The following is a 105915-nucleotide window of genomic DNA, read 5'->3' as shown; positions in this document are numbered from 1 at the left end:
AATTACAAGGGAGATATATATTTAAGCTAGAAGCCATATATCAATTTAAACATCAAATAGCACAAGAATGGCATTAAAGCAAAAGTTCTAATGTAATGTGCAAAAATCAAACTTTTTAGATCATTCATGAATACAAAATAGACATATTCAATATTCATATATATTCAATAAATTACCAAAGAATATGTCAAAATAAATTCTAGGCCATATGAAAACTAAAAACTCAAGGAATACATATTTATCATCAAAAACATATTCAAAAAAATTTTAGCACAAAAGCATAAATATATCTAAACAAATTATAGGCCATAATTAACAATGACTTAAGCTAAACATAAACATTATAAGAAATTCATCTACTTAAGCTATGTTGCAAGCATGTCAAGTAAAAATAGATAATATTTATCACATAAGTATACACTTAAAAAGAACAATAGATGAACTAACAACATATTTTATTTACAAACAAATAGTTCATCATATTCAAAATCATAAATTAAAATATATATCAATTGAGCACAAAGATCCAAAATATTTCATAAAATTAATAAAACATTTAAGTATAAAAATAAGCATATTTCGCAAAATATCTTTCACAATCAATAGTAAACGATTCAAGCATTTTAAACCATAAACATTAAAGTCAAATTGAATCAATCATTATATGAGCACATATCTTGACCAAAAACATAAATGAACAAATAATTAATATATATCTTTTAAACACATAAAGTTCATCAATTCATTAACACAAGAGAAGAAATAAATCTTGAATTAATAAGGATAAAGAATTAAATCATATTTCAAGATTATTTCATAAGAAGTCAAGAGATGAACAATCAAACATCAATATATATGATTTAAGCATAAGATGATCATCAATTTCTAAAATCATAAATCAAAAGTTAAAACAATTGAGAATAAAATAATAAAGTTTAAAAAATATTTCACAATATCCAAGTATTATAACAAGTTATGCAATTTTAAACAACATGATCATATAGGTATGTTCAATAATCATAAATCAATATGCAAAAAAATCACAAAATCATTTTCATCATGCCAAAATCATTCAAACAAATATATTTATGCAAAATACTATAAGATAAATCATTCAAAGCTTAATATGTCTAGGATTTTTATTTTTGTACTTTAAAACTCATTTTTGCTTGAAAAATACCTTAATAAATCTCAAAACTAATCAAGCTCATCTTTAACTAACTTGAACCATTCCAAAAAATTTCAAATGACAAAACAAAATTGTTCAAGTGATCATTTGGCATTAGAAACAAGGAAATCAAAGAGTCAACTCTTAAACCTATATTTCTTTTAAAAAGGCAATTAAAGTAGGTAAATATGTTTAAACACACATTTAAGCTCTTCAAAACCATTTAGAAAAGTTTTATATCACAATTTGAAATTGTCTAAATGGTTTTTATGCCTAAGAATGTTCAAAAACAAGATTTGATCTTTTAAGCTTCAAAATCCTTTGAAACTTGAATGTAATACTATGAAAAATTAAAACAAATGCAAGTTATCAAGTTTTCTTTATTTAAGCAAGTTTAAATCATTAAATTCAAGATATTCAAATTCATTTTACAATTAAAAGCTTGCTAAAATAAAATTTCATATTTTAAAGCTTGACTTTAACAAAATTTATTTTCAAAGCAAAACATAAAGTCTCAAAATTATTAAGCTTTGAATACTCCCCCTAAGTTTATGCATAAATATGAAAACAATTAAGCACATAAATAATCACATCAAACACCAACAAAAAATTCATCAACAAAATTATGCTCAAGCAATTTAACACCATAATCAATTTCAACAAGCATCTCAAACATATTTAAGAGCAAAATAAATGTATATTCAATTCAAGCTCACATTTTTTCAATATTATGCAACATATGTCTTGTAATCAATGTCAACCAAATTTTGCATAATCAATCAAGCATTCATAAATTTCATCAAGAATAGGTAACTAAATTCAAATACTCTTCAAATAAAAGTTTAGAGGTTACCCATCTCTATTGTGTGTTTAGAGTATTCAATCTTCAATCTCGCATTGTAGCTCTTTACTCTAGCACACCTATAAGAGACATTCTCATTTGATTTTTGGTACCCAAGTTACTTTGGGTCCTTATGAGTTAGTGACCAAGTCTCTTGTCTCTTTAGGAACCCATGCTTGCCTAATTCTAAATGAAAATTTTCTTTTAATAGGACAAGTATGTATAGTATGACCATAAAAATTATAAAAATTACATTTAATCATTTTAGCACTTAAACTCTTATCTAAAAACTCTTGTTTTTCAATCATTAAAACATCAAATTTCTTTTTCAAATTAAAATTTTCTTTTTCTAAAATTTCATACTATTTTGAAAGGTTTCAAAATCTATTTTCAATTTTTCATTTTTTTTTTGTCTAAAACATTTTTTGCATTCATTAAAAACTCATTCTCTATATTCAACTTTGAAATCATTTTCTTATATTTCCTCTTCATTGATTCACATTCAATATATAACTCATTATTAGTATCTTACAATTTATCAAAAGCATATGAATTTGAATCAATAAAATTAGAAGTTACCTTCGAATTTTCAAGATCCATGAGACATAATGCATTTTGATTGGATTGTTGTCTTTCATGTATTTCATCCAACTTCTCGCATATCTCATTTGATGTTGGACATTTTGATACCAAGTTAAATTTATGAGAGTCAAGAGCTCCATATAGTAAGCACTTGACCTTGCATCATTCATCACTTGCCTCATGTAGTTTACAACATTTGAAGGAATTCTAAGCCCTTTTTCAACCAAATTTCAGACTCTAAAATCTTGGACCATTATGAACATCTTCATCATTCTTTGACTTCTTCACCATCTTGAAACAAAAATTAAGTCATAAGATATTTACTCAATGTGATTAAACCTACAATAAGAGACCAAAGCTCTGATACTAATTGTTAGCTTTATAAGTGAAATGATGATCCAAGAGGGAGGTAAATTAGATTTCTCTAAATTCTTCTTAAACAAATGATTTCAATATAATTGAATGGAAATTAAAACAATAAGCACTTTTGATGAAAATATAATGTAAACAATAACAATTAATGAACTTAAAATCAAATATAAATAACAATAACTTGTAAGCAGATAGGGATAGAGAAATCAAACATATTAATTTATAGAGGTTCGATTCTTCTTCACAAAGTACCTACGTCCTCTGTCTTGGTTGTTCAAACTAAGGTTTCAATCCACTAATTGAAGAAAAACTCTTACAAGATACAAACTTATCTTATACTAAATCTCTATATTTTTCTTAAGGCTTAGATAGCAACCTCTACTCTTATAATATCAAAAAGATACCTCACTTCTTGCTTACAAGATAACCCAAATAATTTTGGTAAACTAAAATACCTCTTAAGGTTGAGTGTTTACTTAATGAAGTACAAAAAAAATGATAAATGATACACAACAATATTTTGGATATAAGAAATATAAAGGATATTGAATTTAAGTTTTAAAACTCTTGATTTCTTTGAGAGAATGAAAGTATGACTTGTTGATCTTGTTCTCTTTGTTCATCAATCTTCTTGGTGTGTTGGAGTTGTCAATATACAGAAAAATTGAAGAGCTAGCCACTAGGGAAAGTTTGGAATAAGAAATGCCCGTTGGAAGCATGAAAAACTACTCGTTAAAGAATTTCTACCCAGACTCGATCGATCCCTTTTATGAGGGGATTGATTGGTTCAAGTTTTGTGCTATTTTCACTTGAAAAACATGATCCGATTAATTAGGTAAGGGACCCGATCGATTGGTTCAACTAGGGGATCAATCTTATAACCCATAGGATCAATCCGGTCGAGCTACTTTGTTGTATCTTACTTTACATTCTACTCACTAATTTAATCATATCTTAAGTTATACAAATACAAATCACAAACTGTTTGAAGATTTGAAACTAGACTTAAAAAAGTTTCTATCCATATAAAATTCATCACCTAATTCATTATATACGAATTATAGTGAATTTTCAAAACTACCATTTCTATAGTCTTTGGACAACTACAAAGTGTCTAGTAAAAATTCAAAATCTTTTCTTAAAAAATTTTGATTTTGATTTTGTTTGATCCATTAGAAAGTAGACTAAAAAAGCTTTCTAACCATATAAAATTCAAATATTAAAATTTCGTGAATTAGTACAGAAAAATAAAACAAGTTTAATACTAAAAACTTTATTCTTGTAAAAAAACTTTTTTAAGTTAATCTATTTCTCAAAACCAGTATTATCAAAATTATATTAAGTCCAAAATGGATACGTCATTTGAAAACAACAATTAGACCTTTGTTTAAGCTCAAATAAATAATCTTTAAAAGATAAATTTAGTTTGAGAAATATGAAAACAAAGAAAAGTTTGTTTACACTTTAAAAAAATATATTATTTATTTAGTACCAAAATATAAAACTTAAGAACATGTACTAAATAAAAATTTTTCAAAATCTTAATCAAGCTTATTTAGCTTAAATTTTGTCATTTCAAAATAAAGATCAATTCAAGGTTAACAATATTTGAAGAGACATGTTTTAATTTTAATTATCAAGATCATCTTTGATTAGTGCTCAAATTACTTCATAAATTTCATTGACATGATTTATGATAAAAATTTAAAATCAAATAAAAGACTAAAACATAAAAAAAGATAAATAAATAAATAAATAAGACAAACAAAATATATATAAAAAAATGTAAGAAATTAGACAATTGAGCTTGGTTTGAGCCCTGGACTAAATATGGTGTCCACAAATTTCTTAATATTAATATTTTAAATAAATTATTATTATTTTTAGTTTAAAATATATAATTTTATATTTTATTTATATTACTATTATGGTATTTATATTACTATTTTAATAATAAATATAAATAAAAAATATTTTTGATATCATTTAATAATAGATACTTTCAATATAAAATATAAATATTTTAACAGTATAAATATTATAATAATAAATATTATTATTTTAATATTAATAAAAACAATATTTTAAAATTAGTAAAAATATTTTAAATATTTTAAAATATTAATATAAAGAATAATAAATAGTTTTATTTTAAGTATTTTTATATTAATACAATATTTTAATATTAAATATTATTATTAAAATATAATTATTCTTGAATATTAATAATTTTAATAATAAATAATTTCAATATACTTTAATAATAAATAAAATTTAATATTTTAATAGTTATATTAATATTATTTGAAAAAAGAAACAACGAAAATTTTTACTTTTTCAAAAATATAAATATTTTTCAAAAATTATTTTTTAAAATTCAATTTCTGAAAAACAAACAAAGCCCTAAATTAACGTGAACTAACCCATTTTTTTTACAATGAAATTTTTATTAAATTTTCAACATTCATGATAAGATGCAATTTGATTTGATTGTCTTGTAGGATTATTATTTTCATTAATATTTATTCTAAGAGATAAATTAACACAATTTATGACAAAATATTAGATGGAGATAAAGTGTGGTTTTCGACAATATTGCTTTTAACGGAGCCAACCACTCTTTGTTTAGTACAAAATCCAACTAAATATTTTATTTTTATTAATTATAAATTCTGTCTATACTTTCTGTTATAAAAGTCTCACTAATAGATTAGATAAGAATGAGTGAATCGAGAATCTAATTATTCATTTTTGGTAACTAATTTGGTTTGTGTTGCATAATTTGATTATATTCCCCCAGTAAAATGAAGATTCATAAGTATTCAACTACTTAGAAATATTATCATTATTATTGTTTTTTTGTTTGAATTGACTTTAAATGTCTTTAGTTTGAATTATTGCCCACCAGTTTGGAAAAGAAATATGAGGGAATTGTAATAGTTTTTGGACATTAGAATTGTAGATTTGCTTGCTTTCATTGATGATTGCAAATTGAATTTATTAGGCTTTGTGGTTTATATATTTGTTATTAATATAAAATTAAAAAAAAAATTATATTATCATCATACATCTGTATTCCCGCAACAGTGCGTAGATATTATGCTAGTAACCCTAAAATCTAAAATCCCTATCCTGTTAGCCTCTCAACTTTAGTCTTTTACTCATTCAATCTCTCTTGATCTCACAAACTTATACCTCTCTTGAATCTCGCTGCCACTCGCACTTCCATCATGCTTTCTAGTCTCTCACACGTTTATTGTTTCTCACGGCTGTTATCTTTCATTGTTAGACTAAGCAGCCTTTTATTCTTTCATCCAAGTGGGCTTTCATCATTTCCTTCCTCTTTTGCCAAGCTCCTTTAATCCTTTTCTTCACTCAAAATTTGATGTGTTACAAATTATTTTAGTTTTTTTTTTTTTTGCTTATTTCTAGTATAATTTAAGAATTTTGTTTACACATGTAGTTTTGTAGAGGATTAGGCATTACTTGTTTTGATTGATTGATAAAGGTTTGATATATACTATAAAGTGTTTGTCTTGTGAATTTTGCTTGATGGCTTTGCTGAGATAAGGAGGAAACTTAAATGATCATTAAGCTGAATAGGTTTTGATCATCATCAGATCAACTATGGCTTTTTTGGTAACTTTTGTAAATAGGCTTGTGGCATATGGATTGTAGGTATGAGTAACTACTATATTTGAGACAATATGTGAGAATTAAAATCGAAAAAACCTACTAAATTGATGGCATTAAGTCAGTTTGATTTATTATCGATTTTTAAGTCATTGATCGATTGGCTCAATTTTTATGTAGATTAAATTTGTTAAGTTGATTTTTTTTTTTTTTTTACAATATGAATGGACCATTTGCTCCCCCTAAATTATGTATGATAGGTTTTTTGTTTTTAATTTTTAATTTTTAATTTTATATTTGTTTATTTCGATTTTTACTTTTTATTATTTATTTTTATAAAAAATAAAAACATTTATCAGACGAAACATAACATGATCAATAATCTCATGATTAGTACCTTTTACAATGTCATGACTTATCAAATATATATTCTATATTTTTCTCATTTACGAATGATATTTTATTGATAAACAAAACTATAATTGATATTTTAAGTAACAACGTTTATAAACTTATGACTTTATAAGTATATACTACTAGCTACTGATTAATGAAGATGTTAATCACATTTTTTGGAGTTGATTTTAACAAATATCATAACAAAATTTTCTTGTTCTTTTAATCCAAATACCATAAAAAATTAGAAAAAAAAAATAAAAAAGGATTAGCAGACCCTGTTCATTATAAAGAGGCTCAACTTCTCAAGTCCATTTCTTCTTGAAAGAATTTGAAAACCCGATTAAAAGCCCAAAACCCGATAACCCAACCAATGGACCCACCAACAACCCGGCTCTTAAACCTAAAAAGGTTAACCTAAAGAATTCCAAAGGCTTTTCTGTCTGTCGATCTTTCTAGAAGCGATGTTATCTCTAGACAACTCTCGGACCAATCTACCCCAGCGACTCCCCCAAAACTATATAAAAAGGGCAAAAGAGCAACAAAATTTTTAAAAAAAATCACCGAGTATTAATTAAAAAAAGAAAGGTCTAAAAAGAAATCGAAAATTCCACACAAAGCCTCCTTAATAAAAACCCATCAAACTCTAATTCTGTGTTTTTGAATAGAAATTTCCAGAACCTGTTTGGTCCCCAATCTTCCCTCTCTCTTTCTCTTTCGTTCGTCAAAGGTACGATCGCAGCCTTCGTTCTTTGCAATTTCGTCTCTTGATTTTTGTTGTTGCCTTTATTTCTCTGCCTGGAATTTTGTAGATCTGCTTAGTTTTTGCTTTAGATTCGGTGCATCAGTGGATTTTTTTTTGCTCGATGCTTTTCGCATTGACTTTTATTTCTATTAAGATTTGGCTGTTTCTATTGATTCAGGTGGAAATGGTTTTCTTTTTTATTTCTAATTTGTCGATTCTTTTATGTGTAAAATTAGCTTATTTTAAGGTTTTTTGTTGTATTTTTTTGCATATGTTCTTTGAATTCAACTTTTTTTTTTCCTCCTTGGAGACTTATTTGAGAATTAAAACGAAGTTAAAATTAGTTATTTTAGGTTGATTTAAATGTGATTTTTATTTGTCATTGCAGGGAGTTTGCTTTTCTGATCAATTTTAGTTTAAGGAGTGTTGCTTTTGAGTTGGAATCTGATTGTAAAAGTTTTTAGGATTTGTTTCTAATTTTTTGATTCGTGTGTGAAACTTGAAGGTTTTTTTTAATAAACTGTTTCATTAATTTTAAGTGTATTTGTGTCTCTGCATGCACCTGGTAAGCATATGCCTCTGAACGTTATGTGTTTTTTGTTCTAGTGTGAATGATCAACTCAACAAGAGGCTTTAAATGAGAGCAAAGGGTATGTGTTGATTGAATCTTGTTATGGTTATTAGTGTATTAATTAAAGAGTAATGATCCTATGAGCTCAAGTCCATGGAAGTTACCAAGGAAGCTTGAGCCACAATTTGTTGCTTATAATAAATGAGAATATATTTATATCACCATGATTGATATTAATTTGATAATTTGTTACATATTAGACCTCTGATTATGGTGATGCCATGTCTAGATTTCTAGAATCGTGATGATGATTTTTAGCCTTTCTTGTTTTAATATTTATATATAATCATATTACTTTTTTTTTGTCAGATCCATTTTTCTTTATAAAATCAATTGGTGTAATTGCTACTGAAAATGAGCGTTGTTGGGTTTGATTTTGGCAATGAGAGCTGCATTGTTGCTGTTGCAAGACAGAGAGGGATTGATGTTGTGCTTAATGAGGAATCAAAGCGTGAAACTCCAGCCATTGTATGCTTTGGGGAGAAGCAGAGATTCATTGGTACTGCAGGGGCAGCATCTTCTACTATGAACCCTAAAAATTCAATTTCTCAGATAAAGCGGTTGATTGGCCGTCAGTTCTCAGATCCTGAGTTGCAAAGGGATCTTAAGTTGCTACCATTCAATGTCACTGAGGGTCCTGATGGATATCCTTTGATTCATGCTCGTTATTTAGGTGAAACGAGAACTTTTACTCCAACCCAAGTCTTGGGAATGGTTTTGTCAAATTTGAAAAGCATAGCTGAGCAGAATCTAAATTCAGCAGTGGTTGATTGCTGCATTGGTATTCCTGTATATTTCACCGATCTTCAAAGAAGGGCAGTTTTAGATGCAGCTACAATTGCAGGCTTGCACCCTCTCCGCTTGATTCATGAAACTACAGCAACAGCATTGGCTTACGGCATCTATAAGACTGATTTATCTGAAAATGACCAATTAAATGTTGCCTTTGTTGATATTGGACATGCTAGCATGCAAGTTTGTATTGCTGGCTTCAAGAAGGGGCAACTCAAGATATTGGCTCATTCATTTGACCACTCTCTGGGTGGTAGAGATTTTGATGAAGTTCTATTTCGGCATTTTGCTGCAAAATTTAAAGAGGAATACAAGATTGATGTCTTCCAGAATGCAAGGGCATGTATTAGGCTTCGGGCTGCTTGTGAGAAGCTAAAGAAGGTACTTAGCGCAAATCCTGAGGCGCCTTTAAATATTGAGTGCTTAATGGATGAGAAGGATGTTAGGGGCTTCATTAAGAGAGAGGAGTTTGAGCTGATCAGTGCTCCAATTTTGCAACGTGTGAAGAGGCCGTTGGAGAAGGTACTTGCTGATGCTGGTCTTGCAGTTGAGGATGTTCACATGGTTGAGGTTGTTGGTTCAGCATCTCGTATTCCTGCTTTGATAAAAATCCTCATAGAGTTCTTTGGTAAAGAGCCTAGGCGCACAATGAATGCTAGTGAATGTGTTGCAAGGGGTTGTGCTTTGCAATGTGCAATTCTTAGTCCCACATTCAAAGTTCGGGAGTTTCAGGTAATTTTCTGCCTGTAATTAATTTACTGTTATAAGTTTTCTGTTTCTGTCGAGTGTTATCTCAGCTGTGTAGTTATCATTCATTACTTGGAGGCTTTCTTATGCGACTTAAGTAGTTAATTTTTTTGGAGAAACATGCAGTATGATTTCTCTCTGTACTTTCTTCATTGTCCTGAAGATGAAAATGATGCAAGATCTTGCCTTGGACCTCTTCCATACTTTACTTTCTTCATTGTTGATGTTGCATGCCTTACCGTCATTTTTGTTTACTTTTCTTTTATTTCTTGCCATATTTCAAAATTTTGCCTTGGACCTCTTCCATACTTTACTTTCTCCATTGTTGATGCTGCATGCCCTACCGTTATTTTTGTTTACTCTTCTTTTATTTCTTGCTGTATTTCAAAAATAGCTCACCACTGAATTTGTATGATTGGAAGGTCAATGAGAGCTTCCCTTTTCCAATTTCACTATCATGGAAAGGATCTTCTCCAGATGCTCAGAATGGAGGAGCAGAACAACAGCAACTGGTTTTTCCAAAGGGAAATCCGATACCCAGTGTCAAGGCTGTGACATTCCACAAAACGAGTACTTTCAGTGTTGATGTTCAATATTCTGACATAAGTGATTTGCAGGCCCCCGCAAAGATCAGTACATACACGGTAATTTATCCCAAAACCTTGATCAAACTCATAAGTTTTTTTTTTTAGTTTTTTACTTCTCCTTAAGAATCACTTGTTCAGTACAAAAATTTCTTTTTCAACCTTCTGATTTGTGAAATAATTTGTGGCATTTGTTAAATGGCAGATTGGTCCTTTTCCAACAATAAGAAGTGAACGACCAAAACTGAAGGTCAAAGTTCGTTTGAATTTGCATGGAATTGTGTCCCTTGAGTCAGCAACAGTAAGTATTTGCGAATCAACATTTTAAGCTTTAATTATAGTTGAAAGGTAAAATTTTGTGCTCTTTCCTGACTACTTTCATGTGTTTTTAGCTCTTGGAAGAGGAAGAAGTTGAAGTTCCAGTTTCAAAAGAGCAGGCAAAAGAAGATACTAAGATGGAGACTGATGAAGCACCTAGTGATACTACTGCCCCCAGTGCCAATGAGACAGATATTAACATGCAAGATGCCAAGGGTACAGCTGATGTAGCAGGGGTTGAAAATGGTGTTCCCGAGTCAGGGGACAAGCCTGTCCAAATGGATACCGATACCAAAGTAAGTGACTTTTGTCTGCATGCTATATACATGAATTGCCAGAATTGTGCTGTAGCCTTTAAGGCAGGTTACTGTCAAGTTTTTAGTATGCTTGTTTCTTATATGGAATAACTTTGGAGCCTTTTTCTCAGGTTTTTTTATGTGTTTGGTTTGTTGTTTACATTTTTACTTCTGCCTGTCGTATAGGTTGAGGCTCCCAAGAAGAAGGTGAAGAAAACAAATGTCCCAGTGGCAGAGTTGGTGTATGGTGCAATGTCACCTGCAGATGTTCAAAATGCTGTAGAGAAGGAGTTTGAAATGGCTTTGCAAGATAGGGTTATGGAAGAAACAAAGGATAAAAAAAATGCTGTTGAGGCCTATGTCTATGACATGAGGAATAAGGTAAATTGTAGTCTACTAATTTGCTAGAGTTGTTACTTGGCTGTTATAATTTAAAAACTAATCATACTTTGTGTCTTCAGCTTAGTGATAAATACCATGATTTTGTCACTGCTTCGGAGAAGGAAGAGTTTATTGCTAAGCTTCAGGAAACAGAGGATTGGCTATATGAAGATGGGGAGGATGAAACAAAGGGTGTTTATGTTGCCAAGCTTGAAGAGCTTAAGAAGGTAACTCTTGTTCTTGTGATTTCTCAAGTTGACTGTATAAACTCATATCTGACTGATGATGTCTTAATTTTGCAGCAAGGGGATCCTATTGAAGAACGTTACAGAGAGTATACCGAGAGGGGAACTGTCATCGATCAGCTTGCTTACTGTATTAATAGTTACAGGGAGGCGGCCATGTCAAATGATCCCAAATTTGATCACATTGAACTTGCTGAAAAGCAAAAGGTAATGGCTCCTTCTCTGTCTCTCCCTCTCTCCACTCCTTTTATTGCTGAGATCTAATCCTTTTGGTGCATTGTAGGTCTTAAATGAGTGTGTGGAAGCTGAAGCCTGGCTAAGGGAGAAAAAACAGCAGCAGGATCAACTTCCTAAGTATGCCACTCCTGTTCTCTTGTCAGCTGATGTGAGAAAGAAGGCTGAAGCACTAGACAGGTCTCCACTATTTCACCTGCTTTAGGTTTTGTATCCAGCATGTAGATTTTTTATTTGTTCTAAGATTTCTGTATCCTGCACAAAGTAATGATAGTTAATGCTGAGATTCGATATTTGTCTTAAACAGGTTTTGCAGGCCAATAATGACAAAACCTAAACCAGCTAAACCAGCCACGCCTGAAAAACCAGCAACCCCACCTCAACCACAGGGTGCAGATGCCAGTGCCAACCCGAATGCAAGCCCTAACCACAACACTGACCCCAGTGAAAATGTGCAGGCAGGCAATGGTGAGGAACCTCCAGCATCTGCAGAACCAATGGAAACTGACAAATCGGAGACTACTTCAAGTAGTGCATAAATTATTAGCCTGGTGATCTTTTTTGGATTTATGTGGCCAAAATTTGTTCCGCATGTGTGAGCATTATTTTCACAAGAGCCTGAGACCGACTCTTTGGGCAAGCAGTTAAGAGAGGCTGTGTTGATCAGGTTGTTGTTTTCAATCTGTAAAGCCTTCTCGTTGCAATGTCTGCCAAGATTTGTTATTATTAAGAGTGAGTCTTTAGAATCGGTTTTTTTTTTTTTTTTTTTTTCCGTAAGTTAAAGACTGCTATTGAGCTTTCTTGCTAACATTTTTCTGTTAGTGGGAGGCTAAAATTTACTCCTTTTAAAGGATTTCACGTGTTAATCCTTATGTCTGTAGGATTTGCTTTGGGATTAGTAATCACTTAAATTCTGGGTATTGTTTCTTGATTCTGGGTATTGTTTCTTGATTTATTTGACTACATACACATATATAACTGGACCATTTTCTTCTTCCTGTTGCAACATTTGAAGTCTCGCTTTGAATGTTGGTATCAGTGATTCTTTCGATTGTCACTTTCTAGTTTATTTATACGGTAACCCCAAAAGAAATGTTTGGAGTATTCCGTTACTCCTGATATTTTAGTTTGTGTACGGCGAGTATATAACCACAGATCACAAATTCGGGGATGACTTTGGTGCTGGCGATTCACAAAACATTGGTCGAAGTCGGTTTTGCCGTAGCAATACAGTGGAATGTGAATTTGTTTGGTTTAAAATTGTTGTGCAAAACACTTACAGAATAAAATAAATTCAGGATTCGACTATTGGTGAAAATTGTCTGGAAAGAAAATTAGGTATAAACAAAGCTTGCAACACTAAAATCGTATTATAAAACAATTATAATAATATTAAAATGCCTGTTGATTTAGTGTCCAAATTTAAAGCATTATGAACAATGATAGATAAGATAATATGATAATCGATTGATATTATATTTGATTTATATTTGATTTATATCTAATTGAAAGAGATAAGATTATAAAAAAAATTATCATTTTCTTAATATAAAATAATTTAATCTTTTTAAAGTGAAAATTATAATAAATAAATTGACAAAAAAATGAATACAATCATTTTAAAAATTAAAGACATACATATAAAGAAATTGTTTGATATTTTCTCAATAATTTTTTTTTTAATTTCACAAGCATAGATATTAACCATCATACATATACCACTGCTTTTTACAATTACATTTTTTTTTTATTTTTTAAATAAATTAACGGGTATGTATCGGTCCAGCTGAATTGTGTCTGAAATTTTGAGAATATCGAGCAAGGCTAAGACGGTGAACAAGGCACTTGTTAGCCAACAAATACTTAGAACACTGTAATCTTGATGTTGATGCAAGAAGGGCTCCCTGAAAAAGTCCATGAGATCCATAATGAGATGTGTAATGATGGTGAAAGTTTACCAGATAAAGTAACCTAGAGTGCACTTGTATCCAGTTTCAGTAAGCGACGTCGTCATGATTCTTTGAGGAGATTAAGGAGAACGGATTACAGCCTATCTCAATGATTTATACAAACATTAATTGAAAGCAATTTTAAGCTAGGTAAGACTGAGAAAGCTTTAGGTGTAGTCCAGGACATGACCCAATCATGAGATCTACTTACCGTCTCAATCAACACCTGTTCCAGGTTCAAAAATCTAACCCCCAGCCTTTCTTATCGGCCTCTGTTTTTCTTTTTCTTTTGACATGTAAAACACCGAAAGGGCAAGTTTTGCAGGTACTGTTTTCTAGTGTCTATCTAGCAAAAAATGGACTAAAGGGCAATTTCTGCGGTTGAAAAAGTCAGATCACTCCATTACATCTTATGTTTACACTTAACATAACCAGACAACTTATGTTCACCAGCACAAGCAAGAGAGAAACAACAAAGCACTTGCCTGTAAAAATGATGTTATCTAACACAATCCACGTTTTCAAGCTTGATCAATGGTGAGAGCAATTTTGTAGAGGAAAAATGGATCACCTGGAACTACCACATTAATGGGGTACAGGCGATAATGAGAGTAATGATCTTCTCTAAATTCAGTAAAAATTTCTACTTGCCTGATACAGCATGTCTAGTGTTATTATTGTTGCTCACAATAGCATTTGGCAAAAGGATCCAATATATTATACAACAACATTTAGCAGTCGACATCTAATCAATGTTATGGAGATAACTGAGGTTTGCATGCATTACCCACTAGCATTCTCAGCGGAGACATCGTTCTCCTCATCATCACCCTGCTGCATTTTTGCAATTTCAGCCTGCACTCTCTTCATGATCTGCCTCTTCTCCATTTCCAACTCTCTATGAAAATCCATTCTCATCTTCTCCAATTCCAACATCTGCTGCCTTTTACTATTCTCAATCTTTTCATATATATCGCTAAATTTATGAATAGAATCAGCAAGCAATCTGAACGAAGAACCCTCATGACCTTGCCTCCCAAATTTTCTCTTTTTAGGTGGCAGGCCATCTGAGATATCCTCCTCACCATCAGCAGATTCTGAATTTGCTGGACTATCCCTCATTTCATCCAAGCCATTTGCACGGCTAGAATAAAAGGTAGGGTTCATTAACACATACTCACCTGAGTCCAATCCACAAGAAAGCCCACCCTGCTGTGGAGGAGTTGACATTAACATATCCATTTTCTTGAAATAAACCCAGTTGCTAGCAGTAGCACCAGTCTCTGCAAGCATAACTTTCTCCTTCTTATACTTCTTCTTCAATGTATCCAATCGATTTCGACACTGGGTGTCAGTCCTTTCAATCTTTGAAACCTCTGAAACCTTCTCTGCAACTTCTTGCCATTCCTCAGATCGAAGACTCTTCCTCCCACATTGCAAAAACTGGTCACCCCACGCATCTAGCAAAACAAATGTCTCATGCTCAGTCCAATCTGTAAGAGAATTCCTCCCACCATGTGAAGGTCTAGGCACTGATGGACCTGCAAGTGCTGGTGCTAGTACTCGAGGAGCAAATTCATAACTTGACACCAAACTCTTCAATTTCCTCTTTTTTGGTTGCCTCTCCAAGTCAGCATCATCATTCTTTCGATTAAAACCTTTCTGCTTATCACCACCTTCATCATCATCATCATCCAGCTCGTCATCGTCATCATTGTCATCATCATCATCTATATCTTTTCCTACATACCGAACACCATTATTTTGATAATGATTTTCCTCTTCCTCTGCCAAATCTTCCTCATCTGCTTCCTCCTCCTCATCTTCATTATCATCAACATATTGATTCCCAATCCGTCTAGAATCTGGAACATTTCTAACAGGAAGCTTTTGGCTATTCGAAGAACCATAACCCTGCTGGTGACTAACACCATAAGCATTTGAAGGGTATCTAGCATCATCCTCAATCTCATCCATAAGACCAAAAAAACTCAGCTCAACAATGAGAAACCCCAAAAGTATCCCTAAAAATCCAAGCCTACTTCTAAAAAAAATTAAAATAAAATAAAAAACAACAAAAACGTACTTCCCTTGCACCTTAATATTTCAAATCCCAAATTTCCTCTACCCCATCCAGAACAATACAACAACCAGTTATTCTTTTTCCCCCAAAAACAATCCCACTAATTCTCATCAGCACTCGTACTCTTTGAAAAGAAAAAACCTAAGTCCTAAAACCCTTGTATCTTTTCTCTTCATAAAAGAAAATAAATGCAAAATCAGGCTTCCTCCTTCATTATTGAATCAAATAACAAAACCCATAAAAAATTACTAAAAAAAACAACCTTTTCAACGCTAAATCACAGAATTCTCAATCTTTCAACACCCAAGTTAACAAAACCAAACCCCCTCCACCAAATAAAAACCAATAAATTTTAAGTTCCTTTTTCTTTTTTCGCTTATCCTTTTTACTGTCCAGCTACTGATCATTGATTTATCCTTTCCCCAAAAATCAAATTCCCATTAACCCCGTCCTCCTCAACATAAATAAAAACCCTAATGTTTAATCAAATCAGAATCCAATTAAAAAAAACAACAAAAACCCATCAAAGCTTACCTGTAAAAGCGCTCAAAATTCTCAAACTTGTCTTCAACATCAAACTGTAATTGAAGCTCTAAGAAGCCACTCAAAAGTTCATAGGTAATTCAAAAGTTTCATTTTTTGTTTTCTTGGAAGAAAATTAAACACGGAAGGTAACAAAAAAGTATTGTGATTGTGTAGAGAGTAACTACGAAAAAAAAAATGGGGGATAAAAGGAGGATTGCTGCTATTTTCCGTTTTGTGGTTAGCTTTTTTGGAAAACAAACCGTGACATTTACATGCCCATTGGGTCGTTGTTAAATGGTTTTCAAAGGTTATTTTGGCTTGAGATTGCGTATTATTTTTTTAATCCAGTGAAATCAATGTAATAAATAAATTTTTTCAAAAAAAAAAAAAAAAAAAAAAGAATAATTATCCAATAAAAAATGATCTAAATGTATCTCGTGGGATTGGTTCAGTGGTAAGTCTCTTCTTCCGGTCCATGAAAATCTCAAATTCGAAACACCATATATGCGACAACGATGTATCAACGTGTTAAAGCAGTCTCACCCAAAATTTAATATGGTAATAGGTTGGAATGATATGAGTTTTTACGCGTTATTCACATTTAATTTTAGAAAAATATTAATTAATTTCGTATCTAATTTTTAATTTTAAAAAATTTAATTCTATCAAATTAAAATAAATTAAAATTCGTAAAATATAAATTATTTAATCATTTATATTCAAATGAATCATAAGCTTTTGGCAGTGACATAAGTGTATTAAAAAATATCAAGATGGAAGAGAAGGGTCAAAAAAATTTTTTTTATATACTTAAATTTGTTAGCAAATACGTAACACATTATCAATGAATAGCTTAAATAGAAGTGAAATGTTCGTGTTGAGAGTTAATCTACAAAAATATCTCCATTTTAAGTAAAAAAAAAAATAAATTTAAAGCATGAAATGTTTTTATTATATGGTCTATTAATTAATTTTATTATTTAAACTCACTCAACTATGTTACATAAATTCAATTTATTTATAGAGTTTTTAAATACATCATTGGGGCCTAAGATAATAGAAAAATATCCCCTAAAATATTAAGCTATTTAAATTTAATTATGAATTATTTTATTAAGTAGCATTTGCATTTGGAGTTTGAGATTAATAATAATGGTTATATTTTAGTGCCCAATTTAGTAGGATTCAGGTGTCATATAATCAATGTTGACTTACGACTTTAAGATAAATAGCCATTTGTCAAGTTAATTATATCATCGTTTATAAATTATAGAAAAGGAGAATAAATTAGAATGTAACATTTTTTTTTACTTCACACTTTTTTCTATTCTCTGTTTCTTCCTTTATTTCTTATCTCCTCTTCAAAATTTTGACTGATTTGGATGGTCCAACACACCTCAAAATATATTCTTTCTGATTTCCTTATATTTTTTTATGAAAAGTCTAACATACTTTTCACCTCATCTTCCAACAAACCCTTTCATCACTTAATCAAAAATTACATCAACAAAAATATAAAAAAAAAAATTTTGCATTATAGGATATCCTTAGTTTTTTTTTTTTTTTAATCACATCCTCTTTATGTTAAATTTTTATTATTAAGCTTTCAACTCAAAATCAATTTAATACAAATATTCTCTAAATGAATTGATGGACGCCTCAAAAATAAGAAAATAAAGAAATTTAAAGGATAATTTTTTTTGGACATTTTTAAAAATTGAAAAAATTTTGTTTTAAAATTTCGTCTGAACACCCCAAAATATTTTCTGAATATCTTTTTTATTGATAAAACTAATAAATTCATTTACAATATTTCATATATATATTTATTATAAATGAATATCTTAACAAAATATTATTCCTTAAAAAATAAGATGTCCCAATCTAGGGCCACACAAAGAAACAGAAGAATCCTGGCACTTCAACATATGCACGACACGTGTGGTGGGCCTCACTTACTGTAAGTCATGTTTGAGCCGTCAGATCATCTGACTTTTACCGGAGAATCTTTCATTACTCAGCCGTTGGATTGCACGAGGTTTGCACGGCAGAAGCGAACACGTGTGGACCCATTTGTATTTATTTTTTATTATAACTATTTATTACACACCTTTCAGTTAATTAGATTTTCTTTTTTTAAAAGGCTGAGTCAAGCTAAACGACAAAATGAACTGTAAAACAAAGAGTTCTGTAAAGGAATCATTACTCCGAGAGAGCCTTCTCTAGTGGGGTCCACTTTTTTGGTCCCACTAATCATAGAGTTTGATGGCCAGATTTGACGCCGTTTAACTCATTGATTGGGTCCCACATTAATGATGTGGCATAGTGAATTTACTACTTTACCACATTCCTCAAAGAGTATTCACAATTTTATAATTATCCATCCACCTCAATTTTTATTCAAAAAAATATATATATTTTTAGAAGCAAGAATCAAACTCCAAAAAAAATGAAATAGATTAAATTTTTTTATTATTTATGTTATTTTTATTACATTTTTATCACATTTTTTAAAATTAAAATTTTTGAATACAAAAATAATTTAACCCATTTAATAATGGATATGATAAAAAAATTATTCTTGAGTTATGCTACTTGTTTTAATCTTATATGAAAATATTTGTGATTTCTTTTTAACTTTACATATCATATACATTTTTAATTTATATAGGATTGTGTTTTAAATTGTTGTTAGATATGAAAAAGTTTTTTGAATAAAGAATTAATCAAATAAAGTCACATTAATAATAATATTATAAATAATCCTTGAAATGATCAATGTAATATTTGAATTAAAAAAATTTTTAATGTATTGCTTGAATCATAAATTTATTAATTAATGTAGCATTTATTTCAAAATTTATTAATTTCAAATGATGATATATGACACATAAATAATTTTTTAAAAGTCACATTAATTAACAATTAATATATCACATTATAATTTTTTTATGTTCAAATATACATTAAACATTTCACTATAATTTATAAATCATTTATAGCATTAACTCATTCACATTATATATCATAATGTTCATTTAAAGTAAAATCTTTGTAAAAAATATTTTTAAATTAAAATTTTAAATGCATCATATTAATATAAGTGTATGCATTTTTAAGATTATTCGAAGAATTTAATAGCCCTAATTATATTATCAAAAAAATTTTATAACATTTTAAACTATGAACAAAAACCTATAACAATGTTCTTAGGGCGTGAGGTTTAAGTCGTTTAGAAAAATTAAAATTTTTGATATATAAGAGATTGTAATTTATAAATAAAAGAAAAAATACATATACTAAAATTTAAATCTGGTCATTTTAATGCACATTAAAAGGGCAGTTTGGTCATATAAATATTAGGGCCACATCAGTAATTTCGTGACCAGCAAGAAAGTGCACCGCGTTTGGATCAATTCCCAACAATGCTTGGTTTTGTCTCTAAGTCTTTTAACTCAGTTCAAACACCGACGGGGGAATAATACGTTTCGGAAAACTGAAGCAAACAAGTTCTTGGGTTCCTAGTGCTTTATCGGTTAACGGTGTTAAACGCAACAAAATACGTTGTCGTTAATAGACGTTTTTGGTGAGTTGAGCGTTGAGCCCACCACTCTTGTTTTGTCTTTTTGGGCTCACTAACCATACGGGCAAACAATATATACTCTTTCAAAAAGCATTGATCTTTATACAACTGGAATTTTTAATGTCTATCTTCAATGGACCATTTTATGGTCTGAATACAATTTTTTTTCCCGCAAATTATTCCATTTGTCATTTACATTTTATCACCCAAAAAAAAAAAAATCATTGGTTTCAATTTTTATGGCATATAATTTGAGATATGGATATTCGATTTAATAACAGATGATTGTATTATTGTAAATAAATATGTTTGTAATTAGATATAGAACCAAATTTAAAATTTTTTTATCGATAAAAAAAAAAACAGATGCACATATTATTACTTAAAAAGTCAAATTAAAAAAGTTGAACTTAGAGATTATATATTTTTTTAAATGCATTAAAAAAGGAACTAAGTCAAGTTTTTAGTTGAAAATAAGATGTAGCTATGGTTGAAAAGTGAAACTAATGTTCAACAATCAAAGATTTGAAGTTTTGATGTTATTAAAAAAATAAATAAATTATTTATTTTTTAAAAAATATATTGCTTTAAGTAGAGATGTCAATGTCATATTAATATAATGCTTCAAAGTAGGTAAAATTCATAGTATTTTAGTTCTTGTTGAGCACATCGAAACTAACACATTAAAAAAAACTTATACTAGAAGCCAAAATTTTGTACCAAAAGAAAATCATGCAGTCAACTAGCGCGTAGCTTGAATGGCCTAACGTTGGTAGCCTTTGAGAGATTATTTAGGTTCGAAACATAATGTTTTGACTCTTTTCATGAAAATAAAATAAATCATTAATTAACGAATAATTAATTTAAATGATAAAAATAATATTTTTATTATTTAAATTTAAATTTTATAAAATTATATAATATAATTTTTCATAAATTCATTAAATTCGCATGAAAATAAATTTATTTGGATCAATTCTGAAGGAATATGTAATTCAAAAGTTTTTTGTTGTTAAATTAAAAATATATATATATTGTAAATAGAAACGAGGTTAGAAATAGGTAGAATTTTTTTTTTTTAAAAAAAGGAAATCATACATCATTAAAACCTAACTAAAATCTTAATTTTTTAATTGATAATTGGTTAATTTTGTTTATCCATTAGATAAGAGATAAGGATGGTAGAATTCAAAATCTAATCTTATATATTTTTCTAAGCTTTCTTAATCTCTTAATTGGCAATAATTAATTTACATAAAAATGGTAATAACTAATTAGATTATGATAAATGATGTAATTTTTATTTTTGAAAATATCTTGTTATTCTTACATCAAATCTTTTTACAAAATCTTTATCTCTACTTAAAAACTATTAGATATTAGCAAAAAATAAAAATAGATACTATCAAGTTATTTGATGATCGATTTTTTTTTTAAAATGTTTAGAAAATCATTTTATTTTTTTATCAAAATAAAACTTGATAAGAGATTTAAATTAACTCTGTTAAACTCGAGTGTACGGTGATTTTTTTTTCTTAAGAAAATGTAAGCTCCTTATATTTATTTGTTATTTTAAGATATATTTACTATAAAATAATTTAAAATTTTAAAAATTTAATTTATTTGTTTCATGTCGTTACTTTTAAAAATAATTAAAAAAATCAAATTTAAAATTTAAAATTAATTGTTTTATCCCATATTGCATTTAAAAAAATGATAATAAAGATAAAAGAATAAAAAAATAGAATTGAAAATAAAAAGTTGATGATCAAGGAGGACAGTTAAAAGCGAAATCGTGGGGCAAATCAAGTGGACAAGATTTGCAGTGTACAGCAAGCGTGACTCCTTCACACAAAAGAAACTCTTTTTTCTTTTTGTCTTCAACTCCAAAACCAGGAATATACACTGTTTTCTACAATTCCGTATAAAAATACGTATTTCTTTCTTAATAATGAGAGAGAGAGAGAGAGAAGAGAGAGAAGTATATCAGAAGCCTAAGTGGTTCACTGTTTCTCTGATTTTGATGCATTGCAGAAGCAAAAAAAATAGTAACTAAAAAGTTTTAATAGAAAAAAACAAAAAAAATGGCGGAAAAAAATTATATAGAGATAGATCATGTTTTTGCTAAGCCAAAGTAGAATCTCTACCTCTTCTGCATTTTGGGATTTTCTTTTGTTCTCTCTCACCTTTCAAGTTTTAACAGAGGAAAACCAGGTGCGTTTTTTTTTTTAATTTTTGCTATTTTGTAATTATTTTAGCTCTTCTTTTTTAAAATTTTTTTTTTTTTTATCAATCTGCGTTTTTCAGCATCTGGGATATCAAAAAGGTTGGAGCTTTGTTTTAAACCAGTTTGGTTTTCAATTTTTTTTATGATTCAACTTTAACTTTTGATGTTGTCTAAGGTAGTTTTGATGCATGCATGGGTCTATTTTTTTATTAAATGTTGATGCGTTAGCCCGTTTCTTGAGTACCCATTTGATGCGTTTGAAGTAAATTTTGGTTCATGATAATCTGGGTTTTGGTTCATGTTGATCACCAAAATCTATTCCAGCCCTATGTCTACTTGCTTCTTATTAGAGTTAAATTTAGATTACTGATCAGCCTTGTATGTTCATATAGTTCTTTGTTGCACATAAGCTGTTTAAAAGGATTGCTCTTGTTGTTGATCTGGATTTACTTATAGAGGATTTGTTTCTTTCCATTGTTTGTTCATTGATGCTCAAAAATGTTTTTTTGAAGAGGTTTTTTATAGCTCTATTAAGATTTTCCTGTATTTTTGCTCCTCGTATTGCATTGTTGATATGATTTAACGATCTTGTCCAAACTTTTGTTCTTAAAGTGAAATTGTTATGGTATTAGCCCTGTTATTGCATTGTAGCTTCCAAAATGCTCTTTTGTGGGGCTTTGAACATAATATGATGATCTGTGCATTTATTTTTCTTTTGCACCTACCTGGATATTCAACTTCTATCACAGTTGAATGTTGTCATTCGGGGTAGCTAAATCAAATTGCCATACATGGGCTTTGGTCATTTTGTTTGTTGATTTTAGTATAAAACGTATTTTTTTTATATTGATGAATTCTTCATTCTAATACAGTAAGGAATTGCTGGTTTTCTTGCTAGAAGATTTAGGTTTATAGATAATGCAGTGTAAGACAACATACTTCATAGGCAAGTACAATGGATGATAATCTGATGGCTGACCCTAATTCGGAGTCCTTTTTTCAGCCTGATACATTGGGTTTAAGGCATATTGGCAGCTCACTTTTCAATATTCCTGGTTTCCTTGTTGGATTTAGCACTAAGGGTTCTTCAGATTCTGATATGGTATGGAGCCCTACATCTCCTCTTGATTTGAGAGTTTTTACAAATTTTAGCAACCCATTTAGTGTTAGGTCTCCTAGATCATCATCCCAAAGTGGTTATCTGAAGAAGTGGGATTGCGATAAGATAGGTTTGGGCATTGTGAATTTGCTGGCTGATGAAATTAAACCAGATGGTGATGATCTTGATTCTCCAAAGAGGAAGAATATAATATTTGGACCACAGGTGAAGACTAAATTTCCATATTCCTCAAGGTATTCCCATGAATTCCTCAGTAATTCTATGAAATCCAATTCTTTGCCTAGGAATTATATAATTTCACCACTTTTCCAAGCCAGAAAACCCAACACCAAATCAGAGGATTCTAGTCTTGTCATTGGAAATGAGGAAGAGCTATTAGAACAGAAACCAGATTCCCAGCTTTCCCCTTCTTTTATTGCCTCTACCCGAAATTCCAATTTGAGTTCCAGATGTTTTTGTTCAGAAAATGGAACCATCAGCATTAATAGTTCACCTCTGCCAATTGGCAGAGCTTTGCAAGTAGATAATTCTTTGGTAAGTAAACCAAGTTCACTTCCTGTACTCATTGGCCATAGCATGGGATCTCTCTCTGCGCACGAGATAGAGCTTTCTGAGGATTATACTTGTATAATTTCTCATGGTCCAAACCCCAAAACAACTCACATTTTTGGTGACTGTATTTTGGAATGTCACAAAAATGAGTTGACCAATTTTGACAAAAAGACAGAACTGGGAACAAAAGTGCCTCAACAGGGTAAGAGCACAGAGGCTTCAAACGCTTACCCCTCTGATGAATTTTTGAGCTTCTGTTACTCTTGCAAGAAAAAGCTAGAGAAGGATAAAGACATTTACATTTACAGGTTATCAAATTCACATCCCGTTTTGACTTTTACTTCAGTTGCATCTTGTTGTAATGGCTGAGGCTGTTTTTTCTTCTGATTCTTGTAGAGGTGAAAAGGCATTTTGCAGTTTTGATTGCCGCTCTGAGGAGATTTTCGCAGAGGAGGAAATGGACAAAACCTGTAATAATTCCTCCAATGGTTCTCCTGAGCAGAGTGATGATGAAGATATCTTCGTAATGGGTATGCCCATTAACATGTAATGGGCTATAACTATGATTGCTTTTTGCAGGCTTCCATGCTAAGACTGATAAAATTGCTGCAAAGTTTAATTCCTGGATCATCTGTTCATAAAGAGCTGTTTATGTGAATCTGTTTGCAGCCATGGACGATGGCAGCATAAATCGTGAGTCATGGATAGCACAGCATAGAGTTTGATTCATAGTCCGGAGACAGATATAATATTAGACTGTTGTTGCACTATAATTTTGATTAGATGAGTTAGTAGTGGCCAGAAGCCCAATCTCATCGGTTTTCCTTTTTATATATTTTATTGTCATTGCTCTGGTGTGAGCTGTAGTAGAAGCCTCTTGAACCTGAAGAACTCATTGTTGAATCTTGAACAAATGTGGCGTTATTGAATGCATTCTCTTTCAGATAATTCTTTTTAGCCTGCAGTTATCTTTCCTGTTCTTTGGCAATATATGACAACAAAATGGAGATTAATCTTATTTTTCTGCCATGGGTTCTAGTTTATTATGAATGTTAGTGGGTATAATCTGTTTGTGATTTAGTGATGTCAATTTCTTGCAAATTTGGATGCATATGGTTGACTGGTAATGCTGAAGAACATTGTCAGACTGAATGCATCCCCCTTCCGACAACCAATAATTTGTGTGTCAATGCTCGGACCAGCTATGCTTTTTGTCCATTCTGCTGCATGGAAGATACACTTGACATCTTCCATTCATCTTGCTTGAAGATTAGTGTTAAATTTTTGCATAGAAGTTTGATATATATATTTTTTCCTGGTGACTTCTTAGAGAAAACAATTGATTGTGTTAGGCATTTGCACCCAGGGTTTGCTCTCCTCTAAACTCTTCAAGACAAAAAACAGTCCCTTCAATATCCCTGACTGTCTTGACTCCTTGCTTCTGTAGTGAAAGAACATGTTGCATGGAGGCGCTTGAGATGTTAAATGCTGGTTGACATCTTTCTGTGGTCCAAGACTGGTTGACATCAAGTTAGTCCCTCATGTTCAGCCAAAAAAAGGGAAGTTATCTGTTTTATCAGTAAATGGTATCCTGATTTTCAGCTCCAATCTGGCAAAAGCTCAGGCTAAGCTGATCCAAAGGATTTTTATTTTTGGTCTTTTATGTTGTGAAGAATTGAGTCTTAATAACTGAAATTAATTGAAACTAAGAGTTCAGTATTTTTTTTTTTTTAATAGATCACACGGTACTTGGCGGTCCAAAAGATTTGGTTATTAACCGAAACCAAGGATTTTTATTTGGTGAAAAAGACCGATCGCTGAGTCAAAATATTTGAATGAGAAATCAAAGATTGTTTAAGTGAAAAAAATACTTGAATACTTCAAACAAAAAAAGAAGGGAAAATCTAATGAGCTCTAAGTCATAATGATATTTCACATAACTATAATGGAATCATAGCCAAAGGCACTCACTGAATGCATTGGACTGAAAATCATTGCATCTTTACATGTATAATTCTTCTAAAATTTGCTTTTGCACATCATGATTTAGAACCATGAAACTTGTTGATGAACCAAATAACTTTGAAAATCATTTATTTAGGAAGCACTCACTCGATAATCAAATCATCCCTTCTCTCTCTCTCCCCCGCCCCCCCTCCCAAAAAATAAAAAAAAAGGACCAAAAGCAGTGGTCCAATGGACTCGTATTTGTCATAAGAAGTGGTCGAATGGACTCATATTTGTCATTGAATTTTAGTCAGTGGTTGACAGGGGAACCAACAATTAAATGTGGGTTCATTTCAATCCATTCATGATTGATAAAATTAGAGTATGTTTAGACAAATTGGGAAGAAAACGATATGATTTATAGAGACCTGACGCCAAAAATACAAAAGGACTCCAAATTTAAAATTTTCAAAGAATTATTAAATAAATTTAGAAATTTTTTTAATTTATTTTTTGTAAAAATAGTTATGACGATTTGCATAGATACAAAAATAATAAAAAAAATATGATTTAAAATTTTAACAAAAAAATCATATATAAATTTGATAAAAATTAAAATATGTATTTCTTATTTGAAGCCTTAACACATATTGTAATATAATAATTATCATATTTTACTCCTATTTAATAATAAAAAAAGTAAGGGAAAGATCAACTATTTTTTCATGGTTTTTCTAAAATCTTCTCAGAGTTGGGTTTTGGTTTTTCAGTGCAGATTTGCTTGGTGAAGCTGATCACTGATTTTTGTTGAAATTGCTAATAGATTTTCCATAAACTAGGAGAATTAGGAAGATTATATATTAAAAAAATGTTGAGTGACGTGGCAATCTAAACTTTGCAGGTTGAGAACAAAGAAAAAAGATTATATGGGACGATTACATCATGTTAGTATACAGCCTTTTTGTTCAAATTAAATTATATAGTCACATTATTAAAAAAAATAAATTATTTATTTATTAAAATTAATATTAATCATTTAATTATCACATGTGATGTGATGTATAATAAATAATTAATTTTTTTTAATAATATGATTATATAATATGATTTGAATAAAATATATATATATGCTAATATGACTGTAATATTTTTTTGGAAGATAAAAGTTGCACTTTTCTTACTTGGCAATTTTGTATTGGTGAAATTTCCGGTATTTCAGCTTATATGGATCTCTTTGCAATTGGACATATCTCCGTTGGAATTGCCCATCTGCTTCCACACGATGCCTCACATATATTTCATTAATGTATTTCTAAATGAAGGCATCTAAGTTTTCTTTTTTTCTTTTTTTTTTTCATTAATATTTTTCTTTTAATATTAAAAACCTCTCTTATATATTTAAAGGTTGCTTTAGGCGCGTATGAAGAGAAATTCTCGTTACACCGTAAATATGATTTGAAATAATTAAATTTTTAAAAATTTAATTATTTTCGATACTCACACCATGACAAATTCTTTCTCATCAAACATTGAAACAGAGCTAAACGAGAAAGCTTAGCTTTGACTTGAGTCAATTATTCAATTATACTTCGAAAACACACAAATATCCAAAAAGAGTCAAACATCAAATGCGTTAGAGTTAGAAATAAAAAATAAAAATAAAAATAAATCTACAAAGCTTTGTCAAAACTTTAAAATATTTATATTTTATAATTAAATAAGGTTTCCCATAATTATCACTACTAAAAGGGGTATTTTTATCTTTTTGAAAAGCTTCCACACGATAAAAACTGGAAGGTTTTAAACACACTTTTATTTTTTTCTTTCCACACCTAACTTTTTTTTTCAAAATTATTTAATTATCCCTCACATTTCAATTTTAAAAATTTTAAATATAAATTTTTGATAAATTTTATAATTTAACCGATATGTATATCCAATAAGTTAATAACTTATTGGATTTTCATATTTGATAAATTAAAAACAATTACATTTAGAGTTTAAAAAAATAATTAAAAAAATATCCTAAAAAATTTTCATATCACAAACAAAACACAAATTATTTTAAATAATTATAAATTAATTTACAATTTGATAAAAAAGCTAAGCATGCAGATCTTTACATTTTTTTAATTTTAATAATTAAAAATAAAAATTTTTAAGCTTTTGATATAATCTAAAAAGTTTTAAATGATTTTGAATATGTAAATCCAAAATTTTTTTAAAAGTTTTTAAATTTGTAAATTCAAAAATTTTTAAATGGAAGGGTGTAAAGAAAAAAAGGAAAAATAATTAAAATTTTATTTAGAAATATTTTAAAAAATATGAGTTGTAAAAAAGGATAATATAAATATAATTTATTTACTAAATATTTTTGTCAGTTTAATATTTTAAAAAATAAATTTTTTAATTTCATACTCAAACTTTCATCATATCATCCACTTTGATATTTGAGATTAATTCTGTCAATCAACTTGTTAACATAACATAAACATCAAATAAGATGTTGACATATGTCAAAATTTAACTCGACATCACATCATTAATTGTCATATTAGTATTAAAAGTAAAATTTTTTAAAAAATTTAAATTTAAAAAAAATTTAAAAATATATGAAATATTTTTTAAAAAATTAAAAAATTATGCAAAATTTAAAAATCTCAAAAATTTAATTAAAATTTCAAAAATATTCAAAAATATTTGGTGAAATTCAAAAAAATGAAAATTAAAAAATAAAAAAATTTTAAAATTTAAAACAAAGATTCATAAAAACTTAAAACAATTGAAAAGAAAAAATTTTAAATTTTTTACAAAAATCTAAAAATTGAAAAAAATTATATAAAATTTTTTAAAAATTATGAACATATTTCATTTTCTATTTTACAATTTAAATTTTTTATATATTTTATGAATTTTTACATTGTTTTGAGTTTTTTTGGATTTTTATTAAATTTTAAGTTTTTTTTTTTATTTTTCAGAAAACTTTTTAATTTTTCATAATTTTTTTAAAATATTGATATTTCAAAAAATTTTAGTTTTTTTAGAATTTAAAAAAAATTTTTTTGTAAATTTTAGATTTTTTAAAATAATTATATTTTTTTAAATTTTCAATTTTTAAAATTTAAAATTTAAAATTTAAAATTTAAAATTTAAAATTTAAAATTTAAAATTTTTTATTTTGAAGTTTTTATGATTTTTTTGAAATTAAATTAAATTTTATTTTTATTAAAATATTCATTTTTAAAATTTTTCATAATCTTTTTGAAAATTTTTAGATTTTTTATTAAAATTTTGAGTTTTTTGAAATTTTTAAGTTTTCATAATTTTTTATTTTTATAATTTATAAAAATATTTCAAATATTTTAAAATGTTTTATCATTTTAAAAAATTTTCTAATTTTTTAAAAGAAATTTTAAAATTTTTTTAATAGGTATAATATCTTATTAAAATTTTATATTATGTTGATAAGTTTGTTTAATGATCTTAGTCCAATATATCATAATTAATGACAGAATGAAAATTTTAATAATAAATTGATAATTTTATTTTTTTAAATACTAAATTGCCGGAAAATATGTAGGAGACGACATTTTTTCCACTTATAAAAGAAAGGGAAGCGCCCAAAATCGATGCAAAGGAAGTTACAGCAAAGTAAAAGCAAGCTTCATTTCTTTCTCAGTTTACTGAAAATAAATTCCTAAAAAAGCAAAAAAAAAAAAAAAAACATAATTGAAATGGGTTTCGGTTTCGTGTGATAGGGAGCTCTTGCTATTTGTGAGTTAGAAATAATAACTTAAATTTAATAAGATATTTATTTGAGATTTATTAGAGATTTATTTGAGATTTATTAAATATTACTTAATGAACAAAAAAATTAGTAGATGAAAAATTTTAAAAGAAAAAAAATTTTTAATAGACAAGTTTGACTTGTAAGAGAATAATTTTAAGATGAAAGAGATTCTTAATAGGTAAATTTGTATTATTATAAATATGTGAACTGTCTACAATGTTAGATATGAAAAAAAGATGTAATAGAGTTATAAGATTTTGTGAGATAAATATTTTATAAAAGTATTGAGATTTTACGTCTCATGAGTATGTATATTTACTTGTGAGTGAACTGGAAGAAACTGAAAGAGTCCACATAAATGTGATATATTGGTGCATATGAGTATGTGTTTGGTTGTATTGAAAGTGTGCACATAAGTATATATTTATTTAGGTTAAGAATACTTTATATGACTAAAAGAGATTAAGAGGATCTATAAGTATTTAGTGATTGATGATTTGATTTTATGTATGTTTGTAATTCTGTACAACTAGTAGATCTTGTTTTTCATTTATAGACGTAGGTCAATTAGATCAAACCACGTTAAATTATTGTCTTTTATGTGATTGATTGATTATTTAATTTCGCTTCTGTTGGTATATTAGATTGTAACCTTTTAGCCTAACAAGTAGTATCAAAGCCGAAAGTTCGAGACGTGAGAAAAGCTAAAGGTTCAAAACGTAAGAAGATCTAAACTTAGAGAAGCTCAATTCAAAGAAGAAGTTCGAGTTCGTGCTTTGAGGAAGCACACGAGAAAATGATTGTAAGACTTCTATTGCAGGTGGAGCCAAGTATGTCTAGTATGAAGACAGATGATTGATGAAATTTGAGTCAATGTGAAGATTGTTAGGAATAATAACTCGAATCACATAAGATATTCGTTTGAGATTTGTTAGAGATTTATTTGAGATTTATTAGATATTGCTTAATGGATAAGAAAATTTATAAAAGAAAAATTTTAAAAGGAAATGGATTATTAATAGGCAAGTTTGACTTGCATGAAAAGAATTTTAAGAGAAAATAGATTCTTAATAGCCAAGTTTATATATTTATAAATAGGTGAAGTTTTTACAAGATTAGGTATGAAAAAAAAATGTAAGAGAATTATAAGATTTTGTGAGATAGACACTATATAGGAGTACTGAAGCTTTACGTTTTATGAGTGTGTATATTTATTTATGAGTAAACTAGAAGAGACTGAGAGAGTCCACATAGATGTGATGTATGGGTGCATATGAGTATGCATTTAGTTGTATTGAAAAGATACACATGGGTATGTATTTGTTTGGATTGAAAATACGAGAATATTGAAAGAATCTATGGGTATTGAATGGTTAATGATTTGATTTTATGTTTGTAATTTTTTACAACTAGTGAATATTATTTATCATTCGTGGATGTAGGTCAATTAGATTTAATCACGTTAAATTATTATCTTTTGTATGATTGATTGATTATTTAATTTCGTTTTTGCTGGAACGATTAAATCCGAGCATTTTGGCCTAACAAGCTCCCATTTCCAACTCTCTAAGTAGTGTTTTCTTCTTCTCAATCCGTTTCCTTTAACGCCAGAAATGCGGAAACCAAGAGAATAAGGAAAAGCGTCAGGCCTCCAATGGCTTCTCTGACCCATGAAGACCCAAAGGACGACGCTTCCAGCAAGAAGAGGGCTGTTCTTCTTGTGGGTATTTCCATTCTTCCTTTCCTGCAACTCAGAGCCAAAGCTCTTGAAGACTCCACCTTAAGTAAACCCCTTTTTTTTAATATTTTTTCTTTAAATTATCTTTTTTTTAATCAAACTATTGGATTTTTCAAAATGGGTTGTCTGTAATTTTGTCTTAGAATTTTCAAGTCAATGCCTTTGGGACAGCCTTGCCTAAAAGTTGTATATATAGGCAATGTTTTGGTTGGTGAAATGTTCTTTTGAATTTTATCATTTGATTGTTTTCATAGCTTGTAGATTAATTGCAGTATAATTTTTTTTTCCTCGACTGAGCTTATTTTTCTTATTGGTTTTCTTGTTCGAGTTAACTAGAATGGTATTAACCATTTGCTTTAATCAAAGTATTGCATTTGGTGAAATGGGTTTCCTTTATTCCTTTTTTATCTGAGAAGTTAGAATCTTGAGTAGCAAGTTATTGGAGTCTGCACCTTTTTTCTAAGGCATTACTTGTTACTTGTTTACTTTTGTTTAGAGGGTGCTCTTGCTTTTGAAGAATTATTGCTTGATTCTCATCGTGCTAGATGGAGGCAATGTTACTTCGCTGAACAATTTTCTCTTGGAATTCTATCAAATCATTGAGTTTGGTGAAATATTTTTTGAAATTTGTCTACTTTTTAAATTTTATATATTTTTGCAGTGAACTTAATTCATATCACAGTAGATTGTGGATATTTAAGTTTTTTTCTGGCTTGATTTTATTTCAGTGATTACCAACCTTTATCTATCTTGCTTGCTTGGTTCACAGATAGGATCAAAAAGGATAACTTCTTATTTCATGCTATATTTATCGTTCTTTCTTGTCTTTTTAACAGAAGGAATGGAAATTAATTGGTTTAGTTATCCCATATGGATTGAATTACTTAATCATATGGAGACGGAGATGATTGGATTATCTTACTAATAAATTTTGTAAAATAAGATGAGATCATTTTTGTTATGTATGCACCAAAATAAGATAAGATAAAGAACATTTACGAATTAAATTATTTTTGGTCCTATCCTATCCATAACCTTATACACCAAACGCAACCTTATTATTTATGGTTTTTCACTTGATATACATGTTAGATTGTCAATGTTAGTTGCCTGATTATCAACCTTATGCCTTTTGTCCTGCTTGCATTTCTTCAACAGCTATTGCATGCATTGAGAGTATGGACATTTAATTTTTTGCTCCTTGGAGCGATGTTCTATTATAATTTGCGTACTTATATTCCTTTTGGAACTTTTTTCATAAGCAAGATTGTTTTCTTGAAGAAATTCTAATAAGATTTTGCTGATGGTTGTCCTGTACTTATAACATGAGGTTCAAACATGGCAGTTAACTGGCTTGATGCCAATGAAGTAGCTCAACTTTAACGTTATATTCTGAATTGATTCAATCTCACCATTGGACTTTTATTATTTAAATTATTAGTCTAGTTGCAATGGAAGCATTGGAATTGCCTTTGGAACCAATCTACAGGACATATTTTAGCTATGTGCCTTTAGACACATGACATCTGATGTTCCAGGTTGTCGATTGAAAAAGATTTTTATAAAAATTAAACAATAACAAACTATCTTTATATATGAAATTAAGTTAACAAACATCAATCTCTTTGTTCTCTCTCTCTCTCTCTCTCTCTCTCTCTCTCTCTCTCTCTCTACCCTTTGGCTGAAACACTAATACTGTTGACCATGCTCTTGTGAGTTGTGGCAACATCCTTCTCTGTCTCTGTCTCTGTCTAGGTAGATTTTTGTTGTTGACATTATAATGTTGTTTGGTATATTTTTTAATTTTATATGGCAATGGATCTTGGTAGAAAGAGAACCAATACATGTGGTTGAGAGATTGCTTTATGTGTATTTTGGTTTTAGTAATCTATCTTTGGTAAGCCTCCTTAAGGTTCCAAGTATAAAAGTGATTGGTGTGCTAGATGAACTTACCACTTTTACTGTTGTCTTGGAAGAGAGATGGTTAGATAGATCAATCTTCCATGATAAGAGAGAGAGAGATTGCTAAGACTTGTTAAATTGCAGGGAAAGAGAGGCAGAGAGAGAGTAAAAGTAGAGAAGAAGAAGAAGGAACAAGAGAGCCGCCTTAGCAGTAAAGCAGTGGCACTGATTCCCTATAGTTTAATTTCTTTCCTTTCCCGCTTATTATGTTAAGAATTCTGTTTTAACTTTTGTTACTATGATACACTTGAGTTAAATATTTAATTATTTCCATCCCCTCCCAAGAAGGAAAAGGAAACATTCCTCCTAATGGTAATAGAACAACCTTGTTAGGACTGTTTGGTTAGTAAAAGTTCAACAGTGCATTGAATGAAATTAGTAAGAGATGACCCGATTGAGAATTTAGTAAAATGCCTAGTGGTTTGTTTTGGTATTACAACAAATTACCTTGCATAAACAAGAAATCAGGTACAAAGTCACAGTTTCTGGACTAGTTGGCTTGAGGTCTAATCTCAGGTGAAGCATGTATAACTATTGAAGTAAATAGCTAGCATTGCCACTCTTTTCTTTCATATTCAAAACGAGTCCCTATGCTCATGCTTGTTCTTTTAAAGTTAATCCGCTTACAAATTTAGTTTACTTTTATATATATTTCACTTTGGATCTCTTATCAAGGTCTTGTTTTCATTCTTCTTTTTAAGTCCTTTAACTAGGGTTAGTCTAATAATTGTTTATCCTTCTTCATTTTCTGTTGAATATATTCATCTTATTTCAGAAGAAAGTGAGGCACACAAACCATGGGAAAACTAAAAGCCAGAGGTCTGAGTTTCTCTTAATTTATGATCCCATCCAGTCTATTTGCTTTCATTATGTTTACCTCTTGATTTTGTGACTTTAAGTTTCAAAACTTCTTAATTGGATAGCTTGCATGGACAAGAAGCACAAGGAAATTCACCATTAATCCCTTTCTATCTTTCCTGAATGGTCTTGGAGTATTTGGTGCTGGTGTGCTTGGTGCACTCTATACTTTGGTTAAGAAGGAGAAGAAAGAAGAAAGCAACTGATGAAACCCTAGAATCAGTAAGTCATCACTTAACTTGAAAGTAAAATTTTGTTATGCAAGCTCATTCTTTCTAGATGGCTTTGAGCATGCAAGAAGAGTTGAAGAAGTTATAGAAATAATACAAATAAGGAAAAACCAGTTCCCTCCTTTTGGATACTCAAGGCTTTTCAACTATATTATTGTCTCTTGGTCTCCCACTCCTCAAACGCCCCTCCCTCCCCTTACTGCCCTACCTCCTATCAAGTAGTCTCTCTTTCCAAAAGAGAAAGGAAAATTCGAAAAACAAAAAGAACAGAGATCAAAGAATGCTTTTGGTTTTTTCCCCTTAATGTGATGTTTGCAGTTCCAAATTATTTTATTCATCTTCCCTTACCAAATACCCATTTTTTTGGATTAGTTTACAATTATTCTTGCATGGATTGGAATATGCAGATTAAGATCAAATTGCAAGAAAAGGAAGCTGCAATATTTTCAATAGAGAAAGACTTTGAATCAAAGCTGCTAAATGAACGGGAAGAAAGAACCAAGCAACTCAAAGAGGCAAAGGAAGAACAGCTGTCTATAATGGATCAACTAAATTCAGCTAACAATACAATTACAGGAATAGGGCAGGAGCTTAAAAATGAGAAGAGGTTAATTGAGAAGCTTAAAGTTCAAATAGGCAGTCTTCAAAGCAACCTTTTGAAGGCTGGGAAACAGAAAAGATCTCTTGAACAAGTACTGAAGGAAAAGCTTGATTCAGTTGATATCCTACAAGAAAAAAATTAACTCGCTCAGTTCAGAACTTAATGATAAGGAAGGAACTTGAACACTACCTACAAGCAAACCAAGGAAGAACTGGGGGAAGCACATTCAGTGATTGAAGGATTGAAAGAAGAATTACTGAGAAATCAAAGTGAACTTGAATCCAAAAATTCTGCGGTGGATGAATTAAATGCAAGGATAAGCTCTTTAACAGTTGAAAGAGATAATTCTAAGCTGGAATTTGGTGCTCTTCTGGAGGATATCAATGATCTGAAACTGTCTTCTGAAAATAAGGCAGTGGCAGATGCTAAGCTTTTGGGGGAAAGAAAAAAATGAAATTCAGCTGCTAAAGGAAAAACTTGAGCTTGCTGTAAACGATGTCAATGAAAATAAAGCAATTGTTCCTGATTTGAACAAGGAGAGGGAACACCTGAAGAGAGCACTGGAGGTTGAATTGCACAGGGTAAAGAACCTGAAAGAAGAACTCCTACTTGCTGAGGAAACTCTTGCGAAGTCCAGGAGTGAGGCTTCTGATCTGTCGAAGCAACTGAAGCAATCAAGAGGTCAATGTAAAGAGCTTGAGTCTGAGGTTTCAAGGTTTAGGGCTGACTTTGATAAAGCTATATTAAGACTGCAGGGTAGTCTTGATGAGGCAAAACAGAGCAGCGAAGTTCTGGCCAGTGAGCACATAACTACTAAGCAACTTCTGAAGAAAACTGGCGAGGAGCTGTGGATATTTTCTCATGAGCTGACTTCTATGATGGAAAATCGTGATAGCCTTCAGAGGGAATTGGTAGATGTCTATAAAAAGGCAGAAACCATAGCCAATGATTTAAAGGAAGAGAAAAAGGTTGTTTCTTCCATAAACAAGGAACTACAGGCTCTAAAGAAGCAGATTGTGAAGGACAGGGAAGCAAGAAAATTACTAGAAACAGACCAGGAAGAGGCTACGAAGTCACTTTATGAGATGAACTGAAATATATTGAAACTTTCCAGAGATCTAGAAATGTATAATGCTAAATTATCTTTTCTTGAGGACGAGAAAATGGTGCTCCATAAAACACTTACAGAGGAGAAGAATGCATCTAAAGAAGCCCGAGAAAACATGGAAGATGCTCATAACCTTGTCATGGCACTCGGCAAGGAAAGGGAGAGTTTGGAAAAGCTAGTGAAGAAACTTGAGAAAGAATTGGCTTCTGCCAAGGTTGAAATATTATGGTTAAGGAGTCAAATAAATTCATCCAAAGTTCCTGTAAATGATCAGCATCAACAGAACGGTGAAACCGAAGCAAAAGTCACTGTCAGTGCAAGGAAAAGTAGCAGAAGGAGAAAAAGTTGTGAACTATCCTGAGTTCTAGTAATCTTCTCCTAAATTTTGTTCCGACAAAATTTTTCACAATACCATTGTATTATTACTGTATAAATCAGAGGCCAAGGTATGCAAAAAATTTTTTGGCCATTGTATTATTACGTTTGCATGTAAAGATCGTAATGATGAAATACTAACACAGGTTCTTAAGTTTTTTTTTTCCCAACAATGAAAACATTAACTTTTGCATGTTCGTTGGGAATTAAGGTGTTGTCTATTCTGCAGTTTATTGCTTGGATGCCAAATACTCTGTTTCCTGCTTAAGAACGCATGTAGCATGTGTGGTTTCAAATTCCCTTATTTTCAGGCTTAATTTGTGTGTGTGTGTACACACACACACACACATATATATATATATATATATATTTAAGAGAAAAATTCAACTGAGAGTTGAAAACAACATAGCTTATTTAGATTCTGAATCAATCTGCGTAAGGATTTGGTTTCATCCCTACTTCCCTTTGAGTAAGCCTTGTCAACTCTACAGCTCTGGGAAAATCATGAATTTGCCATTTTTAGGTTATCGCTCGAAAGGTGGAAATTCGGAATTTTTTTTCTCTCTGTAGGTGCAAAAGAACCGAAGATAAAAGCGGAGAGTCAATGAGGCAATTCAACGCTAGTAAATAGCATTTAGTAGATTCGACCACGGTGGGTGTCGAACCAACGACCTTTTATACGTATCAAACGCACTAATCCCTTGCTCTATGCGGTGACGTGAGAAAAGAGTTATTCATTTAAAATTTTGGATAAACTTCACTAACACACAAAATGGAATAAACGAGTTCCCTTTCATTTTTTTCTTTTGTTTTTAGTAAAAAGTTCGATCCCTCTCCAAAAATAGGTTCGACTTGAGGCTGGAGCCGCGGAAAAATAATAATTCTAGTGAGAAAAAATTTTAATATGTTTTTCAGAACTCGTTGAGGTTTACGGCTCCTAAACATCTCGCTTGTATCGATCCCGACTGTTTGTTTTCAATCTTCACCTTTTTTTTCTGAATCAATATCTCAATTATCTTTTTCTTATTTTGTTTGCTTCTTTCTGTTTGTAATTTACATCAAATAATAGCTGTTTTTTATTCTCAGATTCCCTCCATAAAAGGGCCTTCTAGATACGGATTTGTTTCACTCAGGACTCACTGATTTGCCAGATCCAAGTTCGCCCAATCTCTATTCTGGGTACACTAAAAAGTGAACCTCAAATTCAATTTTAGCATTGAATTTTCATTCTTCAAAAACTGGGTTTTCCTTTAACTTCGATAAACTCCGGCTGGGCAACCGATGGTTTTGCTCTGGTCCTCTTAATTTCATGAGAATTAGGGTTTCGAAGAAAATCATTCAAGGGAACTAGCTTTTTTGGGATCTGACGCTTGGGTATAAGGAAAATTTAGTATCCTTTTGAGGAATTGGTTTGGAAATTGTTTTTGGGGTTTTGCTAATCTGGGGGTATTGCAATTGTAGTCATGTTCTATGGTGCTGTGGTATGGGATCCTTGGCTTATTGTAGCCCAAATTGTTTGCCTTCAATGTTTATTCTACCTTACACTTGGAGTCTTCTTGTCATTTCTTGTTGGATCTCGCGTTTCTCGTATGAGTTTGGTCTATTTCTTTGACTTTGCTACTGTTACTACCTCTACCGTTACCGGCTGGTGTGTCATTGCTTCGTTTCTGCTCAGCTCTATTGCAGGGTGAGAATATAATTCCTATCTTGCTTTTTAGCTATGTTTCATTTGTATGCCTATCTGCGTCTGCTGGTGTGAACTTTTGAATGCATTTATAGAAAAAATGGATAGTTTCTATGTGTTGCTTTTTAGATGCACTAAATATTGGATTTGCTTGAATATAAACAATTGTTTTCTTAAAAGGATGATAGTGTTAAAACTAGGTCTTATTTTGCTCAATTAGGGCCTAATTTATTAATTAAAAAATCCGTATGTTTCCCACTGTTGCCTCACCAATGTTCCCTTTGCTGTGATACTCATCCTTGTAGCACCTTTCTGATGGTTATGATTGAACTAGAACATATTCCCATTTCTCTTATTTCATCCTTGATTATGGGTTGTAGGACGGGCTTGGATCAATGTGCAGATGGTACACTTGTGATGTTTGGTCGGTGTGATTTGTTTTATGATGTGTTTACTTTTCTGATACTAAAAACTAAGATTTAGAAAGCTCTGCACATGAATTTTGAAATTGAAATGTCGGAAGATTGAATCTTGAACTTGTTTAGGATATTAGTAGCTAAGCTTGAATGTTATTCACCTCCCTGCTCAAGTCATTGCATCTGGTATTTTACTGATTCAGTTGATGTTCTGTATGAGGAAGAGTTTATTTAGTTGTGTTAATGGCCAAAACTAGATATTGCTTAGTTTTAAACCGAGTGGTCTTTTATTTGTTCGTGTACATAAACTCCTGAAGTAAAATGTACTAAGAATTTTAGAGATGATAATACTAGGTTCTAAACTTAGGTCATTTTAACTTGCAATTTTGTTTGATTTGGATCCATGCAGAGCTGGGTACCTGCTTTATTTGATTGAAAGGGCAAAGAAGTGCTTAGATTTTTCAGCCACCCTCTATATTATCCATCTCTTTATATGCCTCATATATGGAGGTTGGCCTTCCTCAATAACATGGTGGGTTGTGAATGGTACTGGAGTTGCACTGATGGCTTTGCTAGGTGAATATCTATGCATTAGACGGGAACTGAGAGAGATTCCGATAACACGATATCGATCAAGTAAGAAATAATTACTATATATGTTAAAGTGATTTCTTAAGAAGTGTTAGCCAACATATATATGTGGTTGAGAAATGTTCTGTTGGATTGTATCAGTGAAACATTTGGAGCATTTCCAGAAAAAAATTTCCATTTAATGCCTATCCCGTAATTGTTAAATAAAGATCCAGTTCTTGTGTTAGTTAAATAAGAAAAAAAATAAATGTTACTGAACATGTAAAGTTAAACAGAAATGGTTCAGATACTTACCTTGTTTAGTCATTGACCCAAGACCTGTCTAGTTTTCTGGCTTGAACTTTGATATGCCAGAGTGTTTACATTTTTTTCCCTCTTCAGTTTACAATTCTTTTTTTTTTTCCGTTGTCATGATACCATCCGAATTTTGAAACCATTTCATGCAGATGTTTGACTGACAAAGAATCAGGTGTGAAGAAATTTCCTGTGGGAATTAAATTCTTTGTTTTCCACTGCTTTGGAGGAGCTGAAAGATATAATTCTTTAGATACCAAATCTAATCGGCAATGAAAAAGAACTAGCTTAAGTTATGGAATCTATTTTTACTTCTACTGGAGATAATAGAGAAGTGTTTCTGAATATGATAGAGAGCAACAGTAAAACTTTGTGATAGCGATGCTTAAGTGATATGAAGCTGGAGCACATAACGCCAGGTATGACTTTGTGCCAGGGAGATCTATATATACAACTACAGGTGGCTTTGAGAAAGATGATACACTGCTTCTGATACTGTTTTCTGATTTTATCTGCATGGTTAGTTTTTAATTCTTTAATATGATTGCTTGGTTGAGTTTTTAGGTCTGCATATGATTTTTGAGAAATTTGGTGTTAATCTAAAACTTTGAGAGTATTTCATCCATAAATGTAAGCCTGAGTCATTCTAAAGTTTTGTGATTGATTAGCTGATTTGTTGGCCGCATGAGGTTGGCCGTTGAACCTTTAAATCCTGGTCCTCGATTAGGGAAACTCATCCTGATCAACACTTCAGAAAGGTGTAATGAAAGGGTTCAAGAGGAGTGAGGTCAAACTTTCCCAAGATAATGACAGAATTAAATTGGTAGTTAATAGGCAGGAGTAACTTAAAATTGAGATTCATGTCGGAAATGAATTAAAAAGGCAAGAGCCATCAGTTTGGTTTGGTAGAATGCAAGAGGCTTTAAAAACTCTTTTCTTGAACATAACTTTCATTTCTCCATCAAACAAAAGCATATGTTTAAATCGATTTGGGCTTCTCTCAAAATGAAAAGTGAAAACAAAGTTCTCTCATATCTATAGTACTACTCTTCGAAGACCCTGCCAAAGGTCTAAAAGTGATAGTCATCACTTGATTTCTGTCGTCTAGCTGGTTTCGCTATATTGTCATGGCTGAAGCTTCCATGAAGCTGAGATGTCTCCTACTGCTTCCCCCACTGTGAGATAGAATGCGTTCTTTCCAAAGGACTCTAAGATTTTGGACTGATGCAATTTCACCATCACACTTACCACAGGGTTTACCAACACAAGCTACATTGAAAGAAAACCGTATCAGCAAAGGGTTAACCTCAAGGTTCAAAAAGAATGTGCAGTCATGGTGACAATCATTACCTGGAGTGATCTTTTCTCTACCATTTTTCTCAGTTCGCATACCATGTCGATGCCACTTGTATCTATGGCTGTGACAGCTGAGAATATTGCAAGACTGTTAGCCAAATACAGTAGGAAATTCCTTTTCTGGATGGATGATCAAAGAGTTTTTGGAGTAAATTACCAGCCATGTCAATAATTATACATTTCAAAGTGCTTTCCTGGTTTGACTTAATCCAATCTTCCTCCTCTCGAATCCATCTTAATATCCTTTAACAAAGAAATTCTCAGTCTGTCAACCACTGCTCAAGAAGATGGTCTGCTATAATCTGCTATACTAATAAAACCATTCAGCCTAACTTATTTTATGGAAATCTATTGGATTGTTTATTGACCTATCGTTGATAAGATGAAGAGGCGGAGTTAATTTTTTGGTACATAAAAGTTTAGGGTGAGGGAATGCTTCCTTATTCCATGGTCACCGTAAGTCTCCGGAGGATGTCTCCGAAGGATTTATATTGGATTTATACATCGTTTACTAAAAGGGACGGGACTGTTGGGAGAGGGATTTGATCCTAAACTTTACAAGCGAAGTAACGGAATTACCTTTCTTGTAGATAAGTTGAATTTGCAAAGTAGATTGGAGATTCAATGGCCAGTATAAGAAACGAAGGGATCCTTGAAGCTTCTTTGTATCGGTTGAGGCTTTGGTATATCTGTGTTCTTGGAATATTCCCCAAGACCATAGTGTTTGGTCTGGTGACATGCAAGAGAATCTTGAATACAGAAACTCCAACCTGCATTTTCAGGCGAATTCATTAGATACCGACCAATAAAATTGTCAAATTTATTGCTCCTATTAACTGTTCAATACCAGGAGGAGAGGAGATGAGAGCAATCACTACAGAGTTAAATGCTTACTGCAATGGCAAGTCCCAGAGGAACAGAAATGAAAAGGACCCCAAAGAAGGAGCAAACGCAAGCCAAGAAATCGAGTTTGTCAACTTTCCACAATCTGTATGCTGCCTGATAATCAATAAGCCCTATCACTGCTGTTATGATGATGGCTGCTAAGATGACATTAGGGGTGTAGTAAAATAGTGGCATGAGAAACAGCAGAGTCACAAGCACTGCTGTGGCTAGTACAATGTTAGAAACTGCTGTTTGTGCTCCAGCATTGTAACTTACTGCTGATCTAGAAAATGATCCTGAAAGACATGTAGAAGAGAATAGTTTTTAGATGCAAAGTACCACTTTATTTTTATGAAGTTCTACGATGTCAAATGTGAAAGAGTCATCACCTGTTGTAACAAAACATGAAGTGCAAGAACCAGCCATGTTCATGAGACCGATAGCCATCATTTCTTTGTTTCCATCAACTTGGTAGTTCTTTAGAGAAGCAAATGTCCTTCCAACTGCAATTCCTTCCTACAAACCATTAAAAAAACTTGAACACTAGAAAGACTAAACTTAAAATCATACAGAAATTCGATATTGAGAATGAGGATGCACTTTCATATAAATCTACACACAATTTTTCTGATTTATTTATAGAAAGGATTTTAGCTTTCGAATAAGATATCGATGACAGTGCTGGTTCAGGAAAAGCTTACAGTGAGGGACAGGATCCCAGTGACAATGCCAGTCTTGATAGCTAATTCCAGATATTGGCCGTTAAAGTATAGCATGTTCGATGAAGGTGGATTCAAGCCTTTTTGCAAGTGGCCAATCTGTGAAAGTTAAAAGGAAAGACACAATTTAGATTTGATAGAATTTCGCTAAACATCTTCGATTACATAAAAGTAGAATATAGTATCACTTCTTACAATTGAGATTCCACCAGCTTTTGATTTAATGCAGAAGACAAAAAGCGTTGAGAGAATCACTGATGTTAATGGGGCGGCTGCTGAGACCCAGAAAAGCTTTGGTTTCCTCATGCTCTGCATCAAAATTTTCAAAGATCAAAATTTAAAGAACTAAGCTAGAATTTGGACATATCATTTTGTTGGTAAAATACAGGTACTTACGATATGCCTTGCTGTCAACGGAAACAAAAGGAAGCTGAATCCCATTACAATAGTTTGCCAGGACCACTGCAGATGAATTCAGCTGATATTACCATTGGAATATTTTGTTGAAAAGTGCACATTGCTTTCACTCGGATGAAGCAACTTACCTCTTTTCTGTGGTCAAATACAGAGGTCATAACAGGAATGAATTGCATCTTGCCTGTGAAATGAACAATTCCAAGCAACCCCTTCAGCTGCTGTAATGACACAATGACTGCCGCTCCAGCCATGTAACCAACAAGAGTTGCCTTGGACAGAAAGTCGATCACGAAGCCTAACCTGTAAAATCGTAAACCAGAATCAATTAAAATACTAATAGATAATGAAGTGGCTTTTGTCTATAGGCCAATATGTTCAGGAATTCTTCTGATATTCTGAAAATAGTGACAAAAGTTGTTTTCAGTAATCTAAAGGTTATTCCTATCAATTAATTCTCGAGGAAAATGAAAACCACATAAACTCTTCCACTTAACAATCAACTTTAAACACTTTGACTTTAGAACATTGAAAAATGATACCTCAACAGACCCAAAGATGCCTGAAATAAACCAGCAAAGAAGGTAGCAGTGAAGGCTAATTTAAGGTAGAGAATTGGCTCTTCAACAGGGGAAACACTTTCACTCAGCATTGTGCCCATGACTAAGGATGCAATGGACACTGGACCAACAGCAAGATGTCTAGAACTCCCCAGGACAGAATACATGAACGGGGGAACAAAGCTTGAATCTACATGAATTGATGGAAATTCATATTATTAAAAAAGTTCATTTATTTGCTTTTATCCATTATTGCATTCAATTAAGAGACAGATTAGTTTTGGTTCTGATACTAACATAATCCAACAATAGGTGGCAAATTTGCAAGCTTTGCATAACTGATTCCCTGCAGTCCAACAAAACAAAAATAGATTACCACAAAAGAAAAAGCAGTTTTTTCATTCTAAAAAAAATGAACATTAATTTGATCCAAAACATGATTTATGTCATTCAATGATCCAAAAATCATTACCATTAAATTCACGTGGACCGACTATTGAGAACAAAAATCATCTTTAGATAAGTTTAGAACCAACATAATTTTTTTATTTAGAGTATGACAAATAAAAACAAATTCATTTTGTTAGTAAAAACTGTAAAAACAAAAATCCAGTTTACATAAACCACACTTGTTCACTGATAAACCTTTTATAAGTTAGCCACTCTAATGATCCGAAAGAAAATGGAATAGATTCAGAAACTTGTCCACCGGTTTTCATTAGTAGACAACCCAATGAACAACCATGAGAAAAAGAAAAAAAGAGAGATGGTATTGTGGTTATGTGTTCATGATTACCTGTGGGATTGCAAGGCTGGCAATGGTAAGACCAGAGATGAGATCAGACTTAAAAAGACTGAGATTATATTCAGGAGCCCACTGGAATATTGGGAACAAAAACTGTAGTCCCAAAACCAGTTTCTTACACCATGTTTGCTTCTTGAATCTGAAGAGTGGATCATCAGGGAAAAATATGTCAGAAAGCCCGTGTTTTAGCTTCTGGAAAGTGGTTTTCTTTGGTGGCAGGCAAACTTTGTGTATCTCCATTGGCTCTGCTGCTGGCATTGGTATCTCTGTTGAAACCTTCAGACTTCTACTACTATGGCTAGAGAAATCTTCAACCCTGTTAGAGTTTACACCCATTTTTTCCCCTTTTGTTATAGCAAAGACTAGAAGAAAAATCCAACTTTTTTTATTTGGTGAAGAACAAAGTTGGCTTTGAATTTATAGAGGACAGAAGATGGAAGGGTATCTGTCAGATGGTAGTTATTGGGCAGTTGTCGGTATGTGTTTGAATGGGGCAATTTGTCTTTTTAACCATTTTCAGGTTAAAAAAAATTAAGGACTATTAGCACCCCAAAAACTCTCAATACACCTCACAAAATTAGTCAAATAAAAAATTATTTAAATACTTGTTAGTTAATTATTTTTTTTGTCATTTACATATTTTTTTTAGTAAGTTATTGAAAATGAATTTTTGAAAACTTTTTCGATGTATAAAAATTGTATTGTCGAAAACTTCTTAACCATACTAAAAATTTATTTTCAAAAAGTATTATAATTATTCGAAAATGCATTTATGAAAAGCATTGTAATTATTTGAAAATACATTTTTAAAAGTAATTTTTTTACTTCAATTTTTTTGTTGTGATTTTCAAACGAGTTTATATTGATTTCTCCGGCGTATGTGATATTTAATTCTGACAATAAAAATTTCTAATATTTCGATCAAGTACTATCCGTTTAATAACATTCGAAACATTTATTAATTCTAACAAGCATACATTTGAAAAGAATCGTCAATTGTGAAAAGCGCTCATGCAAATGGCCACTACACAATGTGCAATGAGACAGTCATGCTCCATATCAGTAAGTTATCAGTATGAATTTCTGAAAACTTCTTCAATGTACCAAAAATGCATTTTCAAAAATTTCTTAGCTATACCAAAAATTTATTTTCAAAAAGTATTACAATTATCCGAAAATGTATTTTCGAAAGTAATTTTTTATTTCAATTTCTTTATTGCAATTTTCAAACAGATCTGTAATGATTTCTTTAATGTATACAACGTTTAATTTCAATAGTAAAAATTTATAATCTTTTTATCAGGCACTATCCGTTTAATAACGATTCGAAATATTTATTAATTCTAACACGCATATATTTGAAGGAATTATCAATTATGAAGAGCACTCATGTAAAAGACTATTACACCATGTGCAATGAGGCTGTCATGCTCCATCGCACATAATGCAGTAGCCAATTTGTACAAGCACATTTTCACACATAATGATTCTTTTCGGATGCATGTCTATCAAAATTGCAAAATTGACGGATTTGTCAATCTGCTAATGATATAATGAGGTTAATTTTTGTATACTAAAAAGTTATTTGTTTTTATTGGTAGCCGAAAGTTATTGTATACAAAAAATCCATTTTTGAAAGTTTTTAAGAACTCCATAAATGAATGTCCAGAAACTATTGAAAATTTTAAGAAATACACTTTCAAAAATTCTCAAAGGATTTAGGAATTGGATTTTTGGAAAAAAATTCTGAAAATGAATTTTTAGTACATTGAAGAAGTTTTCAAACATCAATTTTTGGAAACCTTTAACGTATTTTGAAAATTCATTTTCAGAAGGCTAGAATTACCACTCCAAATCACATCTTTAAACTTAAAATCTTAAATCTTTGAAAACTAAATACAAAATCAAAAATAAAAAATAAAAAGAAAACAAACGATTTATATATGATTTTAAGCTATCTAATATCAAGATCAAAATTGAGACTTGATTTGAGGCTAAATTCGTAAAAGGTTTAAGGTTTCGACGAAAAAGAAGAGAAGGGGGTTGAGATGTTTGGTTTTAAAGGAAATTAGTATTTTAGTTTGAAGTGTGAAGAGAAGAAGGGATGGTTGTTAATAATAGTGGGGTGTGAAGTGAGAAAATAGAGGTATAAATAGTCCTTCTCAAAAAAATTAAGAATTAATATCTTGCTAAAAATAAATAGTGAGATAATTTGGTATTAGTGAATAATAGCATTTTTATTATATATATTTTTGAAATTTTTAATATACACTTATACTTACTTTATTAAAAAGGAATCTGCAATTTTTAAATATTAATTTTAATATCATGCAAAGTAATCCAAAAGTTCGTCGTCAATTGTATCTTTTCTTTGCTTTTGTTTTGTTTTGTTTTTTTTTTTTTTTTTGCACTTATAATACTTTAAAATGATTGTGGACAATATAGAAAAGAGTTGATTTGTTTTTTTTTCTTTGCTTCAGTTTTTTTAATAATTTGTTTTGGGGTTTATTTATTTTGAATTGTTTGAATGGCTTTTAGGGGTTTTTTTAAACTATTTTGTATTTTGCAGCAATGAGAGACCAGAACTTGGATGAGCCTTGGGCCACTGCTTTGATGGAAGATGTTTTTGCCAAAATATTTAGGCATGTGATAAGAAAATGTCAAAGATTTACATATTATATTAGTAGTAAATATGAATTATTTTTCTGAATTGGCTTGTCTAAATAGAAACAAAAAAAAAAAAAAAAAAAAAGAGGCCATTGAAATAGAACATAGATTATTATCATGATCTTAATACAATTGGATAAGTATAATAAATATATCATTTTCCTTAATAAAATTGCTTTTAAAAGATATATCTATAAGAGGTAGCGTCTAACAAATTGCAAATACAAATTATAACATTTATAATTTTTTTTTATAAAAAATACATTTTAAAGTTTGCCCTCTTAAAAACATTGCTTTTTGGGGGGGTTATATTATCAAGATTTTATTGCAAAAGCTAGAAATTCTAGCAGTATATTTAACTTGTTGCTTGCCTTGTAGCATGTTGTTCCCTTTTGATATCCTAAACCATCTTCAAGTTAATTTCTTTTTGGGGGAAAAAAAAAAAAAGCAAAGAAAAGAGAAGTCATTTGTTCTCTTGATTTATGGTTTTCTCTTTGTTGAATATGATAGGAAATTAACTGTTACACTCATTAAATTTCACGTCCATTTGAAACGAGAGGAAGGTTTTAGGTAAAATTTTCATTTTTGATTGGCTTATTTGGCAAGTGATTTTGTATGAGTTGGAGATTATTCAATTAAATAGTATTTTTAGAATATTATGACAAATTTAAATGTTGTTGAAATTTTTGAATCTAAGTATAGAGTAACTGTTAAGTTTAATGATATTAAAGTCGATTCCAAAATTGAGGGTTTCAAATTCAACCTAAAAAACTAAAAATAATACTAAATATAACTATATCATATATATATATATATATATATATTTGTGGTAAAGTTCTATTTATTAGGAAAGAGAGGACTATTTTATAAATATAATATGCAATTTACCTATTTAACTAAGTTTATAATTATAATAATGTCTAATATTAAATTGTTTTTTCCTTTCTAAATTGTTAATTTTAAACACATTATTAGAGATATTATTTGATATATTGTGAGTTTTTTTAACTCTATAAATAAAATATTCCTTGTGAATTTTTTTAGGAATCTTATGCTTCGGTATTCAAAAACTTACATTATGCTTCGGTATTCATATCTACTTTTTGTGTATAGTGTTTGAAGAAGACAATTAATTGGATATCCCTTTTATTCCATTTTATACAAGCAACTTTCGAGCATGAAGGCAGGCTTGACCCTTGACGTGGCTTGAGAGACATAAATATGATTGATTATGGCTTTTGTTATTGCATTTTTTTTCATTTTTGCGTGATTTTTTTATGTTCGAGTTTATATTTTTATTTTACTCTGCTCAAAATGTAAAGAGTAATATATATATACTAACATAGTAGCAAAAGTCTCCAAGAACCTAACTCTAAACAAAACCACAATTGGATATAGTGAAGTCCTGATTAGTGTATAGTGCTTTGCTAGAAGGAAACATCACAGAAAAGCAAATCAATCGAGCACATTTCAGTAAAAAAAAAAATGGTAACGAAACCCTTAAGCTTGTCTTACTTTTGGCTACAAACCAATTGGTTCCAATTTGACCAAACTCGACGCATTTGAAAATCAAATCAAATCGATTAGACAGACAATATAGACGAACTTGATCAGTGCTGCAAATAATTTTTGGGAGGATAATGTTTTATGAACATGACACTAAAGTAAAGCTGAGCCTCACATTGTGGAATGCAGAAGCTGAACTAAACAATCGCATAGAACTGAAGAAGTTGATGACCATAATTGAACCAATTTGGGTTCCACGTATTGCTTTATGGTAGTGAGGAAACAACGCAGAAAGCAACAGTATCTGTTCCTAATGATGTCAAAGAGGAGAGGAAGAATTTTGGCTGGTGAAACCAACATGTAAGGCTGAAGGATAAAACACATTTACGTAGCTGGTTGCCCAAGCAAATGTAGTCCTTTCTGTACTGCACAGAACTGACATGGTTCAAAGACTTGTGAGTTTGGATTATCCCTTTAATCAGCATAAGATAAGTGCTTAGATTTTGGAAATGAAAAGATAGTTCCAACTTCCAATATGTTGTGAACGGCAATCAATGGATTGACAATAGCCAAAACAGTGCTGCAATAATGCTTTGTGCTTTCTTTGTTGGATTGAACTCACTCAATTAGAGCACCTTTCATCTATGAAAGAAAAAATATATATTTATAGCACCTGTTTTTTGACCAAAAGTCAGTTTAGATGTAGGCCTACCATCAGCAGAGATACAATACTGTTGCTTGCATGTCCTCTTGTTATAATATTAATAAATCTGGAAAAAAGAAACTTGGCATTTTATTTAAAATTTGAGAACTTAGCACAAATTGATAATTAGATTTGTACAAAAGCATGCCTGTCGAAATTCACGTTTGTTGATCATCGGGCCAAGAATCGCTGACAGTCAAAAGTTTATGCCCTATTGAACGATCAGTAATTCGTCTTCCCACAAAATAATATCATGAGCCAGTTGTCTTTCAAGGCAAAAGAAATTTTTTTTTTTTTTTTACTTTGGTTTGATTTATGCAAGATTGGGTAGATTCTTTTTTCTCATATGTTGTTATCTGTATAATAAAAAATACAGAGGACAAAGACAGCTTCACCTTATGCGGCGAGAAGTAGAACGCTTTTGATTGCTGCCTATGAATGGGATTGTAAAGGCTGAGCAATTTCTTAAGCAATATATGTGTTCCCACAATTGATGAACCAGAATTAAGCGCAATATCTTTAACCAGAACTTTTTTTTTCTTTCTATCACTTTAGATAAAAGCCACCAACAACAATATTCTTTAGCAGTGTTGGCACGGTTTGATAGGGCACGACTGGTGTTCCGTTATTGGGAATCTGACTGGTTTTTATTGCAATTCTAGACCAGTTTCTAGGGTCATTATTTCAACAGCTAAAATGCTAGGAATTCTTTTTTTTTTTTTTTTAACTTTTAAATGAGCAGTAGTAGCGGTATGCTTGCCCTTGCAGATAACATGTCCGTTTGGATAGACTGAAGTGAGGAAAAAAGCCTCAAGTTCAATTCCTATTTGCCCAGTTTTGTTCAATCTTTTAGAGCATAATGTCTGTTGTTCAATGGAACTATACCAGAGCAGCAGCAGTGGCGGATCCAAGTGAAAAGGTAGGGTATCCATGGAAAACAAGAAAATTAAAAAAAATAAAATTCAATGGACACCCCACAGTTTTTCCCTGAACATCTTTTCCATCTGTTAAAATTTTTTTGGTAATACTTCATATATATTATAAGTTGACATCTAAAAAAAAATCCTGAATCCGCCGTTTGTCCAGCAGTAAATAGAAGCATACAAGATTTTCCCACAGGATTAACCAAGTAGGCAAGTGGTATCTGCCCAGTTTCAAATTCCTGAAGCTTGACTGGCAATCGATTTACGAGCAGCCTAATGGTTGATAATTACCCAGAATACATTAAAAATAATAATAATAATACTCAGTGGCTCCCCATAAATATTGCACCTTTGCATGATAGAAGAAAGCCTTAAATCCCATCTGGGCATGAAAAAAAGGCCTCATCGAGCTATTCGAAGTCCTATTGAATATCAAATGCTTTTAGACCAATCCGTTCTGAAGCAAACATACGTGGCTGAACAAACATCTCTGGTGGGATAGACAAGTGTTTGCAATTTACTTGTTTTAATCATAAACGCATCCCTAGATTGCAAGGAATAAAAAATGTGACAGGTAAGTACGCAATTGCTACCCCCACACGCTTGCTGCAGCCTGCAGGATGCCGTTTATGGGGAAATTGAATGGGAATTTCAAAGACTTTATTGTAGCTATTTGCCTGAAAAACATGCTTTCACTGTTTTGGAACAATGAGACCAAATCTGTCAGCATTTCAGTCCCTTCAAGGCTAGCAATGCCTGATCCAATTTTTTTTTTTTTGTCTATAGAAAGCAAAAAGTTTCAAAGACCTTCGGCAGGACATATTTGCGTAGAGGATATTGATGAGGAACTGTGAGGGGACAAGTTTATTCTTGGTATATTCCATTCTATCAGATCACTTTTACAATGTAGTTTCTGATCTACGATCATACGCTAATTGACTTACTTTCTTGCAAGTCAACAGCGGTGATCTATAGAGATATTTAAATATGAATCTTGCCGTTTTATTGCCATTAACATGCCTTAGTGGTGAGGGCACTAAAACCTTGATCTTGGTTTAAGGTTTAAACCACAGGTGTTATAGGTCTAGACTCTTTGACACAAGTCAGAATTCAAGGGTGAACCTTCCTGGTGCAGGGGCTATTTACAAAACTAATTCTAAACCAGTTGGAGTTGGCCTTGTTAATCCCATTTGTTCATCCTGTTCTGTTTAGGGCTGCATCTTGTTTGGCATATAACTCAGATTAATCAAAGGTTGCATGATCAGCATTGATTGCCACATCAGTATTTATTCTGATGGCGCTAGGGGTTAGGGAAACTTAATAGATGGAAATGAAGTTTAGGTATCAATTTAAAAACTTTTTAAGTACCACATTAGAAAATGGCAATAGTTCAGGGGCTATTTAGGCTATTAACCCTTCTTGAAATTGAAAATATCTTCTTGCTAGATGTTAATTTCTTAAGAAAGCACTCAAAAAGTCTATGTTTAGCATCTGAACGTATTCATTTTGACAGGAGGTGTAGGATAAAACATGATGCTACTTACCTAACTGCTATGAAGATTGTTAATGAGGCATCGATCGATCATAAGAGGCATAAAGCGGCATTGTCTTCCATTTTAGGATTGTTTATTCATCCACCATCTTCATTATGTTTTGGATTATGACTGCTCTGATCACAAACTGATCATATTCATTTCCACTCTTTGCCTTTTTTCAAAAAGATTAATTCTTATTAATGATGATGGTTCCAGGAATATACTTCCACATTGTTGAAATGACCTGCTTCTTAATCTATAGCAAAAGGGAGCATTCTCAAGCTGCCCAGCTAAGGGGTTTGCAAAAATATTTAACCACATTTGGTAGGGAATGAGAGAAGTGGAAATGTGCAAATATGCAAAATCGTTTGGTCCAACAAATAACTAGATTTTCTTTTTGTTTGGAGTACACACCCAAAAAAAAAAAAAAAAGAACTAGAGATTTATTTTGATGAAATTGATAAATGTCAATGTTTGTTTTGGACCAATCTCAAGTTTGGTTCCGTACAGTATTAATGTACAGATCATAAGTTCTCTTTCATAAGTACCGTTAATTTCTTTGCTTTATGCTTATATAGATTCATTTCAGCATCTGTCTACTTTGCTGTTCTTCCATTCTTCCTTGGAAGGGGAAAAAGTCTGTGGGAAATGAAGTAGATAATAAGAATGTTTTTCTTTCTCTTGCATTTGTTAATCTTTGCCAATTGCAAGGTTGGTCCTAAATATAGATATTTGTTTTATTTGAGGGGAACAAAATTCAAATTCAATTCTTTAAACATGTTTTATATGCATTTATCATTAAATCAAATATTCAATATATTTTTAATCTCACTATTTCCTTACCTATTTAATTTATCATATTACACATTGAAGTCCTTTTAAACTTATAATCTTCAAGAATCGGATCAGCATGCTTATTATATAATGAATATGCATGTCATATGAAATAATAGTGAGTTGCAGGATACCTGTCTTTTCTCTTTCTTATCTTTGGATCATCAATGTATAATTCTTACTGTACACCTATTATTTGAGCTAGGTCGAGTGGAGGAAGGAATACTTTATGGCCTTCTAATAAAATAATAAAATCCAATAAAAAATGCATAGAAAGGCCTGGTATTATCTATGATGGGCTTGGTTCTTGTAGGCTCAATATGGATTACATAAAACTGAAACCTAGTTTTGGTATTAATCATCCAGTCCATCATGATGGCTAGCTCAGATCCACAAACACAAAGCAAGAGCCCAAAGTAAGAATTATACAAGACTTCCTTTATTTCTCGTTGTTGAGTGTAAATGAAAAAAAAAAAAAAAAAATTAATAGTCTTTAAGGTAAATTTGATATTTTTAAATATAATATGATAATATAATATAAAAATGATATAATTTAAAACTAATAAAAATCATACATAAATTTAATAAAAAAATAAAAATATATATTTTATATTTAATAAAATGATACAAACTATAATATTATAATTTTTATATTTTATATATATATATTTAATAAAATATAAAATAAATATGCAAATTATCAAATTTTCTTTAAAGCCTGAAGTATTAAATAAACTGTCGCAGGCTTTATGAAACGTATTATAGCAGCTCACCAATATATATATATATATATATATATATATATATATATATTTTTTTTTTTTTTCTTTTTGTAAAAAAGAATTAGTATCTTTATAAGTAGAGGAGGGATGACGAGATAGAATCCACGTCTATATAATTTTTAATCGACCTCTTAATCACTAAGTTAAGAGGGAAAAGTCGAAAAATGAGTAGATGCAATGAAAGTCAAACTCTTCCCATCTTTTTCCAAAGGAAAATGAACAGAAAAATCACAATTAACTCCAAAGAGAAGGGAGAAAGTGAAACTGTTAAAGGCACGTAACCTTTCTTTATATTTTTCTTTTTCATTTTCTCGAATGAGCTTCCTCCGAAACAACTCCACCGTTTCTTTTAATCACATGGTCAAAACAATGAAGCAACCCCAAACTTAATATTGACCGTCGATTCCAACGCCCCCTAATGATCAACGGACCAGAGCACATCGAATGGCAGCATATAGGGACAACAGAAGAGTCTTTGGCAACGGAAGATTTGTAAGCCGAAGACATGATCGTTTTCCTTAACGGCAAAGCTTCCCATACTATATAAAGTGTTCCTGCCTCATCCATTTTACTCAACTCGATTCAGTTACAATAAATTTCAGTTCTGAAACATTTCCCTTTTGCTCTATCCAAAAGAAAAAAAAAAAAAAAAAGCGTTTTTTTCCTGCAAAACCAACTTCTTTGAAAATGGTGAGACATTCCTTGTCGTTTAGTTTTGTTATGTAAAGTTGGAAATTTCAGGCTTTATGCTTCTTCTTCTCCTATTAGCTTTATCTCTTGGCTTAGTTTTTACTATTAAGTTTGTTTTATCCTACACGAAGGAAAAATAATAAGTAAAAACAAGTATGTTAATTCAATTTAAAAATTCAATCATCTTATCATATGCACGAACATTTATGTCCGAAAAGATAGGCTGATATCACGACGAAGTGACGAAATTTTATACTATTTTTGGTTTATGACATTCTATGTATGTTTGAAATTAAATTTATCTGAAACATGTGTCTTAACTTTTTCCGATAATCTTGTGTTTTTCCCCTTATTCGCATGACTATTTTGTGATGAAGCAGGCTTAGTCACTTCAATTTGAGGTATATATAATCTTCTTCTTCTTTTCTTTCTTTGTATGATCAACCTGTTTTACTAAGTTTGATGGAAAATAATCTTTGGAGCAAAAAGAATTTGATCAAACTTCAGAGAGAGTGAAGTGTGTGGATCTACATCCAACGAAACCATGGTAATTTAAACGTTTCTTTCAATCATTTGGTCTTATTGTATTTTCCCTTTCTCATCCTTCCAAGTTCCAAAATCCACTTCTTACTCTGTAGTCTGTATAATTTAAACATGTACCCATCACCAAAATCCATGAGGGACCATTGAGATTTTCAGGGTGCTAAAGCATTTTACATGACAAATTTCCCATGCAGGATTTTAGCCGCTTTATACTCAGGAAATGTCTGTATTTGGAACTACCAGTTACAGGTAAGGCATTGTAGTGTTATTCCTGACGGGAAAACTATAGATAACTAAAATGCCTTAAAAGAAAAAGATAAAAATGATGAACCTAAAGCTTAGATCAGTTGGTTCATATAGTCACCTTTATAGGTGGCATCTAGTAGGTTTGGAGTTCAAATTCTACCATCTGCAATCCCTTTCCATATCCCCAAGCTGCGGCCTCCTTTGTGAAAAAAAAAAAAGAAAAAAAATGATGAAAAAGAACCACAACCTTATTAAGTTTCTGCTAGTACTATTACTAACTCAAATTTCCAATGCTACATCAGAAAGTAGAGAAGTCCTTCAAGGTCACTGAATCACCAGGTATAGAGATATAATTTCTGTTCTCCAATAAATATCCACATTTCTAGCGATTCTCTCTTGTTAGCTAGGAGAGTCTGTAACAGGCATGTATGTATATATTTGGTTGCAGTAAGGTCAGCAAAGTTCATAGTGCGCAAAAACTGGATTGTTATTGGGGCTGATGATGGATTGATTCGTGTATACAACTACGATGCAATAGAAATGATCAAAGAAATTGAGGCACATACAGATTTCATTAGGAGTCTGGCTGTTCATTCAACCTCTCCATATACGTTGTCAGCCTCGGATGACAAGCTTATAAAGCGGTGGGACTGGGAGAAGGATTGGATTTGCAGTAGGGTCTTTGAGGGCCATGAACATTATGTGATGCAAGTTGCATTCAATCCAAAAGATCCCAACACTTTTGCAAGTGCATCACTTGATGGCACCGTTAAGGTACCTGCAACCAGATTTCAACCAGTTGTTACAATGTTCAATTTTGTTTTTTTTTTTAATGCGCTGTTTACGCAATCTGGCAATGTCTCCAATTTTCAGATTTGGAATATGGATTCTGGTTCTCCGAATTTCACATTGGATGCACATTCGAAAGGGATTAATTGCATTGAATAATACTTCATGGCTGGTGATAAACCATTTTTAATCAGTGGTTCTGATGATTTCTCTGCTAAGGTTTGCAACCAAGAACTCTTTCTCAATTGTGATTTCTGCATCTAGTCTAAAATTTCGAACACACGCCCTGATTGGTCATGTTTAAACAGGTTTGGGACTATGAAACCAAAAGTTGTGTCCAAACGCTAGAAGGCCATACACACAATGTGACTGCAATATGTGTCCATCCAGAACTTCCCATTATAATCACTTGTTCCGAGGATCGAACTGCTCGTGTATGGGACATAACAAATTACAGATAGTTTTCATGTGCAGTTAATAACTTTTACATTCTAAGTTTCCCAAAATTAAGGATTTTGCACGAAAACTCATGATTTCTTCACTCCTACAGTCATATTGGTTGCATAATGCTGGATCTTTTATCATATTCTGTTCCGCTAGTTCACAGCTTCTAAAGTTGTTAATCAATCTAATGACTTACAGGCTTGAGAACACATTGGAATATGGTCTTGAAAGAGTATGGACTGTTGCTTACATGAAAGGATCTAACAAGTAAGTTTCCTGTCATTTGCTTCTCTCTCAAATAGTGGTGTTTGTTAATATAAAACGTCACTAAATTTATAGATTAGTGGCGTTTTGTGTAGTGAACATCGTTGTTTAAATATTTAGCAGTGTTTAAGCCATAAACGCCGCTAAGATTATTAAAACAAGGAAGCTGGCTGCGTTTGTTAGTAAAACGCTGCACAAAATTGCTACCAAATGCCCTTTTTCCCGGTAGCGTCAGAAGATCAAATTTCTCGGTAGATACTTGGTTTGCAGATCATATTGAGCATCATAGCCATCTTCATATATTCTCTTTACTTACAATGCTACTATTTTTCAGAGTTGTGTTTGGATGCGATAAAGGGACGATTGTAGTCAAAATTAGTAGCTCTCATGGCTCGGATTCTACCAATGTTTGACGCGAAGTACTGGCTTGTATTGTCTATCTTCAGCTTGAAGATGAAGAATTACAACATCTACTCCTATTAGTGTGTTTAACTAGGAATAAAGGCTTTTTTGGGCTTATCATATTTTAGTCTCTGCTTGTAGTGTAGTTCTATAAATTCCAAGGAAGAAATGTCGTGTTTATGTATTCATATATAATAATGCAATAAGATTGATGATCCAATGTGCAAATGCTGTTCATATACAAAAGAATCTCTTAGTTCTTGCTTTAAAGATTTTCTTCTTTTTAATGATTAAGAGTCTTTTAAGTTGAAACTGATTTATATGGAAAAGTCAATATCCTAATTTATATGTGGAGAAAAATTAAGAATAAAAACCCTGATAAATTTGGACATTGAACAATAACACGATATGAAAACCACAAAAAAGTTTATGAAAACCATATGGGTTCAAGTTTTGGCAAAAAAAACGTGTATGATTTGAAAAAAATTGAAAATTTTGTTTGATTAGACATATTAACACGAAAAGATAATTTTTGTGTTTTAAATATAATTGACACAAATAATCTTAATACAGATACTACAATTACCATATTTCATGCTTACAAGTGTTGTTACAACCCTCCAGAGGCTTGATTTACTTGTGGCGTAGTAGCGAAGCTCAACTAAAGGTTATCGCTTGCACAAATTAAGTTACCCATAATGAAGTAAGAATGGGTGATAGGGAAGTGCTTTATCCTTTTGCCTATGAACGGCCACACATGGCTGCTAAAAAATATGTTCTGACTACACATGATTAGGCATGCAAAACAGATTAATAAGAGTTGGGTTGTCTCGGTGGATTTTAATGATATTTGAACTTTTAGTGAACGTAAAGGAGGCTTGGGCGACTAAAATGACAATCATGAGTGTCCACTTATGATATAAGTAAAACACTGTTAAAAAATTTACAGATTTTATCAACATAAAAGATGCAAAGGAAAATTTTCTCTAAAATTTTCTTACTTTTTAGTTTTCAAAGTATCCAAAGAAATTTTAGAGATGTTCAAAGCAATTTTATTTTTTTTCAAATTTCATTTTTTTTCAATTTTTTGAGCATTCAGTTACTTGTAATCCATATAGAATAGGGCCACATGTTATGCAATTCTGTATTTCACGTTGGATTTTATAATCGTTTAAACCGTTGTGTAGAACAGCTAAATGAAGGAGCGAGAGCCAGAAAAGTAAGTTGTGATCCAACAATATTATGCATTTTATTTCTTTTTTTTTAAATTACAAATTTACCCTTAATCCCAACTCCTATCTACTTAAATAGCCTAAAAAACCATTAGGCACCTAAATCGCTTCGAATCTGCAATGCCCAAGATATGAAACAGCATTCATAGCATACGAGCTTACACTCATTTCGCATATTATGATTTTTATGTAGATAGGTTTACAGCTCAAATTTCATATGGAGAGAGGAAAAAAAGAATCTCACGATCCAACCGAATGATCCAAGCCTTAAGGGGAAACCAAAATAGTACCTAAATTTTAAACAACATACAAATTCCTAGCTGAATTGGGTAGTCATCACTAATTCTCAAATTCTTTCTACATTCACGATTGCACAAGAAAAATTTTTAGGACAAAATGCCCGCCAAAGAATATGCTAAAACGTAAGACAAGCAACTAAAAATCATAATTTGAAAGCTAACTGAATACTTGTATATGCCCCCATGCCAAAATTCAATGTGCTTGAGAGATCCAAACCACCGGTAATGCGAGACAATCAGCCCTTATGTATATATATCACATCTTGCTAGCTTCTAGCTCAAAATCTGCTAGTTAAATAAAAAGTGACAATGGTAAATGATAAAGCAAACCACACTTTTGAGTAAATAATTACTTGTCTATTCTAGAGTAATCAAAACAAATCACAAGTATCTCTATTCTAAATGCAACTAAAAAATGTGGAAAGAAAATTCTAATCCTGTTGAAGCATTCCATTTAGATTTATTTGAAAAAGAATAATTATGACATTAGAAATTCGGGAGAGACGAGAGATTCACCATGAAGGTCAAGATGTATGCACACCTTTAAAGGACCAATCTAATGAGAAAGAAAAGTGTACTTTGCCCTAATCCAAACTTGGGCATGTGCCAAGTGAATTCTAACCAGCATAACTAATAACATTCTCTCCTTTAAGAAATAATAATAACAACAACAACAACAACAACAATAATGGTTTCTCACCTTAAATATGTGCTAAATGGAAGCTCAAACTGAATGTCTTCATGAAACCTAGTGATCTGGTGTAAGAACTGCCAAAAAGGGAAAAATAATAAAAAGTAAGAATCCAGGCATGACAGAACAAAAAAACTGCCAAAAAAACCACATGGAAAAGAATTCAACTTTAGGACTCACATTAATGTTCTATGGTATACAGAATACAAAAAACACTATTAATTTGATGCTAGAATGCAATAAATTGATTGCACAAACACAAAGATGAGAATGGTTACAGGCACTATGAGGGATCAGAAGGCAATAGATGTGCATCATACTAATCAATATCAATAGGCATCAGATTAACTTGATCTTGCCCAAGTTCGGGAAACATTTGTCAAAACAAGAAAAAAGAGCTATTAGTGACGTCATAATTTACAAAAGTCATTCAGAAACCAAACATGTATCCAATTCCAAATAGTAAATGCGATAAAACAAGTCAGCGAAACTGTTTAGAATTTAACTGGCAGGAGTTTTACAATTAGTGGTTGTGATAAAATAAATCATAAATATGGAGTCAGAGAAGCCTAAGGGAAAGGGTTAGAGACGGCATTTTAGAAACAATTAATCACCAGAGACAAAATTTCGATTTTCACACTGCCCCAACCAATTGCTTTTAGGCTGACGGGGTTCCTTTGTTATTCATACCCCACTCTTCTTCAGGCTCGTTAACATTAACAAGTACTGCACCATCATTAGAATCAGCATCCACAACAACAGCCTCCTCTTGGCTACCTTCTTCTCCATTCTGCTCCTCTGAATTCTGATCATGCCCATTTGGTTCTGCAGCCTGTGATGCCCAATATAACCAGAGTCCTTAACCACTCAAGCCATTACTACATTTAATATATTGCAGAAATAAAAGAAAAACAGATACATATGGATTATATACCTCATGATCAAGGTCACCATTTTCAAGAAGCTCCGCATCCTCCATTTGCATATTTCTGAAAGCCTCCACAAGTGTCATCTGTGATCTATCAGCATGGTTCAAATAGTCTGCTGCAGGAGGATAAACACCCCTGCAACCAATTGAAAGTTAATATTATATCAATGTGAGACAAAAAATAGGATGTGTCAACCACAAGGCTTAGCAACCAAAGCAAGTTGTACCAAAAAACTGAAAAGCAACCAAAAAAGGCCAAACAACCGGAATCTGAAAGTGATTTGCCCAAAGATATCACACAACAGCAGCAACAAGAAATAATAAAAAGGAATCCTGTTTAATAAAATTGCCTAGCAAAACGGAAACAAATAATACACGACAAAAATAACGGAAAGGAATGATGTTTGATACCTTGTTTCTTCCACTTTAGATTCAACAGAAAGAGCAAGTTGCCAATCCTCAAACAAGTTTGGATACTCTTCAGGATCAGCCAAAGATTCAGCAGCTTTTGGATTAACCTGCATGCAATGTAAAAATATAGTCAAATCATTTTGCAATCTATACCATTAACCAATATTAATAAGTAACATATGTAATAAAGTGCTAGGGCAGGTAGTTTTGAGTATGATTACAAAGAAACACGCAGGTCGAACAGATTCAAATAGCAAGGGTACAAAGAAATTAAACATCATGGCACTAAGAGTAGAAATAAAAAGATATTCAAAATGCTCCACAACCAATGACTTGTTAAATGAAAAAGATTCCCACCAAGATTCCAGCAGTACTTTACTGCTGCAATGTCTGAAAAAAAGATAAGATTGTTTTCCTTAGCTTTCAGATGTAAACCTCTACAAGCAGAAATTTTCAAACCAATATTTTCCAGCAAAACATAAAAAATGTTATATAATAATATTAAGCATCAACTTGAACTAAAAGGCAAGAAGTCAAGCTATAATAGTACACATCTGGGATAAAAAAGGGGAAAATAGATATTTTGACAATAGAATTCAGGACAATATTGAGACATACAATACTCATGCACGATAAGTTTATAAAGGTGGAATAGAGGGCAGATGAAGAAGAATAGTGCTTTATATTATTGATTATAGAAATGCAATATTCTGAATCTTGTATAACTATTCAGAAAATCAAACAAGTGGAACCAAAATGAACAAAGGGCTATGATACAGCTAACCCTGCTCATAAAGATCAAAGCAGGAAAAAACAAGCAACTGAGAGACAAGTAATGGCAACTAACCTTGTTGAGGTCTTTTCTCCAAATTGGTACTATCTCTGAAACCTTGCTTGGAAGATAAGATCGTGCCATCAGAGCAGCCTCTGATATCCGATTGCTGCAAAAGGAATACTTCAATAATATCCCTAACTTTAATGACATGAAGGGCAGTCTATTGTTTCAAGTCCTTAATAAGGAATTACCTTTCCACCAAAAGCTCGAGGCAATCCTCCAATTTACCCAACATGAATAAACAAAGGAAAGCAACATTGTTCTTCCCTTGCTCTTTGGAAAGGAATGCAAGTCTTGATATTCCTTCTGCATCTCCCAATGATGAATAAAGCAGCAATAAACCACTCAGGTCCATTGCATGCTTCATGCATTCCTCAGCCATTTCTAGCTGCAATCACAAGTTTAGCATAATCAGTAGAAATGATTAGAAAACAAGCAGAGAAGGCATTGTTGAAAACTAACAATTTATATGACGTGTTTGTCCATTGAGCAACATTAAAACAAACAGCTAGTGCATGTGGTAAAATTCAAAACTCCACCTCAGTAAACTGTACTGTGCAACACTGGCATTAAACAAGACACTAGGCAAAAAATAAAAATGTCTTCTTACATTTCATTTACCAGTTAAATAACTTACTAAGCCAAAAGCTCAGACAAATTGAGAAATAATTTATTAAAAGGCAAAGTTGTCTATTCCCACATCCTTTAAGAGAGACTTCATTCCGAGAGCAAGCACATTGAACATTTTCAAATCATGATTAGCAACCACATCATAACACCAATATAGAAGCGAGAGAAGCTACTAAGAAAGGTGACGGGAGAACCAAGGGAGAACCAAGAAGGACAATCATAACAGAGCAAAATGGCACTGAAACAAATTGGCAAATTAGAGAATACACAACACCTTTCCAGTGGACATAGCCAATTCTCCCAACTGCTTCCATTTAGACTCACTCTGAACTTCTGTGGCTATTTCCTATACAAAAGAGTAAGAATCTCTAGTGAGGATAGCAAGTTTGTTAAATGGCAAAAACAAAGCTTAATACAAAATGGAATGTATCACTCAAAGATTCGAACAAAGAAAAGATCTAAGAAGTAGTACTTCCATCCCCATACCAATTAAAGAACTTTCTTACCTTAGCAATCTCTAATTTACCAAGCTGTATGGCAAGCTCAAATCTGTAATCGGGGTCTGTAGCTACTTCTAGAGCATCCTCTATCTTACCTCGTGATTCCAGGAAACGAGCCACACTATCAATCATAGCAAACCATTAATAAAATCCAAGAAATTTTTCAATAATGACTAATTTAATAAGAGAAAATGAACATAATAAAATGTTAAAATAAAGAGTTTTCAAAGGAGGAGGAATAACCAAAGGTAAAGGGACCAGCCGTTTGGTAAGCTACTTATGGAGACAGATTAGATTTGCAATTCTTAGTTTCTCAACACAAGGAGATATGACAGAGATATTACCATAGATGAAAACAAAATTCCAACCACAAGGGGCATGAATATTCAGCACAAAATGACTAATCAAGAACCAAAAATTCAAATAAAGTAGGAATGAAGGAGAAGGAAAGGAAAGGAGAAGAAATGACTTCTAAATCTCCAAGCCAATTTCGAATAGTTGCAAGACTACTGGACAAATGACCAACAATATTCTTTATGAATGGAAGGAAAATATTTTAAGGCATATACATACCTATTATGGTGCTCTTTAGGAATTGAAGGTAAAATTTCATTGGCCCTTTCCAAATCTCCGCGCATCACAAGAGTCTTGTACTCAATCATGCTGAGAAGTAATGTGTATCCCATAACACTATACAATATGACACAAAAGAAGGCAAATAGACATTAATAATGCATTTTTAAAGCAAAAAAATAAGGTGCATTTTGACATAAAAATTAGCAATCACTAACTGACTTACTTAAACTCTTTGTCTATCAGATATACCCGACTTTGACTTGCAAGATATCCCAATAAGTACATAGGACGGTCCAAATGAAACATTGTGGTCACCTAAAATCATTAAATCATCAAAGTGAAACCATCAAAACTGACAAAAACCAATGCATAACCGTATGAAACACTTTCAAACCAAGGATAAGCAGAACACAAATACCTCTCCACCGACACAGTAATTAAGTCTCCATGAAGAGTTGTTGTAAATGAAACAGTCCCCAACCCAAATGCCAGTCCTGACACGTTCATTGGTCTCATGAAGAAGTTCAAATGCATCCTCAACTCCTTGTTCATCAACTGGTCTTCCACTATCTAAGTAAGATTGAACTACATCCCGCTGAAGCATGAAAAAATCAAGTTCAGTTCTGCATAACTGTAATAACGCGTGTATTCCAATCTAAAAAAGATATTGCAGATCTAAGAAGCAGATTACATTAAGGAGACTTACATTGTACTTTAGAATATAGAAAGATGTATCACTGGCAATTGCCACCAAGTCACCACTATCAGCCCAGTAGAGATTCTGACATTTTTAGTAACATAAACAAAAATTACCTTTAGCATGTAAGGTAGCCAAGAAGAAGCAAATGGGAATTATAGAGCTATATTAGCTTACTTTCACAGTAACATCAATTCGACGAATCAACCTGCATTCAGCCCAATCGTAAAAACAAATAAAATCATTGGAGCACATTGCGAGTAAAGTACCCCCAAAAATACGCTCAGCAGAGAATGTTGGCCGGACACTCCTCTTTTCCTGAAAATGTTAAATCTCGGTCAATACCACTACATTGTAAGACCGAAACTTGAACATAGCATTAAATAAAATTCCTTAACAATCATGATGGATACTACCATAATACACATAATAATTTACTAATAATAGTTATATACACTTAAAGAATAGCCTGTCAATTTGTTTAAAATAAAAATTTTCTTAAAAATTGAAATCCCTTCACTGCCCAAATTCTTGTTCATCCTATTAAATCCAACTCTCCAGCTGCAATACATCTGTTGCGTATGACAAATCTTTCAACAAATGAAAACAGAGTGTGCATGCACACAAACTTTTCTATATAAAGAAATATATCTTTTAAGGGAAGAAACCATCTAAATGACAAAATAACACAAACCTGGAAATTTTTGCTGAAAATCTTAATCCTTGATGAGCTTTCCCTAACAGCATACTCTCCATCAGATGACCAAACAAATTCCAATGCTGAACCAAATGACCTATTTCTCCATGCCAAAGCTGTAAATATGATGTACTCACCATCTCCACAGACAACAACAAACCTCCCATTTGGGTTATGTTTTAAGCTCTGAGAAGAACAAGATAGAGTAAAGGGTGAAGGGTTGAAAACAAATCCAAACATAAATACAACTTACAAAAAAATTAATCAACATATTTTAGGAGTGACCCTTAATCTTATGGCCAAATTCATTTAAATGAGCCCAGAAAGCATCAACTCACTTGAGGGTATAGATCACATGTCCCCAATTCCTTAACAGCCAAGGGTAATCTTTCCCCATCAGTAACCTAAGAACCAAATCAAAACAGCTTGCAGCATCACCATAAAGTGAAAGATCCAATATTAAAAGTCACACCATGAATGCAAAAAGACTAAATATTTTTTACAGCAGATAAACTACCTCAAAATCTGCTCCTACACTCTTAATATTCACGGTTTGAATTTCATTGTGTTTAGCCCATATGATTTTTCCACTGTTGTCCATACTTGCTACAGGTACTTCACGACCAATTTTCACCATAATAGTTCCTTCATCATACCCAATCACAATCCTGTAAAATGGAACAGTCTAGTAGTTCTAGCCGTAGCTGATTAAGAAGAAAAAAGTGTCAATGTAAACTAATAAAGAACTCAATTCAGAAGTCTGATATCATCAATTTGCATGCAAAAAGAAACATACAACTAAAAAGTCAGGTTAGGTAAACTAAAAGAATGAGTTTTATTTGACCTCTCACATTCTTTGGGCAGACAGACATACTCTAAACTAAATGAAAGACATTGTTTAAGCATTTAATGATCAAATAAATGACTCTAGTATTTAAGCATAAATAAACAACCTAGGAAAAGGTTAAAATAAAAAATAATAATAATAATAAACGTAAAACTGTTGCATGATTTAGCCAAAGAAATTACCTCCGTGAACCTTTCATATATCCAATTGCCCAAACTCTCTCAAGACCATAATTCAATGTATTTTCAAGCCTGAAAACAAATGAATTAGTTAAAAAGTCAAAAGATTGAAGAATTTCAAAGATATCATTACATACATCAAAGACTATTAAGATCACAATATCTTAAGAAAACACTAAAGCATTACACAAGGAAGAAATATTAAAATGGTGAAGCACCAATGTGGCTCTAGACCATGAATTTCTACATTATCTCAAAGATGCTCATGCCAACATGTCTTTACAATCAAAGAGCATTTTCACACTTTTACCAACACAAGACCAAGACAGGAAGTTGATGTATGATATGGAAACTTGAATTGTTATGCAGGAAAAGATAATATCAGCCTTACCACAAAACAAATGGCCACAGGACATTGACAGGGGTAAGCATGCCAAACCAGAAATATTTTATACTGCAAGAATTACCTATAAGTGGTAGCATGCCAGATACGAACTGTCCCATCTTCAGAACCAGTAATAATAATTGGAAGTTCAGGATGGAAACAAACTGCAGAAACGTTGTGCGTGTGGCCTTCCAAAGTCTGAACACAACTCTTGGTTTGGTAGTCCCATACCTATATCCATGGAATTAATCTATGAATAGTTCCTCAATATTTATCTATGATCAAAAGATAGCAGAATACAAACATTAAAACTAGTTGCATACCTTAGCAGTGTGATCATCAGAACCAGTGATTAGATAGGGCTTATCACCACCTGTAAAGTAATCGACGCAATTTACACCTTTATGATGGGCATCCAAAGTAAAATTTGGGTCGGGGGAGCCAAGGTTCCAAATCTGGAAATTTCAAACAGAGCCGAGGCAACTTTAGCATGGACATACCAAATGAAGCAAGAAATATAATGAAAAAGTTACAAACAGAAAGCTCCTTTATACCTTTATGGTACGGTCAAGAGATGCACTGGCAAAAGTGTTAGTGTCTTTCGGATTAAAGGTCACTTGCATGACATAATGGGAATGTCCCTCAAATATCTGAGTACACACCCAACCCTTCTCCCAGTCCCAAAGTTTTATGAGCATATCATCAGATGATGACAACACATATGGAAGAGTAGGATGGACAGCCACACATCTAATGTAATCAGTATGCGCCTCGAATACTTTGACCTTATCCATGGTGTTGTAATTGTATACACGAATAAACATGTCATCAGATCCAGCAACAACCCATTGTTTGCGTGCAACAAACTTAGCCGACCTAACTGCAGATGCATTGTTCGCTTCAGAGAATAGTAATGACTTCATGACGATGAAAACAGAAAAGGAAGAACATTATCATCAGACCAAGATAAGTGCATTGTAAGAACATATGAATGCATACCTGGCAACTCAGTGACCTCGAATGACTTAGCCATGGTCTGTGCACCAAAGACAGTCAAAGTTAACACTGAACAATAATTGAAAAACTCAAACAATTCAAATTCAGCATATCATGACTACAAAAGTTCAAAATGAGCCTAATACTACTAAAATGTTATTTTAAGAACTCAAAATCTTATACCAATTAAATTCCATGAAATTACTAATAATTTCTATAGCCTTATATTATGAAAGAATTATGTCAAAGTGCAAATAAAAATGTATTATTCATAAAAGAAACAAAAAGAATAAGTTACAAAAAAAGCTTCACAAATAAAGGACAAACCTTATATACAGAGTTAAAACCATATATGTCCCTGTGTTCTCAGATTTAAGCAGAGATTCATGCTAGTATCTGTGCCTATAATATAGCACTCATATACAAGGCTAAGGATGATAGTTTAATCATAAACAAGAACTAGATGAGAGGTCTAAAGATTTTGGGTTAAGGATCAGTATAGCGAATGCAAATCAATTAAATTTAGAAATGAAATAGTGAAAATGGAATCAAAATTAATGGTTAAGAAGCTTGTAAATGTGAATGGACTCATGAGATTAAAGTTAAATGAATGGAGAGGTGCCAGAAAATGCTCTATGAGTGTAAGATACTACCAGTACAAAGTCAAAAAGTCATAAGAACAGCATACAGTTTATGATGCTTAGTGACGAACAGCAGATGGTAATATATCCACAAGATGAATCAGACTAAAATGAAGAGAACAGATAACCATAAAGAAAATGAATCAAATGATGGAATAAGAAATGGAATTACTCCTAATAAAAAAAAAAAAGAGTCAATTCAAGTAGCATACTTTGTTTTATCTCAGATAAGTATCGCAGGTCTACAGTTGCTCTAATATAAAAGAAATTTTCAATACAAGAGAGTTACAAGAAGTTTTTATGTCACATTTTTAAGTGTGATAACTAAGACTTTTTTCTGTTTTTGGAAAAGACAACTACGAATTTTTTTTGGATAAGTGAAGACAACTAAGAACTAAGTACCTCTAGATCTTTAAAAAAGAATAAAGCCTTGGATCAAGCAGAATGAACAAAAACTAGTCCGGATTAAGGCTTACTTAAACTAATTGAGTTCAATGAGAAAATTCTTAGGAGAAAATTATTATCTTATATGCCAACAATAGTTTCTCACATAGCATCCCACAAGACCGAAGGAAGTGCAATGACACATGGTGGAAACAATGCTTCGAAGAGTAACATAAAATCAAGCTCTATAATGACTTTTCAAAATTGATTCTTTTTGCAGAACCTAAAAAATATAATATGAAAAAAATGCTAAAAAGAAGTAAACAGGATGGTTATTTAACTAAATTTTAGACACTAATTGTAACCATTAAATATATCAACTTATTCACCCATTTTTCCAGATTCTGGCATTTCACTAACTTGTCACACGGCAAAACTTCTAGCTTTCACAGTCATTACAACAATCAATAAAACCCCATACCTGTGACTGGTAGTTCCAGATACACACAGTTCCAGAATACAAACTTGCTAGAATCCTGCAATAGCAATTACAACAGATCAAATTTAGTCTTCAAGCTTGAGAAGATAGAATTCAAACAAATGGGAAACTGAATAAAGGATAGAAATTACCATGGTTCTGTTGGATGGAGATCTACTGATTTTACTCTCTCTGATCTTTGAGCAAGTTTCCTCTGATCCAAACATCACAATTAAGAACATTAGTCACACAATTTACCAAACATTCATACAAAAATAATAACAAGACCTAATCCGCACATAAAACTGAACTCAAATGAAAAGAATAATAAATACCTTAATTTCGAGTCTGAGTGGCTGTTAAACACGAAAACCAAAATAACACAATTAGTCGAAACCAAGCAACAGATCTTAAATCAAACTCAGCCAACAAGAGAGAAATAAATAACAATTAAAAATCGCCGCATTCACATTCAAAGTATCGAAGAAAAAAAAAGTTCACGCGGCAGATCTCAACTATATTCAAATCCCTAACTCTCCATCTCTGCAGCATAGAACTGAAATGATAACATAAAAACAACTAGAATCGAACATAATTAAAAAATTTTCCGATTTCCGATTCCATATATTAAACAGAAATATGAGAATTGAGCGTAAATCAAAGGGGACTTGGACCAGATCTAATGCAGAATCAAACAGATCAAGAAATTAGACTCACCATTTTTTACAGATGAAAATTAAAGAAGAACAAGCTCTGGATCGAGGTCGCGCTTTTGAGAGAGAGGGGTTTTTGATTGGTGCAACAATGTGATAGAGAGAGAGAGAGAGAGCTCTTCTCTGTGTGCGTGTGTTAATGTAAAAATAATAATAATAATAATAATAATAATGAGAAAAGACAGAGAGAGGAGATGCTTCGGAGTTAAGGAATAGATTTACGGAAGTGCCACTCACTGCCTTGGTTGAGTTGTCGTATGTTATGTTAGAGTAAAACGTTGATCGACGGGGGGCGAGTGTTCTCATGAAGTGAAATGGATGGCGGCGATTTTTAGTAAACCAAACTATTCGTATATTTATTTCATATAATAAATTATAATTTATATATTTATATAATATTTTATATAAAAATCATATATATATTATATTACAATATATATAATTATTAGATAAAATTTATTGACAAAAACACTTACATAAATATCTATTTTTTTTAGACACATAAAAAAAATTTTAATTTTTTTAAATGACAAATAAGATATTTATTAATTTTAAATTATTTATTAAAAATATATTTCAAAAATTATTAAATTATCTAACAATTTTAAAATTTAAATAAAAAAACCAATTTAAATTTAAATAAAATTATTTTATCCCATGTATCACCTCATCTCTCATCACATTTAACAAACCAATCGGATGGACCTTTCATTTAGAAATAAATATTTTCATTTTAAATAGTCTTCTACTTTCTATCATGCTTCTGAGTAATTTTAAAATATTTTCAATTTCTCAAGCTAAATTTTCTTGCTTTTGGTGATTTCCAACATAACTATACATCATGTTCGACTGTTTTGAAGAACAAGGGATATGATATTGCAGTAAATTAATTAATTATTGCTACCATATATATCTGTTTGAATATTGCTTTTCTTAATTTTCCATGCTACTACTATATTTATGTTTTTATATGATATTCGTAAATAAAGCATGCATATCTTTTGTGGTTTTTTACATATTAATAAAAAATCTAAAACGAATCGAATGACATAAATTAATGATCGATGAATGATAATTATAAAAATATAGTAATTGTTAGATTAACTTATATCATATTTTAATTACTAAAAATTAATTTTATCCGTTCATCCGAATAAACTCTTAATTTTTTTAAAATTTTCTATCAAATAATTCATCAAAGCTAGCTATTAGTTTGTTCTTATCACATCTATATATTTGATCATATATATTTAATTCAGGTTTTGGAATAGAGATGCTGGAAAAATTAACATAAACGGGATTTATTATAAAGTAGCTCAACGCCATTGGCATTCCATTTGAGCACACATTTAGCGGAAATCATATATACATATATGTATATATTATATTATAACATACATAATTATCATATAAGATTTATTGATATAGACGTTTATGTGGACAAATTCTTTTTTTTAACACGTAAAAAAAATTTTAAAATTTATCTTTGTAATGATACATAAGATTTAAAAATATTTATCAAAAATATATATTTAAAAAATTATTTAACCATCCAAAACTTTCAAAATTCATTCTTATCTTTATATAAATCCAAAATTCAAGTATAGCTTTTAAAATTCAGTAGTTTTCCATTCAAATATATTGTGGTTTATTGACTTCTTTGACTTTTCTTCTATAACCTTTTAATTATTTGACTTATCTTGGTAACTACTAATTATCTGTTTGAATTTCTTTTGTTTTGATAATTGGCAATTTTTTTGCTGCCATCTCTCTTATGATTTTAAATAAAATATATCTTATCTAAATTTAAATTTATATGTAAATCTTAATTTAAAATTACATAATTTATCTTAGAGATCATGGCATTATCATTAGATTTTCTTATTAACTCTTAAATTAAAACTTTAGTATTAAATTAATTGCTGCTCCTAACATTTCTAATGCTTACATAATAAATGGACAGCCTGGTGATCTCTACCCCATGCTTTCAAAACAGTAAGTGATTACCAAAACATATCTCCATGCACGTAATTGATGTTTAATTTAATTATGTGGTTTCCCATTATGTACAAGCTTAAGGTGGAGCAAGGGAAGACCTATCTCTTACGTATTATCGAAGCGGTACTCAACAACTAACTTTTCTACAAGATAGCCAATCATAAGATGATAGTTGTGGCCGTTGACACCATCTAAACCAAGTCTTATGTCATCGACATCGTGGTTATTGGCCCTGGCTAGACAGTCGACGTTCTGGTAACCATCGATCAGCCAGTTGGGTCTAGTACATGGTTGCAAGACCATATACAAGCGCAATTGGTGTGCAGTATGAATTCCACAACATGCACATTATTTTTATTCATTTTTTTCCTTTTACAGCACACATTTTCTAACAATTTTCATTTTTTTTTCAAAGTTTTCATCAAGATTTAAGTTTAGTCAAAGTATGCCAATACCTTTTTATGATTTACTTTTATCTTTCAACTTTATTGTTTCAATATTTTGTAGTATTTTGATCAGTATCACAATTTAATAAAGGTATGTCAATCCCACTTTTAATAATTCCACAACATGCATATTATTTTTTATTCAATTCTTTCTTAAGATATTTCAATGCCTTTTACTTAAGGTATTTCAATACCATTTTATATGATTTAATCTTCTCTTCCATTCATTCAATTCTTTGTTCTTCTTTTTTTTTTTTTTTTTTTACCATTTCTTAAGATATATTAAAATTTAATAAAAAGTAGTCATTGCATTTTTTATAATTTAATTTACATTTTTTTATATTTTTAGATGGAGAAAAATATGCAATCTTTGTATGGACTCTATAAATATATATAAATTCACGGTCTTTGGTGATGCATTGTATGAAAGTCTCATTTTTTTTTATGTTTTCTATTTGATCTTATAACATCATTTTTCTTGAAAACTATATGTGAATTATCAACAGCTGAAACTTAGTTTCTTTTTACGATCTTCAGAGAAATTGAAAAAAAAAATGCAAAAAGAAAATGAAGAAATGTTAGCAACATAATCACCCTGAGAGCAACCACTCTACGAATAACAAAAGAGTCTCTAAAATAATGAACAACAAGCTGCATTAAGAATAAAGGATGTACATAATCGAAACTTTTTTTTTTTCCTTATTTGATGTTGTTGTTGCAATGGTAATATTAGTAATTATTTTGTGTCTTTTTCTTCATAATTTAAAATATATATTTTCTCAATTTAAAATCACACACATTTATTGAATTAAATTTAAACAAATCTATTTTATCTATCACTTATGATTTATTAACAATCTCTCATTTCTAATTTAAAATTGTAAACAATTATCTTTTTCACATTAAAGAAGTTTTAGCATTTTTGAGGTAGCTTTTAGATTTAATTTGTGATAAATCAACATTTTAAAGATAGGTATATCAATTTACAATTGTTAAAATTTCTAATTTAGTATATCCTACAGCTATGTTGTAATTGATGGCAGCTCTTTATTGTTTTCTTTAATCAGGTTGAATATCATATTTAGATTTTTTTTGTTGGGTCGATTCTAAACTTGTGACTGACTATTCCTGTTAAAGTGCTATTAAATTAACAAATCATGAATCCTACTATTTTTTATTCTTTTTAGGTAAATGAAAATTTTTTTAATTTTTATTTAACATGTTTATGTTATTTTTATATTAAATGAAAATTAGTTAATAAAAATATTAAAAAGAATATAATAATAATTATTATTATTAAATTCTTTTAATTTTCTAATTCAAAACTGGTAATAATTGAACTTCTATAAATCAAAACGAATGATCATGTTGTAATTTAATTATTTTAAGTATTTTATATATACTTTAAAAATGTAAATTAAATAAAATAAATTTATGTATCTATAAATATTTAAATAAATAAAATTAATTCGTGCATTACACGAGTCACAAAGTAGTTATATATTATAATTTATGTTGATATAAAAATATAAAATATAATTTTTTTATTTTATTAAATTTATATATAATTATTATAATTTTAAATTATATTATTTTATATTTTATTTTTATATTATATTTTATCGAATTATCATATATGAATTAAAAAAGTTGTTTTTGATGCGTGAACAACATAGTCCGAGGACTAAGGGTGACAATTGGCCTGTGAAGCTGGAAACGGACAAAATCTAATAGTTCGTTAACAAGTTTAATTTTTAATCATTTATATTTTTTATTAAATTTGATAAATGACAGTAAATAATATTTTATAATTTATTAATTAAATAAATAAACTACAAATATAATAAAATTAGTTCATATTTAATTAATTTGTATAAAAAAGACATGATAAATAATTCATAAATAAATTTATTTTTTTTATTTATTAAATTTAACAAATAATCATGAATAATTTTTTAAAATTTATTAATAAAATAAACATAACAAAATTTATTAATATTCATTTTACTTTAATTCTTATTGACCTGTTACATGTTGGGGCATTAGTGGTGTGGATTGAATTTATTTTTTTATTTAAAAAGATTTTTATATGAACATTTTTTATGTTTGATAGAAAAGCATGATTGAGACGAAGATAGTTTTAGATTAATTTGATTGATGGAAATTGATTGAATTTGATCAAGTCTAATTAATTAGTTTAGTTTTGATAATAATCAATTAAATAAAATGATTTAATCGATTAATTTGATGGATTTTGAATTTTTAAAATTAATACTTGAATTAATCAAATTAAATCTACTTTTTAAAAAGATTTTAAATATATATTATATATTTAAAAAAATTTTATTTATACTTTTAAAAATGAAAAATACGATATAGATAATGTAAAATATTATTTTTAAATATAAATCATTTACTGATTTTTTTTAATTTACAGACTCCCGGGTAGTGTTGGTTAATTGTTTACTATAATCAAAATAGAAAAGTGTTCTCTAAAGCCTAAGCTATAATTTGTCTTTAAGATTTTGTTCTCATTAATTTTTATCTTAGAAATTTTACTCACGGTTCTAGGTATCCACATTTTTTTTAGAAAACAATTGAAACCAAAAATTCTCTTTGTCCCAATTAAATTGTTATATTGTGATTTTTTTAATCAAATTTTTTAAACGTTGATTTTTTATTATTTTATATTTATTATTGATAAAAAATGAAAAAAAAACATATTTTTAAAACTTTAAATAAAGTAGTTTCTAAATATGTGTTATATAATATTTATTAATTAAAAATTTTAAAATATTAAAGATCAAAGTTAAAATAATTGATAAAAAATCAATTTAACGATTTAATTGCTTAAGGGAGTGATTTTTTATTTGATACTAATACAGCAGATATTTCTGTTTATAAGACATATAAGAATTTCGACCAAAAGCTCAAGCCTCATCAACAAACAGGACTAAACTTGAGTTACATTTAGGAATGTTCATTCAGTCAGTTGATTAATTTCGAATTAAATTATTTAAAATTAAATTAATTGAATTATATTATTTCATTTTTGTTAATTGAATTAAATTTATAAAATTTAAAAATTAAATTCGATCAATTCGATTAATTTTTGATTAATCAAATAATAAATACATTTAAATTAAATTATATTTTAAACTCTTAATTTCTCATAATTTAAACAAACTAAATAAAATTATCCAACAAAATATTTAAATACCAAAATATTATATTAAAAACTCTAACAATTTTATGAAATTAAATGATTCATTTCATGTATTTTTCATTTTATATTTGGATTATGTTATATTTCGACTAAAATTTTAGTTAAAACCAAAAATTGAAATGTTCTTAAAATAATTTTCGTTAATCAATCGAAATTAATTTGATGACTGATCAATTAACTGAATTAAATTGATTCAATCAATTAATTCAATTAAAACTGAATTACGTGACTTACACTTGTCATTACAATCAAAGAAATAATAAAAATTTATGAGTAACCTAATTCACGTTAGCTGTTGTAATTAAATTTATAAATGATTCTAAAATTTTTAATAAAAGTTGATGAATAAAAAATTATTTTTATATATGTGAACAAAAAGAGAATGTATCAATCTATAATAGTGTAAAATTAAAAAAATTTACATTTTTTTAATTATTGATTTTAATAAATCTAAGATACGAGATTAGACTTTTTTTTTTTTTTACTTGTCTCTCTCTTCCTTTGAATGTATTGAAATTTATAATTAAAATATATATATATATATAATTTTTTAATTTTACACTTATATAAAATTGATTTTTAATCATTTGAAAATATATGAACAATAAATTAAGAGGTGAAATAACTATTTAAATTTTGAAAAGCAACGAAAAAAAATAATCTAATACAAAAAAAATAGTACTATTATAAAAAAATAAATAAATAATTTTATTTTGAAAATATATATTGTTTAATCTTTGAATACTACTATAAATCACGAAACTTATTTATACCTAATCAATTTTTTTATTAATTAAGAAAATTAAAAATGAATATAGTTTACCGAAATGAATACATATAAGGGTCCAAATATCGTTTGGAAAGCCCATTTGTACTTATTCAATTTAACAAAACAATTTAAAAGTCTCATATATTAAATACCTTACATACAATATAAATAAGGACTTAAAACTCAAATTTAATATCCAATCCAAAATAATATGAATAGGTGTCAGACATTTATCCGAGATTTTTTTAATTTATAATAGTATAGATTAGTATGCCCCATTAGCCAATTGTAGAAAATTTAAACTTGCACCACTTGAACAAATCATAATGGGGCACTTCCTCAACAATTCCGTGTATCTCTTCCATGCATCATTAAAAAATTCAGCCTCGAATTACTGGAATGTAGTGATGTCATTTTCGTCTTAATTATTTTGGTCAAAGTGCAAAATCTAGGATGATATAGGATTGAAATAGATTTTTTTTCATGCTTCTTTTTTCCTTAATATTGTTAAATTAAAAACTAAATAAAAAATGACATGTCGGCATGAAATCCTTCAAGGGGCGTTTCGTCAGGGAAAAGTAAGATTTTTTGCCTGAATTGTACTTTTCATACTTTTTCCTTTTTTTAATTTGGTTTACGAAATGTGATTTTTAAAATTTTCTAAGTTTTTCAACAATGTCAAAAAATGAGAAAATAGGTGAATTAAAAATTCTCTTCGCTTAATTATATTTTCAAATTTTATGGACAATGTTATTTATCCTAAAAATGTTGTAATTTTTTATGAAATATTATGAAAGTAAATTTTTTTTAAATAGAGATCATATTTTTGAAATTAAAAATATGATTTTTATTATGTTTTCAATAAAGACCGTATTTATGATTAAAAATATAATATTTGTTGAAAATATATTATGAAAAAAAATTATATTTTACTTTTTTATATTTGCTTGTTGATATATTATAAGAAAATTTATATTTCAAATGTTCATAGTTTCATTAAAAACTACATTTTTTAGATAAAAAAAACATAATTTTTGTTATCAAACACAAAATTGTTATGTGAAAAACACAGTACTGTTGAAAATCCCTTACAAATGCTATGATTAAAAATGAGATTTTTGTTGAAAGTATGAAAAAATTAATTTCAGAATTTAGCAAAAGATGAAATTTCTAAGATAAAATTTTTTTTTGTTGAAAACATAAAAAAAAACAGAATTCAATAAAAATGATATTTTTAAAATTAAAAACATGTTTTTTGTTAAAAGTATGAAAAAAAAAATATTCTTTTCAAAAATTTTTAATTTTAACATAGACAACATGTTATTTACATGTTACATCGTTATGAATATCACCACTTGTTATTTATGTGTTACTCATATGCCATGTGTTATAGATGTCACTTATTATTCATATGTCGTTAAAGTAATATAATAAAAGATTTTATTAAATAATTTTATGTTTTTCTAAACTAAACATAAAAATTTTATATTCCTTAGATCAATAACATTTAAAAATCACATTTTTTTTCAATATATATTTTTTTGAAATTACTTTTTTTTTCTTAAAATCTAAGAATCCAAGAGAAAGAAAAAAGCTACGAATTATTTTCATACATAAGTATAGAAGTATAAATAGATTCCATGCGACAACTTGCAAGACAGCCTTTTATCCGATCTCACAGAATTGTCTATAGTAGAGTCACAATTTATTGACCTTATCATAAGGTCATGAGCTAAATTGAAAAAATTATAAAAATTTAAAAATAATAAAAAATTAGTAAAATAAGTTAACTAAAAAATATAAAAATAAATTTATTTACTTTATTTTTCTAACAAATAAAAATATATTATAAATTACATATTTTATACTTATTTTCATCTATAAACAATAACATTAAAATAAAAATTCAACTATAGTTATGTCATATATTATTTTGATAAATAATTTTTGTTATTTCATCACTATTAACAAATAACAATACTACAACAATAATTAATGCAAATTTTAGTATTCATCTTAATAATATTTTATTTTTTTAATTTTAAAATTTCAATTATTTTATGTTGTCTTTTTTAATTTTAAAATTATTTTTTAGTTATTTCTATTATGTATTTTATGATTTTATGTGTATAATTTTTCTTTCTAGTCTTAAAAATTTATTAACATAAATCATAAAAATGAAAGTTATCATTGTATTGTTTTATTTGTATGATTTTTTTTTCATAGATACTTTATTTGCAAGTTTGGTTATCTTTTTATAAAAAAAAAAGATTAGTATATTTAAAACGCTACTCAATCAAGATGTGACACCTTTTATTACTACACAAATATTTTTACTATGTAGTAAAAAAACTATTACACAAATATTAACGTTAATAAATTTTAAAACAAAAAATGGTATAATGATAGTTTTCAAATATGAGATAAATCTTACTATGCCTCTCACTATGTTAAAAAAAAAATTGTTGATTATTTATTACCTATTTTTCTTATATATTTATAACAATAATAATTAATTAAAATGTAATGTTACGCTATTAATTTAATTGTTTAAGTTATAAAAATATTTTCTTACAATTTTTCTTACTTTTCATTATATTTAGAATTATCATAGCTCATTTTTGTTATAACAATAATAATTAATTAAAATGTAATGTTACGCTATTAATTTAATTGTTTAATTTATAAAAATATTTTCTTACAATTTTTCTTACTTTTCATTATATTTAGAATTATCATAGCTCATTTTTGTTAAGTTAAGACATTTTTTACACATTTTACGACAAATAATTTGAATTTTACATTTTCTCTTGCATGTTTAAGTTATCAATTTTTTTTATTATTTATTAGATATTTTTCTTATATATTTACATGAACAATAATTAATTAAAAATTTACATTACCAACTTAATTATTTATGTATAATTTTTTTTACGGTTGTTCTTACATTTTAATAAGTTTAAAATTCTCATAACTCTTTATTGGTGTGTTATGACACTTCTGATTTATTTTATAACAAATTATATGAATTTTACAATTTTCTCACTTGTTTATGTTACGTTTTTTTTTTTAATTTTAGCTATTTTCTTATTTATTTACAAAACAATAATTAATTAAAATTTTACATCGATTACTTAATTATTTACGTTAAAATAATATCTTCCTATTGTTATTTTTATCTTCCATTACATTTAGAATTGTTATAGTTTTTTTTCTTAATGTGTGTTACAACACATTTTATTCATTTTACACCAAATGATATAGATTTTACGATTTTTCTCACTTGTTTATGTTACATATATTTTTTTTAACTTTTAGTTATTTTGTTCTTATATTTACAAAAACAATGATTAATTAAAATTTTACTTTGTCTACTTAATTATTTATATTACAATAAATTTTTTTTACAATTATTCTTACTTTTCATTACATTTAAAATTATTATAGCTTTTTTTATAATGTTTTACTACATTTCTTATCTATTTTATGGCAAATGATATAAATTTTATGTTTTTCTCACTTGTATACATTGCTTATTTATTTTTTAATTTTAACTATTTTTTATATATATTTATAAAAACAATAATTAATTAAAAGTTTACATTATCTATTTAATTATTTATGTTACAATAATATTTTCTTATGCTTATTTTTACCTTATATTGTGTTTAGAATTGTCATAACTCTTTCTAACGAATTTTACATCAAATAATATAAATTTTATGTTTTCTTTGCTTGTTTTATGTTACCTATTTGTTTTTTAATTTGTAATTATTTTTTCTTATATATTTATACAAATAATAATAAATTATGCTATAATAATATATTTTTTATGGTTATTCTTATTTTTTTATTACATTTATAATTGTTATAACTTTTTTTTAGTATGTTACGACACTTCTTATCTATTTTATTCCAAATTATACTACTTTAACATTACTTCTCACTTGTTTACATTATCAATTTTATTTTTTAATTTTAACTATTTTCTTATATATTTATAAGAATAATAATTAATTAAAACTTTACATTGTCAACATAATTATTTATTTTATGATATTATCTTCTTATGATTGTTTTTGCTTTTCATTATATCTAGAATTGTTATAACTTTTTTTTTTTTAATATCTTCTTATGATTGTTTTTGCTTTTCATTATATTTAGAATTGTTTATAATTTTTTTAAATGTGTTATGATGTTTTTTATTTATTTAACGTCAAATAATACGAATTTTATATTTGTTCTCACTTGTTTACGTTACTAATTTATTTTTTAAGTTCTAACTATTTTCTTTAGATATTTACAAAATAACAATTAATTAAAAATTTACATTACTAATATAATTATTTACATTACATAATATATTGTTATGGCTTTTTTTACTTTTATAATTAACTTTTTTTACGTTTATAATTGTCATAACTCTCTTTTATTGAATTATGACAATTTATAATCAGTTTACATTAAATGATACTAATTTTATATTTTTCTCACTTGTTTACACTACCAATATGTTTTTCAACTTTTAGCTATTTTTTATATATTTAAAAAATAAATAATTAAAATTTTACGTTGGTAACTTAATTATTTACATTATAATAATTTCCTTTTATGATTGTTTCTACATCTAATCATGTTTAAAATTGTCATAATTTTTTTTAGTGTGTTACAACACCTTTTACCCATTTTATACCAAATTATAGTAATTTTGCATTTTTCTCACTTTTTTTTTTACTTTATTAATTTATTTTTCAATATTTAACTATTTTTTATATATTTAAAAATAATAATTAATTAAAATTTTATGTTACCAATATAATTATTTGTATTACAATAATATCTTATTCAGGGTTGGCAAATATACTCAAACCTGTCAAGTTCCAATTCAATCAGATCCTATATGGTCAATTTTTTTGAAAATCAAATTTTAGATGGGTTAGTTTTTTTTGAAAAAAAGTTAGGATCAGAGGTATATATATATATATATATATATATATTATTTATTTAATTATATATATTATATTAATAAAATTATTATGTAATACTTTAATTTAAGATATTAACTTAATAAAAAAACTATATTTTATGTATAATTAAAATATAATTTATATTTAAAAAAATTTATGAATATTATATTCAATTAAAATTATTAAATTAATTTCGAGTTGGGTCAAGTCATTATGGTTTTATACATTTGCAGGTCAAGTTTGGTATGAAAGATATTATTTTAATTTCGGGTTGGGTCAATATTAGGTATTTATTTTATAAAATCGAGTCAAAGTCGAGGGGAGCAAAAACCTGCCTAGACTTAATTCATTGCCATCACAAATCTTATTACGATTGTTTTTATTTTTTATTACATTTAAAATTATCATAACTTTTTTTTAGCATGCTATGAAACTTCTTACTCATTTTACGTTAAATAATACTAATTTTACGTTTCTTCTCACTTGTTTACATTTTTAATTTATTTTTTAATTTCTAGCTATTTTCTTTTATATATACAAAAACAATAATTAGTTAAAAATTTATATTACCATCATAATTATTTATATTATAATAATATATTTTACTGTTGTTTTTACTTTGCATTACGTTTAAATTTGTTATAGGTCTTCTTAGTGTGTTATAACACTTTTTACCTATTTTACTCCAAATAATATTAGTTGTACATTTATCACTTGTTTACATTATCAAATTATTTTTTAATTTTTAACTAATTTTCTTATATATTTACAGAAACAATAATTAATTAAAATTTATGGTATCAACATAATTATTTACATTACAATAATATATTCTTACAATTATTTTTACTTTTCATTACGTTTAAATTTGTCATAATTCTTTTTTAATATGTTGTGATACTTCTTTCTTATTTTATGCTAAATTATATTAATTTTATGTTTGTATTTACTTGTTTACATTATCAATTTATTTTTTAATTTTAGCTATTTTTCCTTAGATATTTACAAAATAATAATTAATTAAAAATTTACTTTTTTAATATAATTATTTCTATTACAATTATAATTGTTATTACTTTCCATTCTATTTAAAATTATCATAACTCTTTTTAGTGTATTATGACAATTAATATACAATTTATGCTAAATGATACTAATTTTACGTTTTTTTTTCTAATTTGTTTACATTACTAATAGATTTTTTTTTAATTTTTAGCTATTTTTCTTATAGTTTGAAAATTAGTTAATTAAAATTTAAGTTGACAACTTAATTATTTATGTTACAAGAATTTTTTATGGTTGTTTTTACATTTAATTACGTTTAAAATTGTAATAGTTTTTTCTTATTGTGTTATGATATTTTTTTTATCTATTTTACATCAAATAATATTCATTTTATGTTTTTTCTTGTTTTTTAAGCTTACCTAATTATTTTTCAATTTTAAGCTACTTTACTTACATATTTAAAAAATAATAATTAGTTAAAATTTTATATTACTCACATAATTATTTACGTTATAATAATATCTTATTACGGTTATTCTTACCTTCTATTATATTTAGAATTATTATAACTCTTTCTTAATATGTTGTAATATTTTTTGTCTATTTTATATAAAATGATACTAATTTTACATTTCTTCTTATTTGTTTATGTTATCAATTTATTTTTTAATTTATAGCTATTTATATATATATAATAATAATTAATTAAAATTTATATTGTCATATCATTATTTATGTTATAACGATGTATTTTGACATTTGTTCTTATTTTCTAATTTTTGTCTTAATGTATTATAACACTTTTACATGTTTTACGTTAAATAATACAAAATGAATATTACATTTCCTCTCACCTATTTATGTTACCTATATTTTTTATTTATTAGATATTTTTCTTATATATTTATAAAAATAATAATTAATTAAAAATTTACATTGCCAACTTAGTTAGTTACATTTCAATAATATTTTTTTATAATTATTTTTATATTTTATTATGTTTAAAATTATTATAACTTTTTCTTAGATGTGATGATATTTGTAACATATTTTACGATAAATAATACAAAATTTACTATTCCTTTTACTTGCTTATGTTCATAATTTTTTGATTAATTTTTTATTCTAAAATATTATTTTTTTATCTTTAAAAGCATTTTAACTATTTTTCTTATATATTTTAAAGAAAAATAATTAATTTAAATTTTATGTTAAATAAAATTTCTAGTGCTTTTCTTACATTCAATTATATTTAAAATTTTTATAACTAATTTTTTCACATGTTACGATAATTTTATTATATTTTACATAAATTAATATAAATTTTATTATTTATCTCATCAATTATGTTAATAATTTTTTATTTTATTTTAAAATATAAATCCTTTTAAGTTAATTTTTTCTTTGAAAGAATTTTATATTAATATTTTTAATTTCTTTGGAAATTTTTTTATTATATAATACTTTTTAGTTATTTTAGGAGATACCAATTACATTAAACTTTTTTTTAAAGGAATACTTTTAATTTTAATTGTTTTATTTTTAAGTAATTTCATAAATATGTAATAAAGTAAAAAAAATTATTGCATAAAGTAAAAATTATTTAAATTTTGTATAAAATTTTATAAATTTTATTTTATAACTTCATTGCTTGATAAATAAATTTCACCTTTGTCAACTTTAAAATTTAATTATATAAATTTAATGATTATTATTTGCTGTCCGGGTAGAAACCTTGAACTCACCGTAGAACTCCCCCGTCTCACCACACCCGCGACAGAAATCAGAAATGAAAAAAAGCTAAAGGATATGAAACCCTCGGACCCTTCCATATTCAAACCCCTTAACCTCAATCTCTGATAAAAATATAATATTATAATAAAAACCCTTTTGGTTCTTTGGATCTCTCTCGTCTGTGTTCTCTCTTTGTTACTAGGGTTTTGCTTCGGCTTTTGCTCTGCTCTTATGTAAGTCCCAATCCATTCGCTCTTCTTTACTATCTAAATCTTAATCTCAATCTTTTTGTTCTTATTTACTCTTGTATTCAGAATTCTTCCTTACTTTTTCTTTTTATAAATATATCTCGCTAAATTTTCTGCTTTTCTGGTTTTAAAAATGAGGCATGCATAGTTTTTTTTTTTTCCTTATTCAATGAATTTGCTAATTTCCATGATATTCTTGAATACCCAGTTCGTAACAAACATCAGATTCCTGTTTGGTTGATTTGGAAGCGCAAGAAAATGGCGAGAATATAGAAAGAAGTTAATTCTTTTAGTTCTGTTTTGTCCCTGGTATAGTTCTAAGATGTTATTTTTATATAAGCTATTGATGTTTAAAAAGAAAAGCAATTCTTATTTCTAAGTTTACAACTGTTCTATGTTAAACCCTTAGTTCTGGGCTTTACAAAAAAAAAAAGGGCTTTTCGTCTTTTTTTTCCTCAAAAATTTTTTTCTTAGGTTTTAGGGTTATTGAATCTGCAATAATTTTTTGCTTTGTTAATTTCGTTTTTTTAGTCTTCAAATGTTCTGATACTTGCGCTTGTTGGCCAGCTTTTCTTCCAAATTTTAGGTTTTCTTTTTTTGTCGCTACCTTATCGTTTGTCCCTTTGATTATTATATCATATGGAATTTGATTCTATTGTCTTTTCCATTTTGGTTTATATTGTTGGGTGCTTTTCCGATTAGTGGGTGTTTTTAAAGATATAAAATAGTTTGAGGAAAATGTAATCCATAATGATAAGCTGAATAAGAGCAAGAAAAATGCATAGAAAATGTCATCTGTAGCGGATATTGGGTAGTTGGTTACTTGTATACTTGGTTTTAATTACTCTGACTATGTTCTTTTAAAACTAAGAGAGCTAGGAGTTATTGATCAAGGATTTCTTGATGAAACAGAACAAACTATAATTTCTTTTTTCCATATGATTTTAGTTTTTTTACGTATGTATGTGTGTGAAGAAAGGGTATTTGTTCAAGATTTATACAAGTTGAGTTGTCTAATTACTGTTTCATTCTTAATTTCATATGCTGACAGTTTCATTAGTCTGGTAATGGGGAAGAATGTAATTTGGTATCATGGAATTCACGTTATACCTAACTAGGACTTGAGCTTAGAATCTCTCTCTCTCTTTTTGGGGGGGGGGGGTTAATTTCCACCTTTCATCCTCTTAATTTAGAAGCTTTTTCTTATTTTTTTTCTGGTTCAATGTTTTCTCCAATCAAATGTTAATGACAGTCGTGTGGTGGCAAAGTTAGTGAGGAACTTCTATATGTGGAAGTCAGCATGTATAGTCGTTTGTTGTCACAGATGTGAAATTGATTGCATGTGATATATAAGACAACAAAGTTCTTCTATTAGGATTGTACAAAGAATTTACTAGCTATACCTGAATCTATGCTTGAATGTTTTCCCCTGTGGGAAGGACATAATGGATTTTATTGCATTAATTCTATGATGCCATATCAGTAACCATAGAACATCTTTGATGAGTTAACATAGTTGAAACTTAAATCATAATTATCCATGGGTTTACACATTATGCAGTTAGTTTATTATAATCATTATATTGTTGATGTTCTGTTCGTGATGATGCTTCTGTGTTTATTGTGGTCTACAAGGGGACTTTGGATATATGTCTTGTTTTCTTTTTGTGGATTGATGCAGAATCATTTAGTTTTACTCTTTTTCTGTTAAGTTTATGTAGCTATTCCTATGTATATTTCATGTAGCTCACTTATTTGCTCATTGTAATTTAAAGAAAAAATTGTTAGTTAGCTGAACACACTCTTTCCATTTGATTGGTGATTGTTCCATTAATAGTAATAACATATATTGTGGTCTTCAGATATCACCAGATGCCAGAAAAATTTAAGTTGCTGAACTTATGTTTGTCTTAATTTGCTATTTTTTCCATTGAGCCATGCACTATGCTCTATTCATATGTTTTAATGAGATTTTTATGGAAATTTGTGCATAGGTTGCGACGTTGGGTGTCTGTTTGTTGGTAAATATCTTTTGCTTTCACATATACTTTGGTGATGAGCATCTGCCTGTTAGGCATCTATTTTATTAGTGATGTGTTATGTTCTTGCAACTAGTCATATACATAGCTCACTGTTCAGTTATTATGGTTTGATGAAAAATTATAAGTTGGCAAGATTCATGTTAATTTGTTTTCTGATCGGTTCATTGGATATATCATTTCCAATGATCTGCAGATATCCTAGTTTGCACAAAAAAAGTCCTCAAGTGTCAGTTTCTTGGTTTGTTGCTGCAATGGGGGATGCAGAAAATTCGCTTCCACCTTCAAAGAAGAGGGCTGCTGGAAGAGAAATTTCTCGGGATAACCCTTGTCTCGGTGATGAGGAAGATTCTTCTGAACAAGAGACTGGAACTTTTAAGAGGGCTAGTGATGAAGTGTTGGCAAACAGAAGAATAGTCAAAGTTCGCAGAAATCAAAACACTGCAACTGCCTCATCCAATCCTTTTTCTGGGATTTGCTTGGTCCCCCCTGTGGAACCGACTGTTACTCCTGCTGCACCTAGTGCGGCCCCTGAATCCAGCACAACCACCACTGAAGTTACAGCTGAAGCACCAATTGCTAGTGATAAAGAAGTTACAGAAGATGGGAAAAATGATGTTAACAAATGTGAAAAGAATGAAGATGGAAATAATCAGCCAGTGGAGAAAAAAGCAGATGAAAAGGATTGTGAGTGTTCGAAGAGTGAAAGTGAGAATATTAAAAAGTCCGAAAGTAAAAAGTATGAGCCAGTTTCTGATGCTATTACTGATAAGGAAAGTGCTGAGGATAAGGGCAGTGATGTTGTAAATGAAGAAACTCAAAAGGAGGCCAATGATGAAAAACCGTCAGGAGTTAAGACCGAGGATGAAGATAAGAAAGATGACAAGACTGCAAATGCGGATAACAATGATAAGAGTAGTGAAAATTCATATTCAACTGCTGAAGTTGCATCATTGAGTTCGTTCCAACAGCTTTCAAGTAGCCAGAATGCCTTCACAGGACTTGCTGGCACTGGATTTTCTGCTTCTTCATTCTCCTTTGGATCTACTCCAAAGGATGGTTCTACTAGTTCTGTTCCACTTTTTGGACAGAAAAATGACCAGCCTTCTTTTGGTTTTGGTCTTTCAACAAATGGAAACTCTTCCCTCTTCAACACATCAGGGACTTCTATTGTCTCTAAGAGCGAGGGAAGTGGTTTTCCAGCCATGCAAGAGGTTCCAGTTGAGACAGGAGAAGAGAATGAGAAAGTGGTATTCTCAGCTGATTCCGTGCTGTTTGAATTCATAGATGCGGGGTGGAAAGAGCGTGGGAAGGGAGAACTTAAGGTGAATGTCTCTACAACTGGGACACAAAGAGCCAGGGTACTCATGAGAGCTAGAGGAAATTACAGATTGATTCTAAATGCAAGTCTTTACCCGGATATGAAGTTGACAAATATGGAAAAGAGAGGTATATCTTTTGCCTGCATGAATAGTACTGGTGAAAAGAAAGAGGGGCTGTCTACATTTGCATTGAAGTTCAAGGATGCTTCCATAGTTGAAGAGTTTCGTGCAGCTGTAATGGCACACAAAGGTAGCACAGCTTCTGTTCTGAAGACACCTGAAAATTCTCCTAGAGCCTCGGAAGGTTGAAAGGTGTCTTCCTTGATCTGGTCTGTCCTGAACTTGCCAGTTGCAGTAGTCCTTTTTCTTTGTGGAAGAAAGGATCTTGCTTGGATATTGCTTATTCCTAAGCCCTTATATGTAGCAGACAGTCAACGGAGACAAAACAAATCCTTTTTGGTTGTAATGTGTAACCTGCGGGAGAATGTTCGTACTTTTTTTTTTTTTGGTCAATCCTGGAATGCAATGTTTAACTGTTATATTACAGCTGTGCCCCTGATCTGGGATGCATATGAGGAATTGCAGTGTCGCCTATTTCATATTTTCGTTAGTCCTGAACTTTTCTCTTTATTTTAATTAATTCCCCCATAGATTCTAAGCTCCAGAGATAGAGTTGTATTGTATAGTTGTATCAAAAAGAAAAAAAATAAAATAAAATTGGGTAATGAATACCATCTGTGCCCTTGATAGGGTATGAAATAAATTCGATTAAAGTGTTCAAATAGCCCAAATTAAGAATAAAAATTGAACAAAAGTAAATGGTTAGACAAGAGGAATATCATAAAGTTGAGCATTGGTTTTAAAATTCAAGAAAAACTATTAGACTTAGATATATTATTAAATAAAATGATATAGTTTATTTATTTTAAAATTTTAAAAAATATTTAAATATTATAAAATATATTTAATATATAATAATAAAATTTTGTATATATATATATATATATATATATATATATGTAAGGATCAAATTTAAATTTGATTTTTTTGCAATATCGATCCAAGTAAGATTCTATTTGATGAAACACACTGGTGCAATTTGAAACCTTTCACCATAATGAGGCCTTGTTTGGAAGCCACCAAAGGGTAAGAGCTGCACCGTTGATAATCATTTTTTGGCCTCAATCATATTGCTAATTCGTTTGGCTCTCTTTTGGCATGGCACGGTTGGGTATATTATCAGCTTGCATCTTCGGTTAAGAAACCTTCTGGTGGCCAACTGGAGTGAGTTTTTTTTCCTTTTTATTCTTAATTGCCCTCATATATTAGTGTATTTACTTTTGATTTTTTTAAAAAAATTTTAATTTAAGAAATTATAAAATAAAAATTTGAAATTTAATATAAAATGAATTTTATTATATAATAAATTAATAAAATAATAGAATTATTATTATATTAAAAATTAAAAATACCATTATTTTATAATTTAAAAATTTTATTGCATATAAAATTTAATATAATACATTTAATAATAATTTTTCTTTTTATTTCAATTTACCTCATAATCATCACTATATTTATCTTCAAATTCATATTTTTATTTTTAATTTTAAATTTATCGTTATAATAATTAATTTTATATTTATCATTATTTTAATCTCACATAAATCAATGTCATCATCCAATTTAAATGGCCCCTAGAGCTTCACTAAAAGGCTAAATTTCCACCAGCCCTTTGAGAACCAGTGGAGACGATTTTGCCAACAATCGGAAATTAGGTTCCTACTGCATTAGTGTGCTACGTCGAACAGAGTCTAAGGGGCTAATTTAGTTTTACTAGTATGGTTGAAAAATATTTAAATTAGAAAAGTACATTTAAAAAATATAATTAAAAAAAAATTTAAAATTTAAAATGTTTAAAATGGTTTAGGAAGTAATTCAAATATTAAAAAAAAACATTTAAAATAATCAAATATGAAAAAATGTAAGTTAATAAAATAATTTTTATTTCAAATATATATTTTCACTGCAAAAAGAAAATTTTAGCTTGAATTAAAAAACAAAACTTTTAAATTGAAAAATAAAAAATTTTTTATTATTAAATATAACGTATGAATAACAACAACTTTTAAACATAAAATTTACCTTGAATAAGAGTAGTAAATGAGATCTAAACCTGATTAGACCTGACTTTATTATGAATACTTGTAGCTCCTTAGTACTATAACTTGTTTTTGCTGTTTGGCAAGAGTGGGCTAAAAAATAGGAATATGAGGGTAATGTTAGACTTCTCTTCGAAACCACAGAGTCCACCGTTTGGATGCCCCCACTACCCTCTCATGCTGTAGCATATGAGCCCGTGACTCTCCAGATAATAATTCATTTTTCTTTATTTGTGGAAGCCATCCAAAGTTGTCTATATCACATGCCAAACAGATAATTAAGAGTTTATAATTTATATTCTATGTCTTTTTATTTAATATTAATAATTTAAATGATGTCATTGATCATTAAATATAAATTTTTATAAACTTTTAAAATAAATGCACAATAACTTAATTAAATTTTTTATATTTAATTTATTAATAATATATAAAATTTATTTATTAACAATACATCAAATATAAAATCGAATAAATAATTTTTTATTCCCTACCATTAACCCAAACATTAATTTATCAGACTTTATTCATTACGATTCAATCATTTGGCTAATTATAACAATATCTCAAACTGAACATCATATCTTAAAAGCATATATGGTGAAGAAATCAGTTCGTCTTGGCACATGTCTCTGAGCAAGAATCTACACATCTTCCAACCTTTTGTACACCTAATAATGTATTTAAAAGACATAAACAAAACCTTGAGTTTATACTTTAGAGAAGACAGAGAAAAGAGAGAGTAAAATAGTTACCAGGATTTTCTTTGGAGCTGAGATTTGCGCACAAGGAGACAGCACAACCAAGCTTGCAGAAGTATTGGGTGTCGTCTTTGTTGAGACTTGCCAAATCAGTAGAGCTTGGAATAATACAATCCTTGAGGCACTTGACAGAGCAAGAGAAAACTGTGTTTTCCGTTGTAATAACACACAAAACGAAGCAACCCATATAGCAGCTTTGGAAAGAAGCGGTGGACTGCCCTACTAGAATTCCCGATGCCAAACAAACCATCATCAGTACTCCCTTAATTCCCTCCATTTTTCTTGCTTTTTTCTCCTGTTGTTTGCAATTGTGAAAGAAAGGTAAGGTTGAAACTGTAGTTAGAGCTGCTCTTTCTCTTCTCCAAGAAAGGTACTTTATATAAACCCCAAATGGTAGGTTTATGTAGCAGGAAAGTTCTTCTCAACTTATGCTTGTAGGTCAAATTGTACAATATATCTTTGTACTTTTGTTAAATAATGTATTATTCCCTCTATTTTAATGTATTCAAATTAAATTTTTATTTTTTAATAAATTATTAAATTTAATTAAATTGTTAACTGTTAAATTTTTTTTAATTAAAATTAATGATGTAATATTTTAACTTTTTTGACGTAACATTTTTACTTATATAGCTATTGACTTTACAAATATATCAAGTCCATGTGGTAAAAATAATGAAGTAATAAAATTTTTTTTCATATTAACATTTTTCACATTAAGTTTTCTCAAATTGTACGACTCGTTCCTTTAATTTGGTGAAATGATGAAATTAATTATTTTATTTTAATGTGTATTTAAATTTGGTTTCTATATATAAATTACTTATCAAATTTCATATTGGACCTAAAATAAATAAGATTAAATTAAAATAAAACATAAAAAACATTTTAATACAAATAGATTGAGTAGTAATAAAGTCAATGTATGGATAAACACAGGAGCTATATCAGACCAATCTTCTAAAATAATTTCTTTTTAACTTGTTATAAAAATAAAAAAAATTATTTTTTAAAATTTTCCTCTTTTCTTGTCTCTTTCATCCTCATTTTCCTCTTACTTTTCTTTATATGTCTTATTCAATGAACTCATATTTCAATGTGATTTTTATAAACTAGTAATTAAAAAATTTAACGATCATAGAAAAAATTTATCTAAAAAACTACCAATATCTAAAAATCGATTATCGGCATCATAGTTTTGTATTATTGTTTAAAGCAAAATTGAGTATAATACGATCAAAATTCTAAACCTAAACCTTTAGAAAAGAATTTCTCAAAAAAAAAAATCAAATTATTTTTGTTGGTTGTCTTTTTTTTTTTTTTTTTGTTATCTTGTCCATTGTTGTTGAATTCTCAAAATTTTCCCAAATCAATCTTTCTTAAAAAATTTTCATTTTTTTCTTATTTTTTCATTTTTCAGTTTTCAATTTCCATTTTTTTTTTTTTGCGTTTTTCTAACTTTGACTTCTTAATTTTTACCAACTAAACAATAAATATAAATAAAGAAAAAAATAAATAATAAATATAATAAGCAATTTTAAAAAAAGATGATCTAACAAAAAATTTTATTAATTGATACAATAATTAAAAATAATTACAAAAATAATAATAAATAAAATTAATAAAAGAAAATGCATATATGTAATTATTTAAAAAAATCTACATTTATATAAAAATAAAAAAATGATTTTAATTTCCCTTTTACTAATTTCATATAAATATAAATATAAATATATTCTTTTTATTAATTTTATATATAAAAATTTCTTTTTTATTACATAATGATTAATTATTATATATATAAATATTGTATTTATATTTTAATAAATAATAATTTATAATAATTTATTAGTTATTATTTATTATATTTATTAAAATATAAATATTATTCTAACTATTAAAATATAAAATATAATTTTAGTAAAATGTTAAGTCATTTCATTTCTATGTAGTAATTAATTGTTCTATGAATTTTATATTTTAAAATTAGTAATTTATAATATACTTTATAATTTATAGTTTTATGGTTGAATTATTAAATTATAACTTAAGTTAAAAGTTTGAATATTGAATTTTAAAAATATTTATATTTCTTATAATATTTTTTATTGAATCGACAATTAACCCAATTAACCTGGTGGTTGAACCATTAATTCAATGACTCAAAATTTTAAATGATTTAATATCCGATTCGATTTTAATAATTATGATATTAACTGATTAGTTGAATAATTTATCCTTTCTTTTTGATCGATACTTTTCAATAAATTAAACAATAATATTATTAAAATTAAAAAAAAAAAAAAAACTAATGAATGAGAATCCATTCTCAAGAGCATATAAAGAAAATACAATCAAATTATAAGAAGACAAAATTTAAAAAAAAAACTATATATATATATATATTCTATATGAGAAATTATGAAATATTTTAACAGCTAAATTTTTAACTCTACAAGTAAGGTTAAAATTGTAACACATTTTTTAGTATATAATTAAAAAATAAAAAAATAATTCAAAAAAATAAAATATGTGTTATTATCTTAATTCTATTTATGAAGTTAAAAAATTTTATTGTCAATATATTAAATAACTAGCTTGTAACTCATGCAATGCACAATTTAGTTTATTTATTTAAATATATGTATATACACACAATTTAGTATTATTTACAAAATTATATCAAAGTTTCCAATATTTATAGCATATATCATAATTTATATATAAAATTGATATCTCATAAAAAAATTAAACTTTTTAAAGTAAAATTGAATGCATTTTATTTTGAAAATAATTAGAGATAGCAAAATTTTCCTTTTAATGGTTTTAAAAAATTATAGACATCCCATCACTATTAAAATTTAACTCAAAATCATGAAGAAAAAAAAAAGATGTGTATCAAAATACAAAAAGTAATATCAAATGATGAATTACATCATAAAAGAAATTTTTACATATCTTCATTCATGTGTTTTTAATCATATTGAACAAAATATTAAAACAATTAGCCGATGTTTATCAAAAGAAAAAATGAATTGAAAAAAAATTACTTAAGAAAAAAACAAATAGCTTTAAAAGAAAAGTTGCAAATACTATTATTATTGGATGGTTATTAGAATGCATATATATGCATATCTATATATATAATTGATAATGATTTTTGAATTTAAAAAATTGATATGTATGTTTTTAAATTTTAAAAAATCAAATATTAAAGAATTATATGAAAATTTATAAAGACACATCATTTTTGAGATTTTTGAGTTTAGAAAAATCGGATGGTTTTTCTCTCTCACAAATATATTTAAGTTGTTTGTGTGTGTGTGAGAGAGAGAGATTTTTAGGTATGGAAGCGGGAAAAAGTATGACTAACAAAGCTTTGATTGTAATGGGATGGTGATGGTCATGCTTTTGTTTGCAGGGCTCACAGTTGCAGAGGTAGACCAACAATGCTACGATGAGTGCTTGACTCATTGCGATGTGTTGCTGCCATGAGAACGAATATGCGTCCAACAATGCTTCAATGATTGTTCTCACAACGACACTACTGATAGTAGAATGATGTATGAGCGACTGCTCAAGTAAACATTGATTTTTACCAACGATAAAAATAATAAATGTAGAATCTGCCTTGTATTCTATTGTGATAGACAGAAGATCAATGACTATGCTCTTAATAAAATATGCAATTGGATCAGATTTTAAATTATAATTTGTATAGACACCAAATTTGTCTGGATGTTAATCGTGTCTAGATTGAATATTTATCGGATATCGAGTTTTCAAACTAAGTTTTGATTGCAATTCAATCGGGCCGAGGCCCAATTTCAATTCGACTGAGGTTTAGGGTCGATTTCAATTCAAATAGGCCCAATTTTGATTGGACCCGAAGTCCAATTTCATTTTTAAGCCCAAAACCTGTTTACCTTTTATTTTATTAATTTATTAATTAAACAAAAATACAAAATACAAAGATACAAATACAAAAAAATAGAAAAAAACAAAAAAAAAGAAAAAAACAAAAGGGTCTGATGGTAGTGGTGCATTGCACGTCACTATTGGCCACTCACTCCTCTGATCACCCATACCCTACAAACTTTATCCACCCCATCAGTACTCCTGAACCACTGTCACCCTATGTTCACCTTTTGTTCACTAGAGCTGTAGCCTAATCACCACCATACCTTACCTTCTGATCCCCTGACTCCTGAAACCTACCCCAAACCAACCATCACCTGCTCCCCCAACTAGCCCTATAAAATCCATAACTCAGAAAAAGACCAAAAGGGGGTCCACGTCCAAAACTAGGCTACCATACATTTAGTCCCAACACTCAACCCAGCTTATGCTAACAACTACGCACCACAACCCCAGATACCCTAGTGAAAACCCAACTATCCATCAAACCACAAGCATAAAAAAAAAATAAAATCAACAAAAAATACAGTCCTCGCCCAATCGACGAGAAACCCAATGCCAAGGAGAATACCCTGCCAAAAAAATAAAAAAAGAGAAAAGTTTTCTGCCAGAAAAACAACAAAAAAAATAAAAAAAATTAACTCAGTCCCTTGGAATGAGGAACCTAGCACCGAGACCATTGCAAAAGAAGAAGCAAAGCTAGTAAAAAAAAAGTCAGAATAAAAAAAAAAGAGTTTGGCCAAAAGTTAGAAGGCAAATCTAGGGGATTTGAAACATTTTTTGGTAAAAAAGAGGTCAAATCTGTGTTCAAGAGATCGAGAGGAGTTTGTGGGTGTTTTTTAAAATTTTTCAACATCGACAACGACGGTTGGAACCCGTTGCCAACGACGACCACGATGGTCGTCACAACCGACACTCACTTACCCCAAATCGATCTAAAAAAAGAGGAGAGAGAGAGAGAGAGATTTTTTTCAGAGAGAAGGGGAAAAATAAAGTAAAATTTTTTTTTGACTTTTCTATAAACTGCCAATAACCAAAATGACGTTGTTTCATTTAAACACCAAAACGAGGTCGAATCTGTATTCATGAGGTCGAGAGGAGTTTGTGGGTATTTTTTAAAATTTTTCAACATCGACGACAGCGGTTGGAACCCTTTAAGTGCGAGGACCACGGCGGTCGTCACGACCGACGGTCACCAGCCCCAGATCGATCTAAAAAAAAAGAGAGAGATTTTTTTCGGGGAGAGGGGGAGAAATGAAGTAAAATTTTTTTTTTTGGCTTTTCTATAAACTGCCAATAGCCAAAACGACGTTGTTTCATTTAAACACTAAAACGATGTCATTTTAAGCCCAGGATCCGCGCGTCAACCTGTTGACCTGACCCGGGATCATCGTAACAAACCCGACTACCCGACGACCCGACTCACCATTTTTCCTGATCGATCTAGATAAATTGGCCCAAACTGAACTAGACCGATGCCAAATCGTCAAACCACTTAGATCGAACCGAGCCACAGAATCAACCAGACCGACATTGACTAGATCGTTGATCGGTCTAGTTCAGGTAAAAAAATTTTTTTTTATGAATTTTTTAATTTTTTTAAATATTATTTTTGTTATTTTAAATTTTGTTATTAATGTTTATGCATGTTAAAATGTTTAAATTTGTTAGAATAAATTTTTATTGTTTTATAATATTAACAAATAAAAATAAATAATGAAATATATAGTAAAAATTTGTGATAATTTTGTTATTTTTAAAATAAATCTTATAAAATAATAATAATAAAAATTTTACCTGATGATGAGATTCAAAAGTATTCCGAGTATTGATACCTATGAAATCTCTAGATAAGAAGATTTTTTTTTTTAAATATTACAATTATATTGGAGTATTTATAAAAAAATTTTCAATACAATAAAAATGTTCCTTTTTTGTTATAAAATAATAAATAAAAATTAATTAATAAATTAAGAATAAGTAATAAAAAATGAGAAAAAAATTTATCCAATGATGGGATTCTAAAAGTATTCCGAGTAGAGATGCTTTAACAACTCCCTAGGTGAGAAGATACTTTTTAAATATTACCAGTGTATTAGAATATTTATAGAAAATCTTCAATATAATAAAAATTCCTCTTTTCTTCATTTTTTTAAACAAAAATATTAATAAAAATTAATAAAATTTTTAAAATGTGCATCAACATGTCATTATTTGTATTGCATGCATGACATAATTTTTATGAAAAGTAAATTTGAACCTTTGAGGATGAGATTCTAAAGTATTTCGAGAAGCGATGCCTAAAAAATTTTTAGGTGAGAAAAAGTTCTTCTAATGTTACAAATGTATTGGAATATTTTAAAAATTATTTTAATAAGAGGGTTCAAATTTATTTTTCTTGAATTAAACTTGAATAATAAATATGAAATAAGTTAAAAAAAATTCCAATAAACGAAAAATAAAAAAATTTATTATTATTATTATGTTTAAATACTGAAAATAAGACTGTTTTTATCAAAATCAATGGATAACATATAGTTAATTGGTATTATTTTTAAACGGGTGTTGTGAGGGTGCTAAAAATAAAAAAATTTATTATTATTATTATGTTTAAATACTGAAAATAAGACTGTTTTTATCAAAATCAATGGATAACATATAGTTAATTGGTATTATTTTTAAACGGGTGTTGTGAGGGTGCTAATTTTTTCCCACACAATCCACGTGTCAACCTGTTGACCCGACTCAAGATTCACACAACTGACCCGATGACCCGACTTACCATTTTTCATGATCGATCTAGATAAATCGACCTAGACCGAGCCAGATCGGCTTCGAATCGTTGAACCAACCAGATCGAATCGAGCCGTCGAACCGACCGGACCGGATCGACATTGACCGGACCATTGATCGGTTTAGTTCAGGTAAAAATTTTTTTTTTTGAATTTTTAAAAATTTTAAAATATTATTTCTGTTATTTTAAATTTTTTTATTAATATTTATGCATGTTAAAATATTTAAATTTGTTAGAACAAATTTTTGTTGTTTTATAATTTAACAAATAAAAATAAATAATGAAATATATAGTAAAATTTTGTGATAATTTTGTTTTTTAAAAATAAATCTTATAAAATAATAAAAAATAAGAAAAAAAAAATTTTTACCCGATGATGAGATTCAAAATATTTCGAGTAGTTATACCTATGAAATCTTTAAGTGAGAAAATATTTTTTTAAATACTACTAGTGTATTAGAGTATTTATAAAAATTTTTTAATACAATAAAAATTCTTTTTTGTTATAAAATAATAAATAAAAATTAATTAATAAATTAAGAATAAGTAATAAAAAATGAGAAAAAAGAAAAATTTATCCAATGATGGAATTCTAAAAGCATTCCAAGTAGAGATGCTTTAAGAACTCCATAGGTGAGAAGATACTTTTTAAAATATTACCAGTGTATTAGAATATTTATAGAAAATCTTCAATATAATAAAAATTCATCTTTTCTTCATTTTTTAAAACAAAAATAGTAATAAAAATTAAAAAAAATTTTAAAATAAAAAATAAGATGTGTGCATCAACATGTCATTATTTGCATTGCATGCATGACATAATTTTTACGAAAGTAAATTCGAACCTCTGAGGATGAGATTTTAAGGTATTTCGAGAAACGATGCCTAAGAAATTTTTAGGTGAGAAAAAGTTCTTCTAATGTTACCAACATATTAGAACATTTTAAGAATTATTTCAATAAAAAGGTTCAAATTTATTTTTCTCGAATTAAACTTGAATAATAAATATGAAATAAGTGAAAAAAAACAATTTCCAATAAATGAAAAATTAAAAAATTATTATTATTATTTTTAAATACCGAAAATAAGATTGTTTTTATCAAAATTAATGGACAACACGTAATTAATTGGTACCGTTTTAAACGAGTGTTATGAGGGTGCTAATCCTTCCCCATGCATAATCGACTCCCAAACCCATACTGTTTCGCAGACTCCAAAATTATCCTTTTAATAAATTTTAATTAATTTTAAGATTTTATTAAAAGGATATGTTTTAATAGGTGGCCAATCGCACATAGCCAAAAAAGATTGGTGGCGACTCCGTTATTTTTATTTCATTTTCAAATTCGTCGAACGAACACAAAACTGTTACGATAGCTTAGCGACTCCGCTGGGGATGCCATTTATTTTTTAGAGTCAAGCCAAAATTAACATGTTATCCTTAAATTTTGATTTAAACAATAATAATCGGTCTTTTAGTTTTTTATTTTTCACTTTCAATAAAAAGGTAAAAAGAAAAAAAAAACAAATTAAAAGCAAAAATAAAAAATTTTCCTCACGTTTATTTTACTATGCCTCTTATGCTTTATTTTTTTGTATATATTACTCTCAATAAATTATGATATATTTGCACACATAATTACATAATGCATCTCATGTATGAACTTTATACCCGAGCTCTTCTCTTATAGAAAGAAGTAGAGTACCTATGCCCTCGTGAGGTGATAACCTCTGCAATAACAAACGAAATACTTCGACTCAAATTAAACCCTTTTCATTCATAGCCTATAATGGGTGAGGATCACGGTACTTCATTAGTCCAGCCTGGATGATAGTGAGGAACAATTTGAGAACCTTTAGACACGTGTCAATTCAAACCCAACATGTAATAAGCCTAGGAAACTAGCCTTAAGTAGAGCCTTATCCATTTTCTCATAGGAAATACCTGAGAATAAAAATTGTGTGTAATACAAAACAAAATAAAACAAAAAAAATTCTCAAAACTTAAAAAAATGTTTTTCATCAAACCGCATCCTCACACTAACTCAATTTTGTTTCATTTTCTTTTTCTTTTTCTTTTTTGCATTAATCATATCATACAGTTCTACATCGATGTATTTGCTCTAAGACATATTTCTTTCAAAAAGTTTTCATGGATCTTGTAAAACTTCAGATTTGTTCATTCTTAGTCAGTGTCCTATGTGAGCTGTATAATAAAGTATATGTTTGTTCAAAAAAACCCCAACAAAACAAATGAAGATTGCTTGCCTATCGGCTATATGTCTGTGTTACCCAAAAAGGTGCATTTGGATCTCACACATAATGATTTAGAAGACGTAGCTATTATCTGAGGTTAGTTAAGTGAAAAAAGAAAAGAAAGCTTTTGTAAAAAGTATGAGCATATTGCATTCTTCATTCCAGTAGTGATCGATGAAAGGTTGGTTAGGGCAGCTATACAATTTTGAGATCCATGCTATAGATGCTTCACTTTTAATCAGAAAGATTTGGTGTCAACTATTGAAGAGTATTCGATTTTTCTTGGAATAAAACTACAGTGTCCAGATAAGGTATTTACCCGAAAGCCAAAATCATGTTATTGCAAAAATGTTGGCCAAGCTTATGGGGGTTAAAGTAGAAACCATTGATTCATTTGCGAAGCCTAAAGGTGAACATCTTGACATCCGTTGGGACTTTCTTCAAAATTTCATTCGGAAGCATTTAAATAATGATCAAGGCATGGCTGTGTTTGCTCTAGCATTGTATGGCATGATAATCTTTCTGAAGATTTTGGGTTACATTAAGATAACTGTGGTAGATTTTTTTAAGCAAATTGAAACCCAAACAATTAATCCTGCACCAGCAGTTCTAGTTGAAACCATCATGTCATTAAATTTCTATTTAAGGAATGAAAAATGACGGTTCATAAGATGTGCATCGTTATTATATATGTAGGTTAAAAGTCATTTCAAGTGTCAAAAGAGTGCTTTCTCAAAGTTGTATCTTCAAAATAAGACATCAATTGAAGAGTTCTGTAAAAGTCAATGGCCAACATTGAAGACTAAAAAAGAGTGGGTCTTTTTTTTATGAAGACTTATCGGGGATGAAATCAAATGGATGGTACCTTGGATGCCTCATGTGCCTTTATTGTATCGTGGAGGAAACGAGCCATAGATACCGTTGTTAGGGCTATGAGATGTTGTGAGTTACGCTCCGTTGATGGTGCTTAGGCAATTTGGTGTAAAATAATTTGTTTCTGCTACTCATGGCCTGATTCAAATAGAATTCATTTATGGGAAACCAAATCCACCAAGAACCTCAGAGCAATTGATCCAAGCATGGAAGAAAATGTGAAGAATAAGATTAGGACCTCTCATCGACAAAGTCACTCTGATTATCAGGTTTGGAAAGTAAAATGGCTTAGAGACATAGTACTTCCTCCTAAAAGCTCACATCAATCGGCTAATCTTTCGATAGAAGTGCAATTATCAGAAGTCGAGCTTGTCAAGAAAGAATTAAAAGTTAAAAAAAATACGAAAAAAAAATTTAAGACTTCGTGAAAAGGTGAGACAGTTGAAATATGAAGCAGAAATATAAGAGAGCAAATTGACAAAGATCATAAAAGAATGAGATATGGCCAATAATGATTTGAAAGATTTACACCAAAAAAAAAAATAAAAGATACGAGTTCAATTCAAAACTGAAAAAGTTACCAAGTTTTACCTTAGTCGGTAACATGAAATGGATGAGCTTCGAGAGAAAATGAACTAATGGAAAGGCAAAGCTCAAGAAAAATAAGAGAAGGCCATCAAAATTTCTCAAAAATGCTAGAATTGGAAGGGGTTATACTCTACAACTTCAACAAGATTGGTGGAATGCCAAAAAGAGAAGAAAGGTTGAAAGCCATGCTCGTAAAAAAGAGAAGAAAGCACTTTAAAGTACTGAGTGAAAAAGAATCACTTCACTAGGTGATATAAGGGTTAGAGATGCAACAGTAAGATCACAAGAGCCATATTTCAGCAATAATAGATGAGTGGCATAGAAGGAAAAAAGATTAGATCTTCACATGTAATTCAGAAAGAGATATTCATATGAAATGAAAAGTAAAAAGCTTAGGAAGGTAATACTACATAGAGCATTTAACTAATCAAGTTTGCAAGGTAATGATGAAAGCATGAGAGATGGTTGAAAAGGTAAAAGCATTAAGAAGAGAAGTGAATCCCATAGGAGAATATGGACATCGCCTAGTAAACTTTCTAGATGAGGCGAATAACCATTATGAACAAGTCAAATGCTTCTATGGATATAATTTTAGGATGGTAAATCTCATGTAATAAAGTTATATGGAATCAATAAAAATTTTTAGTGCTGAAATTCATCCAAGAGTAAATATCTCCCACTTGCATTCATGAATCAGGTACATCATTTTCATAAAATAAGTGAAAAAATAAAATTTTCAACACATAACATTCTAATTTTTTTTTTAAAAAAAACTTTGTGCTAATAAAAGTTCAAGAATAGCTCGCCCATAAAAAATTTTGATCCAACCTACTCGTCATTCATATAATACCAGAACTCAAACAAGAATCATAGAATAAGAACAGGCTAGTCGATTTGAGAGAATCGAGAAAGCTCAAGAAGAATTAAAAGGGGATCTCAGTATAATAATGGATATGCTCAAGAAAATTGATAAAAAAAAATAGTGGAAGAAAATCTTAGTTTTTAAGAGCAATTGCCAGATATGGTAGATCATGTTTACCCTATAAGGTTTGAGCCATGATCGACCTAACCTTTTTAGGGACCTAGAGTGCAAATTTCTACTCCCGGTGGATATTCTAATCCTTATCCAAGAATGACATCCACACCTACTCTAGGATAATTCCAAAATGTTGTTAATCCTGTTATGATGGAAAAATCACCTGAGCCAATCTTGGTTCCTGATTTGGATGATCTCAAAGAAAGAGAAAAGCTAGGGATGAAGACACTTAAGAAAGTAAAAGATACTAGTGCCCAACAAAAGATGAAAGTATTAGAAGAAAGACTTAGGATCATAGAAAGAATAAATTTTTATGGCTCCACAGATACAATCGAGCTTTGTTTAGTCCCTGATGCGGTCATTCCGCCTAAATTCAAAGTCCTTGAATTTAAAAAATATAATGGCACAAAATGCCCGATGACCCATATCACCATGTATTGTCGTAAGATGGCAACACATGCTAGTGATGAGAAGTTCTTAATACAAGTATTTCAGGATAACTTTATGAGATTTACTGCTAAATGGTATGTCCAACTAGATAGAACTCGTATTCATTCTTGGCAAGAGCTCACTAGGGTATTCTTTACATAATATCAGCATGTCACGGATCTGATTCCAGATGGTTTATCTCTACAAAATATAAAAAAAAATAAAAAAAATTTTAAAAAGTATGCACAGAGATGGAAAGATATGGCTGCATAAGTTTAACCTCTTCTTACTGAGAAAAAGATAACTGTCTTATTTGTGAACATTCTGAAAGTACTGTACTATGAGAGATTGACAGGCAATGTAATCAAAAACTTTACAGATATGATAATATCGAGTTAAATTATCAAAAATACCATAAAAATGGCAAGCTCGATGTAGAAGAGACGAGTGGAGTAAAAAAAGGTGGAGTTCCTAAAAAGAAAGAGAATGAAGTTCAAGTGGTGAACTACGTGGGGCAATAATTTAGAGGTTTCATGCCCTACCCTACGTCAATCTATCAAACCCATTACCCTTCCATAAATAATATTACATTCACTCCTCATCCATATCAACCATACCAGCCATTACTACAACTAGCTTATACACCTCAGTTTCAACCATATTTTCGGACACCCACCTATTCTTACAACCATCCTGTTACACCTATCAAACTAGAATAAAGACCTAGTAATGGTCCAAGAGGCTTGAAAACTACCCAAGAAAAAATTACTTTCGATCCCATACCTATGACATACACGAATCTGTATCCTCAATTTATCGAGAAACATTTACTAGCCCCTATTATTGTTGAGCCTTTGAAACCTTCGTTTCCTAAATGATATGACCCTAATGCACATTGTGATTATCATTATGGAAACTCAAGCCATTCTATTGAGAACTGTACTGCCCTAAAGCACAAAGTGCAATGATTAATTAATGAAAAGGTGTTAAATTTTGACACCAACCAATGAGAAACTCCAAATGTTAATAGGAACCCTCTATCGAACCATACCAAACCATCAATAAATGCTTTAATTGATGGACAAGCAAGCTATGTGAAGAAAAGGATAGAGAAAGTTAAAATGCTGATGGCTAAAGTGTTTGAAGCCTTGGTTAAGGCTGATATATTGAAGTCAATAGAACCTCAGCATTACTTTAAAGTGATTAACCCCATTAAGATTGTAGTTATCACAAAGGTGCTTTAGGACATTTTATTGAAAGTTGTTACCAATTTCATCAAGACATGTAGAAGTTGATGGATACGAGTTGAATAAAATTTTACGAAGAAAGAAGAGAGTTGATAAAAGCTGAAATGTCTACCATTGATTTAAAAAATAAGTTTATGCGTAGATCGATGACTATTTATTATGATGAGAAGCCAACATTAAAGCTAGAAAAGCTCATCTTTCGATCAGTAATGACAATTAAAGTTTTTGACCTTTTTTCATATCAGAATGATAAAGTAGTACCATAAAAGTATGATTGTGATATTGTAATCAACCCAGATACTATGAACATAACGAGTGTAGAAAGTATGACTTGAAGTGAAATATATTATACTCTAAAAGCTTTAAAAAAAGCCAAAAAAAGAAAATAAAGGTGGAAGAAGAAGAGAGAAGTAAGAATAATCCTATTGCAGTCCTAGAAAAAAAATCAGAAGTCGGTCTCTGAGAGTGAAATTTATAAATTTCTAAAGTTATTAAAACATAACGAGTATAACATGGTAGAATAGGTTAACAAGATGCTAGCTAAAATTTTGCTATTATCATTATTGTTAAGCTCAGAGTTACACCGTAATGCTCTACTGAAAGTGCTCAATTAAGCATATGTGTCTCGCAATATTTCTGTTGAATATGTGAAATAGCTTATTAGCAATCTGATAATTTTAAACTATATCTCTTTCAATGATGAAGAGATTTCTCCTAAAGGTCAAGAAAGTATCAAGGCTTTTTACATTACTGTAAAGTGTAAGAGTCATATAATGACTATGATTTTGATCAATAATGGCTCATCCATCAATGTTATGCCTATGACTATTCTAGGAAAACTTCATATTAATGGATCTTATATGAAGTCTAGTCATATGATAGTTTGAGCCTTCGATGAGACCCGATAAGAGGTGCTGAAAGACATAAAAATACTATTACAAATTGGTTCGTGCACTTTTAAAGTAAAATTTTAAGTTATGGATATCTCACCCTAATACAGTTGCTTGTTGAGAAGGTCATGGGTTCATATGACGGGTGCTATTCCATCCTAATTGCATCAAAAAATCAAATTTATTATTGATAGAAAATTGACATATGTGATAAAAGAAAAAGATTTACTGGTCACTCAACTGGTAAATACTACTTATGTAAAAGCAGCAGATGAAGCCCTAGAGTACTCATATAGGTCTTTTGAGATTACTAATGTAATATATATGGTTGAAAGATCTAAATTATATTCACCATACCTGTCTACAACTTTTAAAATGGTCGTTAAACAACTTATTGGAAAAGGATGGTAACCTAAAACTGGACTAAAAAAAAACCTGTAAGAAATCATATAGCCATTAGCAGTATATGACAAAAGATATAGATTTGGCTTAGGATATAAGCCAATAAGAGGGGATAAAATGAAAATAATGAATGAAAAAAAAAAGATAAGAGATTGGCTAATCTTAGGGGATATAAGCCAGAGTCAAAACCTATGATTATTCCATACCACTATAATTCTTTTCATTCGGGAGGATATATTTATCCAGATTTACTTGAAGCCCTAAGTGCAAGATTCGTGGAAGAGTTTTTTGAGCTGGCAATTTAAATGGTAGATGACGAAGAAAAGAAAAGGCAAGATGAATAGCTGTTTGTGCACCATTGTCCTTCAGATTTTGAGCTAAATAACTAGAGAGTTGTAGAGTTGTCTATTGTCTTTAAAACTTCTGAAAAGTAATGTATTATGAAACTTTAAATCCTTAATTGCTTTTATAAGCATTGGGTGATCTTTTGTGGTGTCTTTATGTTTGTTGTTTTAATAAAAGACTTAGAAAATGCATCCATATTTCTTCTATTATATTCATCTTCACTTTACTTTCTATTTTTTCTTTTCATCATTTTCTTGCCATTCCATTTTTGTATGCCAATATTCTCTTCATCTTACCCTTTACAAGGTTCCAAATAATGAACACGAAGATAATTATGGCCATAATCTTGGATTTGATTTTGAAAACTTAATTTATGTTGATGAACTTGATAATGAGAAAGATTCAGATAACTACACATGCCTCTTATTTTGTTAAAATTAATAGAACATGAAGATAAGCCAATTGAACCCCACTAAAAAATTATCGAATTAGTGAATTTGAGAGATGATGAAAATAAAAAAAAAGTTAAAGTTGGTACATTTCTTTCACCAGTTGAAAGACAAAAGCTTGAAAAACTGTTTTGAAAATATATGAATGTATTCGAGTGATCTTACCAGGATATGCCAAGACTCGGCACTAATATTATAGAGCATAAGTTACCTTTGAAGCTAGAATGTAAGCTGATGCAGCAAAAGTTAAGGTACATGAAGCCAAAAATGCTACTAAAAATTAAAAAGAAAGTGAAGAAGCAATTTGATGCTAAATTTTGAAGGTGACAAAATATCTTGAATGGGTAGCCAATATAGTGTCAGTTCCCAAGAAGGAAGAAAAAGTGAGAATGTGTCGATTATCGAGACTTGAATAAGACGAGTCCCAATGATAACTTTTCTTTGCCCTATATCAAACTCTAATGGATAATACTGCTAGGCACTCTATATTTTTCTTTATAGATGGCTTATCAGGCTATAATTAGATCAAGATGGCTCAGGATGATATTGAGAAAACTACATTTGTAACCATGCGGGGAACATTCTATTAAAAATCATGCCTTTTGAGTTAAAAAATGCTGATGCCATTTATCAAAGAGTAATTGTGACTCTCTTTCATGATATAATGCATAAAGAAATAGAAGTATATGTGGATAATATGATCGTAAAATCTCATGAAGGAGAAGATCATGTAGTCAATCTCAAAAAGTTGTTTGATATGTTGAAAAGATTTTAGTTGAAGTTGATCATGCTAAATGTACATTCGATGTCAAATCAAAAAAATTATTAGGCTTTATGGTTAGTGAAAGAAGAATTAAAATAGACTCAGATAAGATACAACCTATCCAAAACTTATCTCTTCCTCGTACCTTAAAAAAAATGAGGTTTCTTAGAAAGATTGAACTATATTGCTCGTTTTATCTCTCAACTCACCTACAAGTGTAATCCTATTTTCAAGCTTCTTAGAAAATATGATCCAGGAGAATGGAATGATGAATGCTAAGAAACTTTTGATAAAATTAAAAATACTTGTCAAATCCACTTGTGTTGGTGCCTCCAATCTCGAGAAAACTTTTGATTTTGTACTTAACAGTGCATGAAAATTTAATAAAATGTGTGCTGGGGCAAAGAGATGAAACTGATAAAAAAGAACGAGCAATTTACTACTTGAGCAAGAAATTTATTAAT

The 105915-nt window shown here is 29.6% G+C and overlaps 6 protein-coding genes, 1 long non-coding RNA gene and 3 pseudogenes across 20 annotated transcripts; 7 read left to right on the top strand and 3 right to left on the bottom strand.

Moving 5' to 3' along the window:
* The first annotated feature begins 7654 nt into the window (after positions 1 to 7654).
* LOC111278920 (heat shock 70 kDa protein 15-like) lies at positions 7655 to 12896 on the top strand. Its single transcript, XM_022865677.2, has 10 exons — positions 7655 to 7722; positions 8678 to 9892; positions 10330 to 10551; positions 10697 to 10792; positions 10884 to 11105; positions 11292 to 11486; positions 11567 to 11713; positions 11789 to 11938; positions 12015 to 12145; positions 12273 to 12896. Exons 2-10 carry the CDS (start codon positions 8723 to 8725, stop codon positions 12502 to 12504), a joined length of 2565 nt encoding a protein of 854 aa, XP_022721412.2. The 5' UTR covers positions 7655 to 7722; positions 8678 to 8722; the 3' UTR covers positions 12505 to 12896.
* A 1624-nt stretch (positions 12897 to 14520) lies between these two features.
* LOC111278919 (uncharacterized) lies at positions 14521 to 16533 on the bottom strand. Its single transcript, XM_089764657.1, has one exon. The coding sequence runs from the start codon at positions 15889 to 15891 to the stop codon at positions 14698 to 14700; it is 1194 nt and encodes a 397-aa protein (XP_089620783.1). The 5' UTR covers positions 15892 to 16533; the 3' UTR covers positions 14521 to 14697.
* Positions 16534 to 22121: 5588 nt separating this feature from the next.
* On the top strand, positions 22122 to 24952 carry LOC111278918 (FCS-Like Zinc finger 10-like). 4 transcript variants are annotated; one of them, XM_022865673.2, is made up of 4 exons: positions 22122 to 22319; positions 22413 to 22431; positions 23336 to 24312; positions 24401 to 24952. In XM_022865673.2, exons 3-4 carry the CDS (start codon positions 23432 to 23434, stop codon positions 24552 to 24554), a joined length of 1035 nt encoding a protein of 344 aa, XP_022721408.2. In that variant the 5' UTR covers positions 22122 to 22319; positions 22413 to 22431; positions 23336 to 23431; the 3' UTR covers positions 24555 to 24952. The 4 variants fall into 4 exon arrangements, with proteins under 4 accessions (XP_022721408.2, XP_022721405.2, XP_022721407.2 ...); XM_022865670.2 differs by lacking the exon at positions 22413 to 22431; XM_022865672.2 differs by lacking the exon at positions 22413 to 22431 and having other exon boundaries at positions 23234 to 24312.
* A 6359-nt stretch (positions 24953 to 31311) lies between these two features.
* LOC111278412 (MAR-binding filament-like protein 1-1) lies at positions 31312 to 38175 on the top strand (annotated as a pseudogene). Its single transcript, XR_016344021.1, has 4 exons — positions 31312 to 31525; positions 34217 to 34260; positions 34365 to 34521; positions 34937 to 38175. The product of XR_016344021.1 is annotated as an MAR-binding filament-like protein 1-1 (transcript).
* LOC111278917 (uncharacterized) lies at positions 38073 to 40249 on the top strand. 2 transcript variants are annotated; one of them, XM_022865669.2, is made up of 3 exons: positions 38073 to 38300; positions 39123 to 39349; positions 39751 to 40249. In XM_022865669.2, exons 1-3 carry the CDS (start codon positions 38077 to 38079, stop codon positions 39756 to 39758), a joined length of 459 nt encoding a protein of 152 aa, XP_022721404.1. In that variant the 5' UTR covers positions 38073 to 38076; the 3' UTR covers positions 39759 to 40249. The 2 variants fall into 2 exon arrangements, with proteins under 2 accessions (XP_022721404.1, XP_089620782.1); XM_089764656.1 differs by lacking the exon at positions 39751 to 40249 and having other exon boundaries at positions 39123 to 39360.
* A 474-nt stretch (positions 40250 to 40723) lies between these two features.
* LOC111278411 (putative sulfate transporter 3.4) lies at positions 40724 to 44797 on the bottom strand. The gene is made up of 13 exons (XM_089764655.1): positions 44329 to 44797; positions 43830 to 43878; positions 43515 to 43722; positions 43104 to 43275; positions 42955 to 43020; positions 42754 to 42867; positions 42541 to 42657; positions 42229 to 42355; positions 41849 to 42135; positions 41534 to 41724; positions 41112 to 41197; positions 40949 to 41025; positions 40724 to 40867 (listed from the first exon to the last, which is right to left on the bottom strand). Exons 1-13 carry the CDS (start codon positions 44671 to 44673, stop codon positions 40724 to 40726), a joined length of 1983 nt encoding a protein of 660 aa, XP_089620781.1. The 5' UTR covers positions 44674 to 44797.
* Positions 44798 to 50097: 5300 nt separating this feature from the next.
* LOC111278545 (uncharacterized) lies at positions 50098 to 52106 on the top strand. Its single transcript, XR_002688776.2, has 2 exons — positions 50098 to 51009; positions 51888 to 52106. It is a non-coding gene; the product is annotated as an uncharacterized LOC111278545 (long non-coding RNA).
* Positions 52107 to 53731: 1625 nt separating this feature from the next.
* LOC111278410 (coatomer subunit beta'-2-like) lies at positions 53732 to 56893 on the top strand (annotated as a pseudogene). Its single transcript, XR_016344202.1, has 9 exons — positions 53732 to 53779; positions 54460 to 54524; positions 54715 to 54769; positions 55069 to 55105; positions 55215 to 55540; positions 55640 to 55774; positions 55864 to 56015; positions 56198 to 56266; positions 56598 to 56893. The product of XR_016344202.1 is annotated as a coatomer subunit beta'-2-like (transcript).
* A 1244-nt stretch (positions 56894 to 58137) lies between these two features.
* Positions 58138 to 68922, bottom strand: LOC111278916 (coatomer subunit beta'-2-like). Of its 5 annotated transcripts, none has more exons than XM_089764654.1 (26): positions 68789 to 68922; positions 68407 to 68427; positions 68224 to 68285; positions 68075 to 68129; positions 66572 to 66608; positions 66127 to 66489; positions 65896 to 66027; positions 65655 to 65803; positions 65191 to 65259; positions 64679 to 64829; positions 64500 to 64565; positions 64159 to 64347; positions 63642 to 63782; positions 63474 to 63548; positions 63186 to 63362; positions 62991 to 63082; positions 62765 to 62881; positions 62198 to 62312; positions 61966 to 62037; positions 61253 to 61449; positions 61074 to 61167; positions 60227 to 60333; positions 59822 to 59951; positions 59502 to 59719; positions 58897 to 58964; positions 58138 to 58481 (listed from the first exon to the last, which is right to left on the bottom strand). In XM_089764654.1, the coding sequence occupies exons 6-24, from the start codon at positions 66394 to 66396 to the stop codon at positions 59546 to 59548; spliced, it is 2517 nt and encodes an 838-aa protein (XP_089620780.1). In that variant the 5' UTR covers positions 66397 to 66489; positions 66572 to 66608; positions 68075 to 68129; positions 68224 to 68285; positions 68407 to 68427; positions 68789 to 68922; the 3' UTR covers positions 58138 to 58481; positions 58897 to 58964; positions 59502 to 59545. The 5 variants fall into 5 exon arrangements, with proteins under 5 accessions (XP_089620780.1, XP_089620779.1, XP_089620778.1 ...); XM_089764653.1 differs by having other exon boundaries at positions 58138 to 58484; positions 66127 to 66452; XM_089764652.1 differs by having other exon boundaries at positions 66127 to 66452.
* A 13983-nt stretch (positions 68923 to 82905) lies between these two features.
* LOC111278914 (nuclear pore complex protein NUP50A pseudogene) lies at positions 82906 to 87148 on the top strand (annotated as a pseudogene). 3 transcript variants are annotated; one of them, XR_016344020.1, is made up of 3 exons: positions 82906 to 83162; positions 85172 to 85198; positions 85413 to 87148. The product of XR_016344020.1 is annotated as a nuclear pore complex protein NUP50A pseudogene, transcript variant X3 (transcript). The 3 variants fall into 3 exon arrangements; XR_016344019.1 differs by lacking the exon at positions 85172 to 85198 and adding an exon at positions 83386 to 83486; XR_016344018.1 differs by lacking the exon at positions 85172 to 85198.
* Positions 87149 to 105915: the final 18767 nt, after the last annotated feature.

Source organism: Durio zibethinus, chromosome 8, assembly GCF_047325235.1.
Source record: "Durio zibethinus cultivar Kanyao isolate XHJ-2024 chromosome 8, ASM4732523v1, whole genome shotgun sequence".
Taxonomy (NCBI): domain Eukaryota; kingdom Viridiplantae; phylum Streptophyta; class Magnoliopsida; order Malvales; family Malvaceae; genus Durio; species Durio zibethinus.
Note: the sequence above shows the minus strand (reverse complement) of the source record. Positions and strands in the feature narration are given on the sequence as shown.

What these genes read in the sequence shown, in the direction of transcription:
- LOC111278920 (XM_022865677.2), top strand. Translation starts at nt 8,723, where the DNA reads ATGAGCGTTGTTGGGTTTGATTTTGGCAATGAGAGCTGCATTGTTGCT. An exon ending in TCTATGACATGAGGAATAAG is followed by an intron (nt 11,487 to 11,566) that starts GTAAATTGTAGT and finishes TTGTGTCTTCAG; the next exon opens with CTTAGTGATAAATACCATGA. An exon ending in AGCTTGAAGAGCTTAAGAAG is followed by an intron (nt 11,714 to 11,788) that starts GTAACTCTTGTT and finishes TTAATTTTGCAG; the next exon opens with CAAGGGGATCCTATTGAAGA.
- LOC111278411 (XM_089764655.1), bottom strand. Translation starts at nt 44,673, where the DNA reads ATGGGTGTAAACTCTAACAGGGTTGAAGATTTCTCTAGCCATAGTAGT. An exon ending in CCAGCCTTGCAATCCCACAG is followed by an intron (nt 43,879 to 44,328) that starts GTAATCATGAAC and finishes GTTGGACTGCAG; the next exon opens with GGAATCAGTTATGCAAAGCT. An exon ending in TATAATTATTGACATGGCTG is followed by an intron (nt 41,026 to 41,111) that starts GTAATTTACTCC and finishes CAATATTCTCAG; the next exon opens with CTGTCACAGCCATAGATACA.
- LOC111278918 (XM_022865670.2), top strand. Translation starts at nt 22,221, where the DNA reads ATGTTTTTGCTAAGCCAAAGTAGAATCTCTACCTCTTCTGCATTTTGG. An exon ending in TTTTAACAGAGGAAAACCAG is followed by an intron (nt 22,320 to 23,335) that starts GTGCGTTTTTTT and finishes TCCTTTTTTCAG; the next exon opens with CCTGATACATTGGGTTTAAG. An exon ending in AAAGACATTTACATTTACAG is followed by an intron (nt 24,313 to 24,400) that starts GTTATCAAATTC and finishes TGATTCTTGTAG; the next exon opens with AGGTGAAAAGGCATTTTGCA.
- LOC111278917 (XM_089764656.1), top strand. Translation starts at nt 38,077, where the DNA reads ATGTTCTATGGTGCTGTGGTATGGGATCCTTGGCTTATTGTAGCCCAA. An exon ending in CTGCTCAGCTCTATTGCAGG is followed by an intron (nt 38,301 to 39,122) that starts GTGAGAATATAA and finishes GGATCCATGCAG; the next exon opens with AGCTGGGTACCTGCTTTATT.
- LOC111278916 (XM_089764653.1), bottom strand. An exon ending in TATATGAAAGGTTCACGGAG is followed by an intron (nt 64,830 to 65,190) that starts GTAATTTCTTTG and finishes TCCATTTTACAG; the next exon opens with GATTGTGATTGGGTATGATG. An exon ending in ATTACTGTGTCGGTGGAGAG is followed by an intron (nt 63,083 to 63,185) that starts GTATTTGTGTTC and finishes TAATGATTTTAG; the next exon opens with GTGACCACAATGTTTCATTT.
- LOC111278919 (XM_089764657.1), bottom strand. Translation starts at nt 15,891, where the DNA reads ATGGATGAGATTGAGGATGATGCTAGATACCCTTCAAATGCTTATGGT.